At 50.9% G+C, this 117368-nt stretch overlaps 1 protein-coding gene and 1 non-coding gene across 12 annotated transcripts; one reads left to right on the top strand and one right to left on the bottom strand.

The window, feature by feature from the left end:
* Nucleotides 1-15412: 15412 nt before the first annotated feature.
* SMARCA4 (SWI/SNF related, matrix associated, actin dependent regulator of chromatin, subfamily a, member 4) lies at nucleotides 15413-106147 on the bottom strand. Of its 11 annotated transcripts, XR_006965310.1 has the most exons (36): nucleotides 106019-106144; nucleotides 88285-88534; nucleotides 86063-86195; nucleotides 84848-85252; nucleotides 84414-84512; nucleotides 83020-83278; nucleotides 80590-80716; nucleotides 79895-80068; nucleotides 78221-78394; nucleotides 76851-77018; nucleotides 76694-76744; nucleotides 71582-71712; nucleotides 71361-71418; nucleotides 63376-63497; nucleotides 61707-61857; nucleotides 60779-60942; nucleotides 55186-55252; nucleotides 54084-54194; nucleotides 52303-52545; nucleotides 50213-50326; nucleotides 49420-49527; nucleotides 48273-48359; nucleotides 47237-47283; nucleotides 45971-46137; nucleotides 43435-43598; nucleotides 40898-41125; nucleotides 40537-40635; nucleotides 40225-40302; nucleotides 39319-39537; nucleotides 34452-34714; nucleotides 19724-19832; nucleotides 19147-19248; nucleotides 17589-17721; nucleotides 17308-17450; nucleotides 16722-16969; nucleotides 15413-15928 (listed from the first exon to the last, which is right to left on the bottom strand). XR_006965310.1 is itself a non-coding variant. In XM_047097138.1 (35 exons), exons 2-35 carry the CDS (start codon nucleotides 88504-88506, stop codon nucleotides 15896-15898), a joined length of 4953 nt encoding a protein of 1650 aa, XP_046953094.1. In that variant the 5' UTR covers nucleotides 88507-88537; nucleotides 106019-106144; the 3' UTR covers nucleotides 15413-15895. The 11 variants fall into 11 exon arrangements, 10 of the variants coding, with proteins under 10 accessions (XP_046953094.1, XP_046953093.1, XP_046953095.1 ...); XM_047097138.1 differs by lacking the exon at nucleotides 16722-16969 and having other exon boundaries at nucleotides 88285-88537; XM_047097137.1 differs by lacking the exon at nucleotides 16722-16969.
* LOC124525295 (U5 spliceosomal RNA) lies at nucleotides 65452-65568 on the top strand. Its single transcript, XR_006965480.1, has one exon. It is a non-coding gene; the product is annotated as a U5 spliceosomal RNA (small nuclear RNA).
* Nucleotides 106148-117368: the final 11221 nt, after the last annotated feature.

The following is a 117368-nucleotide window of genomic DNA, read 5'->3' as shown; positions in this document are numbered from 1 at the left end:
GAATCGAGTCTCTTTTGGCTGAGATGCCAGCAGCCCCTTGCCAAAAAGGCACATGTGAGAATCTTGCCTGAACCCCATTAAGGGTCTGGCAGTCTTGGAAGGGTCCTCCAGGAATGAGCAGAATTCTCTGGGGTTTTACACATTGGTCCTGGGAGGGTGAACTAACCTCTCAGCAGGCTTATGGGGAAACCCATGAGAGGAGGCAGAAAGGGGACGATTGAAACCTCAGAAGGAAACGCGCGATTAATCCAGAGTAAGAAAGAGCAGTTTGGAGCTCCAGCTTGGGAATCAGACCCTGGGTGAATAAATTAGCTTTTCCAACGAGGAAAGGAGAGGAAATCATACTTGCTTCCCTTACAAGGCAGGTTCCATGGGGGGGGGGGGGGGAGGGAGTGTCAATTGAGATAATTAGCAATCACCTGGGAAAATTTGTAAGGATGGGCAGGTTCTGGGAGTTTTTGCCACAGTTATGAATGTCATCATCAAATTCCGTTCCTAAGACCCCATGCTACTTTTTTTTTTTGTCAAATAAATAAAACTAAGTTTTCTTTCCCTTCAGAACAGTTACAACACCTAACAAGCCCAGTTTCTGGTTTTGAGCCCAGCTTTCTCTTATTCATCTGGTGGTTGGAGGCCCTTTCGCCCCATCAGGGCTGAAAAAATTTACCAGGAAGGAGCTCTCTTCTGGGAAGGGACTTGGCTTAATGTCTTCAAAGCTAATTCTACATAGATGTAAGGGCAGGCCTGGAAAAGGGCCATCAAAGCTCTGTAAAGAACATTTCGGGGGTGCCTAGGCCTGGACAAGGTCTCTCTTTGACCTTCCCCGTGGAAATCGCAAGGCCACTCTGTCCCTGCCACACACATGGCCATGGTCATATATTGCCTTAAGAATGGAGTCATGCTGTTTAATTTCTCTGCTTCCACTTACAGCAGCCTCCATTCAGGACTAGCTCATAGGGTTGTTTTGACAATTAAGTAAATTAATAATACATAGATGTATAAAGCGATTGATTAGAACCACGCTTGGCACAAAATAAGCACCATATATGGATTTGGTTTTTTTTTCTATGTTACAACTACATCATTTTTCCTTCTTGTTCCCTTCCTTTCCCTTCAGGCCACGGTAGTCAAAATAGTGTGGTATTGGGGTGCCTGGGTGGCTCAAGCTGGTTAAAAGTCTGACTCCTGATCCCGGCTCAGGTCACGATCTCACGGTTCATGAGTTTGAGCCCCGCATCAGGCTCCGAGCTGACAGCGCGGAGCCTGTTTGGGATTCTCTCTCCCTTTCTCTTTGCCCCTCCCCGGCCCGTGCTATCTCAAAATAAAGAAAGAAACTTAAGACAAAAAAAGACAACAACAACAAAACCAGTGTGGTGTTGGCATAAAGACGGACATAGACCAATGGACCAGGATACAGAGCCCAAAATAAACCACGCAGGTCCGGTCAAATGATTTTTCGTAAGGGTGCCAAGACCATTCAATAAGGTAAGGGCAGTGTTTTGAACAAATGGTGTTGGGAAAACTGGGTAGCCATGTGCACAGTGATAAAGTTGGACACTTCTTACTTTCACCACGTACAAAAAGGAACTCAAACTGGAGCAAAGATGTAAAAGGAAGAGCTAAAGCTATAAAACTATTAGAAGAAAAAATAGAAGTAAACTTTCATGCGAGTAGACTTGGCAATGATCTCTTGCACGCGACACCAAAAGCGCAGGCAGTAAAAGAAAAATCTTTAAAAAAGATCTCAGAAAAATCAAAAACTACCGCGCATCGGAGGACACATGTCGCTCAAGAGAATGAAAAGGCAACCTATGGATTGGGAGCAAATATTTTGCACATCCTGCATCTGACAAGGGTTTAGCATCCAAAATACGTAAAGACCCCCTACAACTCAACAACAAAACGACCCGATTAACAAACGAACAAAAGGGAGCACCTGGGTGGCTTGGTCGGTTAGGCATCCAACTTTGGCTCCGGTCATGATGTCACGGTTCATGAGTTCGAGCCCCAAGTCGGGCTCTGTGCTGACAGCTCAGAGCCCGGGGCCTGCTTTGGATTCTGTCTGTCTCTCTCTCTGCCCTTCCCCGCTCAAGCTCTCTCTCTGTCTCAAAAATAAATAAACGTTAAAAAAATTTTTTTAAAAACCCTGCAGGCGGATGTTTATAGCAGCTTTATTCATAACAGCCCAAACCTGGGAGCAACCAAGATGTCCTTCAGCAGGTAAATGAATAAATAAACCTTGACACATCCAGCCAATGGAATATCCGTACTAAGAAGAAATGAGCTTTCAAGCCATGAAAAGACCTGCAGGAACCATAAATGCGTATTAACAAACTATTCCACACTTCCAACTGTGTGTGTTACATTCTGGAAGGGGCAGATCTATGGGCATGGTAAAGCGATGAGTGGTTGCCAGGGATTTGGGGGTGGGGAGGTTGGGGGGTGCAAGGTGAATGGGCAGAGGCCAGAGGTTTTTTTAGGGCCGTGGAATGATTCCATGTTCTACCGTAACGGTGGCTACATGTCATACCTTTGTCCAGATTCAGAGATCATACAACACGGAAAGTGAACCGTAATGTCAACTATGGACGCTGGGTGATGATGACGTGTCAGCGCGGGTTCCTCCTTGTAACGAATGCACCACTCTGGTGGGGATGTTGATGGTGGGGAGGCCGTGACTGTAGGGGGACAGAGGTATGTGGGAAATCTCTGTACGTTCCACTCGATTTTTCTTTGAACCTCAAACTGCCCAACTGTGCATGGCGGGAGAGGCACTGAGGTGGGGACAGGGAGAGGTGGGCTGAAGGGCGGGGCACACGTGTGGAACCCTGGAAGGCTGAAAGAAGATCAGGATGGACACCCGAGAGGCCTTGGCATGCCCTTCAAATGAGGGAAACTATTTCCAGGGCAGTGAGAAGCATTTGAGGCCACGGAGGTTGAGAGATGCATGCTTAACATGGTAATGTGGGCAGATGATTCATTAATTAGGTCATGGGACAGGGTGGGAGAGAGGCCTGGGCAAGAGGTGAGGTGGGGGCAGGGAGAGCGGGAATGAGCGGGGATTATGCCTCTTAGGTTATATTTTATATTTAACTCACACCAGTTCGTCATCCACACGAATCCTGAAATGCAAGGTTTGGTCATTCACAGTCCGCACCTTGTCACGTTTCATGAAATACAGCCATGTGAAATGCATTGCTTACAGCCTGCCTGCACATGGGGAGTTTTCTGAATTTTGAAATATCTGGAAGACGCTGGAAAAGCTTCAGACGTATGGGAAATCTGGCCGGGCCAAATTCTAGGACCTTGGACAAATCACTTTCTGGGTCTCTGTTTCCTTGTCTTTATTCCTCATTCAACAAAAATTTCCTGAGTGTCTGCTGTGTCCCAGGAACGTTCTAGGGTGCCGAGGACCCCAGGGAGACAAGACAAAGATCCCCCCCTTCCTGGAGCTGAAGTTCCAGGGCAGGAGATAGCATGAAACAAATCAGTGAGATGGTTTGGGATAACCAGATTCAAAACACGAGAGGATAATATGAAACAAGAGTGGCTAGTGTGGGAGGTGTCTATTTTTATGACTCTTTTTTTAATTAATTTTTTTTTTTTTTTTTTTTTTTGAGAAAGAGAGAGCAAGCAGGGGAGGGGCAGAGAGAGAGGGAGACACAGAATCCGAAGCAGGCTCCAGGCTCTGAGCTGCCAGCGCAGAGCCCAATGCGGGGCTCGAACCCACAGACCGCGACATCATGACCTGAGCTGAAGTCAGCTGCCTAACCAACTGAGCCACCCAGGCGCCCCTATGACTTTTTTGGATGGAGATAAAATATACATGCAATGTGGTCCACAAACCTTATGTGTACAGCTCCATAGATTTTTTTTTAGAATTGTACATGGCTTTAGTTTTTTTTTTTAAGTTCATCTTTTTTTTTAAATTTTTTAACATTTATTTATTTATTTATTTGTTTGTTTTAATGTTTTTTATTTATTTTTGAGACAGAGAGAGACAGAGCACGAACAGGGGAGGGGCAGAGAGAGGGGGAGACACAGAATCTGAAGCAGGCTCCAGGCTCTGAGCTGTCAGCACAGAGCCCGACATGGGGCTGGAACTCACAGAGTGAGATGATGACCTGAGCTGAAGTCGGATGCTCAATGGACTGAGCCACCCAGGTGCCCCCATTTATTTTTGAGAGACAGAGAGAGGCAGAGTATGAGCAGGAGAGGGGCAGAGAGAGGGGGAGACACAGAATCCGAAGCAGGCTCCAGGCTCCGAACTGTCGGCACAGAGCCAATGTGGGGCTTGAACCCACAAACCGTGCGATCATGACCTGAGCCGAAGTCGGACGCTCAACTGACTGAGTCACCCAGGAGCCCCTCATTTTATTTTTTAGAGAGAGAGAACACCGAGGGGGGCTAGAGAGAGAATCCTTGCTGTTGGAACGGAGCCTGATGCGGGACTCGAACTCACAAACCGTGAGATCATGGCCTGAGCCGAACCGGGAGTCGAGCCCTTCGCTGACTGAGTCACCCAGGTGCCTCCCCCCACCCCTTCAGAGATTTATTTCATATGTACTCATCTGGGTAACCACCACCTAGAGCAAGATAGGTAATGTTAGCAGTGTCCCTCGGACCAATGGGCTGAGCCTAGATGGGAAAAGGAAAGAGGCTTCTCTGAGGATGGGGGCTTTTAAGCGAAGGCCTGGATAACAAAAAGGACCTGGCCAAAGGAAGGGCGATGTGGGCAGAGGGATTAGCAGGTAGAAGGTACTTGAGGTAGGACTGAGGTTTGAACATTCCAGAAGGGAGGCCAGTGTGGCTGGGTTTGAGTGAGAAGAGGTGATGGGGACAGGTTGTGCAAGGCCTTGTGGGCAGTGGGAAGGACACTGGCATTTACCCCAAAAGTCGGAGCCACGGAGGGTTCTGAGCAGAGGAGGGGCAGGACTTGGGTGCTCCCGGGCACCTGTTGGCTGCTGGGGGGGGGGACAGAGCGGGAACTAGGAGACTCAAGCGCAGCGATGAGCAATGATCAGGCTGGACCACGGTCCGGCCACGGAGGGGATGACCGTCAGATTCTGTTTACATTTAGTCTGAGACGCCACCGGGGTCCCAACGTCCTTGGGAGGCACATGCCCCTAGGTTCCGATCTGAGGAGGCAGGTGGGAAAGTGTCTTTCGCCGTGTCCTGTGATGCTCGACGTCTTACCAGGATGCGTCATATCGATGTAGCACCACTTAGGCGATTCAGGAAAAGGTGAAACAGAGCAGTCACGGAAAGACAAATACTGTACAGTTCCATCTGGAGGAGGTCCCTGGAGGAGCCAGATTTATAGAGATAGAAAGAAAATGGTGGTTACCAGGAGGCAGTGTTTAATGAGGACAGCATTTCAGTTTGGGAATGTTTTGAAGGTGGATATGGTGATGGTTGTATAACACCGGCCACCAAACCGTGCACTTAAGATGGTTAAGATGGGGGGGTGGCGGGGAGGGCGCTGGGTGGCTCAGTCAGTGTGTGACTCTTGATTTCAGATCATGACGGCACGGTTTCGTGAGTTCGAGCCCCGCATAGGCTCTGCGCTGGCATCACAGAGCCTGCTTCAGATTCTCCCTCTTTCTCTGCCTCTCCCCTGCTCACGGTCTCTCTCTCTCTCTCTCTCTCTCTCTCAAAATAAATAAATAACCTTAAAAAAAATGGTTCAGGTGGGGAATTTTATGTTATGTGTATTTTACCGTGATGAAAAATTAGAAAGAAAGGAGAAGAAAAATTAAATAAAAATAGAAAGGAAAGAGGAAAGGAAAGGAGGGAGGAAAATAAATAAATGAGAAAAAAAAAAACCCCACATTATGAAAATCTCCTCTAAGCCACGGATGAGACCTTGGCTCCTACAGCTTCTTGCGTCAGCCAGGGTGAGCCTTGGCCTCGGGGTCTAAGTCAAGGGCAACTCGGCCTCCCAGCCCTGTCTTTCAGGCCGCCCCTACCCTGGCTGCCAGGAACCCATGGGAATCCAGGGAGAAAAAGCCCCCGGGAGAAGCCCTCCAGGGGCCCCGCAGACCTGTGCCTGCCCGTCCCATTCTGCATGTCACAACAGTCAGGGGCCTGATGGCCTGGAATCCGAGCTCTGTGCTCCTTGGCTGAACTGACTGCAACTCAAGGTCTTGCGTCACAGAGGTGGGGGAGAGGTGAGGGGGTACATCACACCTGTTTGCAGGGACAATGGATACTTCTAGCTGCCTGCAACTACAGTGCCTTTTGTTTCTCTTCTTCTTTTTTGTTGATGTTTATTTTTGAGAGGGGGGAGGGGCAGAGAGAGCGGGAGACAGAGGACTCCAAGCAGGCCCTGACAGCAGAGAGCCCGTTGCGGGGCTCAAACCCACAAATGGTGAGATCATGACCGGAGCCGAAGTCGGAGGCTTAACCGACTGAGTCAGCCAGGCGCCCCTCATTTTTTTTTTTTAACTTCTATTTATTTAAGTAATCTCTACATCCAATGCGGGGCTCGAACTCACAACCCCAAGATCAAGAGTCACACGCTCTTCTGACTGAGCCAGCCAGGCACCCGGTTATTCTATTTTTAATTGTTTGAAGAACCTCCATATGGTTTTCTGCAACAGCTGCACCATTTTACATCCCTTTCCTTTATTTCTATAAAATCCCGATCCCATTTCAGGCTGTAATGTACCCAGGCTATATTGATCCAGACTCCCTTGCTGTTGCTGGTCGCCCTGAGCCCCAGTTGTAATCAGTGAAGCAGGTGGAAATGCCTGCTCCTGTAAAAACACAATCCTTGAAAGGAGAAATGCTTTCTTTGGCTGTTGACTGTTCCGCCTTCTTCTCCTCCTGTCTGGATGTTACAGCGGTGCCTGGAGGTGTTAGCCGCTGTCTCACCTGCATGAAGGTGAAAGCCACATAATGAGAACAGTTGAGAAGAAACGGAGGTCAGCTCCAGGATCACCTTTTTCTTTTTCTTTTTAAAGTTTATTTACACCCAATGTGGGGCTCAACCTCACGACCCTGAGATCAAGAGTCGCATGCTCTGGGGCACCTGGGTGGCTCAGTCGGTTAAGCATCTGACTTCGGCTCAGGTCGTGATCTAGTGGTTGGTGAGTTCGAGCCCCGCGTAGGGTTCTGTGCTGACAGCTCGGAGCCTGGAGCCTGCTTCAGATTCTGTGTCTCCCCCTCTCTCTGACCCTCCCCCGTTCATGTTCTGTCTCTCTCTGTCTCAAAAATAAATAAACATTAAAAAAAAATAAATTAATTAAAAAAAAAAAAAGAAATTCTAAAGGATAGCTATGAGCTTTCCCAGCATCGCTTGCACAGGAACATGAGCATGTGACCTGGAATCGGCCAATCCTATTCTCACACTCAAGACTTTGACTCCAGAGCCAGGCTAGGAATCCAGCCCCCATGGTCCTTTTGATTGAGAAACCACCCAGGCTGGTTTATGTCATTTGTAAACAAGAATCCCACTGGATAAAATGTCAATGAGACTCAGACTGAATAACAAATGCCTGGGGCTAGAAAAACCACCACCGAGTTACTTCCTCAAATTCTCATCCTCATTGTCTCCTACTTAGACCATTTCTCTGAGGTTGATCTAAATTTTATTTATTTCCATTATGATCTTGGATTACAGCACATGCTTAAATGTAAAAACTTTAGAAAGTAGAAAACATAGAAAAACATAGAAATTACCAAGAAGAGACGTCCTCAAACAACTCAGGATCATCACTGTGTGTATTATTTATTCCTGTAATCTATTTTATATATGTGTAATGTATATCTTTCTGAAATGGGATTATTTTTTATTTTGTATTTACTTATTTTTGTAAAGTTTATCCTGAGAGAGATAGCACAAGTGGGGGAGGGGCAGAGAGAAAGAGGGAGAGAGAATCCCAAGCAGGCTCTGCCCTATCAGAGTAGAGCCCGATGCAGGACTCGAACTCAGAACTGTGAGATTATGACTTGAGCCAAAACCAAGAGTTGGACACTCAACCAAATGAGCCACCCAGGCACCCGAGATTCTTTTGTTTTTCTCAAAAAAATTTTTTAACGTTTATTTATTTTTGAGAGACAGATATATAGCATGAATGGGGAAGGAGCAGAGAGAGAGGGAGACACAGAATCTGAAACAGGCTCCAGGGGCCAAGCTGTCAGCACAGAGCCCAACGTGGGGCTTGACCTCAGGGACCGTGAGATCATGACCTGAGCTGAAGTCGGACGCTTAAACAACTGAGCCATCCAGGCGCCCCGAGATGGTTTCCTATGTACATTATGGTACTCACTAAACTTGTTCTTCTAGGCCCCAAAACGATTGCTCCTTTTGTCCCTGAGTGAAGCTATAGGTGGCCATATGACTTGATTCAGCCAAAGACATTAGGCAGAAGTGTCACCTTCAGGGAGATGCTCTAAGTTTCATTTTCCTGCCTTGGTGACTATGGAGACACCTGTCAAGTCAGAGCCTCCAGGTTTCTGGGTCCCTGGGTAACTACCATTATACGACCTTGTAGTATGTAAAGAAAAGAAGTCACCCTTTGTTGATAGATCCCAATTAGACGGTGAGAATGTTACAGCAACATATAACCAGGTTTCATCATGAGACAATTTTTAAAACTCTTATTCTCAAATAATGATAGATTCACAGAAGTTGCAAAGCAGTACAGAGAGGTCCCATGGACCTTTCCCCCAGCCTTTCCCAATGGTAGGTAATCTTACATATTCTTACATAACCATAGTACTTTATTGACTATGGACATTAACATTAGTACAATACAATTAATAAGACGATAGACTTAACTCAAATTCTTTAAAAAAAAAAGTGCTTAGGGGCACCTGGGTGGCTTAGCCGATTAAGCATCTGACTTCAGCTCAGGTCCTGATCTCACAGTCAGTGAGTTCAAGCCTCACATCGGGCTCTGTGCTGACAGCTCAGAGCCTGGAGCCTGCTTTGGGTTCTGTGTCTCCCTCGCTCCCTGCCCCTCCCCCACTCACACTCTGTCTCTATCTCTCAAATTCATTTATTTTGAGAGACAGAGTGAGGGAGGGGCAGAAAAAGAGGGAGAGACAGAATTCCAAGCAGGCTCTGCACTGTCAGCACAGAGCCCGATGCAGGGCTCGATCCCATGGACCCGGAGATCGTGACCTGAGCTGAAATCAAGGGTCGGACGCTTAACTGACCGAGCCACCCGGGTGCCCCTAACTCAAATTTTATTGGACAATACCGTTTATAGCCCATTTCCCCCTCCTTGTATCATATATAAGCCCTTTCTCATGCCCATAATATGTTTAATGGCTATTCAGTATCTTCTGGATAAACCCTAATGGGTGTTGATGTTGCCTTGTTGAGCACTTTTATTCCCACCAAACCCATGGAAAGGATACCTGTTCTCTACGGACTGTATCCCTAATGATTTCTTTAAGGGAAATTCCTGAGAACGGAGTATAAATATTTTGAGTCATCTTGTCTACCTCCTTTTCGGAAAGCCATATCCAGGTATCGCTGCACTGATGTCAGCCTGCCTGCCCACCGCCTTGCCAACGCTGTGTGTTAGCATTTAACAAATCGTTACCAATTTGCTAGGCCAAATAATAAAAATAAATAAATAAAGTATTTCATCACTGTTTTTTATCTTTATTTTTTACCAATTTTTTTCAAATTTATTCTGAGAGAGAGAGAGGGAGAGTGCATGCGCATAAGCCGGGAAGGGGCAGAGACAGCGAGGGGGAGAGAGAGAGAGAATCTCAAGTACAGAGGCTGCACTGCCAGTGCAGAGCCAGACACGGGCTCGAACCCACAAACAGTCAAACCCACGAACCGTGAGATCATGACCTGAGCCGAAACCAAGAGTCATGCTTAACTGACTGAGCTACCCGGGCCCTCTGGGAAAGAAACGATTTTTAGGATTCTCTTAAGGAGGGCCTATTTGCTTCCTCTCCCAGGATATCAAGGAAGGCAAGAAGGGGCAGGAAAGCAACACTTGAGATGAGGCTCAGAGGAAGGAGATTTGCCAGGTGAGCCATTATGGGAAGAAGAAGGCGCTTGGGCAAACACCAGTGCGCGTGTGGTGTAAAATTTCAGGGTGGCTGAGGTTTAAAGTGCTTATGGCTGGAGAGTTGCCAACTCAGAGGATCTGGGGCTCACATGCACCTAGGAGTTGAGAGTTTAGACGCCTCTGGCCATGTGGGAAGGACAGCCTGGCAGGGAGAGAGTGGAAGCCAGGGAATCAGGGAGGAGCTGATCACACCCGTGATGGTGGCTGCAGCTCGAGGTGGGGGCCAGGGGTGGACAAAGGGCAAGGTGAGTAGATTGAAGTTACTTAGGAGAATGGCCCGAGCTGGGACACTGACCGGATGGTGGAGCCTCAGGGAAAGGGATGACAGCTGAGATGGTCTGATGGGGGCCACTGGGGCCACTTGAGAAGGGGGGCAGTCAGGTGTGGGAGGAACATGATCATGTGGGCCTTGGCCACTTCATAAATATTAACGTTCCCCCCAAAAATGAATGGCCTGGTTGCAGTAGAAATCTTCGAGACCATGACCTAACCTAGAAATCTTCTGTTGAGTTAAACATTGGTGAGGAATTAAGACATGGTTCTTGGGGCGCCGGGGTGGCTCGGTCGGTTAAGCATCCGACTTGGCTCAGGTCATGATCTTGACCCATGGGTTCGAACCCCGTGTCGGGCTCGGGGCTGACAGCTCAGAGCCTGGGGCCTGCTTCGGATTCTGTGTCCCCCCCCCCCCACCTCCCCACTCCCACCTCTCCCCTGCGTGCGCTCTGTCTCTCTCTCTCTCTCTCTCTCTCAAAAATAAACATTAAAAAAAGAAAAGAAAGAAATGGTTCTTATAATGGACAGGTGTCCAGAACCTCACCAGCTTGGAGAAGCTTCCAACTCCATTCTCTTGTCCCCGGTCCTGGGAGTTAACAGCTGTTCCGGACATCGTGTGCTTGGGGTGCATCCTGAGAGAACATTCTCTAAACATTCACGTGGCAGTGACTCGGTTCAGAGGAATGCTCTAAAGATCTGTCCGGGTTACTTAGACCCGTGTCCTCTGAAAACTTGTTTTAGGATGTTCCAGTTATTGCTGCTGCCTAAGAAATCACCCCACAGCTCAGTGCCTAAAAAAACCCAATCCTTTTTATTCTCCCTCACGGTTTCCATGTGCCAGGAATGGGGGAAGGGCTCAGCTGGGCAGGCGTACAGAGCTCGGGGCCGGAGCCTGAGAACTCGGGGGTTGGCTAGGCACCTCTTCCTTCTCGTTGGACAGAGCATGAGCGGGAGGGGGCAGAGAGAGGAAGACACAGAATCTGAACTCACGAACTGCGAGATCCCGACCTGAGCCGAAGTCGGATGCGCAACCGACTGAGCCACCCAGGCGCCCCTCATTGTGCAGATCTTAGGGGGTCTCTCGGCATCAGCTTGTTTTGGCTTCGTCAGCCTCCAGGCAGCTGGCACCTTGGAGGGAGTCTTCCAGCAAACAGGGCGGAGCTGTGGTACCCTGTGTCACTTGCGTTGCACTCTGCGGGTGACCAGCAGTCCCAAGCCAAATTCCAGGGGAGGAGAATTAGACTCCGTATCCAATGAAATCGAATGGGGGAGTTGCAAGGTTCTAGAAGTGCACGTGGGATGGGAGATGTTTGCGGCCTTCTGTCACCTATGAGAGTCTACGTCCCACCTTTTTTTTTTAATTAAAAAAAAAAATTTTTTTTTAACGTTTATTTATTTTTGAGAGAGAGAGAGAGACAGAGCATGAACGGGGGAGGGTCAGAGAGAGGGAGACACAGAATCTGAAACAGTCTCCAGGCTCTGAGCTGTCAGCACAGAGCCCGACGCGGGGCTCGAACTCACGGACCGCGAGATCATGACCTGAGCCGAAGTCGGCCGCTTAACTGACTGAGCCACCCAGGCGCCCCTTTAATTTTATTATTTTTAAAAGTAAACACTATGCCCAATATGGTGCTGGAACTCATGACCCTGAGATCAAGAGCCACACGCTCCACTGATGGAGCCAGCCGGGTGCTCCAGGTCTATACTCTTCTTCTCTATAAAACAAAACAAAACAAAACAAGAAAACAAAAACTTTTTTTTAATGTTTGTTTATTTTTGAGAGACAGAAAGTAACAGCACAAGTCGGGGAGGGGCAGAGAGAGAGGGAGACACAGAATCCGAAGCAGGCTCCGGGCTCTGAGCTGTCAGCGCGGAGCCAAACGCGGGGCTCGAATTCGTGAACTATGAGATCATGACCTAAACTGAAGTCGGATGCTTAACCTCTGAGCCACCCAGGCGCCCCCACTTTTTTCACTTAAAAAATTATCTCCCTTTTTGTTGTCACCATAGAAAATGTAGGAATGCCTGAAGAAGGAAGTAGAACCCTCCCAAGTACCTTTTGGTTTCTTATCTCCCAGTGGGCTCAGAAAGTGCTGAATGCTGCCCAAGGTCACACAGCCTGGAAGTGGCAGGGCCAGGATTCAAAGCCACAAAAATCAGACCTGGGAGGCAGGGGGGTATGGCCTGACAACACTGCTTCCAGGGCTGGCAGTGCAGCCTCGGGGCAAATACATACTTCCCTTCTCTCTGCCTGTTTTCTCATCTGAAACCTGGGCATAACCACCATCCAGCAGGCAGCGAGCAAGCTGTGTGTCCTTAACTTTAGCTGGGCACGTAGGTACCAGAAGCAAGGCTGCATTTCTCAGCTTACTGTGTGGCTTTGTGTGGCCACATGACTATGTTGTGGCCAAAGGGCATAAGAGAGTGATATGTCAGTTTCCAAATTGGGTCTCTAAGGGGCGGGGTGGGGCCTTCTCTTTCCCCTTGCTTCCTTACTGGTGGCTGGAAGGTGGAATGGATAGATGGAGTACCAGCAGCCATCTTGGGCCATGAGGTGACCTTGGACGTATGTCTGGTTGTTGCTAGAGCAACAACACAGGTGGATGGGTTTTCCAACACTGTGAGGCCCCAACTCTAGACTCTGCACGAGATGTATACACTTGTGCCCAGTAATTCAGTATTATTTTGCACTTGGTGTCTTTCACCAACAAGTTATATTATACCAATTCATGGGATCATATGACATTTTGTCATACCAAAGTTCCACTTGTACTTTTTGCTCTCCTCAAAGAACTCATTTTTAAACTGGCCTCATCCTGAATATCCTGAAATCGAGAGTGTGGTGAGGTGACTTTCTGCAAGCACTAAAATAAATTCACATCTATTAAAATAAAGGCAAAGTCATTACAACAAACGAAAAAATGTGGACTTCCAAACCGATGGGAGGGAGGATCCTGGCAAATGCACGCCCTAAAAGCAACAATGAAACTAGACAGGGTTCGCACAGACAACCATTTCAGGATCCTTGAGATTGATCAAACGCATTCAACAAATTGTTTATTGGGGTGCCTGAGTAGTTTAGTCGGTGAAGCGTCAGACTCTTCTTGATTTTGGCTTGGGTCATGATCTTGCAAGTCACGGGACTGAGCCCCGTGTCGGGCTCTGTGCTGACAGTGCAAAGAGCCTGCTTCGGATTTTCTCTCTGCCCCTCCCCCATTCATGCTTGCTCTCTCTCAAAATAAATAAACTTTAACAAACTGTCTTAAAAAAAAAAAGTGTTGGGGCGCCTGGGTGGCGCAGTCGGTTAAGCGTCCGACTTCAGCCAGGTCACGATCTCGCGGTCCGTGAGTTCGAGCCCCGCGTCGGGCTCTGGGCTGATGGCTCAGAGCCTGGAGCCTGTTTCCGATTCTGTGTCTCCCTCTCTCTCTGCCCCTCCCCCGTTCATGCTCTGTCTCTCTCTGTCCCAAAAATAAATAAACGTTGAAAAAAAAAAATTAAAAAAAAAAAGTGTTTATTCAGGAAAATCGGAATGGCAAGTGAGAGCGGTGGGAGGCTGGGATACTTTTTGCCTGCGGCTGCTTCCGGCCAGCCAGGCCAGGACCTGAAAGTCACCGCCCGGCCTTGGAAATGAACAGCAGCAGATTGGAAATAGGTAGGATTCTCCTTGTGGGATGAATGGGAAAGGCCAAGTTCTCCTAACCAGCCTGAGGTTGGGATCCTGGTTGCCACAGACTGGCAAACTGGGCAGCAGTTGAGCGGCCTGGAGAATGAGGCAGCCAGTGACGGCTCCACATACTGCAAGGGTCCAGAAAGCTGCCTGCAGGTGCGAGGCTGCGCGCATGCGCCGAGAGACGTGGAGCGCGCCCCGCCGTTCCAGGCAACCTGCCCAGGGGGAGGCGGCGCGCATGCGCTGAGAAACCCTAAGAGAGCGCGGCAGGAAGCCGAAGCAGGTCCAGCCTGCAAGCTGCCTAATATATACAGGGCCACCAGTACGGAGCCTCTGTGACTCTCAGGTGGCTGTCCCTGGCTAATCTGGAAGCGAGGCCGAACCAGGGGCGCCTCCTAGAGGAAACCTGCTTCAAAACCAAAACCCAAAACTGAGCAGATACATCAGCAGCTACACGCTGTGGGGGAAACACTCTCCAGGGTTAGATCAGTTAATCACTGAACAAAGAAAGTAGAGCCGTCACCACCGAAATTCTTCATGGGGGAAGAGGGAATGACTCAGAGTTGTTACAATATGTTATTTAAAACGTCCATTTTGGGGCACCTGGGTGGCTCAGTCGGTTAAGTGTCCGACTTCTGCTCGGGTCATGATCTCACCGTTGGTGGGTTTAAACCCTGCATAGGGCTCCGTGCCCACAGCTCAGAGCCTGGAGCCTGCTTCAGATTCTGTGTCTCCCTCTCTCTCTGCCCTTCTTCCGCTCACACTCTCTCAAAAACAAACATTAAAAAAAATTTAAAAACAAAAAATAAGTACAAATAAAATGTCCATTTTGAACAAAAAAAAATCGCATGACTTACACTGAGGAAAATGGTCAACAGAACGTTTCTCTGAGGGCGTCCAGATGTTGGGCTTCAAAGCAGCCATTATAAACATGTTCAAGGAACTGAAGGGAACAGTGTTTGAAGAACGAGAGGCAAATGCGATGGCAATGACTCATGAAGAGAGGATCTTAATCAAGAGACGAAAAGCATAGAAAAGAACAACGTAAGTTCTGGACTTGGGAGCTCTCTTTGATGATCTGGGCTCCCACAATGCCCTGGACTTCCCAGGTAACAGCCCGGGCCTCTGTGTGGCACCTGCCCGTTTACATGGCTGTCTTGCCGGCCCCGCCTTGGCTGCAGGCGGGGAGGGAAGGCCCTGAGCTGTCTGCTCTGGGAGCCTGAGCTGCAGATCTGATGGTATGAGGACTGCGCAAGTCCTTCTCCTCCGCCTGGGCCTCGGTGTCCTCCCTGTGGAGTGGGTCCTGTGGGATCTGGTGACGGGAGGACAGGGCCCTGGCCGAGGCGAGGCGCCCTCCCACCCCCCCCCACGCCCCCAAGGCATTCACCACCATGCAGGGAGCAGGGAATGAGTCCACCGGAAGGCAAGGCTGTGAGTTTTCTCATCTGTTTAATTTATTACTGTTTGACATCCAGTGACACTGACATACCCCGCCGGGCCTGCGGACCCCGGCCCCGGCGAGTCTGACCTGTCCGATAAAATACAGTACAAGGAGTGGACGGCTACAAAAACATGCATCCACGGCTTAAACTACAGTGATTCCAAACTGCGGCCGCAACAGTACTGCCGGGAAAGGAAAGACAACCAGGTGTCGCGTGTTCCCCAATTCATAATTCTTTTTTTTTTTTTTTCTTGTTTTAAACAGTTAATGCTGTTACAAACGCTACTGATGCCGGGACGGGGCCAGACACAAACAGTCCTACATCTTCTCTGCCGTATAAATATGGAAGATTTTCGTTTATACAGTTTCCCCCAAGTCTGAAACTACATCTGCTGCTACCCGTTACTGCTAAGGGCTACGCCGCCTCGGCTCTGGAACCAGGGGCCCGGGGTCGAGACTCTGGAATGTTGGGACTCAGTCTTCCTCGCTGCCACTTCCTGAGCGGTCCTGGAGAGGGACAGGAGGAGAGAGCACAAGTCAGCCCTGCAGCCGAGGGCACCCATCCCCTCCCCCAGGGCCTACCTGGGCTCTAAGCACGTTCGGGAACTGAACAGCCTTGGCTGGGTGTGAGGCCAGGGGCGGGGCACCCTTTGGCTTCACCCCCACTGCCACGGCCAAATCTCAATGTCATTTGCTCCCAAGGACTGGCCTCCGCGCCTCCATCGACTCTTCCTCGAGATCTGGGAGGCTCACTGGGCCTTCTCTGCTTCCTCCCGCCACCGTGTGCCTATCCCTGTGCCCCCGACCTGTGGCATCAAAACCACCTTGGTTACGTAAGAGGTCTGCTCTTCTGTGTGAACGGTTTAAACAGCTTGGTAAGGGCCACAAAACGCTTTGCTGGGCAGATGGGGAGCTTTACAGCCCAGACCCTCCTCTCCAGAAACACAGGCCAGCCCTCCATGTTCAGGACACCACTAATGTCCTCCTCATAAGGTCATCATGTATGTCTACAGTCAGATTTACTCCGAGGTAGCAGTTTTTGCTGCTATCCTTGAAAATGGCATGAGAAAAATAGCAACGATGAAAGGGCCCCGAGGCAGTTTCGCTGGGCCAAGCACCATGTAATCTTCCCGACCTCCCTGCTTTGTGGAAGTGGAAACTGAGGCTCAAAAGTGAAGTGAACATCCCAGGTCCCAGCGCAGGGAAGGGCCGAACATCCCGGCCACAGCCAGAGGGCAAAGCGTATCTGAACCCAGCGGGTGGGTCTGCCACCCCCCCCCATGCCCACAAAAATGCCCACCGTGGGCTGGATGCTCCCGTAGCTTCTCCCCAACGCGGAGGGAACGCGGCACCGACATTCCACTCGTGGCAGCGCTCACGGGTCTTGTAATTTCAGATCATGGCATTTTTGTTTTTATCCACTACCATTCTTGGGAGATCATCCTACATAGGCCGGAACGGAGCCACGAGCGGAGGCCTCAGGGTGTTCCCCATAGATTACACAGGGCAAGGGCCTGCTGAAAGCCTCCGCTACCGAGGGTGCTGCGTCTGCTCGGAAAGACAGACGGGGGACAGACTGGTGGCATCTTCAACCCCAGTGTCTCCTGACCCCACCCCCGATACAAACCCGGCATCCCTGGCCTCAGCATGGTGGCCCCGGTGTCCTGGAGAGGCAACGCTGCCCAAGTCGCACAGACTTGGGTCTCGAGCTATGTGCCATGTACGATCCTAAGCCTCAGACTTCCCATCTGTGGGGGGGGCTATTAGAGCACTGACCCTCCCAAGGCCGTGCCAGAGGTCTTGGATCTGGCATGGGGACGCATCTCCCAAGACCCAACTGCCACTGGCTACCTGCTCCTGCTCAGGCCGGGGCTCCGGGGGCTCACCTCCTCCTGCTCCTCTTCACTGTCATCATCGCTCACCACCGGCTTGGCCCGGGATCCGCGGCTCGGTCGCCGTCGGCCCCCCTTCAGCCTATCCTGTGCCTTCTCCTTCCGGCCGAGCTTGATCTTCACTTTGACAGAGCGGGCTGGGGGAGGGACCAGAAAGTGGGGGGAAAAGAAAGACAGATGTGAGCTGGGGAGAGAACGGCAAGCCGAGCCAGGGGCGGCCGGGGACTGCCTGGCTGTGACGTTGGCTTGCCACACCACCCACCGCGGGGACTCACACTCAGACTCGGAGCCTTCCTCCTCGCCCTCCTCCTCCTCCTCGCTCTCCTCGCCCTCACTGTCATCCTCTTTTTCAATTTTCTGCCGCACACTGGTGAACACCGACTGTAGGACGATGGAATCTTCGTAGATCTGAAAGGAGACGTGGGGTTTGAGTGAGCTGGGGTCACGGGCCCTGCCCTCTGGCAAGGACAGCCTGTACAGAGTAGAGGGTCATCTCAGTAACCCTTTCCCAACCAGGTCCTGAGAGAACAGGAGGCTTATGAAATGGCCCCGGAGAAAAGGGTGGGTGTGTCAGTTTAGGAACGGCTACAGGTTCCTTCCTCCCTCTGAAGAATCCCAGAGAGCATTTGCTTTTCAAGGCACTGGAAACACATGTCCCTTGTCTAAGGCAGTGTTTCCCCCAAACTTAGAGGAGTGTAAAATCCCTTTTCCTGGAGGCATCTACCCTAGACACACTTAGGAACAGTTTGCTAACGTGAGGTTGTATGTGTATGTTAATCTCATTGCAGGAAAGAACGTATCTACACAATTCCTGTCAAGGGAGTCCCTAGTGAATTCAAAATAAAATTAAACGTGTACACTGGATGGCTCATAAGGTCATCCTGGATGGACAGGACTGAGTTTATTTCCTCCGATCTGCTTGTTATTCTCTTTGCGCCTTTTAGTAAGGAATACATTGCCTTTTTTTTTTTTTTTTAACGTTTATTTATTTTGAGAGAGAGAGAGTGCAAGAGCAGGGGAGGGGCAGAGAGAGAGAGAGAGAGAGAGAGAGAGAGAGACAGAGAGAGAGAATGAATCATAAGTAGGCTCCGCACTGTCAGGGCAGAGCCCGACTTGGGGCTCAAATTCAAAAACTATGAGATCGTGACCTGAGCCAAAATCCAGAGTTAGACACTTAACTGACTGAGCCACCCAGGCACCCCTACATTGCTTTTATAATTGGCAAAATTGGGGCGCCTGGGTGGCGCAGTCGGTTAAGCGTCCGACTTCAGCCAGGTCACGATCTCGCGGTCCGTGAGTTCGAGCCCCGCGTCAGGCTCTGGGCTGACGGCTCAGAGCCTGGAGCCTGTTTCCGATTCTGTGTCTCCCTCTCTCTCTGCCCCTCCCCCGTTCATGCTCTGTCTCTCTCTGTCCCAAAAAATAAATAAACGTTGAAAAAAAAAAAATTTATAATTGGCAAAATATTCAAAGTTGTTGGGAATTTTTAAAAAGTTTTTATTTATTTTGAGAGTGAGAGAGAGAGAGAGAGAGAGCTCATGAGCACGAGTCAAAGAAGGGCAGAGAAAGAGGGAGAAAGAGAATACCAAGCAGTCTCCGGGCTGTCAGCACAGAGCCCAATGTGGGGCTCTTACTCACAATCTGTGAGATCAAGACCTGAGCCCAGATCAAGAGTCGGACGTTTAACTGACTGACCCACCCAGGCTCCCCAGGAATTTTTTTTTTTTTTTTAAATCAGTCAATTCAAAATGGAGCGAGGGGCAGGCTGGCTTGGGCCTAGCTGTGAAGGTGGCCAAAGCTAGGAGCGGCTGCCCTCTGCCCCAGGCGCCTCCTCACCAGGGAGCCCTCCAGGTTGAAGGTCTGAGCGTTCTGGCACAGCAGCATGACGTCCTTCTCCAGGTCATTGAGGCTGCGATACTTGTGGTTGCGGATGCGCTCCTGCGGGCAGGGTTCGAGAAGCAGCCTTACCTTGGGAATCTGCCTTGTGCCCAGGGACCCTGGGGCCGGGAGTCCCTCTGCCTCACGCGGTCACGGCCCAGTCTTCCGGGTGACTCTGTTTAGACTCGGACGCTCAGGCCCACTGAACACAAGAGCTGCCTGGCCAAAGCCCAGGCCGTGGGTGATCCTGAAGGAGCCCCAAACGCTGGCTGCCCACCGACACGACCGTGGGAACCTCTCCCCCAACCTGCGCTACGGGTCTCTTGAGGCCACGAGGAACCCCAAAAGCCCGTGACTGGGTCCCTGGTCAGACGGTCTGGGTTCTGCCCAGTTTGCTCCTGGTCATGTCTCACACACTCCCCGTAGCTCCCAGAGGGGGATGCCCATGGAAGGTACCGGGTCAGACCCCCCAAACACTAATGTAGGCACATCCCTGCAGAGAAACCCCAGTTCCCACATCCCACGCCAGGGTTACCTTTATCTTCTTGAAGTCCACAGGCTTGCGGATGAGCTCGTAGTACTCGGGCAGTTCCTTGCGGGACGGCAGCTGGATGAACACCTCGCTGAGCTGACGTCCACTACTACTGCAAGGCGGGACACAGTGGGCGTCACTCACAGGCCCCGCCTGCTGGGAGAGCCCCCACTTGGCCAGCACCCATTGTTTGAGGACAGAAAGGGTGAGACAGTCGATGCGTGCAGGAGTGATTTCCTGTGAGTTCTGAAACATTCTCTCGAGAGGCGACCATGCACAGAGAGGCCGGGGATGCATCTGAATCCAGCCTCTGCCCTCACCCCAATCCTCCCTGCCCCTGGAGGGAATGTCGCCAAATACCATAAAAGCCTTGGCACTCGAAAGAAGCAGAATCACAATTATAATTATGTGTGATACAAAAATCTGCTTATGTTGCAGTGAACTTCAGAGAATTTAGCAAAAACCCGTCCAGGGGATGCCCCCTGGAAAGACGCTAACAGAAGACAAAAGCAGTTTACTGGTGCTTGCTATTGGGAAAGCGCTGGTTTTCCACAGGGGAGCAGAGGAAAGCCGCATCCTGAGCGGCCCTGAGGCGTGGTGGGGTCTCACTCATGGTCTCCTGGGCCTCGCCTTTGGGGGAGCCATCCACTTGGCCACCAGGCTGTGCCATGCCCACGCCTGGCTCTGTCTGGGGACAGGAGCTCGGAGGGACAGCACTCCTGGGGCCTGCCTGAGGAGGGAGGGAGCAGGCACGTCAAGGACTGGCAGATGGGAGAAGTCAACTCTCAGGGGCTCAGTCTCCCCTTCTGCTCTGTCAGCCCTGGAGGACAGGGACCCTGCCTCGTGGGACCCAGGGAGCTGGTGACCTGGTCGAGGCCCTGCTCTGCAGGTCCTCTCTCGTCACCTAGGACCCCACGCACGCTGGCTGTGGTTTCATCTGGGTCCCACCGCCCAAGTGTCTGGCCCCTGGCCTGGGCTCCTTTCCGACTGCTTAGCAACTTGGCTTTTTCAAAGTCACCTCTGTGAGATGGATGACCGGGTCTCAGTGCTGCCAGCAGGCTGAGGCCCTTTGGCTCCTGGCAACTGTGGCCTCCTCATGAGCACTTCCTCTCTTCTTTTCAAGAGAGTTCTAGAAGGACAGAGCAGCCCACCCTCTCCAGCCTGCTGTCTGCACATACTGAACGCACCCCGTTCTCCTTTTTGTTTACTATTCTGGAAGTCAGTAGTACCAGCACGATTGCGTTTTGGGTTTTGCTGCTGGATGCTCCCAACGTCACAACTGCGTTGAGCAGTGGCTTTGTTTGGGGTGCCTGGGGGACTCAGTCGGTTGGACGTCCGACTTCAGCTCAGGTCATGATCTCGTGGTCTGTGAGTTCGAGCCCCGCGTCGGGCTCTGTGCTGACAGCTCAGAACCTGAAGCCTGCTTCAGACTCTGTGCCTCCTTCTCTCTGCCCCTCCCCCGCCCACACTCTGGCTCTCTCACTCAAAAATAAATCTAACGTTAAAAAAAAAAAGAAAAGCAGCAGCTTTGCCAAGACAGCTTCCCTGAGGCTGGGATTCTGGAAGCTTTTTGTCCATTTGGGGTTCCTGTGCCTCATGAGTGCCCTGGCCCGCCTCCCGCGGCTGAGGTCTCCCGAGGTGCAGGCCCGACAGGAGCTAGAATCCAGTCCCTGCACCTTTTGTACTCTAGACACGGGACGTCTGGTCCTTGCTCTGGGCTGGGCACTTGACATACACGTTCTCCCCAAACTGTTATTCCAACTGCTGCAACGAGCACGTGGAGGTGGGAGGTTCGGCAAGCCGTGCCCAGACGCAGCCTGCTTCGGGCCTCCGCCTTCCAGCCTGTCCTTCAGGTTGTGCCAAGCGGGGGTGCCTGCGCTCAGCGAGTGCCAGCCTCCCCCTTCCTTCTGGGCTGAGCGTTTAGCCACGTCCTGCCCCATACTGGGTCCAGCGGGTCACAGATAGGGGAGGGCAAGCCACCCGCAGGCCGTCGTTCCCAGGCCGTGGGCCCCTGCCTGGAGTCGCAGGCTTCCCCTCTCCTGGAAATGGCCGGGGGTGGTTTGGCCACAGAGAACGGGAGCTTGTTCGCATCAACTCCAAAAACGCCAGGAGGTATCAGGAGGCCCTGGGCGCTCTCCTTGGGCCAGGCAGACCTGAGCCGCAGCCCACCGCCCACCAACCTGCACGCATCCCTCGATCTCCCCCGTAACCTAAGAGCTCCTCCTTCTCATGCTGACAGAACGGTCAGACACACTAACGGCATTTCTCTCGCACAAGGGACTCCCTTCCTCAGTGAGACAGACTGAGGTTTTCTCCATTTCACTTTTTAGAGATGCCAGTTGACCCGCAAGATTCACTCTGCAGCGCGCTACTGGGTGTGGAGACTGTGCCGCACGGGGCGTGAGGGCTGGGCTCCGTCGGCCACACGTGCTCACTGGTGGCATCCAGGATGGTGGCTGAGCCTTGGCACGCGCGTGGCCCTCGAAGGAGCTCACGAAGCAGGACTCTAGCGCTGGAATACAGTGCAAAAAAGTTTTGTAATAAAACCCTCTCTCCTCCGCTGGGCTAAGAAACTGCTGGAGAAAGGAAAGGACAGAGAGCAACGGGGCCGTCTTACAAACCTCTAGAATAATGGCATCACTGAGGATAAAGGTCCGCTTGGCCACCCTGCCTAACGTTTCTCTGGTGCAGTGAGCTCTGAGTGCGGATGGCCTGGGATTGGGAGCATGTGATAGAGGGACAGCGCACCAGGACGACGGGGGACTTTTAAAGCCACCCTCTCTCGAATAGCAAAGACCTTTTGGAAATCCACAAAGCCCCGAGATGTCATTTTTTATCCTCAGGAGTCCTCTGGAGACCCCTGCCCTGCCACCATGACTGCGGCGGCAGGCTTGGGGCCAAGAGCCTTCCTCACGTCTGCGTTAGAGGTAGACAAGTCACAGCTGCCTACCTCCCCGAGCATAAAACCCAAAGTCCTTCTGGTGGCAGCTTGTCCCTCCAGTGTGGGCTGTCCGTGGCCTCTAACATCAGCGTCTTTCTCTCCACCTCCTCAGAATCATCAAAGCCACCGCTCCCAGGGAGACGCAGCTGTAGCCCTCAGTTCTCTGACCCGCACCCAGGTCCCCTCACATAGTGTAATAAAAAAGAATGACGGAGGGGCGCCTGGGTGGCTCAGTCGTTTAAGCATCCGACTCTGATTTCAGCTTGGGTCATGATCTCGCAGTTCGTGGGTTCGAATCCTGCATGGGGCTCTGTGCTGGCAGCGCGGAGCCTGCTTGGATTCTCTCTCTCCACCCCTCCCCCACTCTCCCTCCCAAAATAAATAAACTTAAAAAAAAAAAAAAAAAGAAGGAAAAGAATGATGGAGACGTAAGACAGAGGCACAGATCTTCAGGTGTGCCAGGCTGCCAGACCCTTGGGACCTGGGTGGGCTTGACCTCTTCTTGAACTTGCTGTTACGGGATCATGCATGGTAAGCTCCCAGTTCTGGCCGCCTCCCTCATCGCTGTCAGATTTGTCCCTCTGGCACGTGCCACACGGTCCGCCTGTCTATGTGCTGCTGGCCGGGACCTGGGCGGTGGCGGTTCTGGGTATCATGAAGCAGGTGGCTGCAGACACTCACGTCCGAGTGTCTGCCTTGCACTTCTTTGGGGAATACGCCTGGAGCCGGAAGTGCCTGACAGCAGGGTAGGGGGCGTGCAGCTTCAGCAGATACGGGTGGGGGGACGGGGCCCCCTGCTGCCTTTTTCGGCAGCAGATGGGCTGTTCTCATCCTGTCTGCTGCGCTCACGGTCAGCCCTCCTCAGCGTGGTTCTTCTACAACCCGGCTGTGAACCAGTATCTCCCTGTGGTTTTAACTCACGGTCCCTTGACGGGCAGTGAGGCCGGGCACCCTTTCACGGGCGGAATGGTCACCGGCACTGCCTGTTCACGTCTTTCTCCTCTCCCAGAGCGGCCTTTGCTGGACAGGTTCACCGCAAACGCCTTTTCCAGTCTGTGGCATGTCTTCTTATTCTCTTGATGATGTCTTTTGGTGAATGGACCTAACTTTCAATCAAATTCCGATTTACCAATACTTCCTTTTGCACTTGGTGTTTCTCTTGCCCTGTCACACAGGTATTGCGTCTTCTTCGAGAAACGCTGACAATTCAATGTTTTTCTTTCTTTCCTTCTTTTTTTTTTTTTAAAGTTTATTTTGAGAGAGACAGAGAGATTGAGCAGGGGAGGGGCAGAGAGAGGGGGAGAGAGAGAATCCCAAGCAGGCTCTGCACTGTCAACACAGAGCCCGATGTGTGGCTCGAACTCAGAACTGCAAGATCATGACCTGAGCCGAACCAAGAGTCAAACGCTTAACCGACTGAGCCGCCCAGGCGTGCCGGACAATTCAACCCTTTTACAGAATTAGAGATGAAGCCAGTCACCCGGAGCAGTGGTCATTCCACCCTACCAGATCCTGTGTGTCTGTGTCCTCACTGAACTAGAACACGGGCCAGGAGGGCAGTGACCTCGCCGTTTTATTTGCTGCTCTATCTCTGGCACCTGGAACGAAGCCTGGTCCACAGCAGGAACTCAATGTTAGCCGAATGAAAGAAACAGACTGGGGTGAAAGCCTCAGGGCCAAGGAGCAGGGTTCAAACTCGGCTATGACGAAGGTCAGCTCGGAATAAGAGTGTTTCGTCGCCCCAACACCGCACGGTCATCTATACCCCGCCCTGTTCTGGAAAAGACTGGCACCAACTACCGGGAACCCCACTGCCCCCCAAAAGGATAGAACCGCGACCTCTTTGCATCAAAGACATCATCCATCCATATCCCTAACAGACTGAGACACCAGAGAGGCTTTGAGAGCTGGTGGCAGGCAGGGCTTGGGCACCCCCCCCCCCGGACTAAGTTGGGGACTTCTCCCACCCTTTCCCATACGCTGCTCGAAATCATGGGTCAGCAAACTTTTTCTGCAACCCACCCACTGGGTATAAATCTTTTAGGTTTTGTGGGCCATGCCGTCTCTGTCACAACTACTCAGTTCCTGCCACTGTCGCACGACAGTGGCCACAGACAACACGCAGAACAGTGAGCTTTGGCTGTGTTCCAACACCACTTCTGTTCTGAACGATGAAATTTGAATTTCATAGAATTATATGTCATGGAATAATATTCTTTTTTGAAATTTCCCAAATCGGGGCGCCTGGGTGGCGCAGTCGGTTAAGCGTCCGACTTCAGCCAGGTCACGATCTCGCGGTCCGTGGGTTCGAGCCCCGCGTCGGGCTCTGGGCTGATGGCTCGGAGCCTGAAGCCTGTTTCCGATGCTGTGTCTCCCTCTCTCTCTGCCCCTCCCCCGTTCATGCTCTGTCTCTCTCTGTCCCAAAAATAAAAAATAAACGTTGAAGAAAAAAAAAGAAATTTCCCAAATCATCTAAAAATAGCATTCCTAATTCACAGGTGATACACATACACATACAGGTGGGCCAGACTTCACAAGCAATCAACCAAAGGTGGTACCCAAGGTAGATCCTTCTAGTCCAGTATAGAAGTGGTCCTCATCTGCCAGGAAGTACTCCCTCTCTGTCCCTCAGCCCTGCTTGCCTTCCCAGAGTCGAGTTCAGACCATTTTCCTGTGACATCTTTAAGCCCCGGGACCATGTTCTCCTTGGACCCTCCATCAGTTAACCGAGCCTACAAGGTCCTGGATAAGAGGAGCTCAGGTGTTTCAAAACGGATTTAGCTGCAGGGGCATCTGGGTGACTGTTGTTTGAGCGTCCGACTCTTGCTTCTGGCTCAGGCCATGGTCTCCCAGTTCATGAGTTCGAGCCCCACGTTGGGCTCTGCACAGACAGCTCGGGGACTGCTTGGGATTCTCTCTCTCCCTCTGCCCCTTCCCAGCTCGTGAGTGTTCTTTCTCTCACAATATATACACCTTAGAAAGTTTTTTAATTAAAAAAAAAATCAGAACTGATTTATAGCTGTTGACAATTCATGGGTATTCTGAATTGTAGACAATTCAGAAGGTATTCCACAGGGATGCCTGGGTGACTCAGTCGGTTAAACGTCTGACTTTTGGTTTTGGCTCAGGTCGTATCTCACGGTTCTTAAGACTGAGCCCCATATTGGGCTCTGTGTTGAGCCTGCACGGGGTGGAGAAGCCTGCATGGAATTCGATCTCTCTTTCAAAATAAATAAATAAACATTAAGGGAAAAAAAGGTATTCCATAAACAAAATTTGAAAGTGGAATGATTTGAACGTATTCATTTACTTGATCAGTAGAGTCTCTTTCTAGGTTCAGTCTGTTGCCACACTACAAAAATTTATGAAGAGCCTCCACCTGCCACGTGTACCCCCCGAAAGGGTAATCTCAGCGTTGGGTCTTAGGGCCACGTGGCACACAAGTGATTCTGATTCCAGCACCAACGAAAGGAATTGATGTTCAGCAACGAGTCCACTGAGAACAATGGTCTACAGGCCATCGGTCCTGTGCCCTCCGCACTCTCCCAGTAGCCAGAACTGGGGGAAGCTTTATTTCAGGGTGCACGTGCCAAGGCCAAGACTGGCTGTAGGTTATGATGCTGATTAAGTGTTTGATGAGCTCACAGTTTCAAATGAGCCAACGACATACCTGGGGGCACACGTCTCAATATTAGTTCGACGAAACCTGTATCTCATGTTTTTAATTTTTTTTTTTTTAACACTTATTCATTTTTAAGAGACAGAGAGAGACAGAGAGCAAGCAGGGGAGGACACAGAATGGGCTCCAGGCTCTGAGCTGTCTGCAAGGAGCTGGACGCGGGGCTCAGACTCATAAACCGTGAGATTGTGACCTGAGCTGAAGTCAGCTGCTTAACCGACTGAGCCACCCAGGCTCCCCAAGACCATTTCTTTATTATTTTCCCTGCATAGAGAAGGAGCACATTGATGAAATGCATGAGCACTTTAGAAGGATCTCACACAGGCCCCACATCAGGCTCCATACTGACAGTGTGGAGCCTTCCTGGGATTCTCCCTCACTCCCTTTCTCTGCTCTTCCTCAGCTTGCTCTGATAAACTTAAAAAAAAAAAAAAGAAAAAAGAAAAAAAAGAAAGAAGGATCTGACACGGGATTCTGAGGGAAGCAGAGGGTGGGACTGGTTCACCCCGATCTACTTATTTCTGGAGTCCAGTGTACCTGTCCTTTTTTGAGCTCATATGTAATTCTAGTTTTTTTAAAAAAATATTTTAATGTTTATTTGTGCCGAGAGAGAGTGGTGTGTGCGCATGTGGGGGAGGGGCGGGGAGGGAGAGAGAGGATCCCAAGCAGGCTCCACACTGTCAGAGTGGAGCCTGACGTGGGGCTCGATCCCACAAACTAAGATCATGACCTGAGCCAATACGAAGAGTCAGACGCTTAACCAACTGAGCCACCCAGGCGTCTCTCTACTTTTTTTTTTTTTTAAGTTTATTTTCAGAGAGAGAGAGAGAGAGAAAGATGTATGCGTGCGCACACGTGAGCCACGCAGGGACAGAGATAGAGAGAGAGAGAATTCCGAGCAGACTCCGTGCTCAGCACAGAGCCTGACTTGGGGCTTGATCTCACTGTTGAGAGATCATGGCCGGAGTTGACATCAGGAGTCAGACATTTAACCGACTGAGCCACCCAGGCGCCCCTGTAATTCTAGCTTTAAGACCCTTCTAAGACAGCTGCGCTGTTGTCTTTTCTTTGGTGTGCTCCATTTCTGACCACTCACTAGCAGGGAGTGAAGCCTCAGATGGAATCGGCAGGATGACAAACGGGGCAGGTGCAACTGCACGGGGCAGACTCAGCACAACACGGCAAGGCTGCCTGGGCTAATCCTCCCGTGGCTTAGAGCCCCCACTGGGCCTGCAGCCTGGCCTGGGCCTCCACTCAGCCTGGCCGGGGCCCTGAGGATGGGGATCAGTACTTTTCGGAAGACATCTCACCTCAGCGTTTCTCACGACAGGCTCTGGGCTGGGGGCCAGATAGAAGTGCTGACCCCAGACTTGGACCCAGGGGCAGAGATTCTGAGCTTGGACTCCAGACAAAGGGCTGTCTGCTACCCTCTCTTCTGCCACAAGGGGACTATCCTGAGGGGCTTGCTGCCACCTGCAGTTACCTCTCCTGGGGGGACGCTTTGGGGGGGGGACAACCTTCCCTGGGGCTTGTTACACTGCCCGTTTTTCTTGCAAATCAAAGGTACAAACCTTTCAACTCCGAAAGCCATCTTCTCTTTGATTCTAATCAGGGAGGTGCAGGGCTCCTGCGAGGGCACGGGGAACGTGACTGCAGGTTTTGGGCAGTGGCTGCCAGGCCCAGGCTGAGGCTGCTGCCCCGGCTCTGGCCGGGGCCCTTCACCATTGACATGGATCTGGGGCTGGTCTACGGGCAGCATGCCTGGCCCGCGACGTCTCACTCGGGGTCTCTATAATCCCATTGAGGGGATTCTCCTTCTGTGCTGCGGACTCGGAAATGGAGACGTGGACATGGATGAGGAACCCAGATCTCTGTGACCTTCAAGCCCTCTGGCCCGTTTAGGGTTGCTGCCTCTTGGCAGGGTAGAGGGGGAAGGGGGCCCAGAGGGGCTGCTCAGCGGGGTTCAGCCGGGGAAGCCTCTACACATGTACCATCTTTCTGAGCCATCGTGAGTAACTTGCAAGGACCTCCTAAGAACAAAGATGTTCTCTTCTGTGACATCAGTACGGTCAAGTTCAGGAAACCTGGCACTGACACCTCTGCTGCTCAGCATGTGATCTTTACAGCAGCTGTGACTCTGCCCTATCGCTGGTAAAGGTCAAGCTCAAAACCCCCGTGGGGAGCACAGGTTCTATGGAGGGTCCTCTGGAGCCTGCCTGCTTAAATGGCTCCTTCCGGCAGATGCAGTTCTCTAAAACCTCCCCTGAGGCACCAAGTACACACTCCAGAGCACACACCCACCTGCTGACCGGCATTTGGAGACAGTGCCCAGATACCATGGCTCGCTTCTGCTGATGCCCTCTGAAGGATTAAGGGATGGAGACATCAACTGGCAGCACACAGAGCCCCACGACAAGGTCCCAACCTGACCGGGAACCTGTGCCTAACTCATCTGTTCTTATTTGATCTTATTTTTTGCAAACGTTTTTTAATGTTTTTATTATTTCTGAGAAAAAGAGACAGCGTGACTGGGGAGGGGGGCAGAAAGAGAAAGAGACACAGAATCTGAAGCAGGCTCCAGACTCTGAACTGTCAGCACGGAGCCTGATGAGGGGCTCAAACTCGCAAAACCGCGAGATCATGACCTGAGCCAAAGTCGAACGCTCAACAAACTGAGCCACCCAGGTGCCCCTGCAGGTTTGGATTTTAGAGCGAAAACCCCTACCTCCAACTTTCTTTCTTTCTTTTTTTAACGTTTGTTTATTTTTGAGAGAGAGACAGCACAGGTGAGGAGGTAGAGAGAGATGGGATAGAGGATCTGAAGCAGGTCCTGTGCTGACAGCAGTGAGCCTGACGCGGGGCTCAAACTCACAAACCGTGAGATCATGACCTGAGCTGAAGTTGGACGCTCAACAGACTGAGCCACGCGGGTGCCCCTCCAACTTACTTTCTTAATTCTGGTTCCAATTCTGGCTGTTAATTACAGGGTTCCCTGATGCAGTTTGAGATTTCCAAGCACCAAGGAGAAGGGACCCTGTGGGGTCCTGAACATGGGAGTGGCCCATTATAGCTCCCTTGCCTTCCTTGGCTTCCTCTGGACATAGGATGCCCATGCCCTTGGCCTCAGGACCCCTGCGTATGCTGTCCCCTGTCCCCTTTGCCTAGGACACTCTTTTCTTCCCCTTCCCCCGGAAGAGGTGCAGGCCCCTACGTATCTTCAGGCTCTGCTTCTGTGGCACACCTCTTCAGGCCACACTGGACACAGGGGCCTTAGGAGGGATGGGTGTGGCAGCCCCAGTGGGAACAGGTGCGAAGGGACCGAAAGTTTCTCGATCAGGAGGTTATCTTTGGTAGATGAGGGCAGAAGCACAAAGGTAATGTCAAATGTGATTACACTGGTGTTTAAATACACCTGGGGGAGATCTCGAAGTACGTAATCAAAAGCAACATCTGGAGTGACGCCAACGAACAGAAGGGCGACCCTGCTCACACACAGCAGCAGAGGTGCAGAGGAACCGCTGCCATCACATGGCTGCGTGGAGACGCGGCCCCGGCTCCCACAGGTGCTGGGGGGGGGGGGGGAAAACGCAGCACCAGGGCCTCCTGCCCGCCGAGGCAGACTCGGGACACGGCAAACCCAAAGGCTGACAACGTCCTGTAATTATTCTTTGGTGTCTGGGAGGAACCAAACTGTTAACGATTCGTTCTGTCCTCAGGCTTCGTGTTTAACTCAAGTATAGAATTTAGCTAATTAAAAAGTTCTGGAAAGTAAAAAAAAAAAATAAAAAAAATAAAAAATAATTTTTAACACAAATCTTTCATGGTCCCTTCTGGAAAGGAGTTATGTTGGCAGTCTGAGACAAGAAAGCGTGTGTTAGGCTACTTCCAAATTTATCCCATTCTCGTTCTCTTTGGTGTGGCACAGTAGCTGGTCCCTCAGAACCTTCCAGGTGCCTGACAAGCATGCCCTAAGAATTTCACCTGGTCCAAAGAGAGGCCTGGTTTTTGCACTAGGCTCCTGGGAGGTGAACTCTCAGCCCTTGAAATGTCCTGCCTGATGGGCTGCCTTTGTTTACCTGGGGTCCTCGGGCCCAGAGAGTCTAAGAATGCAATTTAGGGTAGTGGCGATGGGTCGTGTGGTGTCAGCTCAAACCACAGAGGGCCTGGAGCCTGAGGCCAGTCACATGGGTGGTCAGTCGTGTCTCTGTGAACAAGTTCCAATAAAAACCCTAGACGTTAAGGGTTCCTTGGCTGGCAGCGCCCTGCGTGTCTTGTCTCCTAATGCCGCCAGGAGAAGTCTGCTGTCAGCGACTCTCGGGGGAGAGGGTGGCTGGAAAACCTGCACACAGAACTCTGGGACTCTGGCCCCCATGTCAATCTTTGTCCTTTCACTGTAACAAACTGAAACTATGAGTTTAACAGCTTTGAGAGTTCAGGGTCCGCCTAGAGAGTTGGCCTGCCTCAGGGTGCTCCTGGATCCCTGAGCTCCGCGGCTGGTGTCCGGGGTGAGGGTGGTCTCACTTCTCACCCAGTTGTCTCAACGGGGGGGAACCATACTGTTGTTTTCCCCAGGGTTTCAAACTCTGTGTTAATGAACGTCAAAAACATCCATTAAACAGGTCAGCCTTTTACCCAAACATCATCTTTGAAAGCATTTGCGATGTGGTAACTTTTTCAGCAGGAAAATGAGACTATTTTCCCGAGTCTACGTGCCCTGCTTGATCTTCTGTGTGACCACAGCAAAGCAGCAGGCGGATGGACGTGCTCCAATCGCGAACGAAAGGTTTCTCAATGTCAGCTCGGGGAGGATTCCTTTACCCACCATGTGTACCGTTTCACTCGCAACTCCCCCATGTCTCTTCCCAGTCCTGTGACGCCATCTGCTGCGGGAAAACGCGGGGTTAAATGTGAACCCCGCACCAAGGCCTCCACCGGGGTGCCCTGCCACGCGGGTATCAAGTCGGCTGGGAGTGCAGCTCTGGGATTCCAGAGCTGGGGCCTTTCATCAAACTGGATCCCGGAGTCCCCACCAGGATCTCAGCCGCCTGCAAGAGAACAATCTCAACAAGGGATCACTGAGCCCTCAGAGCCGGGTTCAGTGTAATGGCTGACTAACCACTCAATCTTGCACGTGCAAGAAAAACTCTTGCAGATGTGGAAAGACAACTGTTTGCAGCAGCCGGGGGAACCACTTCCTCTTTTCTCACATGATACACAACGAAGAATGATGCTCAGAAGGTCACAGGATGACTAAAAAAATGGACACGTTTTTGGCCGCTTCCAAGTATCTTTCTTTTTTTCTTTTAAACTGAGGCGTGACACAATACAGGAAAGCGCACCTATCTTGAATGCGTAACGTTTTCACGTCTTGAGGTAACCACTGTTCGATACCCATCACCACGGGTCAGCTTCTGAACTTCCCATAACTGGAAGCATACAGTAGGTACCGGTGTCTGGCTTCTTTCACCCAAACAAAATGACTAGAAGATTCTCCCAGGGAGCGTCAGAATGACTGTCCGGTGGTTTTTGGAATTCTGCTCTTTGATTAGGCCACCACTGAGATAATTTTCCTACGGATGGACACCAGGCTGCTTTGTTTGAGGCGGTCACGATCCAGGCTGCTACGCACACGTGCTTGTATGTGTCTTTTGGTGACATGCGTGGCTCAACGACCTCTGGGTGAGAAGGTTTACGGCCAAAGCGCCGTCCACCCCCGTTAAGCGGCACGTAGGTACAACTACTCCACGTCCTTGCCAGCTCTGACGCAGTTCTGGCCATTCCGGTGAGCCTACAGAAAGAAGCGCCTCTGGTTTTCCCGGGTGCTACCTTGACATTGTGCACTGATCCCGACCACCTTTTCACACGCTGACGGGTCACTGGGATGTCTTCTTCCAGGAGTCCGTCTGTGACTTTTGCCCATTTTAAGATTTCAGCCTGCGGGAGCATCCACTGACTTTGTGAGGGCGTCCTCGGATGAACCAATGTTCTTAATTTCAGTGAAGCCGAATTTATGAGTCTTCTACGGACAGCAGTGCCTGTGTCCGTTCAGGAAGTCTACGCCGAGGCCAGGAAGATGTTCATCCGCGCCTTCCTCGAGAACTGTTTTACCTTTCACGTTTACGTCTGGTATCCATTTCAAGTTAACATACGGGTAAAGTGTGGGGCAGGGTCAAAGTTCATCTTCTCCATTTGGATATCCAAAAGATCAGCAGGACTTTTTCACAAGTCCATCCTTGCCCCCTAACCTTCAAGGGTCTTCTTCATTTTGACAATTTTAAGACTCCCTCGCAAGAAGATCATTGGGAAGAAAACACTGGGGTCTATAATTTTCACTGGATTTTTGCACACTCCATGTTTTATCGTGGGGCTGGATCCCACGACCCTGGGATCATGACCCGAGCCGAAATCAAGAGGTGGACACTCAACCAACTGAGCCCAGGTGACCCCTGCATATTCCATATTTTAAATAATTGTGAGTCTTCTACGTTTTTTGTGTGGCATTCGCCTCAAAGGTGAAGTCTGCAAATTAGCTCAGCATTTTCTTCTCAATACCGCAGCTACGTTTTGAGAATGAGTGGCTGAACTTCAATAGGCCTTTCTCAGCCATTTGTTCCTCTTAATAATAAAGGATTCTTTTTTATTCTTATTATTTACTTAAAGTTTATCTTACTTATTTTATTTTATTATTATTTAAAAAAAAATTTTTTTTTCAACGTTTATTTATTTTTGGACAGAGAGAGACAGAGCATGAATGGGGGAGGGGCAGAGAGAGAGGGAGACACAGAACCGGAAACAGGCTCCAGGCTCTGAGCCATCAGCCCAGAGCCCGACGTGGGGCTCGAACTCACGGACCGCGAGATCGTGACCTGGCTGAAGTCGGACGCTTAACCGACTGCGCCACCCAGGCGTCCCTATCTTACTTATTTTAAGGGAGAGCGTGTGCGTGTACACCAGCAGGAGAGGGGCAGTGAGAGAGGGAGAGAGAGAATCTCAAGCAGGCTCCACGCTGACAGTGCAAAGCCCAATGCGGAGCTTGAGCGCACGAAATGGGACATCATGACCTGAGCCAAAATCAAGAGTCGGACGCTTAACTGACGGAGCCACCCAGGAGCCCCTAAAAGATTCTTTTTTGAAAGGCAATTTATATCTTTTGTTTGGGTATTATAATCATCACCACCCCCCCATCTCCAAATGATATGCTGACAGCTTACACCCTGACACTTTTCCCTCCTACAGATTACAGCTTATCCTTACTTTGCTTAATGACTGAGTGCCAAGTGTTACTATAAAGTCAAGCTGGACAACCTTCCCGTTACTGGAACAGCCGTACTGGCCGGTATGGACCAGAAAGGGGAGCAGAACAACCTGAGTCCTGAGCAGGGCGCAGGCCTCGCACCCGTAGCCACCTCTTGTCAGTCCACACGACCTGCCTCGAGCTGGCAGAATGTGCACCTGTTCCCTTGAAGGGCCTGGGAGGACGTTATTTTGCTATTTATATGGTACTTGTGATCCACAAATGGATCCGCCGTAGTCTCGAATCTGGTGTGTGTGTGTTCCTCGAGTGGAACCTGGTCTGTCTTCTCAACGTGCAGCCCACCCGTGACAGCCCAGACCAAGGGGGCCAGAACGAAAACCAGGCTTGCTGGTCACACGAGTGTGGGGAGACGGTGGAAAGTCTAGAGAAAGAAAGCTGCCTGTTCTGTGCTCTCGCCCCGCGGGCCTCCTCGCCACCGTCTGCCATCCGTGCGATTGGCGCCCATCACAGCACAGACCCCTGCCTCTCCACCTCGCTCACCCCTGGCCTCTTGAGGCCTCTCCACCGGCTCTTGCCTCTGTTGGAGCACTCATCCCAGACCTCCCTTCCTCAGGGCTGCCCTCAAATGTCACCTTCCCTGAAAAGAGCACCTTGTCTCTACCTCCCCACCACGCTCTCTCTTCCTGTCACCACAGCTGACACTGTGCGCTTCCCTCTTGCAGACAGTATGTTTCAGGAGGGCAGGGTCCCGGGACAAGGACAGGCAGCCAGTGCTTGTGGAGGGACTGACCCGACGACCGGCTTGGAGGCACCTCCGAAGACCCCCAACGTCTGCCCGCCATGCTCCCCGACTTACCTGTCCTTGTACTTGATCACGGCATCCACGATCTTCTTCATCTTCTTGGTGAGGTTGGGAGGGTTGGGGGAGAGCTTCTCGGCGGGTGGCCGCCCGCGCTTCTTCTGCTTCTTGCTGTCATCGTCCTTGTCGCGGCTGCGGGTGCTGGTGGTCGGGGTGGAGGAGCCGGCGTCGCCGTCCCGCTTGCGCTTCCGAGAGGATTTCTTCTGCCGGACCTCCTCTTCGATCTCCTCCAGCGTGCCCTCCTCGATGGCCTTCAGGGTCAATAGTGGTAAAATAGGACAGCCAGCACCGAGGTCGACAGGCAAAGGCCGCGGCGCAGACCCGCGGGGCACAGCTGGGCGGGACGCTCACAGGGGCTCTCGACGGGCCCCGGGGGACCAGGGCAGGCCTGTGTGCCTCCGTGTGCCCCGGCGCCTGCCTGTCCTTAACAAACAGACAGTCGCATTTCTTTAGCAATTAGAGGCATATCCTCACTGAATGGAGACTGAAGACTTGAACCCTGGAATCCCTCCACCCACAGTGACACTATTCATTACTTCTGCACTAGACCCTCTGCATTTTTCTCAAAATCTGGCCAAACATACAGAACAGAAAACTGACCGCTGTAACTATTTTTAAGCGTGCGGTTCACTGGCATCAGGTACATTCACGTTGCGTGCAGCCAGCGTTGCCAGTCGCCTTCAGGATGCTCCCGGCCCTTCCCACGAACACGTGCGGGACTGGGGACAGAGCTACGGTCACATCCACGTACCACAACGGGACTCATGTTTTTCCTTACTATATCCTGGGTGTATTTCCTGCCGTTTTTCTGCAACATAATTTTGAATGTCTGCTTAGTATTCCATTGTACGACACACCCTCGTTTAAACATCCCGTTCTTGGGCATTTAGGTGGTTTCCGTTTGGGGGAGGGGTGCCAGTGTAACCAATGCCACGACTGACAGCTGTGTGGCTTATACATGGATTTGTGGAAGTGGAAGTGCTGAGCAGAAAAGGCTGTATCTGAACGATATTAATTTTCAAACAATACCAACTTCATACTTCTCAAAGGTAATAACCAACTTGCACGTTTTATCCCCGCAAGTAAAGAAGTAAGAAGCCACATTTCCAGGGGAGTCCGGAATCAGGAAAGGGAGTGGGGGCGGGACTCACGGGGATGTGCTGGTCGTCCCCTCACATGTGTCAGCTGTGACCGTGAGCAGGACACAGGGCCATGAGCTGAGGACACAGCGGGGAAAAAACCCCTCACAGAGGGGAGAGCGTAAGCAGACAAATATCTTGCAAGCGTGGCACAAAGCGTGTTGATTGCCAAGAAGGAGGGTGAGTGGTGCTCTGATGGTGGGGCAGACGTGCCCAGGTCGGGGGTCAAGGGCGCGCCTCCGAGGAGGTAGCACCAGGCTGAGATCTGAAGGGAGGGGGTGGGTAAGGCATCCAGGCCAAAGGAACGGCTGGAAGAGCGCGTGGCAGGCAGGAGCCACTGCAAGGTTGGCACGGGCGAGGGCGTGTCCTGGGAGCCCAGGGTGGGTGCGGAGGGTAGAACAGTGTTCCCCGAAGTTCGTGTCCGTGTCCAACTTCAGAACGTGATCTTATGTTGAAATAGGATGTTTAAAGATGTAATTACTTAAAGAGCAGAATGAAATCATCCTGTGTCAGGGTGGGCCCACAGCTCCAATGAGAATGTCCCCGAGAGAGACAGGAAAGGACACAAAGACACACGGGGGAGAGGCCACGGAAGATGGCGGTGGACTGGGACGATGGGGCCACAGGCCAAGGAGCCACAGCAAGCTGGAGGTGGCAAGGAAGGGGCCTCCCCTAGAACCTTCAGCGGAAAAAGGGTCTTACTGACACCTTGACTTCAGTCTCTAAGCCTCCAGAACCGTCAGAGAATACACTGCTGTAGTTTTAAGTGACCCAGTTTGTGGTCACTGTCGCAGCCACCCTAGGAACGCGAGACTAGGGTCTCTGGTCCTGAGGCCCGGACACGCAGGCCAGAAGGGCACGTGCCAGCAACATTCTGAAGAGTTTTGGTGCATGTGGCACCAGAGCGGCTGCCAGAAAAGTGAGGCCAGTTAAAGGGCCAGCACGAAGAAAAGAGAGTACTTGTTTTGGGCAAATGTGTTTTGTTTTTTGTTTTATTAATGCAAATTCTTAACGGGTATGACATACAAAAAGGCACACGCTTTGTAGGGAAAGCATCACCTCAACAAATGGGGCCAGAACAATTGGCTGTCCACTTGTAAAAGAATGGAGTCGGATCCCTAACTCACACCCTAAACAAGAACTGCTCGGAAAGGGCCATGGGCCCATGTGTAAAAGCTGAAATTCTAAAACCCCTTGAAATAAAACACGGGGGTGAATCTTTGTGCTCCTGCATTTCTCAGCGGACTCTCAGACACCATACCGCAGCACAAGCAGGAGAAAAATAGGTACGCTGGACGTCGTCAGAATTAAAAACGTTTGTGCTTCAAAGGACGCCATCGAGAAAGTGAAACAATAAACCGCAGAATAGGAAAAAATACCTGCAAACCATACATCTGATGAAATGACTTTTGAAGAAGATCCGCAAATGGCCCACAAGCACATCAGCAGATGTCCTACCCCCCTGGGCACCAAGAAAATGCAAATAAAGACCACAATGAAGTTACCACTTCATAACCACCAGAATGACTGCAATCAAAGGGCAGGTGACAAATATAGGTAGGGTTATGGAGAAACTGGATCTGTCACATGCTGCCGGTGGGAAAGCGAAACGGCGCTGCCGCTTTGGAAAACAGTCTGACAGCTCCTCAAAAGACCATCTGACTCAGCGATTCTATTTCTAGATCTCTATGTGAGAGAAATCACAACGTGTTTCCTCACAAAGTCTTGTCCACCAACGTTCACAGCAGCGTTGTTCACGATAGCCAAGCGATGGAAACAGGCCAAGTGTCTGCACGAACAGAGACATCACCACCGTGTGGCCTATCTGTCCAACAGAATGCTGCTCGGCCTTGGAAAGGAATGATACTTGCTACCGCATGGATAAACCTTGGAAAGAGTCTGCCTGCTGGAAGAAGCCAGACGCCAAAGGATAGCACATTGCTCCATTTATACGAAACGTCCAGGGCAAGAGCTAGTGGGAATAAAGGGACAGAAGGGTAGCTGAAGAGGATGGGGCTTCTTTCTGAGGTGACAAGAATGTTCTTAAGCTGACCTGTGGTGACCACTGCACAACTCGGAATATACTAAAACTGCTGAACTGTACAACTTAAGTGAGCTTAGTGGTATATGAATTCTATTTTTAAAAAAACAAAAAAAGGGGCACCTGGGTGGCTCAGTCGGTTAAGTGTCTGACTTCGGCTCAGGTCGTGATCTCACAGTCCATGAGTTCGAGCCCTATGTCAGGCTCTGTGTTAACAGCTCAGAGCCTGGAGCCTGCTTCGGATTCTGTGTCTTCCTCTCTGTCTCTGCCCCTCCCCCACTCATGCTCTGTCTCCGTCTCTCTCTCTCTTTCAAAAATAAACATTAAAAAAAAAAAGAAGTGAATCGATAGGGGCGCCTGGGTGGCTCAGTCGGTTAAGCATCTGATTTTGGCTCAGGTCATGATCTCACAGTTTGTAGTTTGAGCCCCACGTCGGGCTCTGTGCTGGCAGCTCAAAGCCTGGAGCCTGCTTCGGATTCTGGGTCGCCCTCTTTCTGCCCCTCCCCCACTCACACCCTGTCTCTGTCTCTCAAGAATAAATAAACGTTAAAAAAAAATGATACTAGCCCACGGGCAACTGTTTTTTAAAGGGCACCCGTGTCTCAACTGTGGGAGTGTACGACCATGGGAGTCGTACAGGTCTGTGTTTGGGCCTATGCTCCATCAACTGGGGTTCTCTTCTTGTCTCTGGAGCTCGGGGCTGAAGGGTGAGGAGCAGGACAAGCCACCTGCCCCACCCGAGGGTCGCCTGGTTCCCCAGCATGTTTCAGTGGTCCCCTCTTGAGCACAGCTCAGCGGGCAAGCTCACTAGTCTGGGTGGTTCTGAGCTTCTTGGATGGGGCCAGGGCTGCTGGACCTCACGCACTGAGGAACCACTGGGGCCCATAGTTAATCGGGAGGAACCCCAGGGAGTGCAACTGGAGACTTGGGAAGGCAGTATCATTTATCCCAGGGTGTGCCAATCAACAAGGCAACCTGAACGCCCCCACCTGCTTTCCTGGAAAGTGTTGCTTCATGGACGTTTTTGTCAAACTCCATGGCCGGATTCCCAGCCATCACTTCTGCACTCAGAGCCCCGAGCCTGGGGAAAGGCCTGACCTGTCACCACAACTCCGTTGCCACCTGTGCTGGCACAGTGGGCCGACCAGACCCCTGAGGCCCCGACTCAGCCGCCTACACCTGCTGCTGCCAGGGACCCAGGCGCATCTGCTGAAAACCATGACCGTGTCACTTGTGAGCAGCTGCGATGCTGAGCCTGGGTAGGGACCTGCTTCCTCCCCCCACCACAGCCGGGTGAGGAGTCCAGCTCTGGGAGGCAAAGTGCCCAAAGTGAGGTTGTCTGATCCCGGCTGGCACTCCCTACCGTGCGGCAGGGCATTTCGATCACTAACTCGTCGCTGCCTTTCCCGCTGACAGGGGAGTGACCCCGGAAGACCACGCAGAGCCGAGGCCAGTTACGCCTAGTGGTGAGTCCCGAGCTGCCTCGGGGCCATGTGGGTGCTCTCTCCTGTGCGGGTCTGGAGGAACCGAACGAGCTGACCCCACACCAGAGCCATCACTGTCACTAATGAACACCAAGAGGGGCCGGAAGGGAGCCCACTCGGGTTCTGGATGAGGCCCACGGTACAGCAGCTAGCCTCTGCTCCCCCGACCCCATCGCCGACTGGCCCTCTCCAGCATGTACCTTGAGCCACTGCTTCTCGGTCAGCGAGTCGCTGTAGTCCACCTCCTTGCGGTGGCGGGAGCCTCGGCCAAACATTTTCTCCTCTTCCTCCTCGCAGGTCAGACGCTCCACCTCGGCATCGTCCTTGATGATCCATGAGGGGAGCTCATCCTCCTCCATCAGACGCGGCTTCCGCTTGGGGTTTCGGGCCTCCTCGCGCCTGCGGTCCAGGTCCATGCGCTGGGGGACGCGGGGCAAGGGGGCAGAGGGAGAGAGGCGTGAGCATGAGGAGAGCTGCGCGCATACAAAGGGCACGTGGCAAGGGGAGGCCTCTCTGCCTGACACAGATGCTACAAGGCAGCTCAACAGAGGCTCTGGAGTTTGCAACGGCCAGGCCGGCCCGGTGCTGATAGTAGACCCTTGCTAGGAGCTCCGGCTTGAGGCAGAAAATTCCAGAACAGACAGCAGAAGAGAGGCTGAGGGCCCACACTCTGATTCCATGCTGACCAGTGCTCTCTACCCAGGCCTCAGGAGCATCTGTGACTGACCACTGGCCTGGAACAGTGTCAACTCCCTCTGAAAGGGAGCCTCAAGGGCAAAGGACTCAGGAGGACACGCATTCTGCAGTACTGAGGATCCAAAGGGGACCCTGTGTGTGTGTGCGTGTGCGCGTGTGTGTGTGTGTGTGCGTGCGCGCCACCACTCCTGCAACACTCCTTGGAAGCCACAGAAGAAAAATGGGTCACTTAGGAGGCAGTGTGCGGCCACCTCGTGAAACGCCCCTGGCTCTGTTACCCGCAGGGGACACCACCGTCACCGAGACGTTTTGCTCGATCTCGTGTTGACAGGGTGGTGCGCGTGAAGCCGCAGGGCACCCTGTGAGCCTGTGAGGCGGGAACAGTGCCTCTGCCTCCACGCGGCGCTTACCATGAACAGGTCAAACTCCTCCTCGTGCCGGGCAATCATCTGGTTCACCGTCTCGTCGTCGGGCACCTCGTCTTCTTCCTAGAAGGTGGCACACATTTAGTTCGGGTGCGGAGAGGCCGGGCTGGGCGGCGGCAGGCCACGGGCAATGAGCTGGCGGTCCCGGTCCGGCTGCGGTGGATGGGGACCCACGCGGCAGCGAGAGGCACACACGCACACGCACACGCACGCTCCGTGGGGTCAGGGCCCTTGCTGGCCGTCTCAGCCGGGAAGCCGAGGACCGGATGGGCGTGGAGACTGAACTACCCCTCTCACCTTTAGAGGTGGCTCCTCCAGGTCGGGGTTGACGCCCGCTGGCGGAGGGGCAGTGTGGGCGAAGCTGGCACTGCCGCTGCCCGTGCTGCAGTGTCTGCTCTGTGGATAAATAGAGGACTTCAGGCTCCAGGGCTGTCAATCCGGCGCCTTTCACCAGTAGTTTAGAAAAAAAAACCACTTCAAAGAAAAAGCAAGTACTCATCCTCTTTCCTTTCAGCCCACACTCCCTTTACTCCAAAGGGATGCAAAAAAAAAAAAAAAAAAAAAAAGAGTGCAAAAAAGGTAAAAAAACAAAAATGAAAGCCGCTCATGCGTCCACCACTCACGCCGGGGAGGGGGTCGGGGCCGGCGCTGCCCTCACCTCGTCCTGCTCCTCGTGCTCCAGGATGGCCTGCAGGAAGGCGCGCCTCTCATGGCTGGAGGACTTCTGGTCAAACATGCCGGCCTGGATCACCTTCTGGTCGACATTGAGCTTGTATTTGGCTGCGGCCAGAATCTTCTCCTCCACGCTGTTGACCGTGCAGAGACGGAGCACTCGCACCTCGTTCTGCTGCCCAATGCGGTGGGCGCGGTCCTGGGCTTGCAGGTCCTAGAGGAAGAGACGCGGGTCAGTCCCGATCCAGCTCTATGCCGTTTTAAGAGGAAGTCAACCTCGCGGCGCCACCAGGAAAGACTTTCCGGTTCTCGTGTGCCTGCCTCCTGCCTGCCTGCCCCAACCAGCAGCTTCTTGAGCTGGGAGCCCAGGAACGCAACCTGCAGACTGCGCCGGGATGATGTCACCCCGGGATCGCCCCTACCCACCTTACTGGGACTCTACGGGTCTTCAGGTGGAAGGTGCCACTTGGAGGACAACTCCTGGATGGTCATGTTCCCAAGCAGCTCATGTCACAGCTGACAAAGGACCCCTCACCTACCCTGGGAGGGCCCCGTGCATGGTGTGGCCGTATGCATTAAGGACACCACGCACAGGACATGACTGAAGCAGGACAGCATCTTGGCAGTGCCTGGTTTGGCTGCGGGCCCTGCTACTTCCCTTATGTGCAGCTCAGGCCGAGGCCCCACTTCTATGAGCCTCAGGACTCACTCTGCTGACACGGGCCCTTCTCCTGGCTGTCGTGTGGGGAGAGGAGCTAAATGGCACTGGGCGCTCAGCCCAGAGCGTGACGCACAGTGAAGCTCTGATCAAGTGGTAGCCGTGGCTGCCAACACTTCTCTATCATCACCCCCAGCCCCAAATCAGCAGGGTTCCCGTGAAGTCCCACATCTGGGCCAGAGGGATGTGGGCCTACGGTCGAGAATCATACCCCATGGGGTTGATGGAGGCCACGCCTGGCCCAGGGGTGGGGGTGGGGCAGACAGGAATGCCCCTGGCTCAGCCAGTATGCTTCCCGGCAGGGTAAGCACTGGATCATGTGCCCTAGGCCCTGTAGGAAGTTTAGTGGCTTCTGATGCCCCTAGTGTGGCAGAGGACAGGGCTCCAGGGGGACCTCTGCCCACTATATGCCTGCTGATGGGGGCAGCACACCCCCCAACCACTTCTCAGGAAATTGGCTGGTCGCTGAGGTCTTGGTGAGAAGTACGCCCCAGGCTGATGGTAGAAAGGGTCGCTAGTAACCAACCAGAGCATCGGCCCATCAGATGGGCTAGAATTCCCACACTGCTGACTAGGGCCCCTAGGCTGTGGGGAAGGACACGCTCATACCCTGGGGGGGAGGGGGGGGCAGAGAAACCTAGGGCAGCCTTCTGGAGGCCACTGTGGCACAAGTGAATAGAAGATGAAGAGATCATGGCCACGGGCCAAGCAATCCCACCACTGAGGGTGGACTGGCCAGTGAGTCCTCATACAAATACTCCAAGAGAGGGACAACAGGGCTCCCTAAGTGGTCATGCTGAGAAACAAAACCCAGACACCTGCCAAGTGCGGTCTGAGTAAAGTCTCAGGGCCACCATATGGCCGGACACCTGGCAGCTGAGCACACGGCTGTGTGGCCTCCCAGTGTGCTCGCACCGAGAGGAGAATACACCAGCTGCTAAAGCACATGCTAGAACATGCTGTGTTTTGTGTCAAAACCCGAACGTGCCTGTGTGCATACGGGTACATGTTGGCATATGCTGAGACTGGTGGGAGGGGGAAAAAAAGGACTGTTATTTCGCGTTATTGATATGTGCATTAAAAAATGATCACTTTTATAATGAAACATTGGGAAAAGTTAAAAACTGCTGTTATCTGTAACACCCCGTTTCTCTGTAGCTGGTGTCGTGGCGCCCTGTAGAGGGCATATGGATAAGAAAGAAGAGGGGCGCCTGGGCGGCTCAGTCAGTTAAGCATCCAGCTTCAGCTCAGGTTGTGATCTCACAGTTTGCGGGTTTGAGCCCCGCGTCAGGCTCTGTGCTGACAGCTCAGAGCCTGGAGCCTGTTTTGGATTCTGTGTGTGTGTGTGTGTCTCTCTCTCTCTCTCTCTACTCCTCCCCCATTCATGTTCTGTCTCTCAAAAATAAAGAAACGTTAAAAAAATTAAAAAAAAAAAAAAGAAAGAAGAGCAGCAGCATAGACCTAGGCCCCAAATGTTTTTAAGAGCACAACTGTGTGAGAGTTCACACAGAACGCAGCCTGGAAGGCTCGCATCACTAAAAAAGCAGCAATTACCGACAGCTGTTAGATTGGGTTTATTTTCTGCTTTCTTTACGTATTTCCAAAAATTCAGGATTTTTAACTGCAACGGAGTACGTTTTTTCCAAAATCAAAGAAATTTCTATGTTTTGAGAAACAGAGAAAAATACCCTCTGAGTTTCTGTAAAAAAGCCTCAGGAGCTGTGGGGGCCGCAGCCACTCGCGGCAAGCAGGGTCTCTGTGCAGCCTCGAGTCCCCTCCCTGCTGGGGCGCTAGCCCACTCGTACCTGGTGAGGGTTCCAGTCACTGTCGAAAATGATCACAGTGTCAGCTGACTGGAGGTTCAGCCCGAGCCCCCCGGCCCGCGTGCTGAGCAGGAAGATGAAGTACTCGGAGCCCGGCTCGTTGAAGGTTTTCAGCAGCATGCCCCGGTCCTCCGCTTTCGTCGTTCCTGCAGGGCACGGGGACAATGGGGTCAGCAGGGGCGACCACGCAGGGAAGGGGGGTGATGGAGAGGAGACAGGGGAGACACCTGCTTTGGAGCGCAGGGATAGTGCCTGCGCACATCCCCCAGAGGCCTCCTGGGCCAGCGCCGTAATTGCTCAACACATATGCATCAGTGCGATTAGCGAGAGGTTCGGGTTTACGGGGACACTAGCGAATGCCACTCCTCCCACCTGGGGAGATGAAAGTGAGCACCAATGGGTTGCTGTGTCACCTGGGAGTAAAATGAGCCCAGTATGAGCGCTGAACCAGGTGGGTGCCGAAGCACAGAGCCTGGAACAGGTGACTGACCAGAGGGCTAGCGCCTGCCTCGATCTCGCTACAAGGGGCTTCTCTGTTCACAAGGAGAACCTGCTATAGGCAAGCACACAGGTGCCTCATAACAGGGCTTCTTCCCTCCAGGCGGGAATGGCTTTCCCTCTTCACGGAGCCATAGGGACTCAGGTGTGACCAGCCAAGACACGATCCTCAGCACCATGAATAGCACAGGGGCACCGAAATTGCTTGGCCTGCTGCCAGCTCAGAGCCAAGGTGCCCGTGGCAAAATCAGGAGTCATTTTTGGTGATGAAACGAATATTCAGTGCTTCTAGCTGCTTACCTACACATCACGACACGTAGCATGGAGGCCCGATGCCCACAGGAGCCTGGGCTCCAGACGTGCCCCCAGCTGCCCTTTTCCGGGGAAACAGGCAAGGCCTGGAGCAAGGACGGGGCAGGCCCCACGGCAGAAGGGCCTCCCCGGCACCTTCACTCTCACCGCTGACGGTGGAAGACTCCATCTCACAACGTGTTGCTGAGCCCCCACCTCTTATCTGTTCTTTGCCAGAGCTTCTGCCCGTGACCACGTGGGTACTGTGCGGTTGTGGCCGACAGACAAAAGTCCCCTCCTCACCACGGGGAAGGAAAGAAACGGAGCAAATGAACAGATGCCGTGGCGGGTGGGAATATGCTCTCTACCTACAGCCCCTCCTCTGAGGGTTGACTTAGCGACACAGACAGGGACCAGGGTTCACAAAGGCCTGGCCCGTGAAGGACGGGTGAGGCGGCTGGAGAGGCCGGGCTGTCCTGTTGTCAGGGGCACAGGGAGACATGCTGTCATTTGTGTTTGTAAAGGTGGCCCTGGACGGAACTCCCAAGACCAGACTGAAGGAAGGCACGACAGGTGTGAAAGGCAGGCCGTGCGTGGGGGCGGGGAGGGCAGAGACCGACGGGCGACCAGCCAGCGACCACAGGTCTGTGGTCTGTGAAACCACAGTTCCACCAGCTGCACGGCAATAGACAAAATGAAGGCCCAGAAGTTTGGGGCATCCTGTCAGGCAGATGCACCTGGCAATGAGCTTCAATAAAAGCTCCGAGAAGCTGTGGGAAAGAAGCAACCTCCCTAACCGTGTTCCACCCAGCGGCTCCCCAAGCTCACTTTTCTCAGGAGTCCGAGTGCTCCCGCAGTCGCACAGAGACCGGGGCCTTCCTGGCCACCTGACAAGCGTCAGACCACACGTCCAGCATGCTGTCACCATCTCGCTGAGCACCCACCCCCCCCCTCAGGAGCTCCCGTGGGCTGGGATAAAGGCCATGAGAGCACAAGGGTCTCAGACAAGCACTGTTCCCAGAAGAACTTGCTGTCATCCTGCATCCCCAGCTTCCCGCTCTCCCTCGCCTGCTACTCTCAGTGCGGGTAGTTCTGGCGTGGGCTCCAGGCCTGACCAGTGACAGCTCTACAACCACGTGGCACTGGAGAGAAGGGCATGTGGCTCACAACAACCTAATGAGAGCCAGCCCCTGGAGCTCTGAGGGAAAAGATGGGCTGCACCCTTTGTTGGGGACCATCGAGGACTTTGCTGAAAGAGCATCAGGGGAGCCTGGACAGGACGCCTGAGCAGGAAGCCAAGATGGAGGACAGTGGAGCCAAGAGCCTGAGAAAAGCTCATCAGTATCTTCTAGACACGTGGGTCCAGCCATACCGAAGCAAGCATAACCCCTGAATACTTCTTCCTCATGCCCACGGGATACGGATTTCTGCTGCTTCTAACCAAAACACGGCTGTTGCATAAAACCCCGTGAACACCGGACCCAGATGTGTAGTGCGCAGAGCAGGAGCCTCATGTTCGGGAGAACGGGGTGTCAGACCCAGGCTGGCCAACCTCCTCGGCCAACCAGTCCCACAGGCCTGCACCACTGAACGTGGTAGGCTCACTCTTGATGCTAGACCCAAGCTCCAGGCCCTGCTCTGCCTTGTAAGGGACGGGGTACCAGCCAGAAGCTTTGGCAGCTGCAGATAATGAGTCCCCTCAAAAAGCGTCTCTCTTGGTCACACTTACCGTCGAGCCTGAGGTATTTAAAGCCGCGATACGCAAAATAATCTTCCATGATCGTCATGAGGGAGGTCATCTGACAGAACAGCAGCACTTTGTGGTTGGTGGCACGGAGTTTGGGAAGAATCCTATCAAGAAGCTCAAACTTCCCCGAGGCGCGGTACAGGTCCAGCCTGGGGAGCGCAGGGAGTGGGGAAAGAACGCACATAATGTTAACAGCGGTGCTTTGCAGACAGGCACAGGAGACGGCTCCCATCTTCAGGCTGACCTGAGCGCCTAGGCAGGCTGGTCATCATGATCATGGGCACAGAAGTGGCTTCCCAGGCAGACCCACTCACTGCTGTGGAGTTTCCGCAAAGTCATTTCAACCCAACTAAAATATGCTCAGGCCAGACTTGATCAAGGGTGAGCACATGACTGTCGTCCAACTCACACTTTTAAGAATGAGAAGAGACGTGATCAGCAATCGTGCTGGGACAGCAGGAAGCTAGGCCTCCTCCCCATTCCTTGGGAGAACCTCCAAGAGCAAAGGCTCACACTGGAGAGTGTCCACACCGCACCCCGTGCAGGGTTCAGGGCCAAAGCCGCTTTTCTCATTCACTCCAGCCAACAACCCCTGGTCTACAGCTGTGCAGACTGAGGCCGGGGGGACAGCGAGACATGGCTGCGGATATGCCAGGGCCAGGACCTGAAGTCAACTCTGTGACACCCCAATTATGCAATTTGGTACAAAAGACACATAGCTAAAGAACATTTTAATCTTTTATTTTGATGCCTTTGTTCTTCACAGCAGTTTACTAGCCCAGAGAAATGATGGTGGCTTTAGCTCCATAGCAAAGCTATTTGCAATGTTGAGATCTAGACGTAGAACCCACAGCCACACCTGGGCTTAACGAAGCCTGGGTTGAACTTCATGAACAACGCTGGAGAAAACACTCCCGTGACAAGGTGGATCAAACACCATCTCTCTTAGCGGACGGAGCGTAGGCTCAGAGTGGTTAAGAAGGCTGTCAAGGGTCCCAGAGCCCGGATGTGGCACGGTGGGCCCGGGAAGCCAGCTCTGCCTCATAAGATTAATGGTGACCTACTCTCAAGGTATGGAGGATTTTTAGCCCCTTCTTTGGGCTTGTCTATATTTTCTAAATTTACTGCCACGAACACGGTGCCTCTGAAATTGGACAAAGGTCACAGGAGCGATAAAGCCAACCAAAGAAGTGCAAAAGACCTGCATGTGGACCGTGTGCCCACCCCCTTCACCGGGAAGCTTCTCACCCTTGCACGATGCCACCGGTAAACCCCAAGTGCTCGGAGAAGGACTCCTGCAACAGAATGAGAGATAGGTCAGGGCAGGGCAGGAAGAGGCCCCACGCCTCCGAGCCCTCACACTGGTGCACAGAGGTCACCCACAGTGGCTCTGAGGCCACACCCAGACGCTGTACACTGCTTTTGCATCCCACCAACATCCCTTTCCTCAGCCTCCCCCAAAGAAAAGTAAGTCACAGGACAGCACCGTTAACCACCAAAATGTACGCCTGAGACCATTCTTGGAGCAGAGAAATGGAATCCCAGGGGCATCAGGGGGTTTGCAAAGATCCTGAGACCTTATGCCAGTGAGTACAGACATACGTGTGCAATTCAGAAGAATCCAGACTCTCAAAGGGTATCGTGGCCCCAAAAAGTTCTGACCCAGAGACTTCACGAAAAGGGAGGCTGCTCTCAATGTTCCAAACAGGAATGGCCCCTCCCACATCACTGAGCGGCAAAAGCTAGTATGCCAACCAGCAGAGGCAGAGGGACCCTACCAGGATTATTTGGGAAAATAACCACAAAGATGAGTCTCTGAATGCTTTCTGCAGCTATCTGGGGTTAGGCTTTCTGGAGCTTTCATTTCTATCACGTTTTCCCACGTTGTTTGGATTGTTTACAATAAGCACTTACACACAGAAAATCAACAGCCAAGACAAGTACAGGCATTACCTACTCAAAGTATTATAAACTATCTTTTAAAAAGCTGTCAGGGAGGGGCACCTGGGTGGCTCAGTCGTTCAGTGTCTGACTTCCAGTCAGGTCATGACCTCACGGTTTGTGATTTGAGCCCCTAGTCGGGCTCTGTGGCAACAACTCAGAGCCTGGAGCCTGCTTTGGATTCTGTGTCTCCCTCTCTCTGCTCCTCCCCGACTCACGCACTCTCAGTCTCTCTTTCAACAATAAATAAACATTAAGCCTAACTCTGTGTGAGGAGGGGCTCAGCCCAGACAGATGCGGCTTGGAGGACGGAAGGCCTGCCATCCCTGGAGAAGGGCCTCACCTCGATGTGCTGGAACATGTACGGGTGGTTGCAGATCTTCCTGAGCTGCATGATGGTGTTCATCAGGGTCTTGGTGCCACCTTTGCCCTGAGAAGGCAGAAGAGAAGCTCCCATGTTGGGTCTTGTTCCTGGAGCAGATTGCGGGGACGGGGGGGGGGTGGGGGGGGGTGGGGGTGGTGGTGGTGGTGGTGGGAGAAGGACTCCAGAAGGGGGCACTTCAGGGGAGGTATGGTGTGTGGCGGAGCAGTTGGGAGCAGGGGGCTGGCTCCCGGGGAGGCGCAGAGGGCCCAGAGCCAGCGCCAGGGGAAGAGATTGCCTGGCACACTGGAGAGGCTGGGAGGACGGAAGGGAAGGAAGACTGGCAAAGGGCTGAGGCTGAATGACAAACATTTTTCTTGGTTGGGGGCCTCGAGGGGAATCTCTAAGGGGCTGCAGCCAGATGGGCCCTGATGACCTGGGAAGACCCGTGCTACAGAGAGAAGGATGCAGGGCTTGGGTATCTGCTGCAACTGCTCAGGTGAGAAAGGGCCCAAAGAAAACATGGAAAGGAAGAAATGGGGAGGTAGGCCAATGGGGAGGCATCGGGAGCAGAATCAAGGGACCCAGGAGGAAATTTCTGTCCTTACGAGGGGAGCTGGGGCGGGTGGGGTCCCAGAAGGTAGCAGCTCGCCCAGACCCCATCCACTTCAAACTTCACCATCACCCCAAATGCTTTTACTGCCAAGGTGAAGGGGCTCAGTGGCCATGGCTGTTAAGCCAGTTCTTTCCCAGCTGGAAAGGGGAGGCTCACTGGAACAGTCTAACTAGCACGGGGCTCCACCCTGTTGACAGATGTATCTGCGGCAGGCCAGCATTTCATAAGCGGAGGACATCAGATAGTGACACACTGGGAGGGTCTTGGGGGAATCCCTGGAAATGGGCCATTGGGCTTTACTGAGCATGCCTGTTCCCACCAGGTATGATTTAAACCGCAGCTATCTGATGCCCTTCAGATCACCACCAGACAAGGTCTCGATCTCAATGGTAAACTCCAAGGAGACAGAAGGCTCAGGTGGCGACAATGTGCTCAAGCCCCAAACACCTGGCCTGACCCCAACCCACCTGCCTTGGACTTCCAGGTGGGGAAGGGGAGGGGCCCGTGGCTAACCTTCTTGTCCTTCTCGGAGCCATCGGTGAGCAGCACCCCTTTGGCCTGCATGTGCCGGTAGAGCACACGCTGGAGCGCAGACATGTCACACTTGATGACATATTCCACCTGCAGGGGACACACGTCACCAGTCAGAGCTCAGAATCTCTGAGCCTAACGCCCAGCCTGAGCCCATCACTGGCCTCTGAACCTCTCAGAGACAACCTGGCCCCAGGATACGTGCTCAAATGAGGGCATAAGTGGATGACGGTGAGGAGTCCCCACAGCTGGGGAACAAGGAGAGACAGGCTGTGGTAGGTACAGCGGGACAGAGAAACACAGACAGGACGTGCTGACCCAGAAGGGGCAACTTGACTACTTTCCCAAAGCTTCTCTCCAGTCCACCAGAAAACCAAGGGCAAGTAATTCATGTCCCACCGGGGGGAGGAGAGGGTGTCTAGGGGGACAGCTGGGGGACTGGGACCCTGAGCAAGAAGCCAGAGCCATCCTGCGGTGTGAGCGGGTTCATGAGCAGCCCACAGCCTCTGAGCACCGCAGGATGTGATGGGACAGGACCTGCCCAGGCGTCTGATCCACAGACGCCAGGCGGCCTCCCCGCTCTGATCCACACCCGCCTCCACTCTGCAGACCCAGCTCGTTTGAGTGAGTGGCTGTCCTCACACCCCATGGACACTACAATGCCGAAGCGAGACCAGGGCCACGATCACCTGAGCGCCACCTGACCGGTCCTACGCCGGAAAACCCCTGGCACGACACTGCACCATGGCTTTGTCCACTCAAAACTATCTGTTACCTTTTCAGGCAACTGGGCCTCGACTTCCTTCTTGAGCCGCCGGAGCAGGAAGGGCCGCAGCACTTTGTGGAGACGACGGATGATGAGAATGGTTTCCTCCTCGTTCAGGTCCACCTGGCACCCCCATGAGACAAGCAAACCGAGGTTACCTCCAAAGGAAAGGGGTGGGGATGGGGTGAGGGGGGTGCACAGGGCCATCTAGAGTCACCTTGCCCTCAGTACCTGTTTCAGGATGCCTTATGCTTTAAGGGGCATGGTGGGGCACCCCCTTCCTTTAGAAAAGTGTAAGGACGTGGGACCTTCCACGGAATTCCTAGTGTGTAGAAACCAAGGCTCCAGGGAACCACACCCCATAGGCTTTACTAGGAAAAGAAACACACAGCACACCAGGCTGCCTCCCCACAAATAATAGAAACTCATGTGTCTGGAGACCCGCCAACATATCCCAAGGAAAGTGGGACAGAACCACATTTACAGAACATTTGCTGTAAAACGAATGATCCTCTTGGGGGGCTCTGTTGCTGCGAGCCCTAAATCCTCTCTCATTTCAGCATAGCAGGGACAGAGGGAAAGAAACGCTACTCTCCCAAGGCGTCTGCTATGATGCTAACAAATTCAACTCTTAAAAATTGGCTGGCTCAGTTGGTTAAGCATCTGACTTCAGCTCAAGTCATGATCTCATGGTTCATGAGTTTGAGCCCTGCGCAGCTTGGAGCCTGCTTCAGATTCTCTGTCTCCTTCTCTCTCTGCCCCTTCCCCACTCGTGCTGTCTCTCTTTGTCTCTCAAAAATAAATAAATGTTAAAAAAAATTTTTTTTAAAAAGGGGCGCCTGGGTGGCTGAGTGGGTTAAGTGCCCAACTTCAGCTCAGGTCATGATCTTACAACTTGGGAGTTTGAGCCCTGCATCAGGCTCTGTGCCGACAGCTCAGAGCCTGTAGCCTGCTTCGGATTCTGTGTTTCCCTCTCTCTCTGCCTCCCCAACTCATGCGCGAGCATGCTGTCTCTCAAAAATAATAAACATAAAAAATAAAAATAAAAAAGTCAAATAGACCAGACTTAAAGTTATCTTTCTTGGGGCCCCTGATAACCTCATAGTAGAGTTCTAGAACTGCTGCTAACCTTGAAAATAAATGAAACAAGAGCCATATGCTTGGAATGAGGGTCCTGGGGGTCTGAAAACTGGGGGCTCCTCCTGGAAAAGCCACAGTCTCCTTCAGAAGGGCTTCTGTCTCCACTGGAGCCAGGGAGAGGGGGCCTCATGGATGACAGTAAGGTGGCCCCAGCTGACCTGGATCTGCCCATGGAGACCCTCAGGACTGGGAACCAGCTGGCTGGGCTAGAAACACTGGTGGCCCCAGGGAGCCCAGCCACCGAGGGCAGTGACACTCATTAACCTCCAACCTCTGCAATTGTGTCCCATTCCTCAGTCACCAGGTTCTAGCCATGCAGCCTCATTCGACAGAAAACATGACCTGCCCATAAGCCCCCCTCAAACCCCAACAGCACAGGAGGCGTGCACTGGGAGCCGGCTTGGAGACTTCATCAAGCAATGAACACCTGGTTCCTCGGGCCAATGTCTGGTCTTCAGGCTGACAATGCCATCCCCAGCCATATAGACATGGAGAGACGTTAATCACTGCGTTTGTTAAAAACAAAGTATACAGAATCTGACTGTGTTGCTGTTTTAACTAAAATCTTCTGAGCCTACTGCTACCCTTGGGGTGAAATCTGATCTCTCTAGAAGGACCAACAGGACCCTTGGGACGTGGACCCAGCGCCACAGCTACCTTCTTGCTGTCCCCTCCCTGGACCTGAGGCACAGGGTCAGGAAATCCCCGAGCGACTCCCCAGAGTTCACTCTCACGATCTCCGCCCTTCAGTTTCGGCACCGGGGCCGCTTTGCCCCATGAAGACATGGCCTCCCGCCCTGGCATCCAGCGCAAGCCTGGCCCGCTGTGGGGGGCACTCAGCGGACACCTGAGAGAAGCCAGCCGAGCCTGGGACTGTCCACTTGGGCAAAGTTCCCATGACCACGGCCCCCCTCCCTGCCTTACCTACCGCCAGCACGGAGCCAACTGCACACACACACCTTTTCCCCAGTCATGGCAAAGGGCGCGTTGAACCACTGCTCGAAGGTGCTGCAGCTCTTGAAGATGGTGGGCAGCAGGAAGTTGAGGAGCGCCCAGAGCTCGGGCAGTTTGTTCTGCAGCGGCGTGCCCGTCAGCAGCAGGCGGCGGGGGGCCACGTAGTGCGTGTTGAGGACCTGCGTCAGCTTGCAGTGGTGGTTCTTCATGCGGTGGCCTTCATCGACGATCATGTACTTCCAACGGATCTGCGGGGCCCCAGAGCAGGAGGTTGTGTGGTGGGGGGGGGGGGGGGCACGGGAAGCAGCAGGGTCGCCCCTAGCTTAGCAAGAATGTCCCAACTCTCAGGCAAGCCTCCAGCCAGAACAGCAGATTTAGGTGAAGAACATGAGCGTAACAAGTTCCCCTGACAAGCGACAGCCACATAACAGGGCCTCCGTGAAGCAGGCGGTGCAGACAGACACACAGAAGACATGCCCGTGACCCGCTGTCGGGCAAACGACGCACTTTGCAGGAAAGTACTCTGGTTTCCCCCCAGATTACATATGCTTGGACGCAGCACAGAAAAATACTACAAATAACACACCTCTCGCCGATTAGAGGGCCCTGGGCTGGGGGTGGGGGGTCTACAGGGGACGTGGCTCAGAAGTGGGTACATTTCCCAACCACCAGGCTGTGCCTCTCAAGGCAGTACTAGTACAGGTAAGTTCAGAATGGGAGCTCCAAGGGGCTGGGGCTGTGCCCAGAGCCTGCTGGTGACCACAGGACCGACAGACACTGGCTCGATGTCCAGCCTCACGGTGAGCCTGAGTCTGCAGAACACCGTGACGAGCCTCCCAACTGCTCCGTGCTTCAGCTCCGCCCTCCCGTGGACACAGTGACGCTTGAGACAGGCGATGCGTGTCAGGTGACCAGACTGAACAGGGCAGAGCTGACAGGGGCAGGGGAAAGGGAGCCGTCTCCCAGGAGGAGTCCCCGTCACTTGGCCTTGACATCCATTAATGCCGCTGCCAGGTAAGGACTATCTCAGGCTTGGGACGGGCCAGGCTTTGCAGAGTTGGAAGGGGTGGCCTGCGCCACAGGTACGAGGGGAAGAGCCTGCTCATGGACCCCAGCCCCCTTATCTGTACACCGGAGATGGGTATGGAGCACCCGAATCGTCACAGCGACGAAGTCCCTACAGGTGACCTGTGAACACCTCCATCCCTGAGTCAAAAATTCGATCACCCGACCTAACCTGTGCTGGATGGTTAGTGGTCAGAACACCTGCATCATCTTCAGCCTCCAAACCAGGAAAAGTGACCTTTTTGTAGGCAAGGGACCATGTGAGTTTTATACCCGGGTCAAGGTATGGTCTCAGTGATCCACCGATGGCCTGACTACAGCTGCCTTCACAACAGTGTCACTCAAGAGGCTTCCAGGCCTGCAAGACCCCCAGCAAACACATGCCAGCCCGAGACCGACGGAGCACGAGTCCTCAGCCCTGAATGCCAAAATCATAGCTGCTTTGTGGGCTTGGGTCCTGAGGGCCACGGTGGGGGTGGCACTGGAAGGTCACGGCCACCAGACCCAGGCAGAGACAAGGCTGGCCTCACCCTTACCCTGCCAGGCATAATGAGGACAGGACTGGTGACGGGTCAGGAGGTACCCTATGTGAGTAAGCTCTTTGGGCAGAAGTTCTTAGAAGCTAGTCCGCATGACACACACACGACAACCCTGGATCAGGTGCTCCCTGACATCACGTGACTGTCTGGGGCTTGGTGTGTTTTACACATGGACACACTACCTTTGCAAGGATGTGCTTGTCTTTAATGATGTACTCATAAGTCGTCAGCAAGACGTTGAACTTGCCACTTCGGAGCTGGGGGACGAAAGCACGCCTGGCTGCTGGAGAACCCTGCGAGGGAGAGAAGGCACGCACGCCTCAGCCTCCTGAGGCCACGGCGGCTGACACCTACCTCGCCGGGGCTGCCACAGAAGGGCGCCGGGCAAGGCTGTTGGGCCTGTCCTCCAACTTGTCGCCTGCGCTACACCTGCCCCCTGCTCAGTGGCCCATCAGCTCCCTCCTCTTCCCAGGCCTCCTCTGAGGCCTCGAAGCTGGAAACCAGGGCCTCTGCCCCCCCGGGCCTCCCGTGCTCGTGCGGGCGCCGTGAGCACTCCCAGACACGTAGCTCCAGCCTTCTCCCCGGTTAGCAAACCTGCCCTGCCCCTCCCCAGCTCCAAACTCCAAACTGAGCCTGTGACCAGGGCCCCAGGATGTAGACACGGTGCTTTCTCCAGGCTCACGTTCCAGGTTGACGGAGCTTTGTTGGCTCCCAGAAGTTCTTGCCAGCAGAACGATTCTTAGCTCCTTAAATGCACCAAGTTCCCCCTGCCCACACTGTTCCCGGTGTCGGGACCCCCTCCTCCACATCATGTGGCCCAGAGCCTCCCAGCACAGGGTGAAGAGCCTGGACCTAGGAGCCTGGCAGCCAAGGACACAACCGGGCTGCCCTCTCTGCTTCAGTTTCCCCACTGACACAAAAGGCACAATGAGTGTCTTCCTCGCGGGATGAACAAGTCCCATGTCCCACAGACCACAGTACATTCATTGAGTCTTTCTACGTGAATGGGTTTTAACCAAAGCCGGGGTGACAAGAACAAAATTTTGCAGTGAATGCGCTGATGTCACCGGATGCCACATGTTGAGTCCACGGCATCACTTAAAAAGAAGCATCACTGTGAAATAAACGATCCAAACCCCTCACGAATAGCATGGTCCCGTGTGTACAGCACAGGAAAACGTGGGCGTATGCACCCTGTGAGTCATGCAAGTGGACTGCCCTCCCCTGTCCTCCCCACCCCTCCCCTGCCCTCATCCACGTCCATCTCTTCAGGCTGTGACGTACCTTGTAGGACACCTTCACCACGGAGGGGGCCCACTTGTCAAATTCGTATGCCCAGTTTGACAATGTGCTGATGGAAATAAGGAAGGGGCAGTCAGGTGCTAATTCATTCATCAACAGCTCCCGTCTAAGCCAATGTTCACTGGGGCACGAGGCCGACTTGGCCGTGATGCTCAAGCTGGCCAAGTAACCGACTGCGTGGGGGACGAGGGGGTGATGCCCTGGGTAGGAGGAGCCTAAAGCGGCCCCGGGCTGGAACCAGTGGCTGCAGGAGGCCAGACCCAGGAGTTGAACCTGGGAACCAGTCCTGTCACTGCTGTGGGGTCCCAGGCCCCTATGAGAACATGCCACGCGTCATGAGCCGGCTCCCAGGAAAACCGCAGACCCACAGTGGCTCATTTCAGGCTCAGAGCCGTGCTGGAGAGTGTGTTCCAGACACCGGCGAGCAGGGGAGACACCACACGTTCTTTGTGCACCTTGAAATGAAAATGGCGGCCCCTGCAGGTTCCTGCCCAGCAGCAGACAACGGAGATGGGGAGAGTGTGCCGGCCTCGGGTGAAGGCCTGGGTGCAGGGCAGCAACACAGACTCTCGTCTGCTCCTTCATGGGAGGAGCAAGGCCAGGAAGAGTGGGGAGAGAGAGGAAGCAGCCGTGAGCAGGCATGGGGGTGGCTGGCGGGTAGATGAGGAGACACGATTCACCGGGGACTGTGACACAGAGCCTCAGGAGGGTGACGACAATAATAAAGCCAAGTTCATAGGGGGTGGTGGGTTCCCTGGGAAACACTGGGATATGCAATTTCCGGCGAGAAAGGGAATTTACTAAAAAAGTCTAGTCTGGTTAGTTTGTAAAGACAGGACTCAGAGGCCGAGTGGCAGAGATTGCTTGTGGCTCAGCCAGCTCTCCACTGCAAGAAGCTCCACTGAGGGTGGTACCGTCTTCATCGTAAACCCCTAGCTCCCAGGCTCCTCAGCAACCAGGGCCAACAGGGAGGACCTAGTTGGAGCCAATGAGATGAAGTTCAAGATGCTGTTGGGGAAAGTACTCAAAAGAGGGAGGAGTGGGGGGGGGGGGGGGACAATCAGCTGCCCTTCGCCCTGTCCACCACCCTGGGAACCCATATGAAATGACGGAGGCAGTGCAGCCATTTTGCAACCATGAGGTAAGAAGGCTAGAAGCAAAAGTCCTGAGCAAAAAAACTGTCAAAGCGTGGGTCCTGGCATCTTGGGGCCACTGGGCCTGCCTCAGATGGCCTGGCTCTAGGTTACCCCTTACCGAGGATCAGCAAGACTGCCCTGGTCCAGTCTCTCAAGTCTGGATTCTACTGTATGGAGCAATGGTGTACAGTCAAGGTACCAAGAAAGAAGCTGAGGGCTAAAACTTGAGGTGTGGGGAACATGTGCAGTGGGGGGGGGGGGGGGGGGGGCGGGGGGGGGAGGGAAGAGCCAAGACAGCTGGGGGCAGGGAAGACTGAGGAGATAGGCTGGGAGACAGAGGTCAAGAGGGAGGCAGGACGAGCAAACTCGTTTGTCTCAGTGGGTAGATGTGACAGCTGGACGCTCAATGTCTAAAACAGCTCCCTAGGGCAAAAGGAGCTCTTCTGGCCCAGAGGAGAGGTCATTCCAACGACCAGGCACTTGTCTGGGTGGGACGTGGGTGTAAAAAGCCTGAAGATCAACACACAGCGTCCCTTCGCTGAAGCCAACTTAAAGAACCTCGGGAAAAGTTATTTTGACAGGAAACTGTGCCGCAAGACAAAAGGAACTGGATCTAAACACTGTACTCCAACTGGTAAAGCTGCTTCGCACAGATGAACTACCTGGAAACTGCTGTACGTGCACACACAGCCATCCACGTACACTGCAGATGAACAAGTAAGAAAGCCCAGAAAGAGCTCTGTGGCTGAGGCAGAGACAGCCGTTGGACGTGACCAGACACAGAAATCACATTAGATAAACGCGTATATTTATCGCCCAGAGCTGTGCGTTGACAGGGCCCGCTAGCAACGACACTTCGGGGGCACCAGGCACACCCAGCACCCAGCTCTTCGTCTCCAATACTGACCTCTAAGAAGAGAAACCGGGGCCTCTTAGAAAAAATGGCCGATTCCAGGCCTTAGGCCGGAAGTACACAAGTTGAGCTGGGGGCACCTTTGGGTACCAAAAACAACTAGGTGCCTCGATACCCCCCAATGATGGGGGCCTATCAAAGGGACACAGTAGCCCCAACTGAAAGCTCCCCGCGGTCAAAGCTGGAATGATCCGAGCCACAAGATAAACTACTACTGCTGTATAGACCAAGGTCTAAACTCGGTACCCATGAGTCCACACTGACGTAAAACGATTAAGTAGGGGCCCCTGGGTGGCTCAGTCGGTCAAGCATCTGACACCTGATCTCTGCTCAGATCATGATTTCAGTCTGTGAGATGGAGCCCCACGTTGGGCTTGGTGCTAACAGTGCAGAGCCTGCTTGGGATTTTTTCTCTCCCTCTCGCTCTCTGCCCCTCTGCCGCGCTCTCTCTCAAAATATATAAATAATGCTAAAAAAAAAAAATGGTTAAAATGATTAAATAAATTAAATGGGGAGAAGAAATACATCCTCTGTACATAAGAATTCTAAAGAATCTACAGAGCTATTTCTCCCTCAAAGAGGTGGAGCTTAATTGCTCGTTTATATGGGCACTGAGCTCAGTGACTATTCCAGAATACAACATGGAAGAGGGAAGAAAGTGTAACTTCACAGTGTCGACACCTGACAAAAAGGACCTCAACCTGGTGATCAAGGTCAACATCACCAGTGACAAGGCACAGTGACAGTAACTGCCCCTGATATGATGTCACGACAGGGACACTTTACCCCTGTGTTCTTTAGCCCCCAAACCGAGCATCCTGTCCAAGCATGAAAAAAATCACCAGACAGACAGATTCAGGGACATCCTACAAAACACCAGGCTTGTCCTCCTTGAAACCGTCAAGATGAACAGAAACATGGAAATGTGAGAAGTGCCTGCTGGCCACAGAAGGCCAAGGCTCTGAGAAGGCTGACTGCAGTGTGGGGTCCTAGAACAGCAGCCAGATGCCAGGAGAAAAGTAGAGAGAGGGGCGTAAACACTGGAGTTAACAGTAATGTGCCAGTGCCAGCTCCTGACTTGTGACAAACGTACCAGTCACGTGAGATGTTATTCACAACAGGGTAACCAGGGGAGGGCACGCAGAGCTCTCAGTAGTACCTCTGCAACTTTTCTCGAAAGCTAAAACGATTCTCAAGCCAATACCAAGCATGACACAGTGACCGGGACATGTCGGAAGGAAACGGAAACCAACCTGAAGGGTCTCCACAGGCCAAATCTGGAATAATCTGACCAAGAAAATAAAGTCTCCATTCTGCCAGTTTCAGGTAAGAGTTACACAAAACAGGGGCGCCTGGGTGGCTTAGTTGGTTAAGTGGCCGGCTCAGGTCACAATCTCATGGTTCGTGAGTTTGAGCCCGGTATTGGGCTCTGTACTGACAGCTCAGAGCCGGGAGCCTGCTTCGGATTCTGTGTCTCCCTCTCTCTCTGCCCCTCCCCTGCTCACATTCTCTCTCTCAAAAATAAATAAACATTTTAAAAAATTTAAAAAAAAAGTTATACACATCAGTAAGTACATGGAGAAGGTATAGTTCTTCCTTACAGTGGATCTCCCACAGTGTGGGAGGTGCACTGGAAAGAAAACCACCATCAGCCCTTCCTGCTGGGGTAGGTGTCTCAAGCCAGACTCATCTGATGGATGCAGAAATCTCTGGGCAAAGTGTGATGAGAAATGGGGCACTTCCATGGACTCTAAATGCCTCCCCACCAGGGGCTTCTGAATTACAAAGGAAAACTCCTAGGATCACACGGGGAAACCAGCAGGCACCACATAACAGAGACCAAAGTTATCCTCTCCCTTGACCGGGCCTCTCAATCTCTCATGCCTCCTGAAACATGGCCCCAGGAAGGGCACAGCATCCCTTCTCGGGGATTCTTACCAGACTTTCAGGGCCAGGCATCCAACACAAACAAAGTCTGAGGGACAGCCTACTAACGCCCGAGCAGAATTCAAGTGTCGACATCATCGAGGATGAAGACGGACTGCAGAAATGTCACAGACACGTCGCGGAGACACGACAACAAAAGTAGGAGCCTGGACCAGAAAGGGGCCGTCGGTGGGGACATTAGACAACATGTGAATGAGGTCTCTAGATTCGTGACCAGCGCTGCCTTTAGAACTAACTGCCCTGGAGCTGCAAAGATTTGGGAAGCTGGGTGAAAGGCATACAGAAAATCTTTATTCTGATTTTGCAACTATTTATAAATGAAGTAATGTTAAAATGAAAACGAAACACCCACGCTATAGGACAGCACGCGGGGGTGAACCACTCTGGTAGAGATGAGCTCACACCTTACACCTTGGGGGGAGGGGCCCAAAAAGGGGGGACTTCAGTCCCTGGTGGGCCGAGAGACGGCACATGGAGAAATGCAACAGAAAGCTGAGAAGTTGGGTCTGACCGCGGGGGAGGGGGAGGCAAGGCCGTCTGTCCTCAGCCTGGGCCCTTCTGCCGCACTGTGTGAACAGTTCTCCTTCTGTGCAGCTCTGTTCCAGCAGCGCAGCCAAATTCACACGAGTCCAAGGAAGGGAAAGCAAAAGGAAGAAATAAACCTGCCCAAGCAGGTGCTGGGAGAGTTCTGGGACCCTCAGCCGTGGCTGCGTGGCCTCTGGCAGCCTGGCCATCTTCAAAGCGGGAGGGTATTTCCTGTGGGATCGGCGCCTGAGCGCTCAGCCCGGACAGCCGATTCGAGGATGAAGCAGTCACTGCTGAGTGCTGGCGGAAGGCAGGGAGTTTCCCTCCAGGGCCAGGCCAAGCGCGTACACAGAGGCCTGGCCACGTCAGGGTGGACCGTCCCCTGGCCTGGGACTGGTTTGGTGCAGGACATGAAACCGGAGCTGGGGTCAATGAGAACCAGCCCCAGGACTTCTAGAAAAGCTCTGGGGCAGGTGAACCATGCTGTGGCAGTGCTGACCTAGGAAGACGGACGCCCAGGGCAGCTGGTGAATCTTGGCCCCACATGGCTGCCTGCCGGGAGGAGGAGGTCAGCAGTGCCAAGAGGTGGTGAGTAAGAGCCTCTTCGGGACTCGGTTGGAGGACCCAGAGCCTACCACACTAAGTGCCGGGGTTGCCAGAGCCAGGAAGGGAGGTGGACCAGAGGGCCCCGTGCCCCGGGGAGGAAGAGGTAGTGGTATTTCCTCAAATGGCTCTCGTCCACTCTGCCAGCGGGAGCCGGTCTGGCTCCCGCCAACACCTTGTGTGCAATGTGCTGGTTGGTGGACTTGAAGAGCACTCCAAGGTCATCTTGTGAGAGCTGCCCCAATAGGGATGACAGGCGGGCCCTCCATCACCCACTCTTCTCCCATCCTGCCCCTGGAAACCAGAGGAAGGATGCTGGGTGCCAAGTCCCCTCAGAATGGGTCTGTATTTGGAGACGGGGTCTTTCAAGAAGCCATGAGGTGACGTGAACCCGAGCCGCGTGGCCTTCCCGCTGGACCCTCCCAGACCCCCCAGGGACGAGAGCGCTTACGAGAGAGGTACTATGATGAGAAAGGGCCCATTGATCCGCTTGTGCTCCATGAGGTACGTGATGAGGGCGATGGTCTGGATGGTCTTCCCCAGGCCCATCTCGTCAGCCAGGATGCCGTTCAGATTGTTGTTGTACAGAGACACCAGCCACTCCAGGCCTTTGATCTGCATGGAGAGAGGCAAGCGGCCGGGACTGAAGCCCGAGTTGGGTACGAGAGCATTCCCCAGGCTTCAGAGACTCGGCACGGCCAGCCACAAGTCTGTCCTGGCCATGAACCACCCGTGGTCGTCGGGATTTTGGGTATTTCGCTATCAGCCCAGTCCTTTCTTACTTATCCTTATCCTCAGCAATCACTCCTGCAAAATCACAGGGTTGCCATGCTGGTGATATGTGTCTACAAAATCTCTTTTTCTGGTCCACATCCGAACAGCTAAGTTTCTACCTGGAACGGCCAACAGAAAGCAGGGCTACCGGCTCCCGACACTGAAGCTCCCTGCCCTCACTGCCTCACTGCAGGGCTCCGGGGAACATGCACCGAGCACCCGTGCGCCCACGCCTGGGCCCGTCCTGGCTTGGCCACTCCCGAGTTGTGTGATTCTGCAGAATCACTGCACCTCTCTGTTCTTCGGTTGCCCCCCACGTCCGCCAAATGCGGAGATGGAAGCATGCACTAAATAGGGTTGTTTAGCGCTTAGAAGAGAACAGATAGCAGCCTCCTGTTCTGCCCGGCATACATTAAGCACCCAGCAGATCCAGATTTATTGCACAATTTCAACTCCTCCTGGAGGCTAGGCTAACAGATCAGGAAAACGGAGGTTCAGAGGGGAAGAGCGAACGTCCAGAGACAAAGACTAGAATGTGACTTCGGCAGCCACCCACACCCTGGAAACCCCAGGAGTGCTGTGTGGATGTGCCCCTCCGACCTTACCTGGTACTGTTTAAGGACACCATTGACCATGAGCGCCGACTGCTTATCCACTCTCTCGGTGACAGCATGGGCCACGGCGTAATAGGACTGCAGGCCCCGTGCCAGGGCCTGGGACACACCGTACTCGTCATCAACATCTTGCTTGGCATTCCTGGGAGTTAAGATGGAAACACCGTGAGGACACACATTCCCACCTGTGATGACATGCTTCCTGCCCAAAGACCCACGGCCTGACAGCCATCACATAAGCCGAAGTGCAGCCAGACAGTCTGAGGGAGGGCCAGGCAGCAACTACTAATCCAGGGGGGCCCAAGACTGGGCTCAGGGGCCGTGGGTCCCGACCCCACGTTCCCGGAACAGGAATCAAGTCACTGCCACATCACAGAAAGAGTGCATCATTCAGCCAGAGGCCCGTCCTCCAGCCCACTCTCTCTACTGAGCGCTCGTGAGGCTAAAATGAAAGCGCACACTGAACAGCCTCACACAAGACCAGAATCATTTATACTGTGGCTGTTTTATGATCTAACCTGGAATTCTTTTAAAAAGTGACTTTATTTTTTATTTAGAGAGGGCAAGAGAGTGCACGTAAGCACACGCATGTGCGGGGGAAGAGCAGATAGAGAGGGAGAGAGGGGAAGAGAGGGGGAGAGAGAGGGGGAGACAGTGAATCCCAATCAGGCTCCGCACGGTCAGCGCGGAGTCCACCGCGGGGCTCGAACTCACAAACCGTGAGATCATGACCTGAGCCAAAATCAAGAGTCAGACGCTTAATCGACTGAGCCACCCAGATGCTCCTAAAAAGTGACTTGAAACTATTACATTTTATGAATGTGACAGACACACGTGATCCGACTTCTGTCACACTGTTTCATAGTGTGCTGTGGTTTCTGGTTTTCTATTTCCTTAAGAATCTGTCAGTGAGCTTAGTGGGCTTTTCCCTATTTCTCTAAGGATTTCAAAGGACTGCATGTTTGCTCTAGATGAATGTCATATTTAGAGCGTACACAACTCTCAGTTCTCAGTTTCTTTTCAAAAGCATCCATTAATTGCGTACCATAAACAACAACTACATTGATATATTAACCGTACTTGTGCTTCTAAAGGCAAAAGATGAGAAATAACATGAATGCCCGCCACTAGGGACGGGCTAACACGTGAAGATGTAACACACAACGTCACTGACGACACTGCGTACAGACATAGCGTCACCTCCGAGAGAAAACTTTTGGTGAAAAAAGCCAGGGGCAGAAAAGTGGGCCTGGATAGATACACGTGTACCAGTAAAAAGAAACGCATGCACACATTTTGCTTGCTGCTGCACAAACTGTCTCTGAAGACACACGACGCTGGAAACAGTCTCCTCCAGGGAGGGAGTGGGGTGGGGAGGGCGGCCTGGGGACCCAGCCTGAGGTGGCTGTTGTTGTACAACTAACTACCTCTTAAGCACAAGATGAACCATGTCAATGGATAGACTGACTATTCAATGCCTATGAAAGTGACTGAAATCCGAAGTAAATCCACTTGGTCTGTTTACAGTCCCTAATGTCTGCTGTCTGCGGGCTGGACAGCAGGGAGGGCCGTCCGTAGAGAGGCAGGAGTCCTGACAGCCCTCTGCTGCCACCCTGGAAAGGGGGCTGGCAGAGTAGGAGGCTGGGGAGGGATGCCTTACTCAATGATGTGCCGGGCGTCTACCTCCGAGACGTCATCGCTGTCTGGATCTGGAATCTTCTTCTTCTCCTCAACAGGCAGGGTGGGAGGCTGTGCTGGCTGCGGCTGTTCCTCTTCCTCCTCCTACCAAGACACAAGCCCACGTCACCTCAGGCCACCCCACAGGGACAGGCAGAGGGCTCCCAGGGGGAGAATGCTTTTGGGAGCAGGTGCTGTTTCCATGCCCTCTTACTATCCCAGAATGTGTCATGCCTCCTCTTTGCTCTTCTCCTCAGTGCTATGATTTTTAGTTTTCCTAGCAGAATACAGACACTTCTCTTTAAGGCTACCTCAAGGGACTCTGGGTTCTTGTTACTAGGAGAGTAGATTCCTCCTGCACCGTGCCTTCCCATCACAAAATGCATACTACCAAGCTTATTCCTTGCCCGACCTGATACTCAAAGCCATTTCTGATTTGCTTCTCTTGGATTTTTCTAAGTATTAAACACTCGATAGCAAATTTTCGACATTATTGCTCCTGACTTACTTTAGGCTTTATTGACATGGCTAAAACGTCTGCGCTAGGTCAAATAACGCTGTTGATAATAGGCATCCTAGTTTACCAAGCGGTTTTCTATGAACTTATAAGTTAGGTATAATAATAAATCAGTTACTCTTCATTACTGGGATTTTTCAGCCTTTACGGAGGACGTGATAAAGGGACTTTGTGTGACATATTGACAAAACACACACGAATGTACTTCCCCATGTGAAACCATTCTCGTATTCCCTGGTAAATCAGACAAAGTGCCAGTGGATAATTGTCTTTATGTACAATGGGACTGCGATAAAACTAAAAGGTATCTGTGATGAATCTACTAATTAATTCCAATCAAAATCCCGTGGGATGTCCCCCGGAGAATGCAAAATAACTTTATAAATCACTCGGAATAATGAACAGGTGATAATAGCACAAACATTTTGGGTAAAAAAAAAAAATCATAATTGGTACAGACTTTTCCTAGCTGACATACTATGTCTGGAATTAAAATAGGGGTGGGACCTCCAGCTAAGTCTGAGGGAGGAAGTCCACAAATTCGCTCCTGGAAAACCATCTTCAAAGCTGAACAAAATTGGCAAGAGCAACCATTTCGGAGCTCTGGGGGCCTGAGAAGTATTAATGCTTGAGAAACCGCTGAACGTCGGGTAAAAGAGTGGGAGACGGTAGCATTCTCACTTGGGTCCGCTTCCATCTCTCTGTCCCCCAGCTCCACGTTGAAGGTTCTGCCAGGGCGGCCAGGCCAACAGCACCGGCAGCTGAGTCTGATGGGGACGCGGTCATTTCGTAGCAGGGGGCACTGCCCCTACCAGCCGCTGGCACTGCTGAAATAAAGTGGGGTTGTTTGCCAGCTTTTCTACTTTGGTCGGGAAAGAGCATCACGGGCTGAGCCCGTGACCAGGTGCACAGAAAATGCAAAAGGACCCCACAGAAAGTAAAAGCCAGGGTGGACCTGAAAATGGCCTGAACCTGGAATGTGTTCCTTTATACATTCTATCCACCTGCCAGAGACAGAAGCTGTATCATTGGCTCAAGAGGTCCGAGCACAATCACTGCCTAATCACTGGATAACTACTAAGTTACAAAGGAACATGGCCTATTCCTAGGAAGCCAGAATTAAAAATGAAAATGAGAAAACAAAAAAATAAACTGAGCAGAGACACCAAAGGTAGCACACGCCACCAGAGCAAGAATTTCACAGATTTAGCCCAAGTCAGTTACTAAACAAACACCACCACCAAAACCACCACCCAGGGGTGGGAGTCAGAATACAGTGTAGCTAAAAATAGGTTTCCACTAAACATTAGAAGACAAGCGAAAGAGGAAAGGGTGATTACAGTATTCAGTGAAAAAGCAAATGAACCTGTCTCTTTCCCCAGATGTTGAACTTAGCATATAATCTGTGAAGCAATTATTATTACAAATATGTTCAAAGAACCATGGGAAACCATCTTTAAGCACAATAAGTCAACAAATACAGAATCTCAATAAAAGACAGCAAGCCCCAAATTGGATGAAAAACACGAAACTACCCAGCCAATACTCTGGTGTCTCTTCAGACTGTATAAATCTTTCGCCTTTTACTAAAGATTTCCGTGGAAACTACCCAGCCAAGAAGCTGAACAAACACTAAGGAGAATAAATATAAGGAGAGTTCACCATCAATCTGCTAAAAAAAAAAAGCCAAGGACAAACAATACTGAAAGCAAGAAAGAGAAAAATGAACCATCAAGTACAGAGGAGCGTCATTACAATTAGTGGTTAAATTCTCATTTGAGACAGAGACCAGAAAGTAGTGCAAGGACACGTGCACAAGGAAAAAGGCTGTCAACAAAGAAATCTGTGTCCAACTAAACTATCCTTCCAAAGTCAAAGCTTCAGAAATCATACTCCCAGATCTACCAAGGCTGAGGCAATTTGTTGCTAACAGACTGTAACTCAAACCCCAAGAAATAAAGAGCATTAAAAATGGTAAATACATGGATCAATATAAAAAGACTCTATAAATACATTTTCCTTTATTTCTTCTCTACTAACTTATTCAGACCAAATCATAAGATTCCATGCAGTATGAATTAGAAGCCTGCATTGTAGGGTTTAGAGCATATGCAGGTGTAACATATGTGACAACAGAGCAGGAAGGAAGGGTAGCAAATAGAGCTACACTGGAACGTAAATTTCTCGATTTTACCAGAATGGAGATGGTATTAATCTGAAATATACTATGATAAATTAAGATGCATATTGTAATCCCCAGGGCTACTACAAAACAAATAACTAAAAAGGGACAGTGACAACTGAAATCTACAGAAGAAATTAAACGGTACAATAAAAAATATTGAACACAAAAGGCAGCAAAAAGAGGCACAGAGGAACACAAAAAGACCTAAGACCAAGAAAAGAAATAGCCAAATGGCAAATGTAAACACAGTCATATTGATAATTACATTAAATGTGACTAGTCTAAAATTCAATCAAAAGGCAGGCACTGTCACACTAGATCTAAAAAGCAAGATCTAGCTACCTGCTCTTTCAGATTCAAATGAACAGACAGGTTTAAGTAAAAGAATGGAAAACTATAGACCACACAAACAAGCAGTAACCATAAGAAAGCTGGAGGGACTATACTAACATTGGACAAAACAGACTTCAAAACAAATATTACTGGGAACAAGGACAGATATTCAATAATGATAAACTATCACATATATCAGGAAGACAGAACAACTAAGTATATCTATCAATGGAACATGAAAATACATGAAGCAAATCTGACAGAATTTAAAGGAGAACAATTCAACAAAAACAGAGATTTTCCCATTTCATCCTCAACAACATCATAACAACTAAACAAAAGTCAGCAAGGATATATGGAACCTGAACAACACTATCCACCAACTGAACTCTCATTTACAGAGCACTACACCCAAAAAAATGCAGAATCCTTTTTCAAGTGAACATGAAACATTCCATAGGATGCTGAGCCATAAAATGAGTCTCTGTAAATTTGAAAGAAAAATCATACAAAGTAATCTTACACCATGAGAAAATTATTTTATTTTATTATTATGTATTTATCGGGGTGGGGGGGGTGGCGGCTCGTGCATGCACACAAGCAGGGGAGAGGAGCAGAGGGAGAGAGAATCCTAAGCAGCTCCACACTCAGCATGGAGTCTTACATGGGACTTGATCCCACAACCCTGGGATCATGACCTGAGCCGAAATCAAGAGTCAGACACTCAAATGACTGAACCACCCAGGCGTGCGCTCCTACCACGAGAAAATTAAATTAGAGAACAAAAACAGAAAAACTCTTGGGGCACCTGAGTGGCTCAGTCAGTTAAGGATCCAACCTCGGCTCAGGTCATGATCTCATGGTTCGTGAGTTCCAGCCCTGCATCCAGCTCTGTGCTGACAGTTCAGAGCCTGGAGCCTGCTTCAGATTCTGTGTCTCCCTCTCTCTCTGCCCCTCCCCTGCTCATGCTCTGTCTGTCTCTCTCGGTCACAAAAATAAATAAAAAACATTTAAAAAAATTAAAAAAAAAAAAAGACCTAATGGTAAAGAAAAAAAAAAATCACAAGGGAAATTAGGAAATATTTTGAACTGAATAAAAACAGAAACAACATATCAAAATTTACGGGCTGTAGTTTCAGCAGTGCCTAAAGGGAATGTAACTTTAAACAAGTATACCAGGAAAACAAGTCTCAAATGCGTAAACTAAACTTTGACTACCAAAAAATGAAAGACAAATTACTGAATCACCAAAATGAGCAATGAAAAAGAGATCACTATGAAACCACAGAAATACGATAAGGACATAAATTTCTGAAGCTGAGTCAAGAAATGGAAAAATTTGGGAAAAAAAAAATCTTTAACAGCTAACTGTATCAGTAAATAAAAATCTTCTCACAATGAAAAGGCCAAGTCCAGATGGCTTCAGCAGTGATTCTACCAAATATGTTAAGATTAAGGATACCAAACTTTCATGAACTCTTCCAGAAAGTACAGGAGAACATTTTTCAATCCATTCTGAGGCCAATGTTAACTACAAAGTGAGACAAAAATGTCACAAGTAATTATAGACTAATATCCCATGAATATAGACCCATAAGTCCTCAACAAAATAGTAGCCACACTGCGATACACAGGAAAGATTATACAACAGGACAAAGTAGGACTTATCCTAGGAAAGCAAGGTTGGTATACTATCTAAAAATTAACTTACATAATAAATCATATTAACAGGTAAGAAACGAAAATCAGACAACCAACTTAAAAGATAAAAAATATGAGACAAAATGGGGCACACCTGGGTGGCTCAGTTGGTTAAGCATCCGACTTCAGCTCAGATCATGATCTCACAGTTCGTGAGTTTGAGCCCCCCATAAGGCTCTGTGCTGACAGCTCATAACCTCACAGTTCCTGGGGTTTAATAAGCATTGCTTTGGACTCTGCTGCTCAGGATTCTCTCTCTCCCTTTCTCTCAGCCCCACCTCTGGTCACGTGCACGCCCACGGTCTCTCTCAAACTAAATAAACTTAAAAAAAAAAAAAAAAAATCCCCTGGGTGCCCGGGTGGCTCAGTTGGTTAAACGTCTGACTCTTGGTTTCAGCTCAGGTCATGATCTCACAGCTTCATGGTGGAGCCCTGCATCAGGCTCTGTGCTGGCAGTGTGGAGCCTGCTTGGGATTCTCTCTCCCTTTCTCTCTGTTACTCCTCCACTTGTGCTGTCTCTGTCTCTGTCTCTCTTATAATAAATAAACAAACTTAAAAAATCCAGGATAATTTTATTAAAAAAACCCAAAAAAACTAGCAAGCATTTTTGTAGTAACTGACGAGCTGACCCTAAAATTTATATAGGAACCTAAAGGATCTAGAATAGACAATCAAAGTCACAAAAGTGAAGGAATAACACTTACTATAAGCTACAATTATCAAGGTAAAGTGGTAGTCACACAAAGACATGAAGATTGATACAAAAGAAATGAGAGGCAGAAAAACCCTTAATTTATCGTCAACTGATTTCCCACAGACTAACCAAAGAAGAAAAGAGTGGTCTTTTCATCAAATGGTGCTAGATAAAACGGATATCCATACACACACACAAAAAAATCTTAGACCTGTATCTCAGACCACAGGTGGCAGTCAATTCAACCATGACCTTAAATGTAAGAGCCTCAATTACAAAACTTTTAGAAGAAAATATAGAAGAAAAGTCTTTGTGACTTCAGAGAGTTCTTAGACGTAACACCAAAAGACCAATGCATGAACAAAAAAATTTGATAAACTGGGTTTCATTAAAATTAAAAATTTTTGCATCTGAAGAAACACTACTGGGGGTGGGGGGAGGCAAACTGGAGTGTCTGGGTGGCTCAGTCTTGGTTAAGCATTTCAATCTTGGTTTTGGCTCAGGTCATGATCTCACAGTTTGTGAGTTTGAGCCCACCCACATCAGGCTCTACGCAGACAGTAGATTCTTCCTCTCCTGTCTCTCTGCCCGCACCCTGCTCACGCTCTGTCTCTCTCAAAACAAATAAACTTAAAAAAAAAAAAAAAAAAAAAAAAAAGGCAAACTGACTAGGGAACTGGCAGAAGATATTGTAAATTACATATTTGTTAAGGAACATGTACAAGAATATATAAAGAATTCTTGTAAAGAATTCAACTCAATGATGAGACAACAAACAACAAATTAATAACGGGCAAGAAATGTGAATAGACGTTCAACCAAAGAAGATACATGAATGATGCATAAACATATGAAAAAAATGCTCAACGTTATTAGTTACTAGGAAAATGCAAATTAAGGCCACAGTGAGATACTGCTATACACCCACCAGGATGGATATAATCAAAAGGACAGATAACACCAACTGTGGACGAGAATATGGAGAAACTGGAACCGGTGAAATGGTATAACCACTTCAGAAAACAGTTTGGCAGTTTCTTAGAAAGGCAAACATAAACTTACCGTATGACCCAGTAATCCCACTCCCAGGTATCTACCCAAGAGAAATGAAACCATATGTCCACACGAAGACACGTATGGAAACGTATGAAGTGTTTATAGCAACATTACTCATAACAGCAAAAAACGGAAACAACACAAATGCTCATCAGTTGGTGAGTGGATAAAGTGGGGTTCACCATACAATGGAACAGAACTCAGGAATAAATAGCAATGACCTCTTGATACACAAACAACGTGGATGAGCCTCAAAAACATTTTAGCTGAAAGAAGCCAGATACAAAATGCTACATGTTACTGGACTCCATTTATATGAAATATGCAGAAAAGGCAACATCTACAGAGACAGAAAGTCAATCAGCAGTTTCCTAGAGCTGTAGGAAGTAGTCAGAACAAACTGTAAACCAGGAGGAAGGGGATTTTGTGGATTATAGGACATTCTAAGATTGGTGTGTGGTAGTGAATACACAAGTCTATAAATTTACTACAAATCACTGAATCGCAGCATTCCTCTTAAGGGCAGGGAGGGAGCGCCGTCCCAGGCCCTACACACAATAAACCCCGGATACCTCAAGTGGCAAGAAGGAGAGTAAAAACAGGACAAAACAAAAGATTATAGGTGAATACTATGCGGAATTCAGGTTGGGGGAAATATTTGAAGAGTGCTTTAAATATCAGTAAAAAAAAAAACCACTCGTAACTGATTAGAAATGGGCAAACGATGCAAAACATTCACAGAAAAAATCAGAACGGTTAGTTAACTTGAACAAAATGCTCCACTGTAACAGCAAAGAAACGCCTGTGAAAAGGTGGCAAAGCTTTTTAAGGCCCTGAAAAAAGCCTTTTAAGACACTTTAAGCCACAAGTGAAGGGGGAGTGACAGAGAGCCCCCATCTGGATGCTAATGATGGAGACGCCCCCTTATGAAACCGTTCCCTGAGTTATCCTTCCCAAGGAGGCAATCTGGAACGGAGAGGAATGAGGCTCTCCGTTTACAGCTTTGGCAACCAAGGAAATATCACCTCAACATGGCATAATTAAATGACTTAGAGAATTTACACAATAAATGCAACCATTTATGTTTCCAAAGAAGGAATTATAATGGGCGATAACGTACACGATCTAATGACCACAACTTCGCACGGATCTTTCTGGAGGGCGGGGCTTCAAATGTTGAGCACTTGAAAGGCGGCTGGTACAGTTGAGGATGGGGAGTTTTAAATTCTATTTAATTTGATTAATTTAAGATTGAAAGAGTCACATGTGGCTAGGGGCTACCCTACTAGAAAGTGCAGCTCTAAAGCCCCAAATTTCAGCCAAGACTGGGGCCTCAGCTGCCCTGGGCCTGCTTCCTGCCCCACGCAGTGCCCACCCAGAGCAGGAAAGGATCACAATGCAAAGGGGTGACGGATGCCCAAGGTGTGGAAGTTACCACATCAAAGCACCGAGAGCCACGACGGCCAGGAAATGGACTCTTACCTCCTCCTCTTCTTCTGAGCCACTTTCTTCACTATCAGATCTTGGAGCTACTTCATACCTAGAAAAAACAGTCATGATTTAATATACATCTCCCTAGAACCCATAGGATTTACTTTCCTCAACAAACTGGCTTGTTCCTAAAGGAAAGCAAAATCACCCCCCAGCTGCCAGTGCCCCTGGAACGAAGCCAGCTCAGCATCTGAAAGTGAGGCCCCACTCACCCGGGGTTCATCTCAAGCCAGGCCTCTAGCTGCCCTGCTTTGGGGGCGTCTGTGCCCGTGAGGATCTTCCCGCTCTCGACGTGGATAACTTTCACCGGGAGGTCACTCATTTGGCTGGTCTCATCCAGAGGCTGAAAAAGAGTCACACGTGTAACCGGAGATTCTGTGGTATCTGTACGTCAGGCTTCTGCCAACTAGGGCCAACTGGGGAAGCGCCCTCCCAACTCCATGCCCCCCAAAATGGCACCAAACATGGCCGCTGGTTGTGAAAATGGATTAATGACATATTAATAATCCAGTAATAACACAGCATCACCGGATGACTGCTGCTTCCTCACGGTATTTCATTTTCAGATACGTAATACATTCACGTAGTTCAAAATCCACAAGGGTACGAGGTGTGGACCCGCCCCCGCCCCCATTCTCTCCCCCAGGCCCCATCTGACAGCTCTCTGCACAGGTGCCTACCGGTGTCTGTTTCTCATGCACCCTTACAGACACACAACCCTTATAGAAGACACAACGATTCATTTCTCTCCCTTTATACACAAATGACTACATTATTCGCATTCTTCTGGCCCTTGATTCTTTCAACTGATACTACCTTTGTAGACCTCCTCAAATATCCTCATCCTTTTCTGTTAAACAGCTAACTAGAATATTTGAAAAACAAAACAACTACCTTCCTCTTACCAACAAATACGGAATTTCTCAGTTTCTCATTTTGAGATGTCAACATTGGAAGAACATTTCCCCCCTCCATTTGCTCCTTCGAATCTCCTGGAGAAAACCTCCAGGAGGAGGAGGAGGTTCTTGTTTAAACTTTTGTTTGCATCTTCCAGGAACTGATCCCCGCCCCCCTCGGCCCCTCTAAGTGTCACACTCACCGTCAACATGGCCCACACTCTAGGTAGAGATGAGCTTTCTAGGTAGAGACTGTGACCAATCTCCCCCTCAAAGCTGCCCGCCATGGAAGATGACAGTAACCACCTGTCACATGAATAGGCTCTGTGGACTGCCTGCATCAGTCCCAATCAGTGACTTTCACCCCCCAAATGCTCCCCAGGAGTGGCTAACAGGGCTGACGCCTGCACTTCTCCCTACCCCCAAATTCTGATTCAACTGCTCTGGGCCTTTTTAAAAAGCCCCCAGGCAATTCATATGTGCCGAGGCTGAGAACCACTGGCTGAGATCAAGCACAAGTCACGGTCACCACTGAGAGATGCTACTGTAAGCAAATAGGAGGCGCGGCCACAGGTTACCCAACAGAACTCCCTTTACTGCACTCTTCTGCCCTAGCACTTTTTCCCCTGAATGCCCCACATGGCCTTACGAAGGCTTTCTGCCGTAGTAAAATGCCAGCCCACATTCTCAAAATTTCAATATAACATTTAAGATAAAATCTCATGAAGTAAATACGTATCTGAGTTCATTGCCAGTCACTCCCATCAGGAGTCTGGCCTACAGGAAAAAGTATGCATCTGCTATGGACTGAATGGTGTCACCCCCACCTTGCCCCCAAGAATTCGAATGCTGAAGCCCCAACTTTCCAGTGTGGCTCTACGCGGAGATGTGGCCTTTGGGGGGTAATGAGGGTTCACTGAGGTCACAAGGGTGGGACCTTCAGGATGGGACAGTGCCCCCGTAAGAGACAGCAAAGCTTGCTCTCTCGCCTCATATGGGGACACAGCAAGAAGGCAGCCATCTATAAGCCAGGAAGAGAGCCCCACCAGGAACCGACCTTGCTGCACTTTGATCTTGGATTTACCGCCTCTAGAACCGTGAGAACGTAAGTCTGCTATTTAAGCCAGCCAGGCCATGGTGTTTTGTAAGGGCAGGCCAAGCTGCCCAGGAGAGAGCATCAGAAGGTACCGTACAAGAAGGCTCTTCACAACAGCATGTGCCACAGGAGTAAGGGAACATGGGAAAGAGCCACCAGTAGGGAAGGAGCAGGGGGTGGTACATCAGGACCAAGCAGTGCAGGACCTTCCAGACAGCTACGAATAGGAAGCGAACTAAACTACCAATCTGAAAGCTGAATGAGATTCCAATTCATCGAAATGATAAAATTAAAACAGAATTAATGGCCTGATATGGACAGTGGCCCAAGACACTCTGCTAAATGGAAAGAGTCTAGCTTAATGTCCAGATTGCCCCAAGTGGTCTTACAACAACCCAAAAAAGGACACAGGCATAAAGATTCCTGGAAGTGCAGGGAAGACCAACCAGGGCTCAACATGCAGGCTCGTGAGAGCAGGTGCCACAGGGGCTTCTGCTTCTCATCAAACCATTTAGATATTTTCTGCAAGAAATACTACATTTCGGCAACACCGCAAAGAATAAGGAGAGCGTGTGAGAGCTAATGTGGGAAGACGTCAGAGACAGAATGCAAAGCTGGAAAAAGAAAACCATCTGGTGGCTCACATACAGAAAAGGCCCCAAAGCCAACACCCCAACGCTTACTCACACTTTTGCTCTGGGAGGTGGGAGTGAGGAGGGCGTGGGGGCGGGCGGCGGGAAAGGAAACGCCTCTTATTTACGTCTGTCCCTTTTAAACGTCTGTCCCTTTTAAACGTCCTTCTCCCAAATGAGAGTACTGAGTGAGAATGGCTGCTTTTGGGAGGCGGGTAGGAATGTGGTAGAAAAAACGGTGCATGGGGACAGCAGCCCCTCCCTGAGTGGGCCACTTTGCACAGTTCTGACTTTTAAAAGCAGGCTAGTCACGTTTCACATACGAAATAAATGATGAGTAAATAAGTAAAACCAACAAGGATGGGGGAACCCACACTAATGGGAGCACAGAGAAAAACTAATCCAAGTAACTTTCAGGGTGGGGTGGCGCAGAGCAGGAGAGAGAGGGAGAGAGGAGGAGAGAGGGAGGGAGAGAATCTCAAGCAGGCTCCAAGACCAACGCGGAGCCCAACGTGGGGCTTGATCTCATGACCCTGGGATCATGACCTGAGCCAATATCGAGTTTGATGCTCAACTGACCAAGCCACTCAGACGCCCCCTCCAAGTAACTTTCAAATGCAGTATTTGAAGCACACAATTTCAGGCTGAATAGCTCCAAACACAAACTAAAGTAGCCAGGAGGCTTCCTTTGCAGAAGGGTGCAAGTTAGCAATTCTGAATTACTTCCTGTATGTTCTAAGACTGAGCAAATAAGGAAATATAGCATGGCTAATGGAAGCCAGGTTTCAGGCTGTTACGGTATGGAAAAAGAGAAGGATTACACACAGAAGTATCCATGTGAACTGAAGGCTCTGAATATATAGAACTAGTGATGCAGATATAAACTGATTTCCTAGATCTTTTTGCTAAGAGGGCCTAGAAGCAATGACAACCTGTACCAATAATCACATCTAAAGAGAGATCTTGATGGCCTCCTAGCTGGCTCAGTTAGTAGAGCATGCGACTCTTGATCTCAGGATCGTGAGTTCAAGCCACACTTGGGCGTAGAGCTTGCCAACTTACCTTACTTACGTATAGAATAAACAGAAATAGAGACAGAGAAAGAAAGAGAGATCTTGTTTTTTCACATATCCTTCTCTGGTAAAAAGAACCAAGGCACCGTGGAGAAATGACTGACTTCCAGGGTTTGGGCAGAGAAAGCAGAAGATGAACTTGGGCCATTTCAGTGTGCAAGAAGTAAGGAAGCCCTCAAAAGATACGTGAGCCAATCTGAAGGGGCTCCTACTGGCCCAAATTCAAACAATTTGAACTTCAAGATAATGACCGTAAGGATTAAACTAAAACAGAATCCTATGAGTTGGTACAAGGGGTTGGCAAACTGTTCCAAGAGCCACAGAGGAAAGAAGACAAAAAGCTTTTCCTTCCTGTAGAAAGTCATCTACAAAATGCAGAAGAAATCAGGGTGGAGGGGGGGAGCAGGAAATCACCATAACGTAACCATCATGGCAAAAACGGATACAGGCGGGGGCGCCTGGGTGGCGCAGTCGGTTAAGCGTCCGACTTCAGCCAGGTCACGATCTCGCGGTCCGCGAGTTCGAGCCCTGCGTCGGGCTCTGGGCTGATGGCTCAGAGCCTGGAGCCTGTTTCCGATTCTGTGTCTCCCTCTCTCTCTGCCCCTCCCCCATTCATGCTCTGTCTCTCTCTGTCCCAAAAATAAATTAACGTTGAAAAAAAAAAAAAATTAAAAAAAAAAAAAAAAAAACGGATACAGGCGGAGGTCATTAATGGATACAGAAGCTAGTGGGTAGAAGTTTGAGGAGTTAAAATATGTTTAAAGAGCCTCCAGTACCTCCCCAGAAGGTACTTAATAATCACAAAATGAGAAACAGTAACTTTTCAGCAGAGATGCCCTGGCAGACACCAAGGGATCAAGGTCAATGTCACCAGTGACTGAAGAAGTCTACGTCATGCACTCTCGACGTGACGCACAGAGAAGAACACAGCGTCACTTCTGGGTCTTGTTGCCAAGAACACATAACCTGAATCTAACCAAAAGGGAAATAGCAAGTCAAACCCAAATTAAAAGCCATTATTGGAAATACTTGGCTTGTTCTCTTCAGAAATGCCAAGGTCAGAAAAGGCTAAGAAGTGAGGAGCTGTTCAAGATCAAAGGAGACCAGACAGACCGTCACCGAATGAGACGCTCGGCCACGGAGTCGCAGTGAAGGACACTAAAGGGACAGCTGGCCAAACCTTAACAAGAGCTGTGGATCTGATCATAGTATTATTGCATCCATGGAAAAGACAGACCTTGTTTTTAGGAAATATAGTGGGGGGTAAAGGGCTGTCCCGTCTGCATCTCCCAAACGGTTTCGGAAAAAGTGGTGTGTGGAAACGGGGAACCCAGGTGAGGACTAGGCAGGAATCCTGTGGCCTGTAATTATGAGAGAGTGAAAACTGAAAAACAATGGCATGTGCAAAACAAAAAGTCTGGAAGCAAACACACCCAGGAGTTAACCACGTACCCTCCTGGGGGTGGGGTTGAGGAGGGGTGGGACGTGGCAGGGGACAGATGTGGATTCTTACCACTGTCACATAGAGCTCTGGTGAGCTTTAAACAGCTATAAAAATGTAAAGGAGGAAATAGATCGAAGCTCCCAGGGCTGGGCTGGCATTTCCAGGAAGCCCCTGATTCCTCACCTCGCCATCAGGTCCGATTGCAGGCGTCTGTCCTTCTGCGTTTTCTGCCTTCTGGAAGTAAAGAGAGAGGCACGGTCACTCCCTGCCTGGGGAGGCAGCGGCACCCGCACCAAGACGGCTGCCTGGGTCCCATCAGGAGGGCAGGCACGGGGCCCACCTTCTTTTTCTTTTTCTTCTTTTTCTCCTTGGCGACCTGGGCAGCCTTGTGCTGCCGCACCAGCTCTGTGAGGTTCGCCACGTACTCGTCCGTCTGCTGCAAGAGGTAGGCCAGGCGTTTGTCCTTTTTCTGGTCGATGAGCTTGCGGTAGCCCTCCTCATCTTCAGCCTGCAGAACGGCAAGGTTATGGCGTTTGCTTGCAAGAGACACATGCTCGTCCATTAGCGCCCACGGCAGGGAACCCGGGGTCAAGAAGGCCACTGGGGGTTGCTAACCGGCAACCAGCCCGCACTAAGGGAGTGTTGGGCCTCCACCACGGCCGTGCTGCATACACACCCTCCACGTAGCTATCGACTCCCCCTTCAGTATTTCTTCAACCTCTACCCAGGGCGGACCCTGAGGGGGCCTGCTAAACAGACATGCTTCTGCCAGAGGTCATCTGAAAAGGCCAACAGCAAGTCTTGGCCCCTGTGTCCACAGATACACCCCAAATCCAACACTCTCTCTGGTCTGGGCCATTTTACCGTGACAGACGCGTGCAGCAAGCCCCTTCTGGCTTTCTGATAATAAACCTGATCATGTCACCCCCAGTTTACAGCCTCCTGTGGCTCCCACTCACGCTCAGAATTAAACCTAAAGCCTTCCTCATGGCCTACAAGGCCCAACAGGACTGCCCTAGGGACTCTGGCATCACTCATGCCCTCACCACGCTATTCTAAGGGCTGCCTGCTGTGCCTCACACTTGGCTTTCTGCCACTTCAGGCTCTTAACCTTGGTTCCTCTATCCCTGGGAGGCACTTCATCCAGGGAGTCATGCCCACCCTCCCAGAACACCCCATAAACCCCCACTCCCTCGTCCTGCCTCTTTCTTGTCAGTGTACTTCACACCATCCAAAATGATCTAGTTGGTTCCGCCTGGGCACCTGCCTCTCTAGGGCCAGTGGGGGCAGCCGTGAGGGTAGGGACTGCACGCTTCTTACTCCTGTGGCCATGTACCTAGAGCAGTGCCTGCCAATATCTGCCCAGCTGGAGAATCGCCTCTGAATAGCCAGACACAAAGGGTGGGACGGAGGACAGGGATCACATCGGTCACTCTCGAACCTGGAGTCGGTGCCCCCTCCCTTTTCTGGGGAGAACACAGAGCCACCAGCTAACCAGCCTAAGGTCTTCTGATCACTGGTGGAATGAAGAGGCAAAGGTCTCAGACCAGGTCTCTTGGACACCCAAACCCAAGCCCGTTCTTTCTCTCTGTCCCAGCGCTAACTCGACCAGTCAACCGCCTCAGCAGAACACAGGGTCTTCGATCCCTGGTGTCTGTCACACCCAAAGCACACACAAAGGGACACAACGTCACGAAGGCAGGACTTTACCATGAGCCTCCGCATTCTCTCTTTCTCAATCCTTTCGTTTTCCTTCTTCTGTTCCCTCTCCGTGTTGGCGTGGTACGTGGCCACAGCCTTCGTGAGTTTCTGGATTTTGCCTGTGACCGATCTGTGATATTCTTTGAAATCCTTGGCATGCTGCAGAATGCTGTTGAGGTATTCCTGCAGGAACACACACAGAAAAGAGGACTGGCTATTCCACAGGCTCACTACAGTGTTGCCCCAGCCGAGACAAAACTTTAAAGGCAGTTGGTTTAAAACCAAGAGGACGTAACCAAAACAGTACCAGGACACCGTCTGCCTATGCGGTTCGGCGTTCTCTGGACAAGGAAACACTCCATGCCGGTGACCGGTGGGAAGGGCCCTCCCTCGTGTACAACAGGGCAAGCCGCCTTGCTGGAGCCACCTGGCACTGGACGTAACCACTTCGAAATGCTCTGACCCTCCAACCAATTATTCCACTGCCAGGAATTTACTTTAAGGAAAACGAGCAGATATTGGCCAAAAGAATTAAAATACAAGAATGCCCAGTTTAGCGTTCTCTTTAACACTGGAAGGTTGAGAACATGCTACCTGTGCCCGAACAGGAAAATGGTTGCATAAATTACTGGATGCTGGACACACTAAGGAACACAACATACATGTTAAAAATCATGCTTCCACAATACTTAGAACAACGTGTGTACATATTTGTTTACAGGTGGCTACTTAACTTCTGATTATTCTGTGCACACACACAAGAAAGCTACCTGGAATGATATATACCAAAAACCCTTGCTAACAGTGGTTACCAGTGTTAGATAGGGAGTAAAGAGCTTTAGAAAATGTAAATGAGCAAATGGGGCGCCTGGGTGGCTCATTCGGTTAAGCATCCGACTCCTGATTTCAGCTCAGGTCATGACCTTGTGGTTTGTGAGTTCAGGCCCTGCGTTGCACTCTGCGCTGGCAGTATGGAGCCTGCTTGGGATTCTCTCTCCTCCTCTGCCCCTCCCCCACCCTCTCTCTCACTCTCTCTCAAAATAAAATTTAAAAAACTTACCAAAAAAAAAAAAAAATGGAAATGAGCAAATAAACAGAATCATCCCCACATCCTACTCCACACAGATTTGGTCTTCCTGACTGATCTTGTGAAAGTAAAGTCAGATCACGGCCTCCTCTGCTCAGGACCCTCCATGGCTCCCCCCTCACTCAGAGCAAAGGCCCAAGTTGTGCCCTCGGCCCATAAGCTCTGCCCGTCACCTCCCCATCCTCCCCGTCTCCCCACCCTGGGATCCCTGCTGGCCAGAGAACACAGGGCACGTTCCAGCCCCAGGGCCTTTGCATCTTCCCCTGGATCTGCAAAGTTGCTTGCCCACATGTCCCTGTGGCTACCCTCCCTCAGGTCTCCACTCAGACCCACACTGTGTAAACAGCCCCTCCGTCACCCTCCATCCACCCCTGCTTTACGCCTCTTCATACTCCACCACCTCCCAACGTGGTATATGTGATTATGGCCCGTCCTCCCACTGCCGTTTGGTTTTGTCCACGGACATACTCTCGGTGCCCAGAATACCGTTACGGCGAACAGAAAAGACAAACAGGCAGCACGCTCAGACACAAACCAAACGAGACTCCACAGCGTGCAAGCTCAGCCGAGCCTCGCGCTGGGTGGGGACCCCGCACCTGGTGCTTCTGCCGGCGCTTGCGCTCCTGCTCGATCTTCTGCTGCTTCTCCAGCTTCTCGGTGATGCGGGCCTCGCGCAGGGACTGCCGCTTGCTGCGCTTGTAGGCCTTGGCATTGAGGGCCGTCTCGAGGGCGGTGTCCCTCCTCATGCACACCACCACCTCCTGTCGCAGCTTGAGGAAGACAAGACGCGCACAACTCCGTCAGGTGCACGAGTAACTACACATCCCAAGCTAGACAGAACGCTGCTCTGGATTTCCGGAAGGATCCTTGCTAAATGCCGTCTGGAGGGGGCCCATGGGTAGCGCAAGCACAGGTCAGGAGACAACTGCTTTTGGACACCCAGCAGAAGGTTCTCTCACACCTTGAGAGGTCTCCAGCTTCGCCTATCGTCAATCCCACAGAAAATACTTCTTACGGGTCATTCAAAATTAAAGCACCCTCAGAAACAGGCCCATTTTTAAGTCTACTGTTTCAAAATGCGACGTGATGTCTTAGGGAAGACGCACAACTACTCATCCCAAGAATGGCTACTGTCCCACCGCTGTGCACGACACGAGAGGAGAGATGCGCAGCCAGCTAATGAGGACGCAAGGACACTGCTGCTCTCAACGTCAAGGTGCATTTAATAACTGCCTGGCAAGCAGGAGAAAAGGCCCTTTTCCTCAAGCAGCGGGCCTGCACCTGTGCCCACCTGCCTCTGGAAGTTCAGCAGCCTGAGGGCCTTGAGCTCAATGGTCGCTTTGGTTCGCAAATCCCCGGCCAGGGACCCGGGAAGGTTTTCAAGTTCCTGAATTCGGTGTGCGATTCGAGCCTGCAGCCTGGGATACAGAGACGGAAGAAAAGAGCAGTGATGAGAGATCTTGTCTATTCATGGGAGCTCCTCTGTTCCCTCTCTTTAAAGGTGGAGCTTCAGGAGAACCTACCTCTCAAGGAAGGCAGATCCCGGTGATGAGACAAGAAATAGCTCAATAAAGGACGCCAGCCACAGCGCACAACACATAAAGAGGAGGACAGGCACAGAAACCAGAACCTGACAGGGCACACCTGCCTTCTGACATCCCAGCAGTGTGAGCGGCTTATGGAGGCAGACCAGTGTCTCTACCCCAGCCCTGGGTCTCTAATTCGCCTAGGGAGAATGCGCAGAGCAACCCTACAGGCTTCGTCTTAAAGTTCAAATGCGATAATCCCCCTTCTCAGTGTTTCGCATATTTATTAAGCACCTACTGTGTGCCAGGGACTGACCCAGGTGTTAGACCTTAGCACCAAACAAGACTAACAGGGATATTTGTTATTCTTATAGAGCTCACAAGCTTATCAACGAGACAGGCCATAAAGCAGTTAAAAATGTTTACACTAATTCCAGAGAGTACCATGTACTCTGAGAAGGGAGCTGGAAGTGAGGGAGGTGGACAGGGCCACTTTGGGCAGGTGACCTCAGCAATTAGGCCTAAATTAGCCAAAGAATCAAGCCCAGCCTCTGTAAAGGCCCTGGAGCAGTAATGAGTCTAACTTACTCAACAGGAAGAGGAACAGGGAGAGTGGAATAGGCAAGGACAAAGCCTCGGGCAGGGACTAAAAACAAAAAGGTGCTTCCTGGATGGGCAATGGGACACTAATGGCAGATTTGAACCTGGGGAAGAGATCTAAAGAAGTCACTTAGAAGAGACTTCACACTGCCGTGTGGCAAACAGGCTGCACCACTGAGGGTGTATAGGTGGGGCAGACCAGGTGGCTGCGTCCACAGTGTGAAGAAGGCCACCAGTTCCTGGGACGGAGGAGGAAAGCTGAGATGAGGACACGGAGGGTGAGGGAGGGCGAGCGATAGTCAAGGGGCTGTAGGGTCTGGCCCAATGAGCTGCTGCCGGGTGCATGGAACAGAGACTGGAAGGAAACGGTGGGGGGAAGGACAGGAGGACATCCGGAAAGGCCACGTTTAAGCTGTCTAAATGCAGCTGGAGGGGAGGTGCCTGGGTACAGGGGTGGGAGCTCCAGAGCCCATCACAGCTGGGGAGGCATTCTGGAGACTGTTATTGGGCAAAGATTTCCTGATACATCTGGGGATTACGGCGAACGAGGCCCAGCCCTCCCTCATGGAGCTTACGTTCGTCAAGGGAGGCCAGCCCTGAATAAGTTATCAATGCAATGGAAAAAAGGGGGAGGGAGGTACAGGGTGCTCAGGAGGCAAATCTGAGGTGCCCCAGGAGGATGGGATAGAGTGATTCAGACCTGCCATGTGCCTGGCACCGCAGCCAGCCCCTGGCACCCAGAAGGCCTTGGCAAAGCAGCCAACAACTAGTGATGTTTGGGAAGGGCCCATCACAAAGCTTGACCGGTTGCTTGTGGAGTGTTCATGAGCCGAACATCAGCAAGGAGAAACGGGCACTTCCATTCCCACACCTACTGGGACAGCCTCTGCAGAGGGCCATTTTGCAGACTCTCAGAAAATTTCCCTGCATGTGTCCCCCATACCCAAGCAATAGCAGTTTTATGGATTTATTCTGACACATGTGCATACAGTACTGTTTTAACAAAAGATTGGGGGCGGGGATTCAAAACAACCTGACATCCCTTATTACGGCTGAATAAATTATGATATAGCCCCCAGGTAGATACTATGCGTGCAAAAAAGGAAACCTCACTGGGGTACCTGGGAGGCTCAGTCGGCTAAGTGTCTGACCCTTGATTTTGGCTCAGGTCATGATCTCACAGTTCATGAGTTCAAGCCCCACATCAAGCTCTGCAATGACAGTGTGGGGCCTGCTTGGGACTCTCTCTCCCTCTCTCTCTGCCACCCACCCCCCACAAAGCACACACTCACTCTCTCTCAAAATAAATAAACTTAAAAAGAGAGAAAGAAAGAAAAGCTCACTTTGTACAAACAAAGAATAATCTAAGCTATGCTCCCACGGACGAACGGCATGCACGCCATGTAGTATCTGGGACCACAGGGCTGCCCAGGCATTCACCGGATTTCTCTGGAAGGATATGTACTTATACAGAGAACCAGGCAGCTGGTGACAGCTCTCTGGTCACATACCCCACTGGCTTTCAGAACAGTGAGCCAAACTGACATGCATCAGGGCCGCCCCGAGTGAGGGGCCCCAGGCAGCCGCTCCCTCACCTGTACTCCCGCTCCTGCAGGATCTCCACAGGGTCCAGGCCCCGCGGCTTCTGGATGGGGGTGATGCGGCTCTGCTTCTGGTGCAAAGGCACCATGGGGGCAGGCTGGGCAGGCTGCCCCGGCGACTGTGTCTGGGGCGGCATCACCGGGGAGGCGGCGGGCGGGACGGCAGGGGGCGCTGGTGAGGGGCGGCCTGTGGGCTGTGGGGGGATCAGCTTCTGAGGTGTGCTCGTGGGGGCAGCAGCATTCGCCATGGGTCCTGGGGACGGTGGGGGAAAGAGGGGTCAAGCGGCGAAGACAGAGCTTTGAATTCTGGCTCGATTCCAGGGATAAATGAAGAGCCTGCGGGCACTCCCTGCCCCGGCGACAAGCTCGTCCCCGCGGTTGACTAAGCCCTTCAGCCCGTGCAGGCTGCCACGCTGCTTCCTGCTCAGGGGTCTCACTCCCTCCTGCTTCCTCTAAATCTCAGCGTATGTGCCCCTTCCCGAAGGCACGCCTGCTCAAGCACTGCTCACAGGTTTGGTCTTGCCGCGTATGGCCTCCTAGGACCAGAAGTTTCTGGACTGTCATCCGGTGCCAAAGGAAGCCTACTGAGGCAATTAGCTCTTCAGTGCCCATCACTAAACCTCGTCCTTCGAGAGGACGAGGAATGAGTCCGTTTTGCCCATGCTTCATCCCAACAGATGCGCCTCTCCAATACTTAAGACCACGTTTTACACAGAACACAGAGACTGCGCACACAAGAAATGGAACCCTGAGCCACCCTGTCACCCTGCCTGCCTCCCACAGCACTGGGGGATATTCTCAGGAGGCCAGGGGACCACACGTGGCCTCCAGGCTCGGAGGCCCAAATTCTGACGGCTGGTATTCATGGCTACAGCAATGCCGCCCCACAGCTCGCTGCAGTCATACAATGGACTCGCTCATCAGTACCCTTCTCTTCTTGGTAAAGACAGCCCAGGATCACCATGACCCACAGGACAAGGTGGGGTGGGAATCATGCAGTGGAACCAAACTTAAACCTCTGGGAACGGACCAGGGACGGATAGACCCAAGAAGGCAGAAAGAAGCAAGGACTTGGGGCGCCTGGGTGGCTCAGTGAGTTAAGTGTTTGACTTCAGCTCAGGTCATGATCTCCTGGTTTGTGAGTTTGAGCCCCACATACTGTCAGCATGGAGCCGGCTTGGGATTCTCTCTTCCTCCCTCTCTCTCTGTCCCTCCCCACTCATGCTCGCTCTCTCTCAAAATAAATAAATAAACTATAAAAAAATATATATTTAAAACAAAGAAAACTAAAAGGCAAGGACTTGTCCTCAGCCCCCTCTCGGGTTCTGCATGGCGCAAGCTCGTGAAGAGCAGGGAACAGGCATGCCACCAAGACAGAGGAAACTTACCTTCAGGCCAAGGCTTGGGAGGCCCTCCGGGGGGCTGACCCGGCATCCCAGGGGGCACACCTGAGGGTCCTGGGGGGGGCATATTGGGCCCTCCCATACCTGCACACGGGGAGAAACAAGAGAATAAAAGGCATCCTGTGTTTATGCCCGCATCCACCCCCATGGGCAGTCCTGGCTCCAGGGGACACAGCCAACAACAGCCCCTCAGTGTGGACAAGAGGTCAGGGTGGGGGGAGGAGAGCGGAGAGGCGGCGGGAGGAACTTGCATCGCGCTGGCAGCCCCGCCTGCCCGAGCGCCGAGTGCTGACGCCGCTCTGTCTCTGCGGGGGACGCATGCGGGCGGCACGGCCCAGGTCGGCTGACACTGCTGCCCCATCCCGGTCGGTTCGCTCAGTCCCCTCCCTACCCCGAGCGCTGTGGACGGTGGGTCTTACCGTGAGGCCGGCTGTAATTTGGAGGTGCTGGTCCCGGACCTGGCCCGGGGCCGGGGCCGGGGCCGGGGCCGGGTCCCGTTGCGGACACAGAGGGTGGAGGTAGCGTTGGCATCTGCTGCTGCATCCCAGGCATCGGCCGCTTCCCCTGCACCGCCATCTGCAGGTGGTCCGGGAGGGGCTGGCCCCTGGCCAGCATCTTGTAGGCCATGATCTGGGCTCTGAGCTGATGCAGCTGGTTCTGGTTAAACGGAGTCGGGCCCCGGTTCTGCTGTCCCAAAGCCTGGGGATCGGCGCCGTCCAGCGGGGCCCCTCCTGGCCCAGACGACATCTGTGGGCCTGAGGATGGGCCGCTGGCTGGAACCGGACTGGAGGCGTGCTCGGAGCCACCCAGAGGGGAGGGGTAACCTGTGGGGCCACGTGGATCCAAGTGGTCACTCGGCAACACACATTCTAGGACGTCTAAGGCAAAGACGGCAACCTTTCGGCTGCGCTGACACCAGCTCCTGTCTCAAGACGGGGGTGGCCAAGGGACTCTACTCCTGTGATTCAAATGACAAGTGCCCAGAGAGAGGACACGCGCTGGCAGCCTGACCAGCGGCCGGCACAACTGGTTTGGTGTTGGCTCAGCTTTCAGCAAGTCGCCAAGGGTCAATGCTGGGATGTTACACAGATCCAGGCCTCCCTCAGGCCCGCCCCCTGCCCCTCAGCTAGGACAGAATGCTCCTCTGACCCCCATGTAGAGCCCCTGGGCGCAATGAGCTTCCCACCGATAAGAGGAAATCATATACTCCATCAATTCTCAAGCTGCCCTGTTCAGAAAAACCACCTGGAAGGCTTGTTAAAACAGAGCCCCACCCCCACCCTAAGATTCTGTCGCAGAAGCTAAAGTGGGGCCCGGGAAGGTGTATCCTTAATATGCTCCTGGGTAGCTTGGGAGCTGCCAGCCCGAGGCGCCCACTCTGCTCAGCCCCCATCTAACCTCCAGTGCTTCACATGGATCCGCCCCTTTGGCGTCCCCACTCCCGGGGCTGCTCAAAGACAGACTGGCCTGAGACGGGCACCAGCCAAGCCCAACCCCAAGCCCAACAGTCTCCCAAGGGCTGAACTGTCCTGGGTCTACCCTGTTGGTGCCTACGGGAGACCCAACTAGAAAAATGACCTCAGGGCACCCAGGGGGACAACACATACAAGGAAAGAAGAGTAATCAAACGGTACCTTGGGAGTGCTGGTCCATGGGGCTTGGCGGGGGCCCCATCCCTGCGTGGGCCCCCGAACGCATCCCCATTCCCTTCATCTGGTTGTAGCGGGGATCATCCGACATGCCCTTCTCGTGCATGGACTCCATTGGCTGTAAGAGGGGACGATGAAAAGGCAAGATCAGCAAGAGGGAACAGGAAGAGGCAGGAGGCAAAGGGCCACCCGAGAGAAGTTCACTGCTACTGAAAATGTCCACCCAAGGTCGCCATGGTATATACTGAGTCGCCAACGTGACCAAGCAGCTTAGGTCCAAGCTACGGTCCTGATACCTACACTAAGTGTCAAGTAGATGCATGAAGCAATGTCACACAGCGATGGCTGACCACCTAGGCGGCTAGAGGTCTGGAGGTGAAGGGACAGATGGATCAGGATGCCAGGAGACAGTTTCAGATGGCCAAATCCCATGAGGAAAGGACATGCGCTCCTGGTGAGGAGCTGTTTATGACTGGGACACCAAGCTCCCCATTAATTGTCACAAGGAGACCTGGTGACAAGTCTTTGGATCAGGAATCCTCTTCCTTGGGAGACTGTAAGTCAGAGGGACAAACAGAAATTTCTGCCTATAAGTATGGTTACACTACACTAGGTGTCCTCGCTGATCTGAGATCAGCCTCCAGCCTACTAGTTGGGAGGAAAGCTGTCTGTGGCATGGTTCCATCCCTCCTGAGAGGCACATCGGTCCTCTGTGGAGCGATGATGCCCATTTTCCCTCAGCACTAAGTACTTCCCCTATTGCAATAGCTGGTGAAGGGGACATCTTCCGGGACCCTTCCAGGACACTGCTAGGCCCTGACTGGCCCAAATATCCCGGTCTCCGGGAACAGTCTAATGGGTGGCCCAGCTGACTACAACTCAGTGTGTGCTATGAGAGAAGGAAGATGGGAGGAAGAGAGGGTGCTTGGCTGGGACCACGAGGAGCAGCTTCATACGCAGGAAGAAGGTGCAACCCTCGGGAAGCGAACTTCTCCGCAGACGAGGAGTGTCCCACCACCCCCGGGCCCTGGCTCCTAACACTGTGCAGGACAAATGGTAGGTGTGGGGTGTGTGCCAGTGATAAAAGAAAAAAAAACCAAAATGGGCAGAGAGGGAAAGAGGAGGCTGTGCTGGAGAAGCCAGACTAAATCAGTGAGGGGAGGGAGGGGGCTGGTTCACCAACAGCTTCCCAGGAAGTGACAAGAAAGATACTGTTGCCAGAAATGTGTGGGAGGGGCACCTGGGTGGCTCAGTAGGTTGAGTGTCCGACTTTGGCTCAGGTCATGATCTTGGGGTTCATGAGTTCGAGCCCCATGTCGGGCTCTATGCTGACATCTCAGAGCCTGGAATTGCTTCGGATTCTATGTCTCCCTCTCTCCCTGCCCCTTCCCTGCTCACACTGTCTCTTTCTCTCAAAATAAATAAACATTAAAAAAAATAAAAATAAAAAACGTGTAGGAGATGGGGAAGGCAGGGAGGACCCAGAGGGACAAGATGGCTCTGCCATGGACACAGTGAGGGACCATTTCTCCGAGAGCCTACTTCCTCATCTGTAAAATGGGCACAATAACCACCTACACCTAATGGGTGGGGCAGCGGGGGGGGGGGAGATTAAGTGGAATGGGGTACAAACACATGGATGGCCCTGGTAGGGAGGCTATGGGGGTCAACACAGAACCCTGACCTCCAGGCCACACAATCTGCATATTCCGCGAGGGTTTCCTGTGGTTTCTGAGACTTGAACACATCACCTTTTCCTTTAGATGCTAATACATATAAGAGGATGTTTCCTCGCTTCCCCAACCACCACCCAGGAACACAGGGAGAAAGAAAAACTATTTGTGTTGGGAGGCTTTTTTTACACCCCATTGGCAAAAAAACGTCCCTGATCAGTTCAAGTAAGTCGTTATGACAGTGAGTGGCGCCCAAGCGCAGGATCGAGTAGGGATAAGGGGCACCCACTGCTCTGCTTCGTAAGTTACACAGGTGAGTGCGGGAAACCAAGTGACACAGCTACTTTTTAAGGAGCTGGGCACTTTTTATTCATTAACGAAAGACAACCCTGGAGCAGTGTTAGCGCGTTTCCCACGTGGAATGCTGGGTGTGGGAGACACACGGTGGGAAGGCTGCTGGCTTGCAGCAGAAGCCAGGATGCACGGCTGATCACGCAGACCCAGCCAATCGGGCAGTGGGCCCGGGCTCCCTACCTTGTGCATCTGATGCATGTTGTCCTGAGGGTACCCTCCAGGCCCCTGGGTCGGGATGGGGTGTCCTGCTGAGGGAGGCCCCGGACTGGGCCCCATCATGCTGTGGGCAGAGCCTGGCGAGGGGCCTGGGCTAGGGCCCAACATGGCTCCAGGGGAGGGGCCCGGGCCCGGGGAAGGGCCTGGCCGAGGAGTTCCGCCCAGCGGTGGGTCTGGAGTGGACATCTTCACAGGAGCAGCAGACAGTGGTCTCCTGCTAGAAAGAAGTCTTGGTCAGTCTGGGGTCGTAGCCACCACCAGGGAGAGTCAGAGCTGGCAAGGGAGGGCCACACGTAGTATTGTAAGCAGCACCCATCTGACAGGGAGCTGTCACGTTTGACGGGCAACCCCCACCACCCAGACCTTTCTCCTCCCTTCTTCTCAGAGGAGATAATACATCGCACATACAAAATCAGATCACAGTCTCCCCCGAGGAATGGGACTCCGGAGGTGGAGGTATACAGCCACTGCCCCACCTGGGGATTCACTTCCCTTGCTGTTATTCTGATCACAGCAAAGAGAACGTCTCAGGGTGGTGCCGATACACCCTTCACGCCTAACACCTGCCATCTTCCGATTTGACAGAAAGGGAGAGCAAGACTAAGACTCAAAGCCTTTGCTGGCGACAGAATCCACCTGGGCCTTGGGACACTCAACAGAACCAAATATTCATGGCAAGTGATGCCGGTTTCCCATTTAAGGCGGTGAGACCAAGTCCCTTTTAAATTAAATGAATACAAGTTTAACATGTAGGTTCATTTAAAGTATTACACAAATAAAGGCACTCGATATCTCAGATACTTCCACAGTGATATTCACGTGTCTAAAGTCCAATGAAAGTTTCCATAATCTGAAAACTGATGCTCAGAACTACGACCCAGAGCCACGACGAGATCCAAACATATGCTGAGGGGGAAAAAAAATCGAATGATGGTGGTAAGGTGATTAATTATGCTTGCTAAGACAGGGCCACGAGCTGGTAAATTTCATCCAGTTTTCTACAGTAAGGGTTCTAGGTTCAGGTAACCCTTCATCTGTTGTATAGTTACATATAGCCTTAAATACAATTCTCTTCAATTTAAGAACTTCTTTCATGATGATGGAGGAATATATCTTCAGGGCTGAAAGGTAGAAAACACAAGATCACAAGAACTTAAAATCTCCCAGCACCACACCAGACACACAGAGGTGAAGTGCTTACCAGCCCTGTAGGGAGCAACGAGCAACCAAGCCCTCCTTATCGGAGCCAGGCAAGGTGACGGGGGTGGGGGTGGGAAGAAGGGGCTGGGGGTTTCCTCAGAGACGTGGGCCACCACCAGAGCCGTAAGGATGGAGCTGAGCCGGCCAGGGCAGAGAGCTGCCCTCATATGGCTGCCGGGACTCCCACCACACTTCACTGCCTCCCTTCTAGACTGTTCCACACGCAGGCGCACACATCCTCAACGGTATTACTCAGCACATGCTAGGCAAGCTTCTCTTCACAGAATTCTACCCAGGACCACCTTTAACATGTAATAGTCTTCAAAAGAGGATTTCTGCTGTGTTCTCTCCTTCTGCCACACACCGAGTTATTTAAAAGCCCCTCTCTTGTTGGCATGTCTCAAATGTGGGCTTTGTTTCTGTAGACTTTTCTGGTGTTGGGAGAGACTCTCTTTGTCCTGAAACTTTACTGGGCTCCTCTGGTTCTAAGGATAAGTTTTGTCAAGAAGTCTAAGAACATTTTTAATTCTCTTGATTAAAACAAAGTAAAGTTTTCATTTGAAAGATGGGCATATTTTCCTGGGTAATCGATCAAAAGCCAAAACGTCTTTGTCCCAGTTTCATGACTAAATAATCAGAGCAGAGAGAATCAGAAACTTTGGCAAGGCATGGACCAGTGACCAGCGCACCAGCCTGACTAGGAACAGACCCAATTGCTCAAGAAAGTGCTCACAATCCCTTCCTCACAAATCCAAAATCCCGTAAGCCCAGAGACGGGGAGAATCAAACTTTTAAAAAATAGAGACAAATGTGGAGCACCTGGGTGGCTCAGTCAGTTAAGAATCCGACTTCGGCTCAGGTCATGATCTCAAGGTCAGTGAGTTCGAGCCCCACGTTGGGCACTGTGCTGACAGCTCAGAGCCTGGAGCCTGCTTCGGATTCTGTCTCTGTCTCTCTCTGCACCTGGCCTGCTCATGCTCTGTTCTGTCTCACAAAAATGAATAAACGTTAAGAAAAAAAAAAATTTTTTTTTAAATAGAGACAAATTCATTTAGAAGCAAAATCAGACCTGATTCAGACATGTGTGAACAGTCCTACCTTCTGCTACAGAACTAGGATCCTGTTACCTCCAGACGCCGCTCCAGGCTCTGCCACGTGGGTGACCTGTATCCCGATCGTTTTCTAAAATGCTGATTCTCAAGTCTGAAACCTCCAGCCCAGGGTTTGTCTAGGGCAAGACGCACCTGCAGTCATACTTCACAGGTGGACACCTGAGTGACATGAACATAGCCATGGCCGGGGTCAAGGAAGATGGCTCCTCAGGGCGCCCCTCTGGACCCTTTGCGCCCACAGGGCCTCTCAGGCCGAGAGAGACTGCAGCGAGGTGACAAGAGAGATAGCGGCCCCGAAAATACTCAAAGGAGTCCCGTGGCATCTGGGAGCTCACGGATGCTTTCTCAATTGAAGGTCTCTATTCTTTTTTTTTTTTTTTATGTTTATTTATTTTTGAGACAGAGAGAGACAGAGCATGAACGGGGGAGGAGCAGAGAGAGAGAGGGAGACACAGAATCCGAAGCAGGCTCCAGGCTCTGAGCTGTCAGCACAGAGCCCGATGCGGGGCTCAAACTCACGGACCGTGAGATCGTGACCTGAGCCGAAGTCAGACGCTTAACCGACTGAGCCACCCAGGGGCCCCTGAAGGTCTCTATTCTAAGTCAAGCCAACTGAAACCAATAGCAAAATAAAATCTAGGGAACGTCATCTAGGGATGATGTCATCTCCTTACCTAAAGGCAGATGTGCCAAAGAGCAGACACTGGGGAGTGTCTTTGGAATGATGGTTCTTCTAAAAGTAGTTGATACTTAGTGTCAGACCTTCTTCCCATCAAAATGCAGCGTACCTCTACAAATTAATTACCTCTACCCACAGCAGCACTAACTTCATCAGCAGACACATGAAGTTTGCTGAAGGGCATCAGATAATAATTTTGTGCCAAAATATGGCAACATCTACCTTTGAGACATACAGGGTTTCAGAAGAAACTTTTTTTTAAATGTATCTTTTTTTAAAGTTTCCATCTTTAAGAGAGAGACAGAAAGCACAAGCGAGGGAGGGTCAGAGAGAGAAGGAGGAGAGAGCGAGAATCCTAAGCACGCTCCCCACCAAGAGTGCAGAGCCCGATGTGGGGCCAATCCCACGAACCGTGAGATCATGACCTAAGTCAAAGTTGGACACTCAACTGACCAAGCCACCCAGGTGCCCCTGTATTTTTTCATTCCTAAAAAAAAATTTTTTTTAGGGACACCTGGGTGGCTCAGTCGGTTAAGCGTCCGACTTCAGCTCAAGTCATGAACTCGCAGTTTGTGAGTTCAAGCCCCGCATCGTGCTGTGCTGACAGCTCAGAGCCTGGAGCCTGCTTCGGCTTCTGTCTCCCTCTCTCTCTGTTCCTCCCCCGTTTGCACTCTGTCTCTCTGTCTCTCAAAATTAAATACAGATTAAAAAAAAATTTTTTTTTTTTAGTTTTTAAGTTTGTTTATTTATTTGTGGGGGGAGAGGCAGATAGACAATCCCAAGCAGGCTCCGCGCTGTCAGCACAGAGCCCAATGCGGGACTCAAACCCACAAACCATTAAGATTATAACCTGAGCCGAAATCAAGAGTCAGACACTTCACCAACTGAGAAACCCAGGAGCCCCCACAACAGGCTTTTAAAAATGTCATTTGTGGGGTGCCTGGGTGGTTCAGTCAACCGGTTAAGTGTCCAACTTCAGCTCAGATCACGATCTCATGGTTACGGTTTGTGAGTACTGAGCTCCACGTCGGCTCTGTGCTGACAGCTTGGAGCCTGGAGCTTGCTTCAGATTCTGTGTCTCCCCCTCTCTCTCTGCCCCTCCCCTGCTCATACTCTCTCTCTCTTTCTCAAAAACAAATAAAACATTAAAAAAATAAAATAGGGCACCTGGGTGGCTCAATCGGTTAAGAGTCTGAGTCTTGTATTCGGCTCAGGTCATGCAGTCATGGTTTGTGAGATCAATTTCCGAGTCCAGCTCTGTCCTGACAGCGTGGAGCCTGTTTGGGATTCTCTCCTTTCTCTGCCTGTCTCCCACATGTGTGTACGCATGCACGCGCTCTCTCTCAAAATAAATGATCCTTAATAAATAAAGTAATAAAAATAATACAAATGGCATTTGCTTCAGAAGCTGTCACCTCTGAAGTGTCAGGCTGCGATGAGGCAGGTAAGTGCACAGAGCCACCGGCAGCAAACTCATTTCTGGACTGAAAGCTCAGACACACGTGGGGAGTGACAGTAAAAGGAACCCAAAAAGTACAGACACAATACAAAACCTTCCTGAGCAGCGCAGTGGGGTGGGCCCACCCCCCACCCAAACCCTGATGCGCCCCATCAGGGTGCTGGCGTCTGCACGCAGACGCATACTGGCAGGCCCCCAGCATCATGATGGAGAGGACAGGAAAGTGGAACGGGAGCAGCTCTCTGGTCCCGGGTGTGAAGAGGGAGCATCGGATTCACTCGCACAGAGTGTCAGCACACCTAGGCGTACAGCTGGATGAATCCCAGATCAGACCTAACACTTCCAACATTCTTGAAGGCATCTGGGCCCCTCCCATGAAGACCACCCCCCCAGAGGGAAACACTGCTCTGCCTCTACCACTCTTCGGTTTCACCCGTTACTGAACTGCATCTGGAAAAAAAAAAAAAAAGAAAAACCCACAGTGGTGTCCTCTGGCTCTTCTGCGAGGGGCACCCACGTTGCTGGGACGGTGGTCATTCGTTCTTCTTCATCTGCCCACTCTCCTATTCGCAGACCCTGTGCGGCCAGGTTTGGGCTGTCGCGACTAAAGCTGCTACCAACGTCATCTGGCAGACGCACGCATTCATTTTCCTTGGGGACCCAGGAGTGGAACCGTTAGTCAGAGGAAGGCATAAATTTGGCTCTGGTAAGCATCGCCAGCTTTCCAAATCAGGACCACAGTCCCACACACCGCCATCCCCGCAGCAGAGGGTAATGCGTTCCAGCTCCTCTCTGTCAACGCTGGCGCTCGGCACTGTCGGTCCCTGTAACTTGTAACTGTTCCAGTGAGTGTATAATCGTATCTTATAATTTTCTTTGGCATTTCCCTTGCAACCAATGGCATCGAATCCCTTTCTGTATGCTGACTGGCCACTGAGATACTCACTTCTGCAGAGGCCCTGTTCTCACTAATGCTTCACTTGGGGATATGTGGTTCCTCTCCCAGTCTGGGGCTCACCCTTGCATTCTCCTAAGGGTGTCTCGGGATGTAGAGAAGTTCTTATTTTGTTTATTTTCTGCCTTTTCCTTTTTTATTTATTTTAATATAATTTGTTGTCAAGTTGGCTAACATACAGCATATACAGTGTGTTCTTGGTTTGGGGGGTAGATTCCCAAGATTCATCACTTACATACAACACCCAGTGCCCAGAGAAGTTCTTATTTTAATGGTGTCTTATTTACCAGGTTTGTCCTTACGTGGTTAATGGTTTTGGCGTCCTGTTCAAGAAAATTTTTTTCTCCCTGAGATCGTGAGAAACATGTATTTGGTCTCTGCCTTCAGTTTTTGACTAAAACCCTTGTAATTTCCTCAGGGATAGGAGGGTCTTTTATTCTAATGAAGGGACTCTTGGTGGGCTCCTGGATAGCTTCAGGATGGGGGCTGGTTGCCAGAAAGACCACACCATGACTAGAAGTTTCAGCCCCATCCTCCAAAGAGGGGAGAGAAATTGGAAAGTGAATTAATACACGTCTACATAATAAAGCATCCATAAAAACTCTAAGAGGCTAGGAGAGCTTTATGGGTTGGTGAGCACATCCATGTGCTAGGAGGATGGTGCATTCCTACTCCATGGGGACAGAAGTTCCTGGGATCAGGATCCTTCTAGACCTCAGTTTATTTACTTCTTCATACGGCTATTCATCCCTATCCTTTACAATGTCCTTTATAATAAACTGGAAAACATAGGTAAATGTCTCCTCAAGGTTGGTAAGCTATTATATCAAATAATTAAACCTGAGAAAGGGGTCATGGGAACCCCATTTGTAACCAAGTTAGACAGAAGTGCGGGTAACCTGGGGACCTATTCCTTGTGACCGGTGCCTGCAGTGGGGGGGCAGTCTTGTGGGACTGAGCCCCTAACCTCTGAGGTCTGCACTAACTTTGGGTAATCAGTGTCAGAGTTGAAGTGTAGGACACTCAGCTGGTATCTGCAGAAACTTGCTCGGTGTGGAAAACCCGTACATTTGGTGTTAGAGTGCTGTGAGCAGAGGAAATCGGTTTTCCTTTACTATCTCAAGGTCATGGAGATAGAGGAAGGAAAGGGATATTTTCAACTCCAGAGAGACTGTGACTTGCTCCGCTCCCTAGGGATTTACAACTGCTGAGGATGTTACCAGTCACAACGAAGCCACAGGGAAGATGACCCAGCCAGAGCGGGGAGGCAGGGCTGCGGGCCCATTTGGTGGCAAGGACCCAGATGTACTCACCGAGTGCACACCGCTACCCTTCCCAGAGGGACTATCAAGGGCTCACGGACGGAGGGCTCCCTGAGGCTCAGGTCACCGTGGGACTCGCTGCGGTGCGGCACGGACTCTGAGTGTGGACTTTACCACTTGCCAACCACATGATCCTAGGTGGGCGACTTAACCTCCACCAGCCCGTTTCCTCCTCCGTAGGCTGGTGCGGAGGCCAATCCCCCCCTCAGGGGTCACAGCCAGCATCCCGTGAGTGAACGCACGCAAGGCTCGTACGGGCAGAAAGTGATGCCGCACCGCTGGCGAAATCCAGGGCCTCCACATTCACCGAGCGGTCGCTTACTGCTTGTCACTACTGACCCAGAAGCAGCGGCCTCCTCTTCTCATAAAAACACGAGTAAACTGGGGCGCCTGGGTGGCTCAGTCGGTTGAGCGTCTGACTTCGGCTCAGGTCATGATCTCACGGTCCGTGAGTTCAAGCCCCGCGTCAGGCTCTGTGCTGACAGCTCGGAGCCTGAAGCCTGTTTTGGATTCTGTGTCTCCCTCTCTCTGACCCTCCCCCGTTCATGCTCTGTCTCTCTCTGTCTCAAAAATAAATAAACGTTAAAAAAAATATTAAAAAAAAAAAAACACGTGAGTAAACCAAGCCACGGAGTAAGTAACTGCTCTGGAGAATGTGCTTCCTAAACTTAGCCTCCCCCGCAGGACAAACCTCAAAGGATGCTCCTGTCCAGAAGTGTTCAGGAACAAACCCAGGAAGTAGAGGTTGCACAAGGCAGCTTTGCGGAACCGGAGGAGGAACACTGGCTGCCTGAAGGCCACACGGCCCCGTGTAAAGACCGACTGTCCCAAGTGATGAGGTCCGCCCTGGCAATCGTCAGGCAAGATCTGAGCTGCTGCAAATTCTCCCTTGCCCTCTCGGATCCCGCTGACACAAATGCGGTGTTGTTACCCACCATCAAGCCCCTTTTGGCCAGCCAACCCTTCTTAAAGGGCAGGGGTGGGCCTGGCCCTCGAGAGAGCTGCGTATGATATGGGACAGGGCACTACTGCGATCCAGCGTGGTGCCCGCTCAGGAGGGCCTGAAAGCTCGGCCAGAAATTTCAGAAAGGAGGTGGATCTGAGGGCAAGGACCAGCCCAGCCCTCTCCCCACCCCTTTTTCCCTCATCACCAAACACCTCCACCTTTCCTATACGGTAAACTGAGGATTTGGCATTTTCAGCAAATTCCTTGGGTCCCCAAGGTTGTCCTATGGTCCTAGGGTTTCAGGTGGCTTCCATCATTCAGACCAGACTCCTGCAAGTCTCCCTGTGATGAGTCACTTGGTGTCTGGGCTGGAAAAAAGAAGGTAATTAAACACAAACACTGAAATCCATCTCAGACCAGTCAGCCACACCTAAGCAGTAGAGAAAAGTGAAGCACGAGGGGACAAACAGTACCACCACTAGCACGTATTTCTGGGAGCCTAAGTGTGTGGCCTGTGGGTCAAGTGCGTCTGGGGGCTCCATGAGAAGGGAACAGAACCTGGGAATCTGGGTAGGCAGCCCAAAGGAATGTGATGGCAGATAAAACTACTCTGGGGCAAGAATCAAAACCCTGAAAGCTAAGACATTCAACACGTTACAGGATGAAAAAAAAATGGGTTCCCAGGGCCAACGGGTCTAGAAGTGACGTGGTTTTATCACCTTGATTTCTCTGAGCACCCCAAGTGCTCAACAATCAGAACCCCCACACTATCCACGCCCCAGAAGCAAGACGCTATCAAACATGAATGAAGTAGCTTCGTGCACACAGATGTGGAGGAAGGTCCACGATGAAGCAGAGGAAAGAAGGGGGCACCAACGTAAGGTGTGCTTGGCCCAAGCCCCACTCTGCTGAGAGGAAGAACGTACGCGAGCTCATCTGCACGTAGAGACCGGTCCCAAGAAAACGTGCCAAACTGTGGTTGGCAGCGGCCGGCAGCTCTCTCAGGAGGCGTATGATGGGGAACTGACACTTTCCACATCACAGAGCTCTGGTGTTTTTTGTGTCGGTGTGCTGTTGTTTTTTTACAATAACCTTCTGCTACTTTTGCAATCCTACGTGTTCTTTTTAAAAAACACCAAAACCAACCAACCAACCAACCTACCTAGATCAGAAAAAGACCTGGGAAATAAATACCCAGAAGAAGATGGCCAGGGGGGTGCCTTTGTGGAAATAAAAGAGATGAAAGGATTTGAGGATTGCATTCTTTTCTACTTTCAACTTCATCAAAATCATCATTTAAAATAGAAACATCTATTGACGTTCAAATGCGGAACCAGACTGCTTGAGAAGTAGGTCTTCTTCTTTCATACCCCCCTTCGTTTTGCCCTTATAAAAAAGACCCATGGTTGCAACAACATGGATGGATCTAGAGAGTATAATGCTAAGTGAAGTAAGTCAGTCAGATAAAGACAAATACCATAGGACTGCACTCATATGTGAAATTTAAGACACGAAACAAATGAACAAAGAGAAAAAGAGACAAACCAAAAAACAGACTCGTTAACTACAGGGAACAAAGTGGTGGTTACCGAGGGGAGGGAGGGGTGGGGGGGATGGGACAGGTGAAGGAGATTAATATACTTGCCCTGATGAACACTGAGTAATTTGTAATTCTTGTTTTTTTTTAGTTTGTTTATTTTGAGAGAGAGAGAGAGAATACACGAGTTGGGGAGAGGCAGAGAGAGATTCTCAAGCAGGCTTTGCATTGCCAGCACAGAGCCCGATGCAGGGCTCAAACCCACGAACTGTGACAGTATGACCTGAGCCGAAGAGCCGGATGCTTAACGGACAGAGCCACCCAGGCACCCCACTTCAACCACTACGTCATACACCTGAAACTAATATAACACTGTGTGTTAACTATACTGGAATTAAAATTGAAAAAAGAAAATTAGTAAAAAGAATGGTGGTGGCCACCCACTGCAGCAAGACAGACGGCGGCTAACAGGCGATAAGGACCCTCTAAACTCTGCTTGCTGGGATTATGGTGTGTGGGTTTTCTTCTCCCATCTTGCCTGGAAATCAGCACTGTACTTAAGTTTGGCCCCAGGAAAGCTGCTACTTTGCTTTTTGGGCACAGAAATATTTGTTCCCTTACACGTCTCATCAGCAGACACACTGTGGTCAAGCCATGGCAGGGTTCTCAGACTGATCAAGGAGGCTGGGCAGGATGCCTTTCAGCAAAAGCAGCTTTATTTGTTACATTAAAACTACAAAATGAGGTTTCGCCCCATACTCTACTAAGAAAAGCGTCCACACCCGACCGGATGGTGTGGGGCGCACTGGTCTGTGAACCTGAAAGGACCCATGGGACGAGGCATCTGCTGTCTCAGGGAACATATGGATAGCTTATTCCTGAGACGGTGCTTCCTCAACATTGGCTGTTCCACAGCTGGCTGTTGGGCATTTTCTTTGCAATATAATTAAGGAGCAAAACCTTGCCCTACATTTAAAAAGGAATATAGTTCAGAAACAAACAAAAACCTCTGTCATGGTAATTAATTACAATGTCTTATCAGTTCTACCTAAAACGTAGACACACCAAGTCTGTATGTTACTAAGTACAGTAGTTCCTCTCCTCAAACCCCCCCATCCAGGTTTCACTTTCCAGTTTCAGTTACCCAGGGTCAACCGTGGTCTGCAAGCAGATGATCCCTGCACCCCCCCCCCCCCCCCCGCCGACCCCGCCGGGCTGGGTTTTGCCAGAAAATCAATTGTAGCTTAACAGTGCATCACAACGCCTACATTACTCACCTCACTTCATCTCATCACACAGGCATTTTATCACCTCGCATGGTCACAAGAACAGTAAGTACAGTATGATAAGGTGTTTTGAGAAAGAACACATTGACACACTTTTATCACAGTACATTGTCATAATTGCTCCGTTTTATTACCGGTTGTTGTTGTTTACCTTAAAAATAAAACTGCCAGTTAACTTCCCATTAAAAATGGGTTTATTTGGGAGTGGCAGGGAATTGCAATCCGGACAAGCAAATTATGGCAAAACCATAAGCAAGTCTAGGGAACAAAGAAGAACGCTCTTTTATGGAAGGAATGGGGGCGTCAGGAGGGCTGGTATAAACAAGAAGTAAAGGGGCAGGTAGAAGTGTAGTGGTGTTTCATTGGCTGAGTTGTGACAGTCTCTCATTGGCTGGGCTGTTGCTGGGGCAGAAGAGAAACCTTTCTTCCTCAGCTGGGGTAGTCAAGTACTGTGACCTGCAAGCTTTGACTTGCAAGGTAGGTGTGTTCCTGTTGGGTCTGCAACCAATGACAAGCGTTGGGGTTTGAGAGCTCCCCCTTCTGTCTCCCCCATTCACTTTAAATGAGGTTTCCTGTAATTAATTTTCACGTTGCTAATCACTTACAGTGCCTCAACTGTAAATTAAACTTTACCATAAGTATACATGTATAAGAAGACACAGTACAGATAGGGTTCAGTACTATCCATGGTTTCAGGCAACCACTGGGGGCGGGGTGTCTTGGAACGTATGCCTCATGGATATGGGAGTCTACTGTACTATTTTTAACACTAGGAATTATGTATCATTTTATTCATTGGAATCCACACCTCCTGCCCTTTAAAAAATTTTTCATTCAGGGGCACCTGTGTGGCTCAGTCGGTTGAGCATCTTGACTCCTGATTTTGGCTCAGGTCATGATCTCAGGGTCTTGAGACCAAGCCCCGAGTGGGGCTCTGCGCTGAGCGTGGAGCCTGCTTAGGATTCTCTCTCTCTGCCTCTCCCTGTACATGTACTCTCTCTCAAAAATAAATAAACATTAAAAAAACTTTGTTTTCATTCACTTGAAAAACCACTGAAGAGCACCTCCTCATCTAAAACACACCAGAAGAGGGGCGCCTGGGTGGCTCAGTCAGTTCAGCATCTGACTTTGGCTCCGGTCATGATCTCACGGTCCGTGAGCTCGAGCCCCACGTCGGGCTCTGTGCTGACAGCTCAGAGCCTGGAGCCTGCTTTGGAGTCTGTGTCTCCCTCTCTCTCTGCCCCTCCCCTGTTCATGCTCTGTCTCTCTCTCTGTCTCAAAAATAAATAAAAACATTGAAAAAAAATTTTTTTAAATAAAACACACCAGAAGATGTGAAGACATGATGACAACCTGGCCGGTTCTCTGCCCTTGTGGAGTTCATGCTCTAATCCAGCAGGAAGATGCAGTGTCTCCACTGAGAGAACACAAACACTTTCCGATCTATCCACTAGATGGGCATTTGTCAAACTCTTTTGACCATGATCGTCGGTCACGACATGACCCAGCAAACACACATCAAGTAAATCCAACCCGTTTTACAAATCTGTCCTGACCACGTTCCCTGTGAAACATGGATAGACTCTCTCCTTTTTCTCTTTTTAAGGCTGATCAAGTCACACTGGGTGGATGTCATGACCTGCTGCTGGGTCTCTTGTGGTACCTGCTGTATAGTCAACACAGAGCACAACACACAACTTGTGGAGAGGGCAGGAGAGAAGTCCCGCCAATAACAGCGGCACACAAAATGCAAGAATGGCCAGGGAGGCATGGTGGCCATACCTGTGGAGTTTCACCTGTGACAGACCCTGCCAGGCACCTCAAATATCGACTGAGAACCAACTCTGTGCTGAACAAAGTGCCAGGTACTGGGCATCCAGCAGCCAACAAAATCCCTGCCTCGTCGGAACTGACGGTTCCTGGTGGAACTGACAATAGAGTGACAGAGGCGAGCACACAAATAAGTATGACACGATGTTACAGGGGGGGTGGAAGTGGTATGAACTTCCACCGTGAAAAAAATAAGCAGGGTTAACCATCAAGCTGGCAGGAATCACTCTTTCAATCATAGTGGCCAGGGACAGGCTCAGTGAGGGGATACATCTAAGCAGACACCTGAAGCGGAAAGGGAGCCCAACCATCCAGTGGATGGGCAAGGGACCACCAACAAGTACAAAGGCCCCAGGACAGGACTGTGCTGGATTAGAGCAGAGGAGGGATGCGGCAGGAGACAAAGTCAGAGATGAGTGGGGAGAGCAGATCGCATGCCTTAAGGGCAGCAGTGAGGAGGTAAGAGTCTATTCTAGGTTCAAGGGAAACCCTCTGGAATGTTCTGGGCAGGGCAGTGACACGGTCTGATGATGGTTTTAGAAGATTTCTCTGGACACAGTGATGGAACAGATGTAAGGGTAAAAGAATGAAAGGAGTCAGTGGTGACCAAGGTAACCAACAGGGTCTCAGCACATATCTTTTGAAATATAAAAGGCGTTCCGCCCCCCCCCCCCCCCCCGCCTGTCCCTGCCTTGAGCCAGGTTTGGCAAAGCCCAGCCAGGCTGGATTTCCCCTCACATCCTTTGGTTCGGTACTGGTGACTGGAGGTGCCAACTGGGGAGGCTATGGGAGGACCGGGGGTTTTCTGCTCAGAGAGGTTAAGTCATTGGTCCAACATCACACAGGAAGTAGAGTCCTGCCTCAAGTCTGTCTGACTCCAAAGCCTGAGTAACGAATTTGGTCTAAGTATCAAAAGGCAGGACAGCCCGGAAGGGTGCAAAGTGCAGGCAAATGGAAGCACTCTGACAGGCAGGAATATCCACAGCGTGTTCCCAGGAGGTGGGCACAGGCATTCAGCACAACAGCAGACCAGGCTGTGACCAAAAGCACACCCGGCAGTCATCAGGGCCAGATGTAGCTCTCAGGGCCCAACAAGCAGACCCCTGTGCTTCATCGTCACCTTTAAGACAATGACACCACCCACCGTGCCCCTTTACTGGGACTTTTGGTGCAAATCAAGGTGGCACACGTCAAATCCCGTCCCCTCTGTAACAGGTAAGGCAGCAACTGCCATGCAGCCACCTGCTTCCTGAGCCAGTGGGGCATGACTTACCAGCGAAAGGAGAACTTAAACCATCCCAAGGAGCCATTTTATTTTATTTTTTTTTTTCAACGTTTTTATTTATTTTGGGGACAGAGAGAGACAGAGCATGAACGGGGGAGGGGCAGACAGAGAGGGAGACACAGAATCGGAAACAGGCTCCAGGCTCCGAGCCATCCGCCCAGAGCCTGACGCGGGGCTCGAACTCACGGACCGCGAGATCGTGACCTGGCTGAAGTCGGACGCTTAACCGACTGCGCCACCCAGGCGCCCCCAAGGAGCCATTTTAAAGCCCATTGCTACTAAAAATGGGGTCCGTCCTCCTTTATCTCACACACTGAGCAAAACCCAGACAGTAACAAGTATCCACAGGCGAAAATGAAGACATGCTTCATTTAACAAAGTAACAGTCCCCAGGCAAAGCTCTGGAGACCAGTCTAGCCGCAAAGGCATCGAAGGGGCCTGGGCTGGTTTATGCCCTGCTAACAGTTACCTCTTTTCTAAAGAAAGCCCCTTCTCTGAGGGAACTGTAAGGAAATGGATGCATCCCTTCCGTTCTTTCTGCCCTGTGCAATCCAACCGCTCAGCAAACCCAGCTGGGTACCCGGCACTACCCTCAAGGCCCATTCCCTTACATGAAGATGATTCGAGGTCAAATTTCTCATACCCATCAAATCCATGTCCTGAAAAATTAGTATCATCAGCATGCAGTTAACAAAAAACTCCAACTAAGATACTACCGATCATATCAATGAGCCTTATACTTCTTAGGGATGATCTCCGTAAGGGTGACAGCAATGGCAACTCCATTTAGCCTCAGACCTGATTCTGATGTGCTCCCCCTCAGGCATCTCCCCCCAATATTCTGGCAGCTGTTACCTCCCCTTTATTGGAGGTTTTGCACATCCCTTTGATTTGATTTTTTTTTAACTTCAATTCTCTCTTAAGTGTTCCAATCAATGTTACAAGTCATGAGGAAATATGTGAGATGGGTAACAAACACTTGATATCTTCCAAAACCAAGGCCACCGAACACACTCCTCTCTTTCCAACGCATTATGGTGAAATCACAAGCTTACAATTTTTCAATGATGGAAGACAAAACAGAAGAGTTGATTCCTCTGAATCACTTTGAAAACATACAGAACTCTCACAACAGGGTAAAAATGTATTCTGGATCTCAACCTGCCAGGGTGTTGTAGGAATCCTAACACGTGACAATAGCTACCAACTATTCAGCACAACGTGCCAGGCACTGTTCTGAGCACTATACAGTTGTCGTTGTTTAGTCCTTGCAACAATCCTAGTAGCTGGGCACCATTACCGTCTCCCTTTGCAAATAAGGAGATAGATATGACTGAATGAGAACAGGGCCCTTGTCTGCCTGTTCCTGGCCGAATCCCCAGCCTCCGTCAGGGCCTGGCTCGTGGCAGGCTGTCAAAGCCCACTTGTTCGAATGGGGAATGTGAGGCTGGGGAACTTCTCGCACAACTCCAGGGGGCGCCATTCATGTTGTGTTCTGTCTATGGTGGGTGTGAATGGGTCCCTCTGTGCGACAGCAGCCTTAATAACTGAGGCCAAAATTGGCTGGCACATCTGAGCATTCACTAAGTGCTGGGAACTGTCACCTCCGTTTCTCTGAGGCACCAAGAGGGAAAGTGGCAAAGCCAGGAGTCAAACCCACAAGGCTGACTAGAGCCCTTGGTGAAGAAATATCCCTAAATGTCAGTTGCTTCACCAGCAGAATGCTGTTCTCACCCAACACACCTCATCCCATAACAGAGAAGACAAGGGGCTGGTCTAGGGCTACCTCTCAGTGTTTTGAGGGTCCATAAGGTGTGACAAAGGTATGTAGCACAGAGAGGAGCATTTATGATCGCCATATATATATATATAACCAGCTCATCAAACCTCAGCTTCTTGGGATATAGAATGATTCTAAATTATGTTGCTCATTTTTTAAATAGTTAACATATATATGTCTACATATATATAAACACGGACACACAACAAACAACATTACCTCCAATAAAGTGAGTGTTCACTACAGTGACTGCAGTGTGTGAAGCGGCTCCCCATGTCATGTTCTCAACCCTTACAACTGTTTGAGGCAGCACTGCTGTCACACCTGTTTCACAAGTGGGGGGACCTCCTGGTAAATGCCTTGCTCGAGGTCAAACTAGGATTTAGAAAGCTAGGTGTGAATCCAGGAGGTCTGATTCCAGAACTAGCAGTCCTGACCACCACCCCACACCCTCATTCCCTGGCGACAATGGCCTGTTAAATCAACACGAGCAACGAACACTTACTGCTTACAACCCACCCCCAGTCCTGCGCCAAGCATTTCACACATAAATCCACTCCATCCTCCCCGGGGGCTCTCCTCATTCCTTCCACAAATGTTCCCTAAGGACCTACTATGTGCCAGACCCAGGGAACACTCTGGGAGACGAAGCAGACATGATCCCTGCTCTGATGGCCCTCAGAGAAGAATGAATGTGTAATCACAAACTGGGGTAACTGCTACACAAGAAAGGATCAAGGTGATGTGCGAGTGTAGCACTGCACAGCAACGACCGGTCCAAGTGCTCAAATGCACTGGCCCTGATTCTGAGTAAAGGCCCCCTCTTCCACACAATCTCGCTGATCTCTGGCCCCCATCGCTCCCCTGTGCATCTACTGTGTTCCTCGCACAGGAAGGGTAGTGAGGATTCCATGACAAGTCACAGGGAGCTGTTCCCACCTTTACCATCTGTTCCCCTAAAAGACTGGAGAGGCTCCTCAGGGCATCCAATCACCAACCATCTAACACCCAGTAGGGACTCAACAAATATTTGCTCAACAATGAAGGAGGAGGGGGTGCCTGGGTTGGCTCAGTCTGTTAAGCATCTCAGCTGAGGTTGAGACCAACCCCCTCTCCCCACCTTCAGGCTCTGCAGAGCCAGCTTGGGATTCTCCTTCTCTCTCCCCTTCCCCACTCACGCTTTTTCTCTCTTAAAATAAACAAACATGGGGGAAAAAAAAATGAAGGAGATTGGGCCTGACAATTAACAACAGCACTTCCCACTTATCAGAAACCATTTTACAGGTTTTCACCAACTCCATTTGTGGCATTATCCCCATTTCACAAATGAGAAAACTAAAAGGTTCAGAGAGATTAAGCTATTTATCTAAGATCACACAGCTAAGTGACCGACATTGACCATAAGCAAACTCCAATCCGGTCTGTCAATTCAAATCGAAAACTTCTTTCAAATTCCTAGGAAGTGACTTTTGCACGTATTCCCTACTTTTCCCCCAAGGATTCACTGGGGGCAAAAAAAAAAACCAAGACTCGTGTCTTCAACACCAGCACAAAACACTCTCCGAAAGGCCCACGTTTTAAATAAAAGCCTTAATCTGGAAAATCAATTGGGAGGAAGGCGAAAGGATGCAAAACAAAAACAATGCTTTCAAGAGCGAACAGTTCTACCCGTCCTCCCTCACTTGCTCTAGACTCCCCACTTTAGGGCAAACATTTTTGAAGTCGCCGCTTGCAAGAGGTGGGGGGAGTTCTTTACTTTTCCTTGAAAAATCTAGACTACGTGATTTTCTTAAATAAAATTTTAGGTCGGCTAACCCAAAGGGGCTGCTAATGCTAATGCTCGTTTCCAGGCGACACTAGACTCATTTGGGGTTTTTCCTGCTGAGCCCCGGCCGCCACCTCCCCCAAAAGACATTTGGGTCGGACCCGTTACAACGTAGCCAGAGAAGCCCCAACGCCATGCTATTGTTGCTGCCGCGACGGATACGGCGACTGGGGGCCGGGACACCGGCCCGCCGAGGAGGCGGAGAGCTTTGTCCGGCGACCCCGGCGAGAGCGCGCGCGCGGCCTCCACGCGGCCCGGGCCCCCACCCCACGGCCCGCGGATGCTGTAGCCGCCGCGGCCTCGCTACACTGTGGCCTTCTCCGCGCGCGCGGTGCCGGCCAGGCTTCTTGACCCTCGGGCGCCGCCGTACCCCAGCCCCGCTGTGGGCGCCGGCGGCCCCCTCCCCCCTCGGCGCCCCGGCTCCATTCAAACCGTCCTCCCAAGCCCCGCGCCACGCTCCCCCCGCGGCCCGCGTTCCTTACCGAGAGCCGCCGGCGCCGTCGCCTTCCCGGCGCCGCCCCCGCCCCTCCGCGCGGGGCCGGGGGCAGAGTGGGCGTCTCGCCTCTCCTCACGAAACAAAGAAGCCGCCGCCGCCACCGCCGCCGAGAGGGTAAGTCTCGCGCGCGCGCCCGCTCGCCTCGGCCGCCCCCCCACGCCGCCCGCGCCCCCGCTGCGCGCGCACTCGCCAGCTCCCCTCCCCCCTACGGTCGGCTTCTCTCGCTTCCGCCGCCCGCCCGGCCTCGTGCGCGCGCCCGTCCGCCCTTCCGCTCCCAGCGCGCGTGCGCGTCCGCTCGGGGCCTAGCGGAGGTAGGCGGGACCAGAGAAAGCTGGCGCTCCAGATGTTCCCCCCCGACTCAATCCGGGAAGGTCTTGCTCATGCGCACCGGCGTCTTCGTCCTCACGCTGCGTCCCCACGCTGCCGAGCATGCGCAGAGCGGGCGCCACTGCGGCGGTGGCTGCGTTGGTTCCCGCGGCTGCGGCGGGGTGTTGGGGGATGGGATGGGATGGAATGGCGGCGGGGTCTGCAGGGAAGGGTTGGCCGAGGGGCTTTGAGACCCGCAGATGAAGACCCGAGGCCGTGCGTAAGGGCGGGAGGCGGGCAGGCTAGACTGGAGCCAAGGGCGGGTCTGGGAGCTGCTTTTTTTTTTTATTTCTGGTTGGGGGATGGCGGGGTCTGTTCAGCAAAGCCAGGTGGCCTTCGATCGTGGCCTTTTTTTTTTTTTTTTTTTTTTTAGAACTTACCTAGTACTGTTGGTTTGGCAAATAATTTTTGACCTACTACTGAGTCCTAGACGCAAGTGCTGTGGCACCCACAGACGATCTCAACCGTTGTGGAACTAGGAAGGCAAGCGAGAGGCGAGAGAAATAAGTAAAATACATTGTGTTGGGACGGAAACGTGGAGAGTCGTGGAAATTTTAAATGGAGCAGCCAGAGAAGGCGTCCCTGGGAAGATGTTGGAGTCAAAACATGAAAGAGCCTTGTTCTTAGTGTGAAGGACCTGAGCCTCTAGGCCTCTTCTCTGTGTTTTGAAAGGGTCTCCAGGTCTTTTAGTTCTCCGAGTGGACAAGTGCTCCCCTAAGTCAGGGCCCACAGGCTGTCCTTGTTCCTGCCTCCCTCAAGCCTGCTCTTAATCTTCAGGTCTCAGCCGACAAAATCACCTCAAGCCTCACCTCCTTTTGATCACTGCCTCCTTTTTCTTTCCTTCATGTTTGAGTGCCCTTTTTATTGTCTGCCTTCTTACCCTCAATTTAAATGGCAAAGATGTGGGGCACCTGGATGGCTCAGTCAGTTAAGCGTGGGACTCTTGACTTCAGCTCAGGTCATTATCTCTCGTGTGTGGATTCGAGCCCCGCATCCGGCTCTGTGCTGACAGCTCAGAACCTGGAGCCTGCTTGCTTCACATTCTGTGTGTCTCCCTCTCTCTGCCCCTACCCCGCTTGTGCTTTGCCTGTCTGTCTCTCTTTCAAAGATAAACATTTAAAAGAAAAATAAAATAAATGGTAAAGATGTTACTAATTTAGTCACTATTGAATACCTAGTATTTACATCTACATACAGATAAATCATTGTGGTGTTCCGGCCGCCCCCTATGTGATACTTTAATTTGAAAAAGTTTTTTTTAATGTTTATTTTTGATAGAGATAGAGCATGAGCTTGGGAGGGGCAGAGAGAGGGAGAGACACAATCTGAAGCAGGCTTCAGGCTCTGAGCTGTCAGCACAGAGCTCAACACAGGGCTCAAAACTCATGAGTCAGGAGATCAGGAGATCATGACATGAGTCGAAGTCAGACACTCAACCGACTAAGCCACACGGGTGCCCCTAAATTTTTTAATTGAAAGAATAATGCAGATGGATTGCCAATTAAGTGTGTATCATGGCTGCATTAGCTCATTACTGCTTTTTTTTTTTTTTTTGGTACGGTTTTCCAATTTATTTAGAAAAAGACTCTGAATTCACGTTCACCCCGGGGGCTACGTGGGATGACAGGAGACACCTGAAATGAGCTGAGGAACGTTAAGCACTAGTATCTGAAGGCTGGGAGCAGAAGCTAGGGACCTGGTCCCTCTAGTTCAGAGTGGGGACCCAGCTCCCCTCTCATCCTCCCTGTTCAGTAATCTTCAGCCATGGCCAGTAGGACAAGGCTGGTCCAGCCCTGGCAACGGGGGCAGCCCATACCCCACCCATCCCGGTCACCATACTGCTCCCCACGCCACTTGCAGTATTGGGTAGACCGTGAGGTCTCAATCCTGGAGTCAGAAAAGACCTGGACCCAAAACCTGACTCCACTGGTCGTAGCTGGGTGTTGCCAGAAACATTTATTGGACTCTTCGGCACTTTCCTTTCTTCACCTGTACGATGGAAACAATAACAACACTCCCCTCCACAGATTCCTTATGAGGAATCTGTGGAAGCAGGCCACCTGGGAGTTTTCTGAACCTTAGCTCATGATGTTGAATAATGCACATCAAATGGGCAAGTGGGGTCTGAATTTCAGTCTCATTCCCTCAGGTGGTGTTTCTTAAACATCCTTGACATGCTTAACACTGAGCTGGTCCCTGGCCTCCAGTGGTACACTGAGCAGACAGTGTCCTGGTCGTGATGTGGACAATCTGTGAGTTCAGGTGACCGTCTCCCATATTGATCAGCTAATACATGATAGGAAAATGTTAAGTGCAACGGAAGAAAGGCCCACAGCGCAGAGATCATAACAGGGGACCCTCCTGGAGTTGAGCAGTCCAGTCAGATGGACCTCTCGGAGAAAGACGCGCTTATGCCAAGTCGCAAAAGATGAGCAAGGGCCGGGAGGAGGAGGGCACTAGGTAGAGGGAACAAGATGTACCAGGCCCCCGAGGAGGAAGAGAGCATTGGAACAGAAGAAGGCCCGCTTGGCTGAGGAGGGCAGATCAGCGACAGCTACGCTGGGCGGGGCCTCGTAGCCTGCGGTGAGGCTCTTTAGCTTTTCCCTGACCACGTTGGGGAAGTATTCGAAAGGCTTTAATCAAGAGATTCCCATAGTTACTCATGCTGCAGGGTGGAGTCTGGGCTGAAGGGGAAGAAGGACAGGAGGTGATGAGTCCCTTTAGGCCATTGCCACGGCCCCGGGGTAGAAAGGATGGTGGCCCAAGGTAGGGTGAGGGTGGTAGATGTAGAGAGAGGTGGAGGAAATTGGAGGTAGAATGGGTAGAAGCTGAAGGAATAGACCTGAGAGGTGAAAGTGTGAGCAGCTTTCTCTGCAGGGGAGACCGTGAGGACATGAGAATGGCGGCAAGGAAGGAGCTGGAGTCCTGCTTTAAGGGCAAGATGTCTATCAGGAACAGTTTCGTAGACCAGTGCTTCGTGGCTGTACGTTGGGATCCCAGTGTAAATGAAACTGGTGCCTTTAACGCTCAGGGTCTGTGATACGTGTTAAGTTCATTTTTACGTTTTATTTTATTTTTTTTTTTATATATGAAGTTTATTGACAAATTGGTTTCCATACAACACCCAGTGCTCATCCCAAAAGGTGCCCTCCTCAATACCCATCACCCACCCGCCCCTCCCTCCCACCCCCCATCAACCCTCAGTTTGTTCTCAGTTTTTAACAGTCTCTTATGTTAAGTTCATTTTTATGTGTGGCGTGAGGTATAATTGAAGTTCATTGTTTTCTGGAGGGATATCTAATTGTCCCAGCCCCAGTCCTGTAATGTCTGCTCCAACATTGAATTACTGTGGCACTTTTGTAAAAATCGATTCACTGTTTAAGCATAAGTCTGATTCTGGATAACCATGTTTTGTTATTGATTGATAGGTCTACCTTATGCTAAGACCACACTGTCTTGATAAGTGTAGCTTTTTTTTTTTTTTTTTAATTTTTTTTTTCAACGTTTATTTATTTTTAGGACAGAGAGATACAGAGCATGAACGGGGGAGGGGCAGAGAGAGAGGGAGACACAGCATCGGAAACAGGCTCCAGGCTCTGAGCCATCAGCCCAGAGCCCGACGCGGGGCTCGAACTCACGGACCGTGAGATCGTGACCTGGCTGAAGTCGGACGCTTAACCGACTGCGCCACCCAGGCGCCCCGATAAGTGTAGCTTTATAATAAGTCTTGAAATCAGGTACTCCTCCGAATTTGCCCTTTTTAAAAATTGTTTTGGTTACTCTAGGTCCTTGCATTTCTGTGTAAATTTTAGAATCAGCCTGTCAATTTCTACCAAAAACTGCTGGGATTTTGAGTGGGATCGCATTGAATCTGTAGGCCAATTTGGGGAGAATTGTTACCTTAATATTACATCCTCTGATCCATGAACATAGTGTATCTGTTTATTTAGGTCTTCTCTAACTTCTATTAAATTTGCTCTTTTCAGGCCTTTCCTATTCCACTGGAATGACTCTTCAAGGTCACAGGCACCTGCCTGTTGCTAAATGCAGGAGTCAATTCTCATCTTCACTTTCCCTGACCTTCTGGCAACAGTTGACACGTTACCTCCTTAGAACATTCTATTCATGAGGTGCCTGGGTGGGTGGCTCAGTCAGTTGAGCGTCTGACTTCAACTCAGACCATGATCTAGTGGTTCACGAGTTCGAGCCCCGCGTCGGGCTCTGTGCTAACAGCTCAGAACCTGGAGCCTGCTTTGGATTCTCTCTCTCTCTCAAAACTAAATAAACATTAAAAATTAAAAAAAAAAAAAAAAAAGACATTGTATTCACTTGGCTTCCAACACACCACACACTTCATACACTTCTGGGTTTCTTCCCATCCCAATAGCTGCTCTTTCCCAGGCTCCCTTGTAGCTTCCTCTTCTTCCCACTCACCTCTTTTTTTTTTTTTTTAATTTTTTTTTTCAACGTTTATTTATTTTTGGGACAGAGAGAAACAGAGCATGAACGGGGGAGGGGCAGAGAGAGAGGGAGACACAGAATGGGAAACAGGCTCCAGGCTCTGAGCCATCAGCCCAGAGCCTGACGCGGGGCTCGAACTCACGGACCGCGAGATCGTGACCTGGCTGAAGTCGGACGCTTAACCGACTGCGCCACCCAGGCGCCCACCCCACTCACCTCTTGATAACGAACTACCCCAGGACTTGGTCCCCTATCTGTATTCACACCCTTAGCTTCCAGTCTTGTGACCTTAAGAAACCATCTCCATCCTAGGTATCTAACCCAAAGGAATAGAAAATAGGTACTTGAACAAATACTTGAAAACAAATATTTATTGCTGTGCCACTACTCACCAAAGCTAAAAGTTGGAAACAGTCCAAGTATCTGTTAACAGATGAATGGATGGACTGTGGGGCACACATTCAATGGAATGTTCATCCACAAAAAGAAATGAAGTTCTAATACATGCTATGACGTGGGTGAACCTTGAAACCGTGCTAAATAAAAGAAATCAGACAGTCTGTTGCAAATGCCCAGAATAGGCAAATCCATACAGACAGAAAGCAGATTGCCCATGGTCTTGGGAGAAGGGGGAGGGAATACCTGCTTGATTGGTTCAGGGTTTTATTTGGGGATGATGAAAACATTTTGGAACTAGATAGACGCGGAGCTTACACATTGTGAATGCGCTAAATACCACTGAGTTGCTCATTTTCTTTTTATTTTATTTTATTTTTTTGTTTATTTTGAGCGAGAGAGAGAGCGAATGGAAGAAGGGCAGAGAGAGAGAGAATCCCCAGCAGGCTCCATACCACCAGTGCAGAGCCTGATGCAGGGCTCAAACTCATGAACCATGAGATCATGACCTGAGCCGAAATCAAGAGTCCAACAGTTGTCCAATTAGCCAACTGAGCTACCCAGGCGCCCCTGAATTGTTCATTTTAAAATGTCTAATTCTGGGGCGCCTGGGTGGCGCAGTCGGTTCAGCGTCCGACTTCAGCCAGGTCACGATCTCGCGGTCCGGGAGTTCGAGCCCCGCATCAGGCTCTGGGCTGATGGCTCGGAGCCTGGAGCCTGTTTCCGATTCTGTGTCTCCCTCTCTCTCTGCCCCTCCTCCGTTCATGCTCTGTCTCTCTCTGTCCCCAAAATAAATAAAACATTAAAAAAAAAAAATTTAAAAAAAAAAAAAATGTCTAATTCTGTAGGGCGCCTGGGTGGCTCAGTCGGTTAAGCATCCGACTTCAGCTCAGGTCACAATCTCACGGTCCGTGAGTTCAAGCCCCGTGTCGGGCTCTGGGCTGACAGCTCAGAGCCTGGAGCCTGCTTTGGATTCTGTGTCTCCCTCTCTCTCTGCCCCTCCCCCACTTGCACACGTGCTCGCTGGCTCTCTCTCTCTCTCAAAAACAAATAAAAAACAATTTTATTTTATTTTTTTTAATTTTTTTTTTCCAACGTTTATTTATTTTTGGGACAGAGAGAGACAGAGCATGAACGGGGGAGGGGCAGAGAGAGAGGGAGACACAGAATTGGAAACAGGCTCCAGGCTCTGAGCCATCAGCCCAGAGCCTGACGCGGGGCTCGAACTCACGGACTGCGAGATCGTGACCTGGCTGAAGTCGGACGCTTAACCGACTGCACCACCCAGGCGCCCCTAAAAAACAATTTTAAAAAAAATGAACAACCCAACTAAAAAATGGATAAGCCTGGACAGACACCTCACCAAAGATCTATAGATGGTAAATAAGCATATGAAAAGATGTTCAGGGTATTGCAAATTAAAGCAACAATGACATACGACTGTGCACTTATTAGAATAGTGTAAGTCCAACTTGGAAAACGCCAGATGCTGGTGAGGATGTGGAGCGACAGGAACTCTGTTTCACTGTTTGTATAAGTGGAAAAGAGTGCAGACACTTGGGGAGACGGTTTGGCAGTTTCTTATAAAACTAAACATAGTCTTCCATGTGACCCAGCATTTGCATACCTTGATAATTACTCCAAGGAGCTGAGAACTTAGGTCCACACGAAAACCTGCATATAAATGTTTATAGTGACTTTATTCATAACTATCAAAATTTAGAAGCAACTGGGACACCTGGGTGGCTCAGTCAGTTAAGTGTCCAACTTCATCTCAGGTCACGATCTCCTGGTTAGTGGGTTCGAGCCCCGCGTCGGGCTCTGTGCTGACAGCTCGGAGCCTGGAGCCTGCTTCGGATTCTGTGGCTCCCTCTCTCTCTGCCCCTCCCTCGCTCATTCATTCTCTCTCTCTCTCTCTCTCTCTCTCTTTCTCAAACGTTTAAAAGTTAAAACAAACAAACAAACAAACTTGGAAGCAACCAAGATGTCCTTTACCAGATAAATAAACTGTGGAACATCCAGACAATGGGATAATAGCATTAAAAAGAAATGTACTCAGGCTATGAGAAGACATGGAGGGACCACAAATGCATATTCTAAAATTAAAGAAGTCAATTTGAAAAGCCTACATACTGTATGATTCCAACTCTGTGACATTCTGGAAAAGGAAAAACTGGAAACAGTGAAAAGGTCATTGGATCTGAGGGATTACAGGGGAAGGAGGGATGAATAGGAGGGCACAGAGGATTTTTAGGGCAGTGGAACTACTTTGTATGATACTATAGTGGTGGATAACGTGTCATTATACGTTTGCCCAAACCCATGAAACCTACAACACCAAAAGTTGATCTCAGGTTGTGGGTTTGAGCCTCATGTTGGGCCTAGAGATTACTTAAAAATAAAATCTTTGGGGGTGCCTGCGTGGCTCAGTCGGTTGAGCGTCCATCTTCGGCTTGGGTCATGATATCACAGTTCGTGAGTTCAAGCCCCACATCGGTCTCAATGCTGTCAGCCTGTCGGCACAGAGCCCTCTTTGAATCCTCCGACCCCCTCTCTCCCCCCCCCCCAGTTATGCTCTCCCAAAAATAAATATTACAAAATAAAAATAAAATATTTTTTAAAATAGATTTAAAAAAAGAGAGGGGGACAGGGCACCAGGGTGGCTCAGTCAGTTTTGCATCCAACTCTTGATCTCAGCTGAGATCTTGATCTCAGGGTCATGAATTCAAGCCCCACATTGGGCTCCGCGCTGGGCGTGAATCCTACTTAAATAAACAATAATAAAATAGAACTTAAAAAAAAAGAATGACAAAATGTTTGCAGCATCACTCCCTGTATGGCAAAAATAAAATCCCCAGTGGGTTTTAGCAACCTTGGAGTCTGCATGGTCACATCTACATTTTTATGAATCTGTCGTTTATTAGGCGGGAGTTTTTCACGTGCCTCTGCAGATATGTTAGAGTTTTCCAGAGATGAGGATAGTACATATACATGTATATATGTACATATGTATTTGTTCTCTTGGTTTTGTTATGTACACAGACAGGCATACCTCATTTGATTGCACTTTGTAAATACTTCGTTTTTATAAATTGACGGCTTGTGGCAACCCTGCATTGAACAAGTCCATCAGCATAATTTTTCCCACAGCATTTGCTCACTTCCTGTCTCTATGTTATATATTTCGGTAATCACAATATTTCAAACTTTTTCGTTATTTTTATATTTGTTCTGTGGTCAGTGATTATGATTCACTGAAAGCTCAGATGATAGCATTTTCAAGCAATAAAGTATTTATTTATTTATTTATTTATTTATTTATTTATTTATTTATTTTAATGTTTATTTACTTTTGAGAGAGCATGAGTAGGGGAGGGGCAGAGAGAGAGCAAGACACGGAATCTGAAGCAGGCTCCAGGCTCCGAGCTGTCAGCACAGAGCCTGACACGGGGCTCGAGCTCGCAAACCTCGAGATCATGACCTGAGCTGAAGTCAGACGCTTAACCAACTAAGCCACTGCAATAAAGTATTTATTAGTTAAGGTACGTACATTGTACATTGTTTTTGTTTTTTTTTTAGACATGATGCTATTACACACTTAACAGACCACACTATATTGTAAACATACTTTTATATGTACGAGGAGAACCCAGGATTCATTTGACTTTCTTTACTGTGATATTCACCTTATAATGGTCTGGAACTGAACCCACAACATCTCCAAGGTATGCCTGTGTGTGTGTGTGTGTGTGTGTGTGTGTGTGTGTGTGTGTGTGTATAAAACAGAGACAGAGAAAGGGGGTAAGAAATATTTGGAGGATTTGGTTCACATAAATATAGGGGCTGACAAGTCAAAATCTAATCTATTGTGTATACATCACATTATCCATTCATCTGTTGATGGGCACTTGGGTTGCTTCCACATCTTGTCTGTTGTAAGTAATACTGCTATAAACATGGGTGTGCAAATATCTTTTTAAGTCCCCAATGGTAATCTTTTTTTTTTTAAGTTTTTTTTTAAACACTTTTTTTTTTTTAATGTTTATTTATTTTTGAGACAGAGAGAGACAGAGCATGAACGAGGGAGGGTCAGAGAGAGGGAGACACAGAATCTGAAACAGGCTCCAGGCTCTGAGCTGTCAGCACAGAGCCCGCCCGACGCGGGGCTCGAACTCACGGACCGCGAGATCATGACCTGAGCGAGTCGGCCGCCCAACCGACTGAGCCACCCAGGCGCCCCCCCAATGGTAATCTTTCGCAAAATTATAGTATATGATATTATGGTAGCGTATATGTATGCATATATCTATGTACACATATACGTACATATGTGGCTAACAAGTCAATTTCAGGGAAGAGTAGATGTTGCGGTCTTGAGTCAGAATTCTATAGGGCATCACGCTAGAAATTCAAGGAGGGTTTCTATACAACAGTCTCGAAGAGAATTTCTTCTTGGGGAAATCTCAATCTTTACTCTTAAGACCTTCAACTGATTGGCTGAGGCCCATCTACATTGTCTGGGGTCACAGCCACTTTACTCAAAGGTGACTGATTTAAATGTTAATTACAACCAAAATAATACCTCCACAGCAACATCTAGGCTAGTGTTTTACCAAACAACTAGAAGGCATGGCCTGCCAAGTTGATACATAAAATTAACCGTTGCCGGGGCGCCTGGGTGGCTCAGTCGGTTAAGCGTCCGACTTCAGCTCAGGTCACGATCTCGCGGTCCGTGAGTTCAAGCCCCGCGTCAGGCTCTGGGCTGATGGCTCGGAGCCTGGAGCCTGCTTCCGATTCTGTGTCTCCCTCTCTCTCTGCCCCTCCCCCGTTCATGCTCTGTCTCTCTCTGTCTCAAAAATAAATAAACGTTAAAAAAAAAAATTAAAAAAAAAAAATTAACCGTTGCCAAGAAAACTGGACCTCCCCCTTGTAGGACTTGAACTACAAAGCTTACCAAAGTCCAGCATGTGAAAATGTAAAATGCATCTCCTTCAGTTGCAGTTGTAAAGTGAATAATTTTTCAGTAACCTCTTCAGACCTCCCTTGGAACATGAAATAGCTTTTTTTTTTTTTTTTTTTTTTAGTTTTTTCACATTTATTTTTGAGAGACAGAGATAGAGCATGAGCTGGGGAGGAGCAGAGAGAGAGGGAGACAGGATCCGAAGTAGGCTCCAGGCTCTGAGCTGTCAGCACAGACCCCGACGCAGGGCTTGAACTCACGAACAGCAAGATCATGACCTGAGCTGAAGTTGGACGCTTAACCGACTAAGCCACTCACGCGCCCCTGAAATTGTTTATTTTTTTTTTAATTCTTTTTTTCAACGTTTATTTATTTTTTTGGGACAGAGAGAGACAGAGCATGAACGGGGGAGGGGCAGAGAGAGAGGAAGACACAGAATCGGAAACAGGCTCCAGGCTCTGAGCCATCAGCCCAGAGCCTGACGCGGGGCTCGAACTCACGGACCGCGAGATCGTGACCTGGCTGAAGTCGGACGCTTAACCGACTGCGCCACCCAGGCGCCCCAGAAATTGTTTATTTATTAAAGAAACATATTTATTCCTCAAGCATATCCTACTGCCCTGAAAAATAAGCCTCACAAGAAAGCAATTTCCCCAGATCAAGCAGTGAGATGTGTAGTATAGAAAACAGGAAACAGTCCTTCCAAATACAAACCCAGGGCAATAGATTTCTTTTAGCAGGCAGCCCAGGTTTTAACTGAACTTAGGAAATAACCAGCATGGCACTAACAGTGGATACCTAACTACCCACATTTGTCATAATTTTATTGTTTTTTTTAATGTTTTATTTATTTTTGAGAGAGAAAGAGAGCACAGGTGAGGGGAGCAGAGAGAGACAGGACAGAGGATCGATGCGGGCTCTGAGCTGGCAGCAGCGAGCCCAATGTGGGGCTTGAACTCACGAACCGTGAGATCATGACCCGAGCCAAAGTCGAACCCTCAACCGACTAAGCCACCCAGGTGCCCCTATTGGTGTTTTATTCTAGCTATAGTATGTTTTATTTTAGGTTGACTTTGTTAAACTTTTTTGAATTATTTCAGTTCAGGCCTCCATCAAGAGTTTTACATATGTGTTTTACATATGAGTTTTACAG

Source organism: Lynx rufus, unplaced genomic scaffold (genome assembly GCF_022079265.1).
Source record: "Lynx rufus isolate CCGP_SWC_20201006 ecotype Redwood Valley unplaced genomic scaffold, mLynRuf1.p SCAF_4, whole genome shotgun sequence".
In the NCBI taxonomy this organism is placed as follows: domain Eukaryota; kingdom Metazoa; phylum Chordata; class Mammalia; order Carnivora; family Felidae; genus Lynx; species Lynx rufus.
The sequence above is the reverse complement of the archived record's forward strand: the minus strand, read 5'-3'. Positions and strand labels throughout refer to the sequence as shown.

What these genes read in the sequence shown, in the direction of transcription:
- SMARCA4 (XM_047097138.1), bottom strand. Translation starts at nt 88,506, where the DNA reads ATGTCCACTCCAGACCCACCGCTGGGCGGAACTCCTCGGCCAGGCCCT. An exon ending in AAATTACAGCCGGCCTCACG is followed by an intron (nt 84,513 to 84,847) that starts GTAAGACCCACC and finishes CCCCGTGTGCAG; the next exon opens with GTATGGGAGGGCCCAATATG. An exon ending in TGGCTTGAGATGAACCCCGG is followed by an intron (nt 71,419 to 71,581) that starts GTGAGTGGGGCC and finishes TGTTTTTTCTAG; the next exon opens with GTATGAAGTAGCTCCAAGAT.